At 48.0% G+C, this 144,179-nt stretch overlaps 1 protein-coding gene across 1 annotated transcript; it reads left to right on the plus strand.

Moving 5' to 3' along the window:
* Positions 1 to 2,421: 2,421 nt before the first annotated feature.
* Positions 2,422 to 112,145, plus strand: HCN4 (hyperpolarization activated cyclic nucleotide gated potassium channel 4). The gene is made up of 8 exons (XM_067556136.1): positions 2,422 to 3,517; positions 36,253 to 36,676; positions 78,527 to 78,688; positions 88,174 to 88,392; positions 103,219 to 103,365; positions 105,176 to 105,416; positions 109,515 to 109,679; positions 111,931 to 112,145. Exons 1-8 carry the CDS (start codon positions 2,847 to 2,849, stop codon positions 112,002 to 112,004), a joined length of 2,103 nt encoding a protein of 700 aa, XP_067412237.1. The 5' UTR covers positions 2,422 to 2,846; the 3' UTR covers positions 112,005 to 112,145.
* The last annotated feature ends 32,034 nt before the right edge of the window (positions 112,146 to 144,179 follow it).

Below are 144,179 nucleotides of genomic sequence, written 5' to 3' on the forward strand. Positions count from 1 at the left end.
TTAATGCTCCCTCTGAGCCCGGGACTTAGGACTCATGGAGAAATTTTTTCAAAAGAGCTTAGCACCCTGGTAGGAGACTGAGATACACAAGAGCTCAGCATGCTGTCTGCTGAGCATTTCTGAAAATCTGGTTAATGGTAACAGAGGCCAGATGCAGCGCAGCACTTAAGCACTTGAAATCAATGGGACTTAAGCATGTGCTGAAGAACTGTGTTCAGCAAGGATGGGTGGAAGCATGAGCATAAAGATAAGCGCTGTGCTGAATTCCGGCCTAATGCTTTAGAGGTGCAGGGATTTAAAAAAAAAAAAACTCTCTTAAAATAGTCCTACATATTTTTCTGTAATAAGACTGTCATGTAGAGAATACAAACTGGGGCTGGGGAGCGGGATTAAAGGGGTGGGCATTCAGTGGGGATGACCTGCATACTTCCCCACTGGTGAGTAGTGTGCCCATATCCCAAACACAGTGACTAAAATCTACACCAGCCACCTCGCTCTCTCCTGGCTACAGTGGGAATGTTGTAAAGAAACATTCTTGTGCTTTCAGTCTCTGGTGTGTTATCTCCAGTTTTTTGTGCTTTTAATCTCTGCTGTGTTATCTCGAGTTTCTCTCTGTGGGGCTTTAATGGAATTTCATTTGGTGTCACTGAAAGGAGGCAGAGTTGAGAGAAGAACCCCAGAAAGTCCAGGAAGAAGAATTCATGCAAACATTTTCCAAGGGGAAGCTAGAACAAGGCAGAGACAAGACGAGACAAGCAGTTCTATCCTTGAACGGATGCTAACGGATCTCTCTCTCGGGGAGGTTAGGGACTCTTAGTCTTAAGAAGCTGCATCCGTATCACATATCATGCACCTCATTGATCAAAACTCCGTAACCCCAAGGTCTGTTTCGATTGCACCTGTAACACCCCAGTCCTTCCACTTGACCCCTAGCATCCCTCAGTGGCTGGAGCAGAGGGGGAAACAGGTCTGTAATCCTGCCAGAGGTTCAATGGGAGTTTTCTAATCTACCGGAACATTTCAAAAGGGAACATTTCACTTCCCCCCAAAACCAAAAGCCGGCTCAAGGGACGATCACAACCCTCCCCCCCCCCGTCCCCCAGCTGGATCTTGGAGTATTTCGAGCGAGTCAGTCGGCCTAGGTCGGAGCAGACGCTGGGAGGAGCGGGGGAAGATGCCAGGCGAAAGCTCACCCGAGCGAGGGGCAGGAAGGCGGCCGAGCATGTGCCGGGCGTGTGCACGGGGGAGTCACGCTGCTCCCGCCTGCATTTCCTAGAAGTGAGGCGGCGGGTGAATAACAGCCTGCCCTGCTGCTCTGCAGCGCGAGGGAGCGGAGTGGCCAGCCCGTGCCCCCCCCAGGCTTGTATGCAAACGGAGGGACAGCTATTCTCGGGGGATTTCCTCAGCCGTAGCGCTCGGCGGTGCTCGGACTGCCTGATGCTGCCCAGCTCCCACGGGCGCCCCTTTTCTCCGGTTAAACGCGAAGGGGACTAGGAGGGGAGGTCTCAGCTACCCGCTGTGCAGGTTGCAGGGCGCTCTCGGCCCATTCGCGCCCAGGGCCAAGTTCATCCTTGCTGCAGCTCCACTGGCTCCCAAGCCAGGTGGCCAATCTCTGCGCTGAGCCGAGCTCATGTCCTAGGAGAGCCCCTGCCTCCCGCCCTCGCACCCCTCCCAGGCTCGGCGGGGGAGCTCCTTGGAAAACCGATGTTGGAGTGACCGCCCCGGCCCCGGCCCGGGGGAGAGTAACTTGCACGGGGCTACGGGGCACGCAAGACAATACGGGAAGCCTTCCAACAAGGGATGGTTTGCCAGCGTGCAGAGAAGTCGGGCTTCCCTCCGCCCCCAGCCGCGCGGGGAAAGCCAGGCGTTCCTCCGACCCTCCGCTTTGCATGCAAGGGCGTGCCCGGCCCGCGAGCTTTCCAAGGTGAACCGATCCCGCTTTAGCTTCGTAGGTTCCCCCCTTTCCCCAGAGCCCCGGTGCTCACGGGAGCAAAACTGCAGTGAAGCAGCCCCAGCTCCCGAGCAGAGAAGGACTATTCACCGAGCAGCGGGGAAATGAACCTTGGGGGTCCCGGCACGATGTTTTAAGTCCCTGCCACCCAGCCGCTTCTTCCTAAACCGAACCGTGCCATGAACCTGTTCGATCAGCGGAGGGAGCCCAGGGCATCCCTCCGGCAAGCGGCAGATCTGCAGTGCCAGATGCAGACGGAGAGTGCAGGCTGTAATCAGCAATAGCGCAGTGCCCGGCGAGCCGCACGCCCCCTTCCCCGCCACACGTTGCCCTTTTAAGAAGCCGGGGTGAGGGCTCAGGTAGGCAGAGCCTGTTTGCAGGAGTTGCTTCTATGGCAACCCACCGAATGGGATGGCTCGGTGCATATTGCCAGGACCAGCGGCTGCCTGAGGAAGAAGTGGTCGCCGTGATGTAAGCACGCCGGGGATGCCGCAGGGGGCAGTGAATGGTTCCTGCCTGGCCGGCGGCTCGAGGGATTGAGGCAGCGCTGGCCCGGGGGGCGAGATCAGCCCGGTGCGCCGGGCGGGGGCCGCCGCACGTTTGCATCGCGCAGCCGACATGGCACCGCTCGCGCGCGGCCAGCCTAGCCAGGAGCGCGGCTCGGCTCTGAGCTGAGCCAGACCCCGGGGCCGGGCTGGTGCAGGGACCCTGCCCCACGGGGGGGGACCCGCAGCAAGGAGCCAACCCGGGCCGGGCAGCGCTTTTTGCCTCCCCTTGTCTGGCCGCAGAGCCGCGCCGTGGCGAGCCGATGACAGGCCAGCCGCCGGTCCTCCCTGCCCCGTGAGCCGGCCGGGGCCGGGGGCAGGCCGGGACCCCCCCCGCCAGCCGCACAGCCATGGACAAGCTGCCCCCCGCCATGCGCAAGCGGCTCTACAGCCTGCCCCAGCCCGGCGGCGCCAAGGCGTCGATCATGGACGAGGAGGGAGACGGCGACAAGGACACGCGCAGGAAGAGCATCCGCCTCAAGCCGCTGGGGCCGCCCGCCGCGGGGGGCCCGCGGGCGCTGGGCGGGGAGCCCGGCCCGCTGGAGACGGAGGCGGGGGGCCGGGGCCCCAAGAGCAGCACCAACGGGGACTGCCGGCGCTTCCGGGGCAGCCTGTCCTCGCTGGCCGGCCGGCCCCCGCACGACGCGGCCGAGGGCAGGCGGCTGATCGGGGGCGAAGGGGAGGCGGCCTCCCCCGGCGAGGAGCGGAGCCCCCCCGGCGGCGGGGAGCCCGAGACCCCGGCCTCCCCGGCCCCGGCTCCCCCGCCCGCCTCCTCCCCCTCTTCTTCCTCCTCCAGCTCCATCAAAGTGGAAGGCGGGGCGGGCTGCGAGCCGATCAGCCCGGACGAGGAGCTGCGGCTGGGCCAGGCCGGCTTCATGCAGCGGCAGTTCGGGGGCATGCTCCAGCCGGGGGTCAACAAATTCTCCCTGCGGATGTTCGGCAGCCAGAAGGCCGTGGAGCGGGAGCAGGAGCGGGTCAAGTCCGCCGGCTTCTGGATCATCCACCCCTACAGCGACTTCAGGTACTCAGCCCCCCAGCCAGCCCCTCACCCCACTTCTCAGCCCAGAGCCCCCCAGACAGCCCCTCACCCCACTTCTCAGCCCAGAGCCCCCCAACCAGCCCCACCCCTCAGCCGACACCCCCACCCCATTTCTCAGCCCAGACTCCCTTCCCCCCGTTCCCGCCAGCCCCTCACCTCACCTCACCTCCCAACCCAGAGGTCCCCGCCCGGAGGGAACTTTCCCGCCTAGTTTCCCAGCCTCGGAGCTAGAGGACACAGCTGCTGCTGAGTAGCCTGGATTCAAACCCCCTAATCCGCGGGGTTCGTTTGTCTAAGCGAAACTTTATTGTCCCCCCCCATTTATTTTTAACTGTACTTTCAAATGCATCATCAGTTCCCATCTGCGTTAAGTCCAGCGTAACTGGGGAGCTGCCCCCCCCGCTACCTGCTGCCTCTCCACTTCGACCCCTACGGTCCGCTCTGTTCACGTTCTAGCTGCGCTGTTAATGCCGAGATCATTATTCCCCTACCGCCCAGCAGCTGAGCTAGGATGTTGCTCCATAGGGCTTCTTACTGCAGCACCACTCGTGAGGAATTTGTATGTGCAAGGGATAGCACCGTTCATTAAGCAGGATCTTAGTCCTTCAAAGAATGGTAAAGACTTCTTCTTTGCATAGTTAGATCCTGTTTGTGGAACTCATTTGAATGGGGCTGGTTAGCCGGTTTTTGCTACAGAACTGTCCTGGCTTTCACTTAAGTGGCAACCTTTCATTGTGAGTTGTTGAGTGAATTAACTTGTAAGCTGCAGAGCCGGTTTCTGTAATGTTTTCAGTCACAGTGTTTGGGTATTTCTGAGTGAACTGATGGTTCCTCACAGGTGAGGGTTCCTCTGTGCCATATGTAAAGTACTGCAGTCAGTAAGGGATTACTTAGTGCAAGCAATGTCCAAGGTTTATTGCTTCAACTTTAATTACAGCCGCTTCCATACTACATTAAAAACATAGTGGAAGCTCCCCATACAGATACATATCACAAAATGCACATTGCAAATTGTCCGGTTGCAGGGGAAGGAGAGCGTTCATTTATCAACAATACAGAGCCCCTAAAACTACATTTTAGAGATTTAAAAATCAGTTCATATATTTAAAAAGTCCACAACTGCCAGTGATCAGATTAATTGACATTTGCTTGAATTAACAAACACTAAGAGTGGGCTATGTGATTTGGAAGACTGCTTTATCATTTAAATCCATGCAGTCAAGTGTTCCAAATGCACAGCTGACCCAGCACAGAAGGGTTTCCAATAGTCACATCATCATATTTAGTTCTTGCATGTATAATCTTCCTCCTGCCCGGATTGAAAAGGGTTTAAAATCATCTCCCAGTTGTGATGTCTCACAAACACTGTGGAATGTGAGCGGTTGGCTTGAAAAACAACAATTGTGTGGCCTTGTCTACAGATTTGTCTTATCTGCCACTGTCTGATGTAAAATCAAACTAAACTTCTGTGTCCTCTTAGGTTATTTTAGTGAACTGTTCTCTCGCCTACCACATCTTAAGGGTTTGTTTGGTTCTTAGTGCTTTGGCCATCTGAGTGGACTTCATCCAAAAGCTTGCACATTTCACTTATACTATGGATTCATTCTCCCCTTCTTTCTTTAGGACTAATTTTTCAGCCTAGAACCAGACTGTCAAACTCCAGTACAGAGATGTTTGTAATAGTAGCCAATGTGCCTCTCATCCAAGGTGAGATGTTCTTATTTGGCTAGAATTGCTAAGTTAGCCAACACTTACTGCTTAAAATAGAACAACACATTATGAGGTAAGTTTTTATTTCTGAGGTGCTGCAATATATGGCCATTCACAGCATCACACAAAGGAATAAAATAAACAGGCAAATTAGACATGCACAGACCAAATGATCAGGCTGAGACTAACACCCGGTGGGTCTCCTAGTCAGATGCATGTGTGTGATTTGTTAGTATTAATTATTAAGTCCTTGCCTGATGTCTCCTTGTGATTGTGCAGAGATGTTAGCGCTGATGGGTTTTTGTCCTCAGGTGTAAGGCACTCTTTGCTTGGTGTTAGGTTCCAGTTAAGATGATCCACTGCTTTGTGTTCCCTTTTAATGCTATGCTAGAAGCCTGGCACACAACGGGTGCTTTCTGCCCACAGTCAGTTCTGTGCCCTTTGCAGATAGTTGCAGAATGGACATTACTGAAAGGGATGGAGAAAGCAGAACATACTTTATTTTATGGCTGTTGCCAGTCTCCCTCCCCCTCTCGCCCAATGTTTTCCCCTTGCCCTGCTTCTAGGTCCCTTGAGCATATTTCTGTGAAAGGTGACTGCCACTCAAAAGAAATATGTGGACTTTCCTGAGAATACTGCCTGTGAACAGTGTTTGAACTGAAGGAGACTAATGAAAATTTCCCTGATTTTTGGTGCTGAAGCATCCCTTTTGGGGGCAACTTAGTTCTCCCTCTTATGAATGACACTGTTTTTGGCCTCTGAAATGCAGCAGATTGCACCAAATAGCAGGTATTATCAAAGTACTTCCAAGGGCTGGATATCCTTGAACCAAAGGAGGATAGTTCTTCCCTTGAAAATTACTCAGTTCAACACTGTGGCTGCTCCTAATCAGAGGCAGGTGAAGATTCCATGCTGTTAGGACAATCTAATGGGCCTGATTCGCAGTTTCTCAGTACCTGCATAGTCCCAAAGCAGTATGGGAACATTTTGTACTGACTGTACTGATGTAAATGACTACACAAGCTCCAAGGCAATGGAGAATCGGGCCCCCAGTTGTGTTTCCTGCCTCTGGGGGGTACCCGGTTTCACTACGTGAGGGTGGCTGTTTGACAGAGATCTGGAAACTCATGGCTGGTGCATTAGACTGCTGGGGGTGCAAACTTGTGGGCTGGATGCCTCAGTACGTCGAGTCACTACCCATGGCCATATGGTGGGCTTGATTCTGCCCTGACTTATGTTGGTGTAATTCCACCCGCTTCATTGGAAGTACTCCTGATTTACGCTGGCGTGAGGGCAGTTCCTGTTGCAGCACACGACAGATGCTTTCATCATAGGTTTTCATTAAATAATCTGTTTTACACCTAATGTGGTTAATTCAATGGCAGATCTATGACCCCTCCAACAGCAAGATGAGTTAATATTGATTAATGCTCCATTGATCGCTGCTTCTAGTTCATTGCGTGGGGAAAAGAAACTGAATGACCTTTATAAAAATCAACTCCCATGCCCTAAGTATGGTGACTAATGAATGGACTAATTCTAGAAGCACTTAAAAGGTGACTTAACCAATACACTTTTTATTAGAAATTTTAGTTACACTTAAGAGCATATCTATGTACTAGTTACCAGAGTTTATCTGCATCCATGGTTGATTGCACATCAGAGCCGATTCAATGTACGTTTCCTAAATCAAGATTTATGTCAGACTTTGAAAGCTTTTTCAGTGGCTAGATAAATAGATTAATACTTTCTAACTTGGAGGAAGCATTGATCCAGTGCAATTTGTTTAATATAAAATAATAGACAAACAATGATAGATTTTTATTTGTGGTTGAGTGAAGGATAGTGGGGGTATCTGCTCTCTCTGCAAATTAGAGCTGCTTGCAAAACGGGTGTAGTGTGCTGCTTTTTAGAGTGAACCGGGCTGCAAAAAAAGTCAGGTGAAATATACGAGTACCAGTAACTCTTAAGGAACGCAATTGTTTTCATTCTTGAATGTGGGCCCAATCCCCCAGACACTATCAGGCATGGTTCTTTCTACTGTGGAATCAATGGAACTGCTCCCAATAGTATACACTAACCCTGGTAACGTTTGCAGGCCTGGACCCAGCCAGGGGATGAGAACCACAAGGCCCACGATTGTTTTTGAATAGCCTTATTGATTGAAGGATCCCATGGGGCGCTAGTGGATCTGTGGAGACCATTTCCCCTGATTATCTTTTTACTAATTGTTTTGTTAAGAAGAAAAACCATTTGTGAAATGTACAGCGAAAGCCACTGCCTGTGTCAGCTCATCCCAGTGTTTCTCAATCCCAATTTCCTTGCCCAGCTAGTCCCAAGTCTCCCCCTTTTAACCCAGCTCCTCATCTGATCTCGGTCTCCCCCCTTCATCTGTTGGGTCTCAGTTTCCCCACCTCCCATTTCCCTCTCCTGGTCCCACTCCCTATCTCAAACAGTCACAGTCCCCCTTCTTCTCCCCTCCCTCAGCCTGAAAGTGGAATTCGCTTTATAAAGACCAATTTTTAGACAAACTTTTCTACTTTTTGACTGATGGATCCAAATAATCTCCAGAAATGAACCTTCCAGATCACACGTATCTATAGAAGCAAAACCTCCATATCGCTAGGATGAAGCAGGTTTGTTTTCTGGGTGAGGAGAAGTGTGTTTACTGGTGAGTGCACAGAAAAATATGTGGGTAAATGTTTTCAGTGTTATAAACAGATAGAGACGGGAGCTCTGCTGTGCAGGTGTTTTGCGTTATGCAATAGTATGTGGTGCGGTAAAGGAAGTAATATTCCATCGGAATGCTTTCAGAAGACAGAAAACAGAATGCTTTCTTTCTGGAGATCAGCATCATTTTAGTTTGAAAAAACTGAAATTTGTCTGTGTTTCTCATGAGTAACTCAGTAGGTAAGACGTGGAATTCCTCAGACTGGTCTTGGAACCATCCTATCTGAGCTCCCATCTTTCCCACATCATGCATTTCTTTCACTCGCTCTCTCATAGACATGTTAGTGCCAAGGCAGTTATAGGTCAATTAAATCATTGTTGGTTCTAATTGGCAGTCTAATGAGCTGCTAAGTCGTTTTACTTGCCGACGAATGTCACTCAAAAACAAAGGTGCCAAATCCTTTCCCTCCTTTGAGAACGTCAAAGAACCCATTTCCATGCACATCTCTTCCTGCGGATGAGCATAAATGAAAGATAACTACATGGGAACTGGCTTTTTGGAACCTGAGGTTTGACCCCTGGAGCTAAAAAAAGTGTTGCTGCACAGGGAGCCTGTGCAATGGGGGTCCAGTCTGCTCCCTTGTGTGATTGTACCATAGGAAGGGTGCAGCTTTTATAGAACACGAGACTACAGAGACGTTCAAAGGTGGAGAGGAGAGTCAGATGCCTAACTCACATTGACTTTCAGTGCCCAACTGCCCTTGGTGCCTGTGGAAATCTCTTTCCTGATCTGTGAGGTCGTGCCTTTTTGGTGCCATATATCTCCTCTGCCAAGATCCTCATGAACCTGAGATATAGCAAGGCATAACGTGCGTCTGTTAGAAGAGTCAACTCTGCTTTAAGCCATTCTAAGAGATGTTCTATAAAGCATCTCAGTTCCTCTCTCTAGGCATCCAGATCATGCTCATCACCATAGTGTCTGAGCACTTCTCATTCCCATTTGGTGGTTTCTCTATTAAATGGTTCATCTTGCAAGTCAGAACAAGATTTTCCTATCTAGCAATATTGCAAGCTCATCCTAGTGTCTCGAAATCAAAGCTGTCTTTTCTCTGCCTTGTACATGACAGGCAGGAAGATATATTAGGTGGCCAATTTTGTTGGTGATGCATGAGGCAGAATAGAATGCAGCTTTGTTCTACACAGATATCTGGGCTCTGCAGTGCTGATAGCACTCAAATGTGTTTTTGTCAGCAGACAAAGCAGCTGGGATGCTGGGAACATTGAGGGAAGGAGCAGGTGGGTGCCATTTTAGTGGGTTTTTTGGACCCCGACCCTAGTTTAATGATTCATTTCCTTGGAAGTCCCTTTACAAATGCACTATATTTGCCCTATGCAGTATATTCATGTCAAACGTGGCCATCCTGTGCTTGGTGTTAGCACCAGACTATAGTAAAACCAGACAGTTACTCCTGTTAGGACACTACATCCTTCCATTACTACATGTGCCAATAAGAGAGAGGCAGATGATGATTGAGAGGGGACTTCCAAGGTCAGCTCAGGGAACCATCGATTTGACAACCAAGTCCCCAACAATGCACATGAGGTAATCTCATTTGTGATGACTCTTCCAAACACGCTAATTGTGGATTTAAAACTTTGCCACTTTGGAGGGACAGGTTGCTTGCGTTTATGCATCTATTGTTAAGGAGCTTAGACACAGGAGAGGTTCTGCAGGTTGCCAACTGACTCTGGGCAGTGAGGTGTGTGAGAGCTTTCCCTCTCCTCTTTCACAGCTGCGGGTTGGGTTCCTATGATTGCCAGTAAAGCCAATGCTTGCATGGAGTGGTTCGCGCCTGGCCCCCTTGCTGCCTAGGCCCTTGGCCCCCACAAACCACTTCCAGACAACGGCTTCTTGCTCCACCAGTGCGCTTGGTTTACAACGGGTTGCCCACCACCTTCTATATAGCAATTTCTTACCAGCCGCAGGGGTCTTACAGATTTAGCCTTTAGTCAAGAGGGTATTCAGACTTCCCTTGCTGTAGGTTCTTCCTCTCTGGCTACCTGTCCCTCCCTTCCTTCCAGCATCCTCCTCCTGGGAGCTTTTATAGCCCTCCCAGGTTCTACAGCTATTCCTAATTCCTTCCTTCCAGGCTGGCTTACTCAACTGGCTCTCCTCTACCCTTAATGAGGGCTCAGTAGCAGGGACTAGCCTAGCCTTGCTGGTAAGCACCCTGCTACATTGTGCAATGGGTAAACCCCCTTCCCTGCAGACCGCTTTGACTACCTTAGTGCTATCCTTTCCCTGGCTCTAACATTGCTATAATTTGACAGACATTTATGTCCCTTGCACATTTGGGGGATGGAAAACCTGGCAAAGTATTTATAGATTTATTGGGGGGAGAAAGAAATCTCTTGCAAAGTTATCAGAGCTCCAGAGCTTGTGAAGGAGATAACAGCTGCATTCTGAAGACTTGGGGTCTCCACGTTAATAAGTCTCTTACTTCCACCCATCACATCGCACGTGATTTCAAAGCAAGGCGCTCACTCACCACACTGCCTTGTCTGCAAGGGAGCAGAGTGCGGTGATGGCAGGGGCTGGGTGGGTGGGGTGTCGAAGCCCCTATTTTCCGCTGGCTCATTCTGGGAATTCTATCACCTCTGTTTATGTTAGTGAATAGATTGAAAGGAAGGTGCAGCGCCAGGGGCGTGGGAGAATGCAGGGGCAGATAGTGGAGGTATTAGAGCTCTGCTGAAAAGCAGGTGTTGCATTCGGCACAGTGACGCAGCACAGGGGCACACTTAGCTTGCCAGTGTCAGGGTTTGGAGTACCTCTCCCAACAGTCAGAATGATAACAGACTCGATACTGATAGCTGGCTCCAGGCCCCCGCCCCTACACACACCCCTTCACCAAGCACTGATTCCCAAGGCTTGATTTCTCCCTCCCCCCACCACTTATACCAGTTTGTACAGTGTTGTAACTCCACTGACTTCGGTGATTTACACTGGTGTCACTGGGGAGAGAATCGGATACCCTCCATACCCAGCCTTTAATGAATTGTAGAGAGAAGAAAGGCTCAGTGTAGACTCTGGCCATATTCTGTTCTCACTTATGCTAGTACAAACCCCGAGTAACACCATTAAAGTCGATATGTTTGTTCCAGTGTAACTGAAGGGTCAGTAATCTCTGGAGTAGAAGCATTGTCTAGCTGTTACAGCACAAGGTTGGGAGGCAGGAGATCTGGGTTCTATACTTAACTTTGCACAAATTCATTGTGACCTGTAGTGAGTTGGTCTTTGTGCCTTGACTTCTCCAACTGTATAGCATGGTTAATTATACCCAGTTACCAGGAGGAGCAGTTCTGAGGCTTAACCTTTTGTAAAGCTCTTTACTGCCCTCAGATGGAAGGGCTGTAGAAGTGCAAAATAGTCTTACAGTATGTAACAATAGATCCCAGAGCAGGTATGTGGGATTTACAGGCAGTCCAGCGGTCTACAGGGCAATCTTAGAAGAATTTCTGTTTGCTATCTATGAAGATGTGGAATACACCCCTTAGCCTGGTAATGGCACAGGCCTGAATGGCTCTTCACACTGCTGGCTGATTTCTAGAGAATTGGTTCCTTCGTCCTTACATTAATGAGACAAATTTGACCAGCACCAAATCTGTAAAACAGAATCCTAGAATAACGTCTGTTTCTACATAGCTTGGCATGTTTTTAAAGCTAGATTAGCCAAGTCGTCAGTAAATGAGTCCCAGGGAACAATCCTGCATCGGCAGGGAGAGAGACTAGAGGAATCCTCTCTTTTTTTGTGATTTGATGCAGCACCTTAGGAGGGACTGCTGGGCCTTTCCCTTGTGTGCCATGCATGCCACAACATGGGGCACCCTCTGCTTTTGGAATCGTGGCCTCTTGGTTACAGCAAACATGACCTGATGGAAAGTCCAGCACTGGAGTTATGTGATCTGGCCTTTTTGAGATGTGACAGGCTTGGAAACATCACCTAGTATAATCTGTTGTGGAACAACCTTTTGAATGATCTGTTGTGACCCTGGGCTTTCAGTTCAAAGGTGAATGTGCTTTACATAGTGTCAGTCCTGATTAAGCTCAGGTTAGAGAGCAGATGAGGTGCTTGTTCCATGCTTGGGAGCTAGAATAAGGCAGTCTGAGCCGACAACACACACTTAAAGGAAAATCCAAGTATGGGGGTGGCTGTTGGCTGAACACTGACTGTGTGTTTGAGGTCTGGCCCTTAGGAATCAGATGGCCCTATGTAAATAATGTGTGCAGGATTCCATCCAGTTCTTTCACTATGAATCGCCCTGCCACAGCTCCCTGTACCCATGATACCTCTCCTCTCTGCCTATCTCTAACCCACCATCTGAATGAGCTGCATTCCTCCCTGGTACTGTCCATGAAGTTCTGTGAGCACCCACTCCACTGCAGTGAACCGAGGGGGCAGCCTTTCAGGCAGGGGTGGTGAAGCTGCCTCTGTGGTCCACCGATACCGTGGGCAATGGCCCTGGCAGGTTGGCGTATGGTGTGGGTCACTTCCTATTTGAACAGGGTTCTGGAAAACTCTGCAACAAGCAGAGCCACACACTGAAATTTGCACTGCAGGCAGGGAAGGATTTGCCTTGACATCGTCTGGCCTGCTCTGAGATCTGCAGCCAGGCAGCAGACCTGTGCACACATCCAACATCTTTTGCTCTGTAGAATTAAGGCTTAGCTTCATGATGAGCTAATGCAAGCTGTGCCCACCCCACATAGCTGGCTGCTGTCTGGTTTTGTGTCTGTCTAAGCATTCCTGCATGTGGGCGGATGTGTTGTGTGTGTGAATGAGTCTGCTTTGGAAATTAATACGTAACATCGGGGGTGCAGCTAATAATAATACACTGCCTCGTGAGTGATGTGGATGTGAGAAGCACAAAGCAGAGCTGAGCATGTCAGCCTCCTGTCCTGGGAGCAACACTTCTTCTGATATCCAAGCTTGATGGTTCTCCTCCCCAGCTCCATGTGCTAAGACCTCAGATGTCCAGCCAGTGTCTGTCTCCTCCCACAGCCAGTAGGCGTACTAGAGATCACAATGAAGCTTCTCAAAAACCCAGTCTCTCAACCCTGAGAATATCTCAAGCTGTACTGCAGGATAGAGTGCATGTAAGTGAATGGGAAATGGGCAGTAGTGGTGCAGGTGTCTGGTATAGAGGTTCATCATGAAGGAGGCATATAATCTCTGTCCATGAATACAAAGCTTTTAGAGAGCTTGAGAAAAGTCGTCTGTGCCTCCAGACCTCTGGAAGGTGACCTGCCCAGCATCTGGCCTAGTCAGCCTTAACAGGGTATTGTCTTCACAAGGATGAGCTGTTCTTAAACAATTTCTCCAGTGTAATCGGCATAAATCTGCTTTCCCCAGCAATATCAGGCTAGCAGCTCTTCTGTCTTCATCGCTTGGATGAGACGTACCAAGGCATGCTGGGTAAGAGTGGCATGAAATATTCCCTAATCATTCATTCAAATTCTCCTCAACTGGGCTTATGGGTAGTCCTTCTGCATTCATTCATGAGTGTCCTAGTGAATTAGTTCACTGGGGTAGGTATGCTCACTAAAAGAGTGAGTGTTAAATGAAAATTTGCGGAGATTTGTAATCACCATTGTTCACATCTGAAACTTGATTTGGAGGGTTGTGATCCAATCATGGGCCAGTACCATACCATGTGACTTATATGGCCCATCAAAATGGCTTTAATCTTGAATTTCAGATTTTGAATTCTCACTGCTGAGCTACAGAGAGAGGTGCGTGAGGGCGAATTCTTCACAAACTACTCACAGTAAACTGAGAAAATCATTTGCTCCTGATCGGTTTGTGGAAAAGTGAGAGGAGCCATTAATCAAGTAAACTGTTTTGGTTTGCATTATTCATCCAACTTTAGAACACAGACATACAGGCCACCCCAGTTATTTAATATCCACAGCGGTTTCAAAAGAGTAGAATTGTAAGCCTCGGTGTCCTAGCCAATTTCCAACTTGAGTAATTCCACTACAGCTTCAGATGCGCACAGTATTTCTATTTGCATGCTGCCCTGAAATGTTCTCTGGTGTTGCTGTGCATTGCTTAGCAGCTGTTGCATTTCAGTCCAGAGTCAGCTTCACTCCAGTGCTGGGTGAAATTACTCCGGTATGCATAGTTTGTAACATGCTCTGGGATCCTCGTGGATATACAAAAGGAAGGTGTCATTTATTTCAAACTATTTTTCTTGAATAGTTCTATGGTGACAAATTCCTTTGCTGTAATGCCACTGAAGTCAGGGGCATTACACCAGGAATGAATTTCACCCACTGTGCTTGTCTGGGGCCAGTCTTTCTAGTTTAGATATTGCTTAGGGACCTCTCACTGCTGCGTCTAAAGCAATGCCTGGGTCCTGTGTGTGGTGTACATAGTGATATATACATGAGCTTATTCATATTTGTTACCTGTGGAATGGGGTTTCAAGATTCCAGAGCAATTTCCTAGAGGTTAAGGCCAGAAAGGAACATTAGATCATCCAGCCCGACCTCCTGCATAACACAGGCTATGAACTTTCCCTCGGTTACCCCTATGGTGAGCCCAGTGACTCTAGTTTGATAAAAGTCCTCAGGAGACTAATTTACAGTCACAGGCAGAGAAGAGGAGAGACAGGGTGCCCCAGGCTCCTGCAGTGGCAGGGAATTGATTAGGTGAGACATGCCCAGAGGATCTCAACAAGTGAACCATAACCTCTGCTGTGGAGGGTGGTGGAAAAAACCTCCATGTTCCCTGCCAATCTGACCTGGGGGAAAATTCCTTCCTGACTCCACTGTGATGGAGCCCTTTGGGGACATGGAGTTTTCTCCCCTTCGCCTATGACAAGGCTATAATCTGGATCAGCACTGTCTGTGGTGGATTGGATCTTGAACCCAGGAGTTAATTGTCTAAGCAGGTTGAGAGGGTGCCTGTGAGGAAGGGAGCTAATCCACTCCCTGCTCGTCTAGGTTTCCCAGGAAAGATTGTCCTCTTGTTTCTGAGTAAAGGGTAAAAGGTTCCATCTACTGATGGCTCAGCCACTCAGAGTGGGATTTGGTTTGGATGCTGAGTTATCAGAACCTCTTCATCCTGAGGCTCCTTTAACTGACTTTGTGAGCCACAGTGGAGAGTCCCTTGATTTACACCAACATGAGAGGAGAAGGTTTTCAAAAATGGTCTGTCTTCTCAGCTCGGCCCGAAATACTATCAGAGGATCTGTCTGTGTGTGTTAGATACAGACAGACCTACTTATCGTAGGATCTGAGTGCCTGACCAGCTTTTAACGTATTCATCCCCACAACTCACCTGCAATGCAGGACAATTATCCTTGTTTTGCAGATGGGGAAACTGAGGCACAGAGTGACTTCCCAGGGACATAGCAGAGACTTGAACTGGAGTCTCCCAGGTCCCAGGCTAGTGTCCAAACCAGTGGACCATCCTCCCTCTCATAAGCCTCTCTTAGCACTTCAGCATACCAGTGAGTGCAAGTCATTTGGACTGGCTTGTGCCAAAGTTATCCCAGGGGGATACATTTGGGTAAAAAGGGATCAGATCTTAGATCCTGCTTCCTGCTGGGACTTTCTTAAGAGCAGTGTGTAGAACAATAACAAATTAAAAGCAATATCATGGAAATCACCCTCTCAAGCCAAGGGAATCAGCTCTGTTTTTTAAAATGCGTATGTTCCTAGCTGATTGACAGGGTATTGAGCCTGTTCCTGCTCCTGTTGAAATCAAAGGCAAAACTCCCACTCACTGCAGTGGGAGCAGGACTGGGGGTCCCATGTGTGTAGAATTAAAAACTACAATATGTTTTAGACAGCAAAGCCTGTGAGGATCCGGCTCCTTTGCTTTCCTGAGTTTAGAGATCAGTGGGGTTTTTTCACTGCCATTACAGCTACTGAAAACAGGGCAGGGAGTGGACTTGACCCTAGGCATTGAAATCAAAGGGAGAAACATGTTTTCTGATATTTTCTTTTAAAATATAAATGTGGTTGTAACTTTAAGACTGGGGAAATCTCTTGTGGTTGCAACTTTCAAGACTGCACATAGGGTTTTTGTTACTGATATGGGGCCTTAAACACACTGGATAGATTGTGTTTTACCTTAAGTGAAGTATCTGCGCCCTCCTCTTGCTCCCTTTTGGTTCCCCTGTGCATTGGTCACGTACAATCCTGGTGCTTGCACAAGGACTGGTAACAGAAACCAGCCTCATGCCTGGAGCTAACACATCCAACAGGATGCTGCTGCCTGTTGCAGGGTGAAGTGGGCCTCATAAACAATACCATTAGGAGCAGCTGCCAGCGTACAGCCCCCACCTGTTTGTTTCCCAAGGTGGGCGATGGCTTAGAGTCACAATCTTGCCCTTTCCTTTTGTTTTCAAAATACTTTGCTTGTCACCAAGTACAACTGGCTTGTTCGGGAGGGTGCACAGATCCCAGTGGCAAATTCTGTACAGAAATCCGGTCAATTTAAAATACACCTTTAATTAACATGATTGTGGGATCTGAGTCTTAAGTTGTGAGGGCAAGAAGGACAGTTCAGATACCAGTAACTAGAAATAGACGTCAGTTCTAGTCAATTAATAATCGTAGTTCGGTTCATCAAACGGTGTGTTTGGTTACTCATGACTGTTGGTGGAATAATCATGTTTGATGTCTATCAAAAAAGCTTTAAAGAGTGTTTTTAATAAAATACCAGTTAAAATCAGCTATTTTGGATCCTGTTAGCCTCATGGGTCAGGATTTTGGAAAGTGGCTAGTGATTTGGGGAGTCTCAGTTTTGGGGAGCCTTAAACAGGCCTGAGTCTCAGACAGGATGAGTGTGTGGCACTTTCTGTTGGTCAGGCCACTTTAAAATTTCTCAGGTCACGAACTCAAAGTCACTAGCCACCTTTTCAAATCTTGGCCTTGACAATTAATACGTTGGAGACGGTTAAAAGGAGAAGCAGCTAGATTTGTTTTCAAACAGCTGGTCTATTCTTTCATTCTAACTCTGATGTAACAATTAGTCTGTCTGTGAGTCTAGTCACTTACATAGCCTCCATCCCCATTCTACTTGAGCACTTCCCAAATGTTTATGGGTTTACCTTCATTACACTCATATTAGGTAGAGAAGTAGTATCACTCCCATTTTGCAGATGGAGAATTGATACAAGGGGAGATGATGTGACAGGCACCCACAGAAGCTGTGATAGAATCAGGAACTGAACCCAGGGCCCCTGAGTCACAGACTAATGCCTTGATCACCAGACTGTCCTACCATCCTCCCGAGTTCTCTTTTATGTGTTGGATGGAAAACAGAGAGGCAAAAGCCTGCAACGGAGAAACTGTGATGCCTCAATCTGAATAGGTTCATTTCAGAGCTTGTTTCTGGCAGGTTGATCATTTAAAAAATCTATTTACTTCTAATTGCTGAGTTGAATTCTTAATTAATTCTATGTTTCCCAGAACAATTAATCAAAGGAGTGGTTTTTGGCCCAGCAATGCTCCTGCAGAACCCTCTGGTAATGCTCCCATTGACATAAATAGTGCTGCATCGGGCCCCCCAAGATCAACTCTTATTTAGAAGCAGTACCTATGCACGTTCTTATAATGGTGTCCAGAGGCTACAGTGATGGGCACCTATGCTAAAAGTACTACAGTATTCTACAGTAAGTCTGGGAGGCTGCAGTAGTATTACAGCAAGGTGCAGTGTTTTGCAACATTACTGTAATACTTCTTGAAAACAAGGGGGCCCTGCATCATTCATTGGGTTGTGCAAACTCCCGTTGATCTGAATCGGCAGGATCAAGCTGATTATTCCATCTTGGAGAGGGTGCCCACTCAGATTAGGTGGTTGACACTCTGCGTTGCTGATGTTTGTATTTCAACCCACTCCCCGGCAAAGCCCTTGAGCCGGGCCCCAACCGAAGGGTGAGATCCCAGCACGGCTGAGGTTTGGATTGCAGTTTTGCTGCTTGGCTTCTCTCTAATACATTATGTTAAATAAAACAGGTCCCAGGTTTTACTCTCGGATGTCCCCGGGAACAATGTCTGTGATGTTAATTAAGAGCAGCCCAGCGAGGCAGCAGGAAGCTTGATAGCAGTTCAAAGACTAGACTTCCTGCTGCTGCTTCAGAGCCCTTTTTATGTCCTTACAAGAGGATGTGAATTGCCATGGGGAGGTGCTGGTTTCATAATCCTGCTCCTCCCATCCCAGACTCCTGTTGCCCCTGAGCCTCCCCCTACTTTCTATGTAAGGAAGGAACAATTGCTGCTGAGGACCCTGGGAAATGGAGGGGGCTCGCAGAGACCTGGAGAAAGTTGGGCGGCCCAGAGGCTCCTTTCAGATGGAACTGCCCCATGTGGGGCTTGGTCGTTCCATGAGGGTGGGGAGGGCAGGGAAAGGATGGCGCAGCTTCCTCCCTGCGACAGAACAGTCTGTAAGGGTGACCTCTTGGAGTTTCCAGAATCCTGGGTGGGTGAAGTGCATGTAGGAGACAACACGGCCTAAGCAAAGGAAGCGAGGTGGTTATATGACCATTGTTCTGTCTCCCAGTGAGCGCCGTCAACTGCGGCACAGTCACCAGGACGCTGGGCTAGAAGGCAGGAGATCTTTGTTCTGTTCTCCGTTGTGATGCTGCCTTGCTGGGTGGGACTTTGAGCAAATGATTCAGGGTATGTCTTCACTGACGGCGGCAAATTCGCTGCCATCAGATCGATTTGTCCGGATCGATTGAGCAGAGGTAAAGACTCACTGAATTGATCCGGAAGTCGATTCAATAAAACCACCTCCAAAAAAAAAAAAGCACAGCGCTGTGTCCATGGGTACGCATTTCCTGTCGGCGCAGCGTGGTGGAGACAGCACACAAGAGAATTTAGAAAGTCGACATAAGTTATGCAAGAAACTCTACGTAGCTTGCGTAACTCCTGTCAACTGCTGTCGAATTTCCCGGTAAGTATAGACCAAGCCTTATTCTATGTGCTTCAGTTCCTGCATCTGCAAAATCTGGTAAGCCACCTTTTGCAAAGGGCTTTGAGATCTATGGATGCAAGCTCTCTCTCTCTGAGCTAAGTATGATAATGGAATTAAATGTCTGATGTTAAGAGGGGGTAGAAGATGCATATAAATGACACAGACTGTGCTAGGGCTATACTTATCTTTCTCTGCTGAGACCTAAAACAATCAGGGCTTTTTTCCTAATTGCTGCATTTTAAAAAGTGACTCACTCTCTTGACTCTGTGATCTTGGATACCTGAATAGTCCAGAGATCCCGGCAGCCTTTGTCTCCTCCAGTGTGCATGGAGGTCCAGTCCAGTCTGAGTTACTCAGTGCGAACAAGAGACTGACATAAAGAGCTGGGGAAGAGAGGTGATCTTCTAGCCTGAGAACTGAACCTCACGTAGTCACTGGATCACTTTCCCCTCCACCCACTCACCCAAACAAAGCCAAGGGGGCTGCAGGCCAGAGCTATGTGATGGAACCTGTCAGAAACAGTCATAGACTTTAAGGCCATAAGGGATCATCTAGTCTGACCTCCTGCATGTCACAGGCCACAGAGCCTCACCCACCTACTCCTGTAGTAGGCCCATAACCTCTGGCTGAGTTACTGAAGTCCTCAGATCTTGATTTGAAAGACATCCAGTCACAGATACTCCACCATTTACACTAGTTCAAACCAGCAAGTGACTCTCACAATCTAGACTGAGTTATCATGGAGGGATGGTGGGCCACATCCTCGGCTGGTGTGAATTGGCATTTCTCTATTCATTTCAGGGAACTGTGCTGACTGGTAGGAGCTGAGGATTTGGGAAGTTTTTTCCCTAAAAACCACCAGGCCATTTAGGGTCAAATTATTCCTCTCTATTGGAAAAGAAGGAGGGAAAACAGACTGCTCTTTACTCCTTGAGGTTTCCTTTGACTCTTCCCATCACAGAGCTGGTGATTTGGTCTATGTAGGGAGGAGGGGGAAATGTGGCTTGGAAATCCCCTGGAGTCCTAAGCTCTGTGCATTCAGATCCTGGACCGCTCCACACTGCTGTGCTGGCCTCCCCTTCACCTCTGGCTCTTGGAGCTGTGCTGCTGTTGGCTGCCTGCATTCTATTCCCCAGCTTGCCTGGAGTGGGTAGAAGATGTAGGAGGAGTCGTCAAAACTGCACCAACCTTCACTAAGACATGGGGGAGCACGTTGCAGGAGGTTTCTCTTTTTCCCCACTCCTCTCACTCCCAACCTGCAGAGCCCTGATCCAGTAGAGCTGGGGTCAGGGGTACATGGCAGGCTTGGAAGGTGGTGTGGGGTGGAGAAGAAGCAGCTTATAGCTGAGGCTCTGCTCCCTACTCCTTCCTAGCTGGAGAGGAATTTCAGGCCCTTAGGTCAAAATTGGGCTGAACTCTGAATGTTATGACCCCCAGCAGGCTCCTAAAAAGAATCTGTTCTCCCTGCTTATCCCACGGAGCTCAATGGCTGAGCAGGCACATCCAAGGTCGGAGCCGAGCAGCAGGAGGGCCCATGCATCGGCAGGGCAGTCTATCCGGTGCTCTAATCAACTCACTTGTAAACCGAGGCATTGGAAAAATCAATGTCACTTTATTTTTCCCAGATTTAGCCCAAACAATTTAATTTTGAAAAATAATAGAGCCTGACCCCGCACCTCTTCCTCTTGGGAGCAGAGCCCCGGATATCTGGGGGGTAACTCGCGTGACTGAGGGTGACTTGCATGACTTAGGAGCTGTTGAATCAGCCTCACATTTGACTTTTGGCCCCTTTCCCCACTCTTTTGCTTTATTAATTTGGGCTGTGAAGGGCTAGATCCTTAGCCAGTGCAAATCAGCGTAGTTGTATTGAAGCCAGTTCACACCAGCTGAGGATCTGGTTCAGAGATGTTTGTGTGTGAGTAGATGACGCTCAAAAGTGTTTGATACATGTCCAAAATCCTGAATGCCTTATACAGACTTCTTGAGCAAACTGCACTGGAGCCTCCTGGCAATGGACTTTCTAGACAGATTTCCAGAGCAGACTGCTTTCCTGGGTGGGAGGTTACTGAATTCCTTGCTGAAGCTAAGCTCTTGCATAGCAGCATCTACCACTTGTCACAGCACCATCTATCATTGCCTGTTGGCTAACTCTGTGCTGTCCTGATAGATGATGGCCTGCCCTCAGTTACATGTATCTTCATCACCTCTAGTGTGGAGTACAGCAAGGAGGTATATCTGGGCATGAAATCATACACCCGTAGGAAACTCCAATGAGTACATACTGCAGCATTCTGTATCTCAGCAACAAGGCTACTGCGAGCTCGTCCGATCTGTCCTCCACTCTCTGCAGATCTTTTTGTAGAATACTGAGTCAGACTCAAGGTCTTGATCCCTGTCTTCAAGGTACTCCATAGCTTGGGCCCAGGGTGTCTAAAACATCATCTAAAGCTCCAAGATGAAGATCACAGTCAACATCTCTGCTACACTGGCACAATGGAGCTCTCCCACAATAAAGGTGAAGTTAGTCTGCGCAGGAGACCACATTCTCAGCGGCTGGTCTGAGACTGTGGAATGACCTCTCCCAGGAACTAAGGACTACCACAAATCTTCTCATTTCTGCTCTAAGGACACGGTATGTTTCTTTGACCTGCCTTCTCCCTCCAACATCAACACAGAGCAGCATGGGCGTTCTAAAACAAAAATAACCTCAAACCCAAACACTCCGCTGCGCACACAGTTCTCCCTGTGGGGAGAAAATTGAACCACACAGGGAAGGTGCTCCGATCCTGCAGTGATGAGGGGAGGTGAGAACCTGCATAGGATAGAACAGACAGAAGCGTAGTAAGACCAGCTCTCTTCCATGATATCTCAGCACTTTCACCTCCAGACCCAGCCAGAACCAAGAAGGTGCATGTCAGGCTTCATGTGGTCCCTTCCACTTCACCAATGCTTCCAGGTTTTTCCACCTGTTTCCCAGCTTCTTTCATGCAGCCCCCTTTTCATCTCTATAAGCTCGTCCACTAGGCCCTTCCCCTGTCCACACGTAAGTCCTCCTAGAGGCCTGCTTCTGCTGTGCCGCTTACAGTGAATTGAGTTGGCTTGTATACAAATGGATTGTTGTTATTCCTCTTCCCACAGACTCTATCTACATGTCTGTCCCTCCTTGGACTGCAAGTTCCTTGGGGCAGGGAATATCTGGAAAGCACCTAGCACATTGTGGGTGCTACTGTATATAACAGCAATAATGAAACTGCAAACTTAACTTGATCCAGCTTCCATTAGACTCTTGGAGACAGTTCTAGCCATTTCTTGTTATCTGACACAGTTCATTATCCCTGTAAATGTGGTGGTGGCGGGATTGCCTTATGTGTAGTTGGCTATGTGTAAGTCTCCGTTGGGGTAGGTATGGTAATGCCAGTCGTCTAGCTTTTATTTTTATATTTAATTATAGTCGTTCTTTTCTTCAAGTAATGGGCGACAAAGACCTAGATCCTCAGCGGGTATAAACCAATATTATTTCCATTGAGTGATCATTTTACACCAACTGAGAATTTGGCCTGTGGTCTCTGTAGCTTGTGGAGAGAAATATAGTTGAGAAATATGGTTTGTACAAGTTTAGTTTGCATGTTCTCTTTGTCATACTGAATTGTGGTTGCAGCATTGTTGATTTTAAACTATAGATGTAGTGTCTATGTCTGTAGTGAGCTCGATCCTGTTGCTGTTACTTACAAGTAGCCTAGTTTGAGTCACATAAGGACCATAGGACCAGGCCCATAAGAGCTGCACCTGTGAAACTGCATGTGTGTCTTTCCATGGAATTGGCGTCTGCTAACTGAAACAAGAGACAACCACATTTGAGTTCAGAGATTGGTCCAAACCAAAACTGGGCTTCCAAACATTTTGGGAAAGTTCTGATACAAATCCAAATTTATGGTTCAGGCCCATCTCTATAATGAGCAAAACCAAACCCTGGATCTGAGCAGAGTGGAGGATCTGAATTTTGTAGCTTGGGCCTATCTTTACTCATATTCCTATACCCTCAACAGTAGATGCATTGGGTCTTTGCAAATACTGCTCCTATTGAGCTGTATATTTTCTACTGCAAGTTTCCATGGCAATGGGCACCCTTGAAGGGGCTTCCTTCCCTCCCCCGGCATGTTGGTCCTTTTCATTATTAGCTCATCAGAAATAAATACATGTAGAGAAGAAAGGTCAAAGCCTGGATCAATGGACAGCAAACAAAAAGGGACTTTTCCATATTCATACAAGTGGGAGATTTTGGAAGATCAAACAATGCATGTTGGGTTTATACATAATTTACGTTGGGGCTCTGTTAAATCAATACATATCAAACACACTGAACATCTTAAAGATGAGTCATGAGGGACTGAAGACATGTTTATCCAGCACAGTGAGCTGGACATGAAGAGAAGGTTAGACCCTTTGCACTGTTTTTTCCTCAGTGACTTGCTGGAATTTCAGCAGGCCCAGATGAGGTATGAGTGCAAGAAATTATACATAGCTAGGTAGCTTTGTAGGGCTATGGTCATGCTTCTTAGTCCCTCCTGGTGCAGCTCGGCTAGGATGAGCATGGAGAGAGATTGACAGCCTTTGCAGTGATGTGACTGCCCCTGAAGTGCTCCCACTGGGATTCCATCTCTCTGTCAGTTTGTGGTGAAGGCCCTAATGGATTTTAAAGCGGAATACCAATGGGGTGGTGGTAGTGGTTCCCCCGGCAGCGAATTTCCAGTCATGTGCTTTTGCATATCATCTTCAAATCTAGTCAACTTCGGCTGAGCCTGGGCTCTCCCAAGGACGGTATAAACACGTCTAGCTCCAAGGTATGAACCTTTTTCTCTTTAAAACCCTAAGGAGGGGAGAGGATGAAATTTTTGCACAGGAAGTAAAGGTCCTAAAACCTCTTTGCTCTACCATCCTTATGCAGAGCATGACTTGCACTGAGCTGATAATGGCTGGATCCAGGCAGGGTGGGAATATGACTAATGCTGTCTAGGATCTGAAATGGTAATTCTGCTTTTAACTGTCTCCAAACTTCAGATTTAGGGCAGAGAATTCACTGTATCTGAGCTCTGAATAAATGAGATCTCTTGAGGCTTCTTGTGTGTGTGTGGTGAGGAGGAAAATGAAATCAATTGATTCCTTTCTTTTTTAGGAAAGCCAGATTCTAAATATAGATTTCAGAAACTACTTAATTTGCAGAGCAAGTACATGTAGGAAAAAGAGCAGGTCCAGCTCAGTGGCCAGTAGAGTAGCTAGCAAAGAACCTAGTATGGCTGTTATCATCCTTGTGGCATGTTTGTGTCTCGTCACTTCAGAGAACATCATTCTAACAAAATAAAGGAATATATAGTTTCCTCATGATGCCGTTCAGGCAGGCCAAGGAGGAGAATCAAGTATTCAAATACACTTCAGTATTGGCTTTCCCTTCCTTTTTCTTGACACAGTATTTTTTTTCAGCTGGTGGATGTTGCTTGTTTGCATTGTATTTGAAGTGTGTGAAACAAGCGTGCATGATGCTCTCCCTAGGGTTGCTCCCCAGAATGAGATGTGTGCCTGGGGTTATGGAGGGAGCAGTGGCCAGTGGTTAGAGCACAGGATGGGGAGACAGGACTCAATAGTGACTTTGAGCAAGTCACTCATCGGCTCTGTGCCTGTTTCCCCATCTGTAAAATGGGGGTTACATTTACAGCAGGATTGGAGGGTTATGTAGCTTGACTGATGGCTGTAAAGTGTCATTGTACCCTATTATTACAGGTACTGTGTAAGCGTAAAGCAATATTACTTATCTTAGGGGACATGGACTGACATACAATGACCAGTGGGACAGGAAATCCTGAAGGAATATTTGTAGCTGGAGAAAGGTGTTGGCCTGGCAGATCTGGAGACCATGAGGACATGCAGAGGGCAGGCAATGACAGTGTAGGCTATACACACACACATGTGCACACTTCCTCTCTCCCCTGCGAGCCAGCCTCAACCATGACTGGCGGGACCACTGGTCAGGATGAAAGGAGCATTCAGTCTCCACAGCCCATTCATCACTGAAATTGAGCACAAAGATATGACTTTCCACTGTCCTGATGTGAACTAAAAAAATACCATCCTATGGCACTGGAAGGGTCATAAGAGAAAAGAAGTGTTGTTTAGTGCTTAGTGTGGACGTGGGGTCCGATCCCAGCTCTGTCACTGTCTCATTTCAGTCAAGTTGCCTACACTCTCTGTGATTGGTTTCCCATCTGAATAATTGGACTAATTATGCTCATAGGAGTGTGTTGGGAAAGTTAATTCACAAAGGACTACAAAGCTTTGAGATCCCCATGAAAGTGTGAAAATCAGAATGAAGTGTGTTATCACAAACTAAATACACTTGAAGAGTAGCACAATGATATGGAGGGACCGTAGCCTTTAATTTAAAAGGCAGTGTTAAATCAAATGAAACAGTAGGTTTTAGGTGGAGGTCGTATTTGAGTTCTGTAGACCCAGTCTTCCTGAGGGATAGTCTCTTGTCCTATGGCTCATCCCAGCAGCAGTAATGGGTGAGGCTAGAGTTGCTGGATGTCCTAGTCTCCAGGAATTAGTGCTTCCTCTCTCAAGGGCCCAAGATTATGGAGTGCTCTCCCTTTCTGCAGAAGCTAGAGCACATCCAAGGCTGAGAGTTTTTTAATTTCCCTTAAGTTAATATTTGATGGAAGGGGGGGCTCGTGGTAAAGGATTCATTTTATTGCATCTTGAACACCTTTATTTGAGCCAATGGGAAGTGCAAGGTTAAAGACTTTCTTAATCATAGCAATTAAAAGTCTGTTTGTTTTAATAGGCATGCCATTTGTTAATCTCCAGAGGGCCATTTCAGCAACTACCCAATAGAGCACTGTCAAGAGCTGTCCATGGTGCTGAAATGGATTGTGCACAAGGGAAATAATGCTTTGCTGTGTACATCCCAGAGCATGCAGTTTGGCCAAAAAAGTTTATGCTGAAATCAAAGGTTATACTAAAAAATAACAAAGCCCTGATTTATTTAGCGCATTATGCTATTGCATACCACAGATCAACACATTCTCTGTTCAGAGATTACCTTTGACAGAAGGTCAGTTTTGGTAGTTCTGAATTCTTTTGCATTTCTCTATAAACATTTCCTTGTGAGCTATGCCATGCAAATCCCTTTGTCTCTTTAAACATCCTGATAAGAGAGTGGGTGTACTGTAGACGTCACCAAAACACTGCTAATTTAAACTAATTCTTATTAATTTAATGCATTATCTTGTATAAGTTAAAGGGCGTAAATCATAATGTACTGTGTTATAATAGGGTAAATACATCAATGCACTGAACATATCTGCAAACTATTAAACACTATAACTGGAATAAAAATATCACTGAGTGCATGTTTATATGTGTGATTGTATTTATACTGTGACAATAAAATGCTCCAATTTTAGTGTATAATTGGGAATTAAGCATAGACCTAAGAGTCAAACTATCCTGCGTTCTAATCTCTGGGCTGGCACTGTCTGCTATATGGTTTGCTCAAATCATATAACTTTTCTGTGTTGCCTTATCCATGTGTAAAGAGGGGATTAAAAAGGTCTTATTGCCTAGTACTGCTGGGAATTAACAAATGTTTATAAGTGCTTTGAAAAATGCAAATGTTGATTATTTATTAATTATGTAGAGTTAGATAAAAATATGCTGAAGGAGAAGCAGTAGCAAGCTACTGCACTACCAAAATCTGGGTTACCAATACCAATTCAAACTACTGCACTACCTTTTTCCCCCCTTATATAGCATAATACATCTTACACTTTACATGTCAAATAGTAATATAGGCATATTCAATCTGCTCTGAAAATCATACAGAATCCTGGACTGTTCAGAAGAGTTTAGGTGAGGGATAATTTAATATATAATGAAGATACTCCAACTGAAGGCTAAATACAGCTAAAGTATCCTGCTCACCCCCCACCCCCCCCCCCCCCCCGAAATTGTTGAGTGAATTCCAGGGGAATTTTGTCAAGGCTGGGGCACTAGTTGTAGTGAATCAGATGTGGTGGAGTAGCTCTTAACCACTGAAACATAGCTCAGTACCATTAGTGAATGCTTTATTGTTTGGTTCCCCTCCCCTACCTTAGTGATGGCTCTGACCCTAGCAACACTTAAGCATATATGTAAGTTTCCTACTTGGAATAGTCCTGTTGATGTCAATGGTAGTAAATGTAAAACATGAAGGATCAAGGTGTGTCTTAGTAACTTAAGCCCAGGTCCTCAAAGATATTTAGGCTCCTAACTTCCATTGTTCTATAAAATCATATATGTCTGTGGAGAAAGAGAATAGGGAAGTGTTATTTACCCCTTCACATAACATAAGAGTTAAAGGTCACCCAATTAAATTAATAGGCAGCAGGTTTAAAACAAGCAACAGGAAGTACTCCTTAACACAATGCACAATCAGCCCATGGAATTTGTTGCCAGGAGATGTTGTGAAGGCCAAAAGTATAAATGGGTTAAAAAAGAATTAGATAAGTTCATGCAGGACAGGTCCATCAATAGTTATTAGCCAAGATGGTCAGGGATGGAACCCATGTTCTGGGCATCCCATAACCTCTGATTGCCAGAATCTAGGACTAGATGACAGGGCCTGGTTCACTTGAAATTGCCCTGTTCTGTTCATTCCCTCTGAAGATTCTGGCACTGGCTGCTGTCAGAGACAGGGACCTGAGCTAGAGGGACTGCTATTGGTCTGACCCAGTATGGCCATTCTTATGTTCTTATTGAGTTCAGTGGAAGTTAGGAGCCAGTGGTGTATTGAGGTGGGGGCCAGGCCCCCGGGTGCCAGCCTGTGGCAGGGCACTGGGCCGGCCCTTCACAACGCATAGGAGGCAGGGGACACAGGAGACTCTGAGTGGTGCCCTTCAGCACCTCTCCCCGCTGCATATCATGAAGGGCTGGCCCAGCACCCTGCTCCCAGGCCAGGCGGGGATGAGGACACCCTGTCCAAGCCGGCTGGTGTGGGGGGGTGAGGCCAGGGGGGAGCAAATGTAGGCTTGGCCCCCAGGTGCCGGAGACCCTCGTTACACCTCTGTTAGGAGCCTAAATACCTTTTGGGGATCTGGACCTTAGCCTCTATTGCAGGTCTGGCACAGCACCATTGCTCACATTCCATCCATTCGCATATGCTTTACCTGCAGTGGAGTTGGAGTTTGGTGTAGTCCGAGTTCTAGTGCAAAGCGGAACGTACACAGCTGATGGAGAGCAACCAGTGCTGACTGGTATAGCCAGGGTATTAGTCTGGTAAACTATTATAGGAAACAGACTTTCCAGCATGCTGTCATGTGATGCACAGCTCATTATCAGTACTCTTGGGTGGTTATTTAAGGATGGCAGAGTATACATATTATTTGCATAGATTAGTATGCAGTTAATTAAAGCAATTTATCTCATTCTTTTAGCACATCCCCTAATCATTTTCCATTATGTAGCATTCAGGGTGGTTGTTTTTTTTAAGTCATTTAACACAAGAATTCTTTGTGGGTGTTCATTTCAGAGAGGTTTTTCAAGTGCATAACGCATTTGAATAGATCACTCTGAGTAAATGAATTTGTGTAGCAGGTGAATTCCTACATTGGGTATTTGCCTAAGTGTCCTTTAGTGTATTTAGTAGCAGTGAATCACCACATCCCTTCTATTATCTCTGTGAATAATGCAAAGTTATAACTATCCAGCAGAAATACATGAACTCCTGGCTGGAAAAATAATGCTTCAAAATAGAGAAAGTGTCTGTCTATCCCTCCTTGTTTCTCACTCCTCATTCTTCCTAATGAGTAGCTGTTTTCTCAAATGAACCTTTCCTCCCATCCCAGCTTCCCCAAACCTTACCATCACCACTGCAGCCATGCTGACATCTGCTAATGCACTTTACAAAAGATGATTTCTATTTCTAGCAGTCTGGGGAATTAAACTCTGACTTCTTTCCTGTCAAGAAAGTTGCTAGTGAGTGTAGTGGTATATAATTCAACATTCATCCTCCAGGATAGGGGAGCTGCCCCTTTGTCAAGGGGGAAAAAACTGCTTAAAGGCAGAAATTTAGCAAACATTCCCATGTAAAGAGTGACCATCTAAAGGGGGGAATTCTTCTCTTCCTGTCAGCTTGAACCAATGTCCCAGACTGGTCTTGTTGGAGATGTTGGGTGTGATGGGATGTGGCCATTAAATATACCATATCGCTTTTTGTGAGAGTCGGAAGTAAGGTCAGCCATGGCATCTGAGCTAAATTCCATTCCTGGTGATCTTCAGATATGGTTCTGTTTCCTTTCTGTGCACTGGCAGAAAGCTACATGGTTCAACCCAGAGCCGACTGTGCAGCAATGATGGTTGAAAATGTCTAAAATGCTTTGTTAAATTAGGGTTAACATTAGAATCCTAGAAATGTAGGGCTGGGAGGGTCCTTGAGAGGTCATCCAGTCCAGCCTCCATGATGAAGCAGGACCAAGTAAACCTAGATCATCCCTGACAGGTGTTTGTCTAAAAAGCTCCAATGACTGGGCTTCCACAACCTGCCTTGGAAGCCTGTTCCAGAGCTTTACTATCCTTATAGTAGGAAAGATTTTCCTAATATCTAACCTAAATCTCTCTTGCTGCAGATTAAGCTCATTTATTTTTTTTTGTCCTATCTTCAGTGGACATGGAGAGCAATTGATCCCTGTCGTCTTTAACATGTTTGAAGACTGTTGTCAGGTCCCTACTCAGTCTCCTTTTTCTCAACACTAAACGTGCCCAGTGTTTTTAACCTTTCCTCAAAGGTCAGGTTTTCTAAACCTTTTATCTTTCTGTTGCTCTCTGCTGTACTCTCTCCACATCTTTCTTGAAGTATGGCACCCAGAATTGGACCCAGTACTCCAGCTGTGGTCTCACCAGCGCTGAGTAGAGCAGGACAATTACCTCCCCTGTCTTGCATACGACAGTCCTGGTAATACATCCCAGAATGATATTTGCCTTGTTTGCAACAGCATCACATGGGCTCATCTTCTATTTGTGATCCACTAAAAGCCCAAGATCTTGTTCAGCAGCACTACTACCTAGCTGGTGATTCCCCATTTTGCAGTTGCATTTGATTTTTCATTTCTAAGTGCAGTACTTTGCATTTGTCTGTGTGAATTTCATCTTGTTGATTTAAGGCCAATTCTCCAATTTGTCATGGTTATTTTGAATTCTAATCCTGTCCTCCAAAGTGCTTGCAACCACACCCATCTTGGTGCCACTGCATATTGTATAAGCATTCTCTCTGTCATTATCTAAGGGGAGGGCCCACAAAGGGACTTTGGCATCACAACACTGAGCCTTGTGGTGTCTAACTTTTAGATGCCTAGAAAATCCCAGGACCAACACTGAGATCTGCAAAGCTGAGTTAAGTGCCTAGGTGCCCTATCCATTGAATAAGGGAGTGATCAGTGCCTTGGAATGTGATCCACAAAAACCAGCCAGCTAGCCAACGGGAGATGCTGACAAGAGCTGTGTGTGCTAAGCCCCACCCCTCTCTTGGAGATAGGCACCTAAGTCCAGGCTGTGGGGAGGTACTTCCCCCCCACCCCTGCTAGGCAGAGGGCAACTGTACCTGAGTCTCCCACACCCCAGGTAAGTGCTCTAACCACTGAGCTAAAAGATGTAAGTTGGGCATCCCCTTCTCCTCCTCGGGCCAGACTTTGCTAGGCAGCCTCTGAGCACACCTACTGCCGGATTGGTCCCCACACACAATTTAGGTGGCTGAATGGCTGTCTTCCCCAGGCTTGTGAATCGCTCTGGGGTTCAGGAGGAAGAGAGGCATCCGGACACCTGGAGGGAGGCAGCCATGCGCATGCCCGGAGGCAGGAACAGGGGCACATAGGGAGCTTTTACTCTGAAAAGCTCAGGTGCCGAGTGAGCGTAGGCACCTACAGAGTTTGCAGGAGCTTTGTGGATCGCAATGGAGCCAAAACTGGGACTAGACCCAGGACAGACCCCCAAGGGTGTGTCTACACTGTAACTAGACCCCTGTGGCTGGCCTGTGCCAGCTGATTTGGGCTCGGGATAAAGGGATGTTTAGCTGCAGTGAAGACTTTTGGGCTTGGGATGCAGCCCAAGCTCTGGGACCCTCCCACCTCCCAGGGTCCTAGAGCCCAGACTCCAGCCTGAGCCCAAAGGTCTACACCAAGTTAAATAGCCCCTTAGCTGGAGCCCTGCGAGTCTGAGTCAGCCGGGACAGGCCAGCTGCAGGTTTTCATTTGCAGTGTAGATGTACCCTGAGGGACACTGCTCCCCAGATACATCCTCCCAGTCTGACAGTGAACCACTGATGACTACTCTGTGAGCATGGTTTTTCCGCCAGTTGTGCATCCACCTTTATAGTAATTTCATCTAGACTGCGTGTCCCTAGTTTGCTTATGAGACTGTTATGTGGGACTGTGTCAAAAGCCTCACTTATAATCAAGATATGTCATGTCTACTGCTCCCCCCATCCACTAGCACAGTGAACCTGTCAAAGTAGGAAATTAGGTTGGTTTAGCTTGATTTGTTCTCTGCAAAACCATGTTGGCTATTACTTATCACCCTGTTATCCTCGAGGTGATTACAAATTGATTGTCTGATCATTTGTTCCAGTACCTTTCCAGGAACTGAAGTTAGACTGACTGATCTATAATTCCCTGAATCCTCCTTCCTCCTCCTCCTCCTCCCCTCCCCCCTGGTTAAAAACAAGCACTGTGTTTGCCCTTCTGCAATCCTGCTGGATCTCAGCTGTCCTCTGAGTTCTCGAAGATAATGTGAGATTGCTTCAGCTAGTTCCTTATGTACCTCTAGGGTGAATTTCATCAAGCCTTGCCACTTTGAATACATCTAATTTATCGAAATATTCTTTAATTTGTTCTTTCCCTGTTCTGGCTTGCATTCTTTCCCCTTGTTGTTGCTTATGTATATTATTTTTATGAAACTGCAAACACTTAAAAATCCAGGAGAATGTATGTTTATGCCACATTCATGCCCAGTACAATACCAATCTCCAAACATTAGACTGATACCATCCATGATATTGACCCAGACCAACCCACTAATACTCCCTCTGACACACTCCTTTTCAGTTCCATAATACTACCTTTCTCTCTGCTCACATCTAAAAACTGAATATCCCACTGCAGCACGCACCCTAAACTTTGACCTTCCAACACTACAATATTTAATTTAAGGACCGTTATTGTAAAATTACATTCTTAGCACGTCCAGATACCATGCACTAGAAATTGAACAGAAAGCTGATTTGAATCCCTGGTCAAAAATCACAAGCCAACATTTACCAAGTATTTACCCTGCGACTTTCAAAAAATCAGGTCAGCAGTACCCACCACTGTTCAAAAATGCACATAGATGGGTGGGTATGTGCATTTCAATCCTCTTTTCATAGGCATATTCATAGCATGTTGTTACTAAATTACAGTGTAGCAGATCAGAGTTAAGGGTGTGTGCTACAATGTGATTTTTCAGTTCTAAGGTGTGTGCAAGTATTGTATTAAAATCAAATATGTTAGAGAGAACTGAATAGTCAGATAGTGCTGGTTTTTCTTGTTTTGAGCTGTTCAGTCACACTAAGTCAGCTAAATTAAATCACAGAACGGGAAACATTCATGAGTCAATCTCTCTCTAAGTTGTAGTGCACACTATGGAAAAAGTTTGAGATCTGGTGGTCTGCGTTTCATTTCTGAGTTCTGTTCTCTGCAGTGCCACAAACTTGCTGTGTGACCATGGGACTGTCCCTTAACTTCACCATGTCTCTGGTTCCTCATTTGTAAAATGGAGATGATAATCCTTACCTACCTTTCCGGAATGTTGTGAGGCTAAATTCATTACTGTTTGGGAAGTGCTTTGGGATTCTTGGAAGCTGTTAGAGAAATGCAGCGCATAATTATTAATGATTGATACTTGCCCTTCCATGCATCACATGCATTTTTATTCATCTCTGTCAATAACTTAGAAAGGGCACAAGGAGGCTTCTTACTGTAAGTCTAAAATACCCTGATGATGACATTTGACCCGAGATGTTGTGGGCACTGAGCCGCCATTGGTACTAAATTAATGACCCTTCACTAAGTGTGTTGCATTTGACCTAGATATAAAATGTAAGTGGGCTGTGGCTTCCTTATTGTTGCATTTATGACTTCTAGGAATTCCGGCTGGCAAAGTCTACCAGGCACCTCTTTTTGCAATGTGGGAATAGTGTCTAGGCCAAAATCCTGGTGCTTTTCAACCTCAGTTATCTTCCTCATAGAGGATATTTGCCCTGCCGTTTTGGACAGCCTTTAGTTAGTAGTCAGTGCATTGGATATAGATGTTCATCATCTGTATTCCACAAGTAAGGCCTTCTAAATGCCATGAACAAGAGGAATCGATGGCAATAGTTTTGACTCACTATTCCAAGCCTGGGCTGAAACTCCACTTTAAGAAACACGTGGAAATGAACTTTATAACCTAATCTCTTGCTTGTCCGCATTGCAAAATGACTGTGTGCGCACATAACAAAAAGCCCAGCATTCTAATATCAACGGCACTGGACTGATGTGTGTTGGAAGAGCCAGGTGGGGGTTCCAGGACTGGAGCAGCTGGGAGTGCAGTAATCAGGACTAAGGGGAGCTGGCAGAGCTGTGTGTATGTGGATTGATTTATGGTGGACTGGACTATCAGGGAGTTCTGCAAATCAGGATTGAAGTATATTGCTAGATCCGTGTGTGGGATGTATCCTACTACCTACACTCTGACTAGTTAGCCATCAGTTCTCACTCTCTGCTGAACCCTAAAATCACCTGCTGATCTAGAGGAAGGGAGGCAGAGAATTCAAAAGATCTTTGCAGAAAGCGACTGTCACCTTTATATATACAGGGCTGGCTACTGCTTCAGCTTTCATCCGTTTCCTTTGAAACTTGGGGAGGAATAATCGTGTGTGTGTGTGTGTGTGTGTGTGTGTGTGTGTGTGTGTGTGTGTGTGTGTGTGGGTGTGTTGGTGTGTGTGTTTGTGTGTGTGTGTGTGTGTGTGTGTGTGTGTGTGTGTGTGTGTGTGTGTGTGTGTGTGTGTGTGTGTGTGTGTGTGTGTGTGTATTCCAACAGTGTGATTAAAGATGGCGGAAAGGTTATTTCTCTTGGGTACACATACACCAATTTCTTCCAGACTTGCATGCTGTTGTGTGATTATCTAAATTACTTCAATAGGGAAGCTGCATCATCTTTTCAGGCCCTTAATAAACAAGTCCGCAGCTTGGATTTGTACAGTACTAGCACGTATCTCTATGTGGCATGGTGGTGCTCTTAGACACACAGACTCCTCTCATTGCTTAGCTTCTGACATCAGCTACTGTGCTTGTGTGCTAGGTAGGCAGTTGCGCTGGCAATGTGAGAGGGCAATGCCCATGTATCAAAGAGCAAGATAAAACTAGCTGATGGGATTTTCAGAGGCCCTCACTATTGGTCTAACTTTGCTCTCACTGAAGTCCATTACCATAGGCTTCAATAGGAGCAGATTTAGGCCAGTGCTGAGTACTTCTGAAAATCCCCATGCTGTGTGTGTGTGTGTGTGTGTGTGTGTGTGTGTGTTACAGTTATACAATATACCCATGTTTGGGGAGTGCAATGTTCATTGATTTATTAAGAGAAGCCTTCTGTTGTTGTTTGTTGAGAATTGAACAAACTAAAGATGAGGGGTCAGCTGGCACCAGTTGTGGTAGCTCCGTTGAGCTTGCTAGAGCTACACTGTTCTATACCAGCTGAGAATCTAGCCCAGAATACAGGCTCAAGGTGTAAAGTTCTTACCTCGATCTCCATTCTCAGCATCCGAAAGTTTGGGTGTGTTTGATGAAAACCCATCTGGGCTAAGCAGCCAATTTGCCAAGAAGCATGTGCTATGTCTGTTTCACAGACCAAAGTCTGTGCTTGATTACACCAATGCAAATCCAGAGCAATTCCACTGAAAGTGTCCTTGTTGTAAATGGAAGTGGAATTTCTCTCTTGGACTGTAAGCCTTTTGGGACAGCGACCTTGTCTTTCTTTTTGTACTCTACATGGCAGAGAACATATTGGGTGCTTAGGAAATGAAGAAGAATAAATACAATACCTTGTGACTGTGTGAGTAAGCAAACAAAGCCGATCGTCAGTTTACCCTGTGCACTTTGTTCATTGACTTTGACAAGTGCATCTTAATTTTAATTATTTATGATACTTCTTAATATAGTAGTAAATGCCCTGTAGTGTATTGTGTAGAAGTAATGTAATCTTGATGATATGAGACCACATTACACTGATGACTCCACTAGTTAAGTCTCTCTGTTGAGGACTGGAGTGAGGCCACTAGGTTATTTGTGAGACTCCTCAGCGAAGTGTGAGAACTAGTGAGGTTTTCTGTCTGTCTTGCTCTGGATTAGCTGCAGCAGCAGCATCATGTGATCATTTATCCTTTATACTAATACCTGGTAAAAGCCAGTCAGTGGTTTATAACATCGGGGATTATGCTCAGACACACAGCGCTTTCCAAAAATAAAATGAAGGCTGTTCTGGGAGCCCTTCAGATAATATTGATCGACCAATAAAGAAAAGACTACAGTATCCGAGACTGGTTTGAGGGCACAGCAGTGAAATGTTTCCCTTGATTACTTTGACAATGAAAGACGTATCTTCAGGCACACAACTATGAGCTTTATGGATCATTTCTGGACTACATGGGCATCCGGGGAGCACTGACTAAACTCCCAGAGTCCAGTCTCGGTGGACAGTAGGCACAGTGTGAAATCCAAGCTGCATTCTCAGGAGTGCCGCACTGGATTAGATAGAGCAGGCTCCATCTGGTGATCAGTACCAACAGCTTCAGAGGCAGGTGCAAGAAATCCTGCAGTGAGCAATTCTGAGCGAGCCTGTCTCCAAACATGGCTTTCCTCCTGACTCCCAAAGGTTGGCTTGTGCCTGAAGTAGGAGGGGTTGTATCCTTTCCGCTTGCTGCTTTAGTATGTATTTATTGGCATAAGGGTGGTGGTTCTGGTCAGCCATGTAAATGTCTTGGTCTCCTGGGTTATTCCAAAGTCCTGATCAGGATTTGGGAGTGGACACCCCTATTGCACCCACCACCCCCATCAACATCCACCATCCCAGCAAACCAATACCCCTCTTCACAGAAAGTGACTGAATACTGGAGTCACTGGTGCGCTCTCGATGTATCTCTGACAGGTAGGCAGGACGTGGGGAAGCGAATAATAGTGAAGTTGTATAAAGGAGGTGATCTGGTCTCTCTTGCCCCGGGCTGATCTCCTGTCTCTCTGTCTCGCTGTCTAGGTTCTATTGGGATCTGACTATGCTGCTCCTGATGGTGGGAAACCTGATCATTATCCCTGTGGGCATCACGTTCTTCAAGGATGAGAACACCACCCCCTGGATCGTTTTCAATGTGGTCTCAGACACCTTCTTCCTCATTGACCTGGTCCTCAACTTCAGGACGGGCATCGTGGTAGAGGACAACACCGAGATCATTCTTGACCCCCAGCGAATTAAAATGAAGTACCTGAAGAGCTGGTTTGTGGTGGATTTTATCTCCTCCATCCCAGTGGACTACATCTTCTTGATCGTGGAGACCCGCATCGACTCGGAGGTTTACAAGACTGCCCGGGCTCTGCGCATTGTGCGCTTCACCAAAATCCTCAGCCTCCTGCGCCTGCTGCGGCTTTCCAGACTCATCCGCTACATCCACCAATGGGAGGAGGTGAGCAGAGGCTGTGTTTCACAGGCACTTGGGCCCTGAGCCCCCTTTCCCCCTACACCAGGGAGTGCCGTTCCTCCCACTTCACATCACTGTAAGTTGGAGAAGGATCATAGAAATGTAGGGCTGGAAGGGACCTCAAGAGATCATCAAGTCCAGTCTTTGTGCTGAGGCAGGGCCAAGTAAACCTAGACCATCCCTGAGAGGTGTTTGTCCAACGTGTCTTAAAAACCTCGGGTGATGGGGATTCCACAACCTCTCTTGGAAGCCTATTCCAGACCTATTTAGTTTTTCCTAATATCTAATCTAATTCTCCCTTGCTGTAGATTGTCCATTACTTCTCGTCCTATCTTTTCTGGACATGGAGAACAGTTGATCACCCTGCTTTTTTTTTAACAGTCCTCAGCATAATTGAGGATTGTTACGAGGGCCTGTCCCCCTCTCTCCCCCAGTCATCTGGGCTCCATATATGGTTCTTGGGCTCTTGGAAGGCTGTTAGGAGGGCCCTCCACTGGGCAAAATTTAGGTCCAGTTGCTTTAGACTGTATTGTCTCCTTAAGGGTCGTCATCATAATGTTGGATGATAATGCAGTGTCTAAAACGAGCGTAAATTCAGATCATCCCCTGGACATCACCTGAGGTTGTAGAGTAACCACCAGGAGAAATGTTAGCCAGACTGTCTACCATTATTCTTCCAGAGCCAGAAAGCGCTAAGAGATAAATAACCGAGGGTATCCACCTTTCTGCCTGGTGTCTGCATAGGCGCTGACCTGGCATCAGATACATATTTACATGAACCTGCAACACTTGTTTATCCAAGTGACTTCATTCATTACATGCTTATCCCTTGAGTAAACAGCTTGGTGGTGTATTTATAACTTGCCTGCTTTTCTAAATTCTCAAATGCCATGTTCAAGGGAAAAAGAAAACCAGACAATCTGCAGTCAAACAGGCACCGCTTGGTGATGGGAAGAAACCTAACAGTCCAGCACTGCCTGGTAGCCCCCCTCACCTCCCTGGGCTTGCAAGACATTCCAACACATGGGTGCTGATGCTCTGGTTCCCAGATTGTTTTGGTTGAACCCTCTCTCTCCCCCCCCCCCCCCCCCCCCCCGATATGCCTTGACAGTGGCCTGCAGATTTACCTATGGCTCAAGAGCACATCTGCAATGGAGGAAAGGCTGGTCAAGAGTCATGCATTTTTCTCTTCTCTGCACCCCAGCTAGTGTGGGCTCCCCAGGTTTGGGAGCACTGATTTATACAGTTGTTCTGTTTCCTGTCCCGCTACCCACAATGGCACGGGCGAAGGAGGGAGTGTCACAGTCACTGTGAAATCCGTGGGGTTCATCTGTGTGTCCTTACTGGTAATAATTTGTATTAGAGTAGTGCCAACAGATTCCAGTCAAGATTAGCGCCCCATTGGGCTAGGCACTGTGGGGACAGAGTAGAGGTGGTTGTCCCGAATAGCTTGTCAATAGATGAAAGTGGGGAAGAGAAGCAGAGGCACAGAGGGGGCAGCTTTCCTCAAGTCACATAGCAGGTCAGAAGCAGAGCTGGGAACAGAATCCAGGCCTCTGGGGTCCCTGTCCAGTGCCTCGTTCACTTGACCCTGTGTCCTCTCCGTTACCTCAGTCTGGCTTGCTGAATATAAAGGAGCAGGTGCTGTGGAAAGTGGAGTTGATCACTCAGCAGGAAATAGCCCTCCCTGAATGCTTTCTTCGTGGGGCTAGAATCATAGAAGATGAGAGTTGGATGGGACCTCCGGAGGTCATCTAGTCCAACCCCCTGCTCGAAGCAGGACTAACCTCAGCTAAATCATCCCAGCCAGGGCTTTGTCAACCCGCAGTTTAAAAACCTCTAAGATGGAGATTCCACCACCTCCCTAGGTAACCCATTCCAGTGCTTCACCACCCTCCTAGGGAAAAAGTTTTTCCTAATATCCCACCTAGATCTCCCCCACTGCAACTTGAGACCATTGCTCCTTGTTCTGCCACCCGCCACCATTGAGAACAGCCTAGCTCCATCCTCCCTGAAACCCCCTTTCAGGTAGTTAGACTCGGTGCAAAGTGCCATCTTGGCAATGAAGCTTTAATTAAACCCAAGTCCTGGCCACTCATTGGTATTATAAAGGGTGGTTAGTTAGTCGTGGTGGCCAGGCCAAATTGCAGTCTGGGAAATTGCAGTCTGCCTTCTTGTAACCCACCCCACCTCCCTGCAGTTTCAGTTGGGTATAGTTCTCTGCCTTTCATAAACTATTGTGCAGTGTTGCTGTTCACTGCTAAGCCACAGCCATTTCTGGGATGGCGTGTGGCAGCGTTTCAAGGGCAGGAGACCTGATTCTTGTATATTATAATACACTGTAAAACAGTCTGTTATTCTGAGAGCTAGTAACTGGGCTCATGCTCCAGACACTCGTGACAGCAGTGAAACACAACTCACATGCCTCTGGAGCAGAGGAGAATCACTCTCCTTCCTGGGTGGCAAAATTAAAAACAAAAAACATGAATGCTGCGTATTACATTAAATCAGAATATAACTGCAAAGGGTCTTAGATGGATCACTGAGCCCCACAGACTGAAATATAGCCCAGAGGGTTCAAAGGGACACTTGGCAATTAGGGACTGGACTGAGACTGCCCCCTACACACACCCTCTCCCTTGTTTTAAATGGGGTCACTGAGCAGCCATCCGATTGGCTACAACTTTTGATAATGACAGACGAGGGCTGGATTTAAAATGATGTGCCAGATCAGATAAGGAACATGAGCGAAGCAAACAGCAAAAATGAAGATGTTTGTATACCAATGCGAGGAGCCTGGGTAACAAAATGGAGGAACCAGAGCTACTGGTAGAGGAAGTGAAACTAGGTATCATAGGGATAACAAAAACATGGTGGAATAGTAGTCACGACTGGTGTACAAGTATTGAAGGGTATGTGCTGTTTAGGAAAGAGATATAAAGGCAATGGTGGTGGAGTAGCATTGTATATCAATGATGAGGTAGACTATAAAGAAGTTAGAAGTGATGGAATTGATAAGACAGTTTGTCTGGGTAAAAATCACATTGGGGAAGAAAACTACTAGAGTTTCCCCTGGGATAGTGCTTGGGGTGTGCTACAGACCACCAGGATCTGATTTGGACATGGATAGAGACCTCTTTAAGGCTTTTTAATGAAGTAAATACTACTGGGAGCTGTGTGATTATAGGAGACTTTAACCTCCCAGATACAGAGTGGAGGACAAGTGCTAGTAGTTATTATAGGGCTCAGATTTTCCTGAATGTGATAGCCGACAGATTCCTTCACCAAATAGTTATTGAACCAACTAGAGGGGATGCCATTTTAGATTTGGTATTGGTGAGTAGAGAGGACCTCATAGAAGAACTGGTTGTAGGGGACAACCTTGGTTCGAGCGACAATGAGCTAATTCAGTTCAAACTAAATGGAAGGATAAACAAAAATAGATCTGTGACTAGGGTCTTTGACTTCAAAAGGGTTAACTTTAAAAAATTAAGGGAATTACTTGAGTTAGTGGACTGGACTGAAGAACTCTTGGATCTAAAAGTGGAGGAGGCTTGGAATTACTTCAAGTCAAAGTTGCAGGAACTATCTCTGAAGCCTGCATCCTAAGGAAAGGGAGAAAATACATAGGCAAGAGTTGTAGACCAAGCTGGATGAGTAAGCATCTCAGACAGGTGATTAAGAGAAAGCAGAAAGCCTACAAGGAGTGGAAGATGGGAGGGATTAGCAAGGAAAGCTACCTCTTGGAGGTCAGAACATATATCGATAAAGTGAGACAGGCCAAAAGCTAAGTAGAGTTGGACCTTGCAAAGGGAATTAAAACCTATAGTAAAAAGGTTCTATAGGAAGAAAACCAAGAAAGAAGAAGTGGGACCGCCAAGCACTGAGGATGGGGTGGAGGTTAAGGATAATCTAAGCAGGGCCGAATATCTAAACAAATACTTTGCCTCCATTTTTAATGAGGCTAATGATGAGCTTGGGGATAGTGGTAGGATGGCTAATGGGAGTGAGGATATGGAGGTAGAAATTACCAAATCCGAGGTAGAAGCCAAACTCGAACAGCTTAATGTGACTAAATCGGGGGGGCCGGATAATCTCCGTCCAAGAATATTAAAGGAACTAGCACATGAAATTGCAAGCCCATTAGCAAACATTTTTAATGAATCTGTAAACTCAGGGGCTATACCGTATGATTGGAGAATTGCTAACGTAGTTCCTATTTTTAAGAAAGGGAAAAAACGTGATCTGGATAACTACAGGCCTGTTAGTTTGACCTCAGTAGAATGCAAGGTCTTGGAAAATGTTTTGAAAGATTAAAGGACTTAAGGACATTGAGATTAACGGTAATTGGGATAAAATACAACATGACTTTAATAAAGGTAGATTGTGACAGACCAACCTGATCTCCTTTTTTGAGAAGATAACAGATTTTTTAGACAAAGGGAATGCAGTGGATCTAATTTACCTAGATTTCAGTAAGGCATTTGATATGGTTCTGCATGGGAAATTATTAGTTAAATTGGAAAAGATGGGGATTAATATGAAAATTGAAAGGTGGATAAAGAACTGGTTAAAGGGTCATACTGAAAGGTGAACTGTCAGACTGGAGGGAGGTTACTAGTGGAGTTCCTCAGGGATCAGTCTTGGGACCAATCTTATTTAATCTTTTTATTACTGACCTTGGTACAAAAAGTGGGAATGTGCTAATAACGTTTGCGGATGACACAAAGTTGGGAGTTATTGCCAGTACAGAGAAGGATCAGGATATCATACAGATCTGGATGACCTTGTAAACTGGAGTAATAGAAATAGGATAAAATGTGATAGTGGAAAGTGCAAGGTCATGAATTTAGGGACTAATAAGAAGATTTTCTGCTATAAGATGGGGATGCATCAGTTGGAAGTGATGAAGGAGAAGGATCTGTGTGTATTGGTTGATCACAGGATGACTATGAGGTGCCAATGTGATGTGGCTGTGAAAAAAGCTAATGCGGTCCTTGGATGCATCAGATGAGGTATTTCCAGTGGCGATAGGGAGGTGTTAGTACCAATATACAAGGCGCTGGTGAGCTTCATCTGGAATACTGTGTGCAGTTTTGGTCCCCCCTGTTTAAGAAAGATGAATTCAAACTGGAAAAGGTGCAGAGAAGAGGTACTAGGATGATCCACGGAATGGAAAAACCTGCCTTATGAGAGGAGACTCAAAGAGCTTGGCTTGTTTAGCCTAATCAAAAGAAGGTTGAGGGGAGATATGATTGCTCTCTATAAATACATCAGAGGGATAAATACCAAGGAGGGAGAGGAATTATTTAAGTTCAGCGCCAATGTGGACACAAGAACTAATGGATATAAACCAGCCATCAGGAAGTTTAGACTTGAAATTAGATGCAGGTTTCTAACCATCAGAGGAGTGAAGTTCTGGAACAGTCTTCCAAGGGAAGCAATGGGGGCAAAAAACCAAGCTAGCTTCAAAACTGAGCTTGATAAATGTATGGAGGGGATGGTATAATGGGACAGCCTAGTTTGGCAATTGACTGATCTTTGACTACTGGTGGTAGATATGCCAATGGCCTGCGAAGGGATGTTGGATGGACTGGGTTCTGAGCTATTACAGAGAATTCTTTCTTGTAACCCACATGCTCAGGGTTTAGCTGATTGCCATATTTGGCGTTGGGAAGGAATTTTCCCCCAGGGCAGATTGGCAAAGGCTCTGGGGCAGTGTTTCTTAACCTGGGGTTTTAGAGGGGTCGCAAGTGCAGAGCTGGTATTGGGGGTGGCAAGAAAGGCAATTGCCTGGAGCCACAGGGGCGCCATGAAACTAAGTTACATGCCTCAGCCCTGTGGGGGTGGGACTCAGGCTTCAGGGGTACAGTAGTTTGGAAAGGTTAAGAACCACTGCTCTGGGGGGTTTTCACCTGAGGCATGGCTCACTTGCTGGTGGATTCTCTGTACCTTAACATCTTTAAACCATGATTTGAGGACTTTAATAACTCATTCTTAAGTTAGAGGTTTATTACAGGAGTGGGTGGGTGAGGTTGTGTTGCCTGCATTGTGCAGGAGTTCAGACTAGATGATCATATTGGTCCCTTCTGACCTTAGAGTCTATGAGATGACCAGTTCTATAGTCCATTACTAATGCCCTGGCCCACCCAGCTCATTGTACAGATTAATTCATACCCTGATGAAGTCAAAGACTGGCAAATGTTTGCCATTTGATAATTCCATCAGGAGATTGAAAATATATAAATTAGGCTCTGGAAAAACAGTGCAGCGCCAGTGGACACAGCTTTCGTCTTCCTTCCTTTCTGCTTAGAATCCACTCTCTCTCCAGCAACTACCATGTGCCAGGACTCTGTTATGAGGTGGCCCACCAGTTAAGACTCTGATCTGATCCATCCAATGCAGGAGTTCTCAAGTGTTTCCATAGTGTGAGTCAGATTTTAAGCAGACAGAACGTCCCCCCTTCCCAGTCTTAATGATACAGACCATCTCTCCTCCTGTGGGCAGTCAGTAACATCCCTATGGCAATTACGGCAATGCCATGCATGGAAAAGTAACATTTAATGTGCTTTAAGCTGGTGGGAAGAGGAAGGAGGAGTCATGTGATGTACTAGCTATCCACAGACTACCAGCAAGCAGCGCTCAGTGGACCACCAGTTTGGGAATCAGTAGTTTAACCTATTTCTAATGTGTCCATCACCATGATATCTGAACACTAGAATTGCCAAGTGAATAAGACTGAATTGTCTTTTAACTGTATTACGGGCTAGGACTTTACAAAGCTGTAGCACAATTTGAGAACACGGCTCAGTCCCATTTCTACTGGCATGTTTCAACAATGCTGGGAAACTGTTGAGCCCACGAGAGAGCTAGCTGAATAGGAAATTTGTGTCAGGTTCAATTTCATTATAACTCGTGGGATGATGTTATGAGAATTCAGACATGAGGCATCCTTTGAGGTTCAGAGATTATTGCATGAACTATTTCTTGTCTGGAAATTCATTACCAGAAAATGTGTAATTTGCTATTTTCCTGTTTTAAAATGTTTAGCATCCAATCAGAGAGGAAAAATAATACCATGTGAATTAGGTGACCAAACACACATGAATAATGAATTGTGGGTCGTCGAAGTGAATGAATCCATAGCCTGAAAATTGGCCAGCCAAAACAGTCTGTTAATATTGATGAATAAAAAAATGTATCTGAAGGGATCAGGATCTGTTCACAAATGACTCAGGATGGGATTAATTCAGGCACAAATATTATTTGCAATGAGTAGTTTGACTATCTCTAGTCGAGGAGTCTGTGTAGTGTTGGAGGAGTAAGAATGTGTTCCTTTCTGTGATATGGTTCTGCTGGTCCAAGAGGAGTTAAATCATTTGGCTGCTTCTTGTTCTGAGGTCGTTTAAAGCATCCGCAATTAAGAGCTAGACCGGCACTCTCTTCCCCGGCTACCCTCCCCTTCCACAGTGGGCAACTGCCCCTAATTTCAGTCTGGTATTGCTGCCTAACATGTATGGCTAATTACACCTTTGCTGCCAAGTGGTGACACTAAGACCAGCTGTGGCATGACCTCACCAGGTCGGGCTCTCCAGTGTGGTGTTATGCTGCAAGTAGAAGACACAGATGGTGTTGTGTTGCCGCTTGGAACTACAATGCAGAGCCCAGCAGTGCAAACCCAGCCTTCTCTTTAGCACAGGATTGAGCCCAAACAGCTGGTTCGAGGATGACCCGATGGTAGGAAGGTGTCGTGGTTTTGGGTGGGGCAGGGAGAGATCTTTGTTGATGTGTGTCACGCCACAAAGCAATGAGGTGTCTGGGAGGGGAGAAGGGGAGTCCTTCTCTTTGTGCAGGGTTAGTCTGTTGTGCTCGCTGGAATCACACAGATTGTTCTCGCTGCCTCTTACCCTGATGTGCCTACAGATGATCTGTCTCAGATGGCAAGTTCATTTCCGCTCTCCTCACTGCACAGACTCACTGCCATGGACCAGAAGCATAGTAGCTGCAGAAGGGAGAACGTTAGACTGGACTGACTCTGGGGGCAGGCGTGAGGTGGAGGGGTAGCCGACCAGAGAGACAGAATGATGAGGGTGGGGGAGGAGAGTGAGGGTCTGTGTGGGTTGGGGGCTAGCTGATGAGGGGAAATGGCTGCGTGTGCATGAGCTGGCTGAGGAGAGGCTCGCGTGCAGTCACTCTCCCTTGTTAATTAGCCACCACGTTGTATTCATTCTGGCTTCATAGCCAGCAAAGCCCCTACCCACCCACAGCAAGTCTGTGCAGACTAAAGGGATGTGGAAGGTAGTTAGGGGGAGAGGGTGGGGGACAGTAGCTAGAAAGAACGTGCAGGGGTCAGTTGGAGGAAGGATTAGTTCATGTGCATGGGCTAGTTAGGGGGACAACTTGAGTGTGATAGAGTGAGGGGTGTGTGTGTGTGGGGCGAGGGGGTGTGCACTGCTCTGTGGGTGGAAAACCTAATGTTGTGATAGAGCAGTTTGACTCACTGGCACTGAGCTTGTGCCTTGCCTTCTGATAGAGAAATTGCTGCTGCTGCTGCAGGGAACCATTAGTCACCTAATATTTAGACTAAGATTCCTCCTGAGGGGCAGGAGGTTCAGACATCCATCCACAGCTCCCTTTGTCACTGACTAAATGCAAATGGACTCTGAAACACACACATCTTCCTGCCTGTGCTTTCTATCCCTGCTGGTAGTCTGAGTAAGAACTTGTAAGATGTTCACCCTGGGCCCCCCTCCCACATGTTGGAGTTGTAGAAGTTCTGCATGAATCCAGCTCCGCAGTGAGTGTGGGAGAGAACCTTCTCTAAGGCTGCAATGCTGCCACACAACCAGCCACTTGGCAGTTCCCGTCGGTGCCAGACGGGTACCTGTGGGCTCAGAGACCAGGTGATTTGTGTACATGCTCCTTCCCTTTCTGTGAAGAGACAGCCCTGACTTCCTCCATTGGCTTGCGAGGTTAGAGCTGGGCAAATGCTTCAGAAAGATTGTGCCAATGTTCACTTGAACAAAAATTTAAATTCACTCAATTCATCATCTTCATTTGTATTTGCTTTCTAAGAGTATTCCTGCAAACAAGAGTCCTGGCAGGCATGATTGTGGAAAGAGAGTTTTAAATAATTAGGAGAGAATATTCATGGAAAGCTGATTCTGGCCATGTAAACTCAACCCACTCACCTTAAATTCCTCTGGTCAGGTTACAGAAACAAGACAATGTGCCTCCTAGTTTCACAGAGCCCACTAGAAGGGACCATTTTGTTCAACCACTGATCTGTGCATCCAATCAAAACAAGCCTGTGCGGTTCAGTTTTGAATATTAAATACAATATTCTCTGCTCATACAAAGTTCAAAACCAGAAAGAGGCAAAACTGACTGAATAATAAATCATCTGCAATGAACAATTTGCTGAACTTTACCAATTGCCCCATCCTAACACTCAGTACTAATACACAGTACCATGTATAGACTTGTTGTCCATTTGAGGTCAAAGTCATTGTTTCCTTGGTGTAATTAAGCATCTGTCTAGAGAACAGTGGAATCTCCTTCCTGAAAAATCTGTTTTTAAACAACAAAACAGCAGTACTGGTTACAAAATTTTTTTTTTAAAAAGACAAAAAATGGTGTTTTCATTACAATGGACTTTTCTGCAGGAATTTATTTTTCTTTTGGTCTAAAAACAAAAAGGATTTTTGCTTTTGGAAACCAAAAACTGGAAAAATTCAGGTTTTAGATTTCTGAAAACTGAAAAAAAATGTTGATGAAAATAAAAAAAAAAAGTTTCTCTAGGAACTAAAAACTTTTCCCATCCAGCTCTACAAAACAGGCTGCTGATCTAGTCCTCTGCCACTACTGCATACTTGTAGGTGATGTGGGTTTAGCCTGGGGGATACACATTTCTTCAGGGTCTGTAATTTAACTTTATGCGTGTCTCAGTTCCAGAAAGAAGTCAGTGCATTTGAGAGACTTCAGAGAAGCCCAAAAAATCATGATTAAAAGGCTGGAGGGATCAGATTGTGAGGAAAGAAGAAGGTGGGGTTTTCAAAGTAATCTAAGGGAATTAGACTCTTCCACCCAGTCCTCACTGAATTTCATTTGCATTTGGGCACCTAATTTTCTGATCGAATCCCATTTTTAGTCATTTCAAATTAGACAGGGCAATGCTCTGGAGAACATAGTGCAGGGCCCAGTCCTGCACTGAGGAGAGGGGTAGATGGGTCAAATTATAGTACTACAGTAGATCCTCAAGATAGTGGGCCTTCCCGACTATACAGCCCCATATTTCTTTAAGCAGCATGATCAAGCTTTTGTTTTCAATGCCACTGAAGTAGCCTCTAGCACTCCTGCTGAAGCCTTAGTAACTTTCACTCCCACTGCCCAGAGTGACCAAGAGCCGGGCATCTGTTGCCTCCAGATAAAATCCAGGCCCCACTGATTTCAGTGGGGCAGGATTTCACCCCTAAATGTGCTGTTTGACTTGTGAACATGACCTCTTTTGCAGCAAGCCGTCATTTGGGAGGGGGATGTGCGCCCCTCTGCTCCTACATCACAACCTCCCTTATTGGGTTGTGGCCACTAGCGATTGTACCTTAGCAGAGTCATTTTGAGAGGCATAAAGCTAACGAGATCTGGTCTTGGATTTTGCCCTTTGCAGGAAGTTATGTTGCTGGAGTGCAAATTAAGCTTTCCACTTGGGCAATGAAAATACACAATTTCAAAGTGAATATCATAAAAAAATAGGTTATACTGAATTATAAAGAGCAAGGCAAATATTTGAATAGCTGCACGGCTGCAAACGATGTGAATGTTGGGATAGAGAGGAAAACAATTTTTACAGTTGCCTTCTGGCAACGTTTACTGTTTCTATTGTCAATGAGGTGGGATGATAAAGAGAATGGATGGCCATTTGTCTCTAGGTCACTAGCTCAGATCCAACTTGGTAGCAAGTGAAAGTCGTTTGTGATCTTATGGTTGTTCTGCTATGTATCTCTGATCAGTTCTCAGCAGACACATCTGTTACAAAACCATCACCACAGCCATCCCTGTTGGTCCCCAGGTCCCTTGCAGAGGCAGGTGTTGAGTCAGAACACCCTCTCAGTCCTGGAGGGTGGGCTCTCTGGAGCAGGGTGAAGGCATGTTGGTAAGAGGGTGCAGGGAAGTTTGTCTTGCTTCGGGAGCCAAGGGTTGTGGCCGGGAGCTGGGGTTGTGGCTGGGAGCAGAGCTGCAGCTAGGGCCGGAGCTGCAGCCACAGGGCCAGGGCAGTGATGGGGGCAGAGTGGGGCTGGGTGGTGCTTCCTCCCTGCCCCTGTGGGTGCTGGCCCAAGCCCTGACACAGCCCCCCAAACGTTCCTCCGTGCCCCCCAGTGGGGCATGCCCCACAGCTTGGGGATCTTTGATCTAGAGTCTAATCAGTGTGCTGTCTAGATGTTGCAGACATCTTTCACTTTGCCCATCCCTAGGACTCTTCTAGACTACTCCTTATGATGTTTATTTCTCTGTGTGTCCTGGATACTGTGGTAAGGCTGCTCTCCTCGTGGAGGGCTCAGAACTGTCTATTTTCCAGCCAGCAGTCCAACTCTGTGTCTTCTGTTCTGTGCTCCAGATTAAGGCAATGTGGAGCAAGAAGTTTGGCTGAGGAGCCGCTGGTAGCCTTGTAACTAATATAGAGAGAGTCCAATGAGTGCAGGAACTGAAAGGGGCAAGGGCTGGTGATGCCTGCTGAGATACATGGAAGCAGCTGAGATTCAGACCTGTACAAGACATGCGAGGCCAGTGCTAGCAGACCTGTTAGGCCGGTTTAAAACGTCTCCGTTCTCAGTGGCGTTGGGAAGCGGTAGTAAGGTCCAAAACAGCTGGAGCAGGCCATGTGCCACAGCAAACCTGCCAAAGAAGATCAGACCTATGCTTAGCCAGTGCTGTGTCTTCTGTTGCCACGCTGCCTAAAATAATGTGTCTGCACAGATGTTAGCAGTTGTCTCTGGGGGCCCTTTGAGCCCCTCTGTAATTGAGGGTTTCATTACAAACGGGGATGTTGATCCCACCGTGCTGGTCTTTCTGCTTGAAATCCATGCTGTCGTGCTTGGGCAGCACGAGAGACACGTGCAGCCAAAGGGGCCGGATGCTTGTGCCAGATGTGCCTGGCACTGCATAGCAGATGAATCCGTTTTGCTTTAGCTGTAGCTAAGGGTATAAAATGACAGTGAGCCCACTTTCCAAAAGACTGTCTGGATGCTGCCGGATTGACTCCATATGAATCCACAGGGATGCACATGGGCCTGGCCCCTTCGTGTGTTCCAGTACAGAGGATGGGTTGGGCAATGGAGAGACAGGTCAATGAACAAACACATAGGTCTCCCCATTTGAAGGAGTCTAATGCAGCCCGTGGAATGCGCTGATTGCTACAGGACCCTAGACCTACAAAGCAGCGGCATGCCTCTTGCAGCCCATGCTCACTGTAGTGAAGAAGGCTGAGTACACCCAGGCCTTGCTGATGCTATTGGCTTGTCCCCAGAACTGAGACACCAGCATCGCCATGGAGTATCTGTGATCTGGAAGGGGACTGTAGGTACTGACAGGCAAGGGAGCTCTCTTAAGGGCAAGATCTATCTTTCCAAGTATGAGATGCATGGAAGGGGTGGGGAAGGCAGAGGGGTCAGAGTGGTATCAGCTGAGCAGAGGGACCAGGAATCTTCCTACCTGAAGGGAGGGCCGGGGTGCAGTTGGTTGGGCAGCATGCCCAACAGCATTGCTAACCACTGCTCTTCATGCATGAGACTGAGGCCTGGTCAATCCCCCATGGGGCTGTGGAGCACTGCTGGGTGTGTTAGTTGGATTTCCTACTCAGGAAAGCACCAGCTGCCCATCCTCTGCTGACCTGGTGCAGATGGCTTAGAGGAGGAAGCAGCTTCATGCATGCTTTTCCTCCATACGGCACCAAACCATCTTTTGCCCTAAGACATTCCCACTTCACTTCTGGAAGTTCTGAACAGCCATGATAGGGGCTTTCTTCCCAGCATACCGTGGGTGGGGTGTGTGGGTGGGTGGAGGGGTTGGAAAACTCCAGTCCTGAGCACATTTGCTTTTTAATTCTTGTGATGGTACCAAGGGTACAATCTGGACTGATGAACAGACGTGTCCTCTCAGTTCTCCACCCTGGGGTGCCCTTTAGACTGCTTAGCTATGAGAGCTACCACTTCTGATCTGCTCTCACACAGCCTTCTGCATGTAAATTACTTCCAGTTATACTGTCTGAGTGCTATGGCCAGCCACTCATGAGTTACACTACAGAGCAACACCAGCAAATTCCCACTCCCAGCCTTTCTCCCAGAAATGTATGTCTTGTACTGCCCAAAATAAGCTCATACAGTATAAAGTCCGTCATTTATTAATGCAAAATGACACGCACCCATCTTATCTCAAATGGAGTTTTCCAAACACTTCAGTCCAAACACGGGTTTAGATTAAACAGCAAAACAAGTTTATTAACTACAGAAAGATAGATTTTAAGTGATGACAAGTAATACAACTAATACCTAACTTAACAAAACCTAAGTGAATTCAAAGCAAAGGTCTCTCTCACCACATCTGCTCAGTCTTACTGGCTGAACTCTTTTCAGTCACGATCTCACTCAGTTCAATGCTCCTTCCTTTGTTCTTCAGGTGTTGTTGATACCGTGGGTAGACAGAGAATTTGGGATGCATCCTCTCTCCTTTTATAGTTCTTTCTCTTCTTTGAGAACCATCTCCAGCTGAAGTTGAGGATACAGAAAGTGTGGGTGGATGGGAATCTTTGGCTGTTTCTTTTTCAAGGTGTAGATTTTCACCCACACCTTCTTTCCTGCCAAAGAATGGCCACTTAACCAGGTGATGGTCCATTTGATTTTGCTAACAACTGGCTGAAGCTAGCCTTTTGTATCTGGGGAACAGGTTTGTGGCTGCTTCTCCCAGACTTGGAACATGTCTAGTAATACCATATGGAGAAAGCCTATAACTTTACATTAAACGTTGCCACTCATATTTTCCAGGACAATAAAGATCAATACATTATGAGTTTTCAGATGGTACCTCACAAGGCATATCTTGAACAACATTTATCATAATTTTGTGAAAGGGGTAAACATAGGGGTACAGACTGTCACAGAGCTAGACTGCTCATTTCCTTTAATTAAAAGGAGGAAAAACTCCCCAGGAGGGATAGGCTTTGCTTCTGACCTGGACGCGGAGCAGTGCGAAGGTTTGATGGGTGACAGCCTTACTGATGAAGTTATTTTCTAAGTGCAGCTGTGGAAAGAGCTGTTTTGAAGACAGTTTCAGGACAGCCAATTATCCAGTTTGCCAGCTTAATACATTCAACTTAACCTCATTTTTATGAAGTAGAAATCAATGTGGCAACTCTTTCAGGGCTGAAAGAGGATATTTTACTCCTGCGTGTCTCATAAAGAGAAATTTTCTAAGCTCCTTCTTCCATGTTAACCCCCCACTCGCCTGGCTCTGAGCAGACAGGAATATCCTGAGGGCTCAAGGAAAGGTTGAGGCAGTTCTCCACGTTCCTTTGGACAACCTGGGCTTTGAATGTCCATCCTGGGAGGGGGAGGGGGGCCTTACAGTGCATTTATGACATAAATCCAAGAGCCTTTCCAGTCATTTCAATCCACCACTACTTAACCAAGAGAGAGACCCATTGCATTGTTTAATGGAGTTAATCTTCAGCCTGCTAAGGATTCTGAGTTCGTTTTCTGGGGCCTTGAGGTCTCCGTTCCCTCTAGCAGCAGAGCTTCGAAACAGAAGCTTGGCCCTTCTCTACTCCTACATCAGCATCGGGCATTGGTATCCTAGCGGCAATCCTTATCTTTCCCCCAGTAAGAAACACAACCACCTCTAAACCCATCTGCATGAAGCTGCTGGAGGAGGCTCTCTGGGATCCCTAGGCTAAAATTCTGCCACCAAACTGGAGAGAGGTTTGGGGGAATTTCTCTGCCTCTGGAAGAGTCCCGCCCTCCCTGAATATTGCTAAGCCCTCCCTCCCATGGACAGCTTCTCCCTGGGGATTGTTGCAATCCCTGTGAAGTGCATTGGAAGGGATCAGGTTGCACTAAGTGTTTGGGGTTTTCAGAATGACAAAGTTCCCCCCTCATCCACTCATTTATCTGATGACGCATGCCAAATACTCTCCCTACACTCTGCACTGCACTGGGAACAAAGGATAAGCCTTCCTTTGATTAAACCCTGTGGGGGCTTATCACATGCTCCCGGCGACGTTTTGTGGGAGCCCCATGTTTCAAGCATTAGCAGCACATGGCTGGCCAGTACACAAAAATCCCAGACAGCCTGGCAACCCAAGGGCCTCTTGAGGCGATGAATCACAATACCTGACTCAGCATTTCTGCTGACACATCCTCCTGATGGACAGTGGCAGCAGGTTGTCTGCTTAATGCAGATCCCAGGCTGGGTCGCTCTTCAAAGCTCAGTTCTCACCTTGCTGATCTCTACCGCTGACACAACTTGCAGATTTCCATGAAATTGTCAGGCTGGTCAAGGGCAAAACGTTACTTTTTCCTAAAGGAAAAAACTAAGGTTTTCTTCTTGTTTGTTTGGACAGTGGAAAATGGCAAAGATCTACCCTGGCAGAGCCCAAATGGCCACCTGCTGAACTGTAGGTAACTGGAGCGTCGCTGTTTTCTCCAGGAAGGTCTCCTCCCATATTTATGGGAAAAACCAGAAATCAGAGCTGACAAGAGGAAATAGGAATGAAAACAGAGGGAAGTGTGGTCTGAACACAGAAACTTGAGTTCTTACACTGGCTCCATCTTGGAATTTGGATGTGAGTGCTTCCGTTTCCCTATCTGTAAAACAGGGATAAACAACAACTGAACTTCTTCCCATGGGGCTTAAGATAACTGATGTTTGTAAAGCCCTGTGGAATGAGAGGGCCAGGATCTGTCCTCACTTGCATCCTGAGCAGTCAACTGAGATACAATTTAAAAAAATACAATGATCCCCTTGCCGCTCTTTGGTCAGCCATGCACCCTCTTCTCACACTGCTTTAGAAAGAGAGTCCTAGGCTAACCTAAAGCCTATTGATCCACATGTTCTGCATTTATGGTCTTCTGTGGCCCCACATTGTATTGCAAACCTGCAGAAGCCCCATCCAGTGGGGTCTTTTACCTCCTCTTCCTTGACTTATTTACTTTGCTGATCTTGGAGAGACTCATTAGCACAAGATCCTAGAACAGGTAGTGTCACAGATCCTCATGGCCACTGTCTCCTAAGGGGCAGCAGTTACAACAGTGAAAATGAGACAGCAAGGAGATAGGCACAGTGGCTTTGGAAAAGGGTGATGGGCTGGTAACAATGAAGAGTCGTTAATTCTGAGGCCAGAAGTGTCTGATCATCTCGTCTGACTTTCTGAACAACTTCCCCAAAGCAAATCTCTCTTTGAACCAGAGCAGACCTTTTAGAAAGATATCCCAGCGTGATTTAAAAAGTGCCAGTGATGGAGAATCCACCATGATCCCTGAGCAGTTGTTCCAACGGTTAAGACCAACCTCTTGCTGGAGGTGTGCTGTGTGATGAGTTGCCCGTATCATTCCCCTACCCACGGCGTCTACAGCTTACAGATAGACATAGCCGGGGCAGCCATGTTGCAAATGCAGAGGGAGTGGTGTGAGAGAGGAGTGAGAGGTTGTTCTGAGCAGTGGGGACATCAGGAGAGAAGGGGTGAAGTCAGCAATGGAGGCAGGCAATAGAGGGATTGGTTGGGCTGTGGAGGTGCATAGGGAGTGAAGGATGGAACCAGGGCAGAAAGGGGGAGTAGGTAACGGGGGTTTGTACAGAGTTTGTACAGAGAAGGGAGGATCAGAAGTCAGATTCACTCCTGGGTGGCTTTGCTGAAATCTCTGGTTTTGCACCAGTGATGAGCTGAGTCCCAGGAGATCATAGAAGGTTACTGCATGGGCCAGCAGCCACTCCAGCTGTGAGGCCAGCCGGCCAGGCCAGCACTGTAGCGCAGTAAGGGCCTGTGGCAGGCCGGGGGTGGTCGGGCCAGCGGTGCTCTGGGGGATGGGGTGGATCGGCCAGCCCGGGGCCAGCGTGGGTTGGTGGGCCGACTGGCCACAGGTCAGCTTGGGGGTGGGAGGGTGGCTGGCACTGGGGCGCAGCGCAGGCCGGTGGCGCTCTGCGGGAGGGGGCCAGTGCTGTCGCTGTGGCGCAGTGCGGGCCAACAGCGCTCTTGGGGCTGCGGATATTCAGGCCAACGGGCCCACTCTGGGGGCTAGGGAGGACCGGCCAGCCTGGAGCCGGGTTGGGTTGGAGCAGGGCAGCACTGGGGTGTGGGCTCTGGGTGGTGCTTGGCCTTCCTGCCACTGGTGCTGGGGTACTGCAGCACTGGGACCAGCCAGCCGGTCTGGCATGTTCTCTGGCCACCTGGGTAGGGCAGTGATGGGAGAGGGGGGGGGGACGGGGCGGGTCCAGGAGCTAGCCTCCCTGAACTGGTGGTTCGCAAGCAGCCCAGGGATCTCAGGAGGTATCTAGTCCAACCCCCTGCTCAAAGCAGGCCCAACCCCAACTAAACCATCCCAGCCAGGGCTTTGTCAAGCCGGGCCTTAAAAATCTCTAAGGATGGAGTTTCCACCATCTCCCTAGTAACCCATTCCAGTGCTTCACCACCCTCCTAGGAAAAAACTTTTTCCTAATGTCCAACCTAGACCTCCCCCACTGCAACTTGAGACCGTTGTTCCTAGTTCTGTCATTTGCCATCATTGAGAACAGCCTAGTTCAGAGATGGAGAAGCCAGCAGAAGATTCCTTGTGTAGGGAGCAGGCCCAGCTGAAGTGGCAGGAGTGGAAGGCATCCCAGTGGTTGGTGCGAGCAGGGCTGGGAGGAAGAGGTGGCAGCTGTCAAGGCTAGTGATGGGCAGGGGACAGAGAGGGAGGGGCAGCTTTTAGAGCCCTTGGAGAAGAGCTGATGTGGCAAGTGCCTGGAGGTGAGGGAGAGGAGCCAGTGCTGACACTGAGCTTGGGGGAGAAACCCACCCTCTTCTGAGCTCTGCCCCACACTGAGGTGGTGAACCAGAGTCTTGCTCCATCCCCAGCAGGGAGAGGCCAGGAGACTCTTCTCCACGAGCTTGGGTTACAATCCTGCTCAGCGTCCGTCCGGGAGAGGTTGGGGCCCAGGGTCTGGTAGGGGGATCTCCGTCCCATGGTGGAGAGGCAGTGACGAGCTGTCAGACAAGCAGCAATGGTGCTGCCTTCTAAACATTGTGAGGAAACTGGAAGGATAATGTCTCTTAAAGCGGCTGGCAGGCCTGTCCCTCCCAGACTCCCTAGAGGAGTGGAGAGCATTTAAGACGCAGCAGCTGTGTTTGTTTTTTGGGCTTTTTTTTTTTTTTTGCACAGCAAACTGCCGGGTATTAATTCTCCTTGATTTGCTGCATCTCAGCACAGCCCCGTCTGGAGTTGCTGTCCCCTGAATAGGGTTCATTAGATGCCTCTCCTGTCTGTTTTACCCAAACATCAGCTAATTCCATTTTACACTAACAATGTGCCGGGTGTTTATGGTGCTGTAAAAAATAAAGCTGCGACTGTCAACAGTTAATTAGATAAACTTAGCACAAGAGAGGTCCGTAGGGCTTCAGCAGGGCCTGCCAGAGTTCCCCAGAGCTGAGCCAAAAGCGGAGTCCTAGATCCCTAGGCTCCCCTAACCCAAACTGCCCCAGGGTTGGATTTGCCCAAGAAGACACTGTCTCCTGGATCCATCTCTCGTTATTTATGGCAGGGCCTGTTCATCCTTGCGGCTGAGTTTGGCACAGGGATTGAAGTACAGATGGGTAGTTTTGTGCCTCTCTCATGCTGGGGCTCATTTGTCCCATGATGGAGATTAGAGCAGCCCAAGGGCTCCCCTGACTTGCCAGCCATGCTCCCTGCCCACCCTGAGGTACCAAGGGGACTCTAGCAGAGGATGACACAGTGGTAGTTAGGCTGACTGTACACTGCAATGGGAATGTGAGGGATGTATTGGTCCTGCTGGAAAAAGGGGGTCAGGAGATGCTCTAGGGGGAATAAGCCCATTTTGCCACCAAGGAAAAATCATTCCTAAACCAAAGGAAGACGCATCCTTCTGACCCAGAGAACCTGGTACCAGTGGGCATGTGCAGGCCCCAGGGCGGGTCGCAGCACAGCTGCCTGGCATAGCCTGCTTTGCCAGCCTTGCGTGTAATGGTCCTTGCGAACAGAGCTGGGGAAGGGAAAGCACAGCTGTGTGCCTCAGGGGACCTGGAGTCCCTTGCTACGCTCCATAGGATGTCACTTCACGGCTGCTCCATTGTTACTCTCATCTGTGTCATCCCCCTCTCCTGGCCCCCTCCAACGTCATTCCCACAGCTGTTCAGGAAGTAGGAACACCATCCATGTTAGGAAGAGGCCAGCAGCATCCCTCCTTTGCTCCCTGGAAGTGCTAGGGATGTGGAGATTAGAGGCTGGACCCTGGTTGGGCCTTTCTCCTTTCCCCCCGCCTGGCGGCAGAGCATGCTGCAGAGTCCCACAGGAGATGGTGCCTCTAAAAGGAACCTTATCACAAAGTGCTCTGCTCTGCAATCTCCAGATGCCTACGTGCTGCACACAGCACTGATTAGGGAGCCGTAGGCAGCTTGACTTACTCGAGGGAGGAGAGAGAGCTCTCTCTACCCCCTGCCGAGCCCGTCTGCAGCTCCCAGACTGGCCACGAAGGGGAGCACAGACGAGGCTCTCCACCTCCTTGCCGCGGCTGAGTGCGCTGCCCAGTCGGAAGCATCTCTCCCTCCCTGTGAAAGCGGAGCAGGAGATGTAGGCCTGACGTGCCGCGGTCAGGGCTGGGAGATGGTGCCCGCTATGCGCAGGCTGCTTGCTGGCAGACTGGGCTCTTTATTACAGACTCATGCTCCTGCCCCTCGTTGCTTGGAGTCTCTGGTGCTACGCACAGCTGCAGAGCAGCCACGTGGCCTGGCATGTCATGGCCTTTGGGACTGGCTGACTGATGAGCAGGGTGAGGGGAGGCTGGGAAGAGCTAGTGCTCCAGTTGGTTACTGGTGTGAGGCCTCACTTATGCTTATGAGCTAGTGGTTCTGCCAGCCATAGTCAGGAAAAGTTGCTCAGTGTGTTTTCCCCTTCCCAACAGCAAGCCATAGCAGTGGCATGGCATGACTGCACATGGCACCACAGGGGACACCTGGTCTTCAGGATGCTCCCCAGGCCTGAATGGTTGGGTGGAGAGGGCCCAGGAAGCTACTGTATGTAGGAATCTCTTCCCTTTCCTCAGTCCCAAATTAGTGAGCTCAGCAGATGCAGAGGGCCCTTCACCTCGGATTGAGGGAACGTGGGCGAGGCAGCTCCTGAGGATGGGGATCTCATACAGTGGCTTCTGGTTCCTGTCATGTGTTTGCTGGCTTTCCAGCACAGCTACTAACCAGTCCTATACATCCCGGCTGACAGGTTCAGTGTGCCGCGGGTTCTTTCTTGGCTGGGGAAGGTAAGAAGGTTGTACCAATGAACCGGCATAATTGACAGCTGGCAATGAGAAGAGGATCCGCTGCTGGAAGGTGGGTGGCTGCCAATTCTGACTGTCAGCACTGGTGCCAAGAAAGCCACAGCAGAAAGGAGACGGGAGTGAGAAAGGGGAAAAAATCTGGGACACAGGGGTTTGTTGCATAACTCTGTGCTAAAATTCTGGACATGGGCAGGCTAGGTGGCCTGGTTGGAAGGACAGTGAAGTGCTCTGACTTTTTGGTTCTGAGACTCCTGGGAGAGGGACTGTGGTCTGAGAGAGCTCTAGCCAGGTGTAATAAGCCATTTCCCTGCAGTCAGTGATTAAAGAGAGCCGATTTCCTCCACCTTGTGGGTCTGCTGGTGAGAGAGCCTGTTGATTCCTGGAGAGTTGGCAGCCGGAGGTCGTCCGGGGCCAGCTATGTTGGCGAAGACATCCCTTCTCTTGTGTGTGTGTAGGCGTGGCTGGTGGTTTTCAAATCTGGCTGGCTCGCCAGAGGGTGGTAGGACATATTGGCCAGACGCTTGTGCCTGTGTGTCTGACTGTGCCAGTCCGAGGCTATCGCAGCGTGTCTTCTCTATCTGTCCCTTGCAATTATCAGGATTTGTGAAGTCACCTTAAATTTACTGAATCATTGAAGTTTGAGTTGGAAAAATCTTGTTGAGCCATCTAGCTACGGCACATGCCCTCCTTCTCCCTCCTGCACCCCAGAGTCCACTCTGGTGCTGAGTGTTTGTACATGTCCCTTGAGAGACTGGCACAACTTAAACCTCCCAAGCAGGAGTTTCCCCCTGATATTCAGTTTAAATGCTCCCTTTCCTAACTTCTTCCATCACTTCTGGTTAACATGCCTTGTACCAGTCTTCAGATTTAGAGATGGGGTCCCAACCAAATCTCAGAGCCAGATAATTTCATTTCTCTTCTAGAACCTAAATCCGCATGTATATCTGTGTGTTCTAAATCTTGATCTGAATTCAGACTTTGCTGGAGTTGGGATGCTTGGATTACACGAGCTGCAAACTCCCATCTGAGGTTTCAGACCTTTACAGCTGGTAATTGTATTCTCCACTTCATCCTCCATCATATTTGGTGATCCTTGAGCCAAGTGAAATGTTTGTGATCCGGCCCTTTCATTGTTTTTGCTTGCTGTTCTCTGAATTCTTTCCAGGATGTCAGTGTTTTTTTAAATATTTCCCCCCGTAAACGTCTACAGGCTTATAGGTGGTGGTGGTGGTGGAGGGGAGAATGATGTGTCCCTGTCCCTATGGAGTTCCACATGTCCCTATGGAGTTCCACATGGTGCAGTAGTAGTTGGTTGTGGCTTTGTAACTTGTGATGTTGTGAATACAGGAGGCAGGCTGTGTTGCAAGGTTAATGGAAGAAGGCAAAACCCTGCGTTCTTGTAACATTTCAACTGTATCTGAAAAGGAACTGGAAAATTGTGGCCCTTCTGCTTGGATTCAACCTAGAACCAAACCCAGAGGGGTGGATTGAGATCTGGATCTTCCCACCCACCCTTGAAATCCAGAGAGATTCAAGACTGGTGCTGCTGTTGGCTGATCTCAGTGTGTTTAAATACTGTTGCAAGATTACTCCACTGGCCATAAAGTGATGCATTTAGAAGTTTAACTTTCCTACATAAGAATGGCCACACTGGATCAGACCGATGGTCCATCTAGCCTAATATCCTGACTTCTGACAGTGGCCAATGCCAGCTGCTTCAGAGAGAATGAACAGAACAGGGAAATTTCAAGTGATCCATTCCCTGTCATCCAGTTCCAGCTTCTGGCACCTGGAGGCTTAGGGACATCCAGAGCTTGGGGTTGCATCCCTGACTATCTTGGCTAATAGCCCTTGATAGACCTATGCTCCATGAATTTATCTCATTCTTTCTTGAATCCACTTATACCTTTGCGCTTCACAACATTCTCTGACGACAAGTTCCAGAGGTTGACTGTGTGTTATGTGAAGAAGTCTTTCCTTTTGTTTGTTTTAAACCTGATGCCTAGTAATTTCATTGGGTGACGCCTAGTTCTTGTTTTGTGAAGGGGTAAATGACACTTCCTTATTCACTTTTTGTACACCATTCATGATTTTATAGACCCCTAACATCTACCCCCTTAGTTGCCTCTTTTCCAAGCTGAATAGTCACAATCTTTTTAATCTCCCCTCATATGGAAACAGTTCCATATGCTTAATCACTTTTGTTATCCTTATCTGTACCTTTTCCATTTCTAATATATCTTTTTGGATATGGGGTGACCAGAACTGCATACAATATTCAATGTGTGGGCGTACCATATTTATATAGTGGCATTATGATATATTTTGTTTTATCATCTATCCCATTCCTAATGACTCATAATATTTTGTTAGCTTTTTTGACTGTCACTGCACATTGAGTGGCTGTTTTCAGAGAACTATCCATAATGACTCCAAGATCTTTTTCTTGAGTGGTAAACAGCTAATTTTGTATGTATGGTTGGGATCATATTTTCCAATGTGCATTACTTTGCAATTATGAACATTGAATTTCATCTGCCATTTTGTTGCCCAGTAACCTAATTTTGTGAGATCCATTTGTAACTCTTCGCAGTCTGCTTTGGATTTAGCTATCTTTAGTAATTTTGTATTATCTGCAAACTTTGCCACCTCACTCTTGAACCGTTTTCCCAGATCATTTATGAATATGTTGAACAGCACTGTTCCCGGTACAGATCTCTGGAGGACACCACTATTTACCTCTCCGCTACCTCATTCTCCATTTATTCCTACCCTTTCTTTCCTGTCTTTTAACCAGTTACTGATCCAGGAGAGGACTTTCCCTCTTATCCCATGACAGCTTACTTTGCTTAAGAGTCTTTGATGAGGGACCCCGTCAAAGGCTTTCTGAAAGGGCAAGTACACTATTTCCACTGGATCACCCTTGTCCACATGCTTGATGACCTCCTCAAAGTATTCTAATAAACTGGTCAGGCATGATTTCCCTTTACAAAAGCCACGTTGACTCTTCCCCAAAAATTTTTGTTCATCTATGTGTCTGATAATTCTTTTATTTACTATAGTTTCAAACAATGTGTCTGGTGCTGAAGTTAGCCTTATCTGCCTGTACATTGCCAAGATTGCCTCTGAATCTTTTTTTTTTTTTTTTTTTTTAATTGGCACCACATTAGCTATCCTTCAGTCATCTGTATGCTCAGTAGTTCTGCAGTTTCATATTCGAGGTTCTTCAGAACTCTTGGATGAATGTCATCTGGTCCTGGTGACTTATTCCTGTTCAATTTATTAATTTGTTCCAAACCTTCCCTCCCTTGACACCTCAGTTTGGGGCAGTTCCTCAGATTTGTCACCTAAAAATAATGGCTCAGGTGTGGAAATCTCCCTCACTTTCTCTTCAGTGAAGACCAACGGAAAAAATTCATTTAGTTTCTCCGCAATGGCCTTGTCTTCCCTGAGTGCTCATTTAGCACCTCGATTTTCAGTGGCCCCACTGATGGTTTGGCAGGCTTCCTGCTTCTGATGTACTGAACATTTTTTGTTGCTGTTTGTTTTTGAGTCTTTTGCTAGTTCTTCAAAGTACTTTTTAGCCAGCCTAATTATACTAAATACACTCTTACTGTTGAACTTCAGAGACTGTTTTGTCCAGTAACCATTAGGAAGAGCCTTTAGTAGAAGGGAGTGTCACCTAGTGGCTAAATTAATGGACTTGTGGGTAAGGTGGCCCTGGCATCCCCAGAATACAGGATATCCCTACCCCTGCCTGTGAGCCTGCCGCCACCTACATCACTTTGCACAGAGGCACCACCCCTGCCCCCGCTGGCATTGTCCTGCTTCTACGCTCTCCTCCCCTTGTGTTTACTGGACAAACCCATGTCCGGTGCTAAGTTCCTACTAGAGAGGGACAGTGTGCCACAAAACTAGGACTGGCCGTCTTTAAACCGAACAAAAGGTCTCCCTACATTCAGGGGGAGGGGAGAAGGAGAGATCAGTATCATCTTAGGCTGGTCACTTAGCTTCTCTGTGCTGCAGTTTACCCGCCTGTCAGATGGGGAGAAAAATAACATCCCCATAGCGTCCTAGGGGGGCTGTGAAGCTTAGTTCACTTACCATCTTGTAAAGCACTTTGAGATCATTAGACAGCAGGGGCCAGAGGGGGGAAAGAATTATTCTTGTTATTCAAAAGGTAGAATTATTTAATCCTAGTGCTAAATCTTCCAAAAGTGGCAGCTTGGCGCTGGCATGGGGATACTTTGCATACCTCCCTGCTGCTGAGCATCTGCACTTCACTCGCGCATGTCCCTGCTGTCAGAGTATGGCTTCTGGTATCTGTGTCCTCTGCCTGATAACGTGCTTCTGTCCTGAGTCACATCTCAGTTCTGCCGAAGCTACCGGGTCACGCAACTGCTCTGTTCGCCACCCACACTGTCGACTCATCCTTCTGCATGTGGTCGGTATTGCTTGTGGGGCAGCCACTGACTAAAGCAAAAGAAACCAACTCACTAAAACCCTGCACTGCTTATTCCACCCCACACACCAGCCCTCCACCCTATGTGATCTGAATAGCGTGGTGCAGCCTGCCAGCTCTATTTGTACTTTGTCCTCTGGGACAAAATGTAAAGTTGCCTTTTGTGTTTGCTCTGGAAGACTTTTGCTGCGTGAGGGGCTGTATAATTAAGTAGGGCCCCCACATGGGGGGGGGAAGGGTACACTTTACCAGGGCCCAGAGGCCCTGGGGGGGCCTGACCCAGGCTGCAACCCCCATTTCCATGAGGAAAAAATTGAGGCTAAATTGTAGATCATGCCTGAAGATATTTATAGAAACAAAAATAGCAAAGGGGAGGGGTGGCATTTTTCAGAAATGTAAAATATGTAACAGTAATTTCAGAATTCAAACTTTTTTCATGGCTCATGAGATTGTACGTATGGGATGAGGGAATGTGGTATGTGTGGGGGAGGGGGACCCATGTTACAGGTTTGTACTGGGCCCGAAAAAATTATGCGTGGGCCCTGTAATTAAGTCTCACCAACAACAGTGGTTTGTGCCACTCACGTGGATTTCTCTAATAAACCATTGGAGGGCCTGGGGGGAGGGGTCCACGTTGAGCTGCAGCAGGTAGAAGGGATTGCTGCAGGATCATAAAGAATGATCAGCGCTGTCGTTTTTATGCAGTTCGTTTTCCCTGGTAACTTTTTAGCTCTGCGCTGCTTCACCCTATAGGCCAATTTTCAAAGCGCCGCATTGTGGGGTTTTAGCAATGGTGACAGTTATTAAATCAGATCGGGCAGCAGAAGTTTGGAAAATGGCCTCAACTGTGGAGGCCAAGATGCAGGGGAGGGGAATGAGCAGGACCTCATGGGACTCCCTAAAAGAGTCAGTTTGGCTAAAACTGACCAAGGAACTTTATCCAGATAAGGAAAACAGTGTCATTCCTACCTCTGCATCACAGTAGAACCTCTGCACAGAATTTCCCCATATTTCTCACCCCCCACATCCCGGCCTGGCCTGGCTCTCTACTAGAAATTTAAAAAAACAATAGGATGGAAACTGGAGGAAAGGAACCTGGTTCTGATTTCACTTGTGGTGGTTAAAGTGCACAAGGAACAGGCTGGAAAATACCGTAATGCCATTGTATAAACCAATGCTGTGGCCTTATTTGGACCACTGCAGGCAGGGCTTGTCACCCCATCCCAAGGAGAATATTGCAGAGTTAGAGGAGGATCAGGGAAAGGCAGTGAGGATGGTCAAAGGCCTGGAAAAACTCCTCCTATGAGGAGGAATTGGGAAGATTGGGCTTCTTTCCCTTAGAGAGGAGACAGATAAGGGAGGACATGATAAAAGTGTATAAAACGATGAATGATATAGAGCAGCTAGATCAGGAGCTTCTGTTCTTCCCGGCTCAAGAACACGGGGATGTTCAATTAACTTCAAAAGGTAGCAAATTCAAAACTGGTAAAAGGAAATATTTTTTTCACTGAATGCTTAGTTAATCTGAGGAACTCACTGCCACAGGATGTTGTTGATGCCAAGAACTTAATAAAATTCAGGGTTTGGATGTTTACGTGGATAACTAGAATATCTGGAGTTATAACAATGCAAAAAAGTGTTTGGGAAGGCTAAAAAATATCTCATGCTTCAGAATTTAAATCAGTCTTTAACTATTAGGGATGAGACCTTCAAAGGGGGGCAGATTATCCCATTTCTGCCTAATGTGGGGTTTATTACCCATTCCTTTGAAGCAGCTGGTGTTGGCTATTGTCAGAGACAGGCTAATGGAGTAGGTGGACCACAGGTCCGATCCAATTGTTACGTTCCTGTGGTTTTACTCCTGAAGAGTCCTGATGTACGCTGGTATAACTGAGATCAAAATCAGGCCCTAGGGAAAGAGCACGATGTCAATCCCGTCAGGACTAGGATGGCAATTTTCAGTTGCAGTCAGAACTGGCTAGGAAGTTATTTAAAAAGGGAAACAGGAGGGTCCCTCTTTTTAAGGCAAGAGAAAAAAACTGGTCACAGCAAGTGATGTCAATTTCAACCAGTCTACTAAGTAACAAACCTTTTAGTGGGGTCCAGAATAGCTTCCAGCTAAATGATCCACTGATTAAATCCTTAACAATGACATCATTAGCATCTATGTATCTATTTCAGGTTTCTGTATTGCCACCCATCACCGTAGCGTCTGGGTGATTTCCGCTTAAAATAAATAGCCATAGCAAAGACCCTAGTGGACTCCATGGAGTTTCTGGCATTGCTTTCAAGGGTAAGAACTGCTTGGTCGGTGGATTGGTAGGCAATGGTTTACTGTGTAGAAAGGGTGTCAGTGCTGCAAGTGTCATTCTTAAAGTGGAAAGCCTCACAGTGTGCAGCGTGACTATGCAGTAACAAAGAAGGACATTGCCATGTTACCAGCTTGATGACATGCATCAGATCAGGAAGATGCGGTGCAGCTGGAGACACAGGGAACTGGAGGAGTTTTCCACAACACTCTTGTATATTTTTTCTTTCTAATTTAATGTTCTACATCCATGTCATTCTTTTTGCTGCTTTCCCAAAAGAACTGTGCAGATCTCCTGCTGTGCCCTGTCTGTCTGGTTGCAGCTCTAGTTATTTCAGTCTTGATATCTGTCAACAGGCAGCATTTCCTATTGAAATTATAACTAAAAGAGCAGCCTCTAAGGACTACACTACTGCCCAGTCATATTAATGGAGATTTAGGAACATTTTCAGGTATCTTTAAATACTGCTTTTTTAAATTTCTTTGTTCAATCTACAGATTCTGATTGGGTGAATTTTTCTGTGAATGTCTAAGGCAGCTGTAAAAATCACTGCACGTTTCCTTCAGAGGCCCCCAGGAATTAAAACGATATTATTACTTTAGATAGGCAGGCATTTGGCTCATTTTATCGAGCAGCACTTTGTCTTGGTTAAGATTTAGTCTTTGTAACAAAGTGTGTGCAGATAAGCTTTCCAACAGCCACTGCAATGAAATCCTTGGATACTTTAGTCACAAACTCTCAAGGTCTCCCAAAATATGTGTGTGATTGATGGGAAATTGTGGGGCAGTTTGTTAAAATACCCTGGGTTTTTTTGTTTTTGTTTTGTTTTTTTAAAAAGAGCTCTCTCAAAGTAATTTCACCCTGTGATATTACGGCAACCTCCCTCCTCCAATAATCAAACAGCTTAACTTTGTATTTTAATTTATATCGTGCCACACAATTCGAGGGAGATCAGAGAGGTTTTCCTTGTGGTTTCAAATCAAACTTCATTCTTACCTGGCATTCCTGAAATTCTATTGGCAAAAGAGTAGGGAAACATGATCCAAAATGTTTCGACGAAGGTGTGTGAAGTGTTGGTGCTCTCAGCATTTCTGGGAACCTAGACAGACAGAGCAGGCTAGAGTTTGGTCTGAGTGATGCTCTTTTGAATCCAGAACTGAATCCCTGAATATGCCCAAGGATCAGGATATTAAAGATGAGCAAGGCATGGAGCAAAGGGGAACCAGGTCTGACATTGCTGGGTGGCCACCAAATTAGTGCTGTCTAGTAGCAGAAGTAAAGCCTAAGAGGGAATCATGTAATTCACATCTCATTTGCCTTCAAGGATCTTTATTTAAGTGTGGTTATATTCTGGCTCTGTGAAAATGGCATGGTAGTGCTGACAGTTATATAAAGTATCAGCCTTGCAGGCAGCAGGGGATCTGAGAGTCAAGCTGGGTTCTTTCCTCCTTGCATGTTGTCAGCTGTTGTTAAAGGTTCTTTGGGGCAAATCAAACCTTCAGCAACACCCCATTATCTTTAGTGGATTTGCTTGCTCAGCAGTGACTGACTGGCCCTGAAACTGGAATTCAGTAACCTTCCTGTTGATGATGCAGAAGAAGGAAGAGAATCCAGTTCACTTAACCCTGCAGAGCCAGCACTCCTAGGAGAAACTGGAATAAACTGCAATAACGTTTAGTTAATGGGCTGAGTTTGAGAGGTGCTGAGCTCTCGAATGTGCTGGCGGCTGTAATAAGAGTCGCAACTGCTGAACTTGCTGCAGGTGAAGTCATTAGTCACTAGACAGAGCAGCTCTGAACATGCAGAGAGGAAGGACGGTCCAGTGGTTAGAGCATTAGTTTGGGATTTGGCAGACATGGGAAGACACTATCTTCCTGTGTGTGTGATTATGCACCATCTGTACGATGGAGTGAAGAGCCTTGGCCTACCTCCGAAGAACGTTGTGAAGGTAACTATGTTAAAGATGCAGGGTGCGCCAATGCTACACTGATGATGGTTTGGTTAGACAGACAGCAGCTCTGCTAAGAAAGGGCTGGTTTTACGACGTCACTTTTCAGGCTAGGATGACACTTCGAGTCATGTCTCCTCGCTTTTTGCTTGTCCCGAATTTCATCCTGCATTGTTGGGAATAGAGGAGCAGGGGGCCGGAGTGCTCCCAATCAGTGCTGACAACTGCTCTGAGACCTCAGCATAACGTGTCCGTATGGACCCTCCATACACCCTTGTGCCCCAAGCTGCACACTGGAGGGGCAGGGAGGTTTCATGGATCTGGTCAGGCCCCATTACAGAGCAAGGCCCAAGTCCCAGAGTTTGGATCCAGAGGAGCTTCCGTTACCCCTGCCCACTCTGTACCGGTTTCATGATTAACCAGAGGACTTAAGTCTCCAGGGCTGTCAGTTCAATACCTTTTGCGGGCACTACAGTCACTAATGGCATAAAAAATGGAGGGTGGAAGTTGCATTTGGTTCCTGAGGTTTTAATCTAATTAACTGGAGGGTTGCGTTAAGGGAAAGTGCTCCATCTCCCTTTTAACGTGGCTTGTCAAGTCAGGCTGATTTTGTGCTATAAGCCACGATATATTAAACTTATACATAATGTAATTGACTGTAACACAATAAGAGCATCTGCGGACAGATGTTACAAGTTGGAATTTATGGTGTCTCTGGTGTTTAAAAAAATAAACTAAGTGCAGGCATTTCCATTGATAGAAAATCTGACAGCTTTTAAAAATTAATAGCTGAGATTGACAAAGGATCAGTGTGAAAATAAATTTAATTAAAACAAAAAAATAAAGCCAGCGGGGCTGATTCTGACTCTGGGTCCCTGTGCATTGCTTTAGGGCAGTGTTTCTCAATTAAATTTGGCCGCGGACCCTTTTTAACTTCTGCGGGGCCATGCGATACCCTCCGCTGAAAAATCCGGGACATCTTCCCCTTTTCGGCGGCGCGCACTGTCGGCTGTTTTCGGCGGCGCGGTTTCAATTTTTCGCGGAACCCTGAAATTCATCTCGCGGAACCCCAGGGTTCCACGGAACACCAACTGAGAAACATTGCTCTAGGGGCATGCCAGTTGCGCAATGTGAAGGTTCTGGGTTGTCCTGCCATCTATAGGCAGCCATGAGGAGGCTGTCATATGTTAGAGCAGCCCCTGGACTACTCTAACTTACGCCAGTATGACCCCTGCAGCAGCCTAGAATCCAGGCTGCGCAAAGGTGACTTAGGGTGACCTATACCATTTTTGTTGTGCCTCCAGGAAGTACAGTACAAAATCTGTCCCTTGAGGCACAGGGTAAATGTCCGCTTCAGGGGAACATCATTTGTTAAGGAATTTCCTAAAAAGTGCTCTAATAATGAAGACATTGGAGAAAATTCTAATGGGGGAGAAGTACCAGCAAAGAAAGCACTTAAACCGTCCTGAGCCTGCTTAAATCCGTGCAGGGAGGAGTGCAGTGCTCTGATCTCTGGGGAAATGCAGATTTGCAAATGCAAATATGGGTGCTTGTGGTTGAACAGGTGCATGGGCACTTCGCTGTCTGGAATGTGTTATGTTAGTTCGCATCCCTTCCATAAGCTCTCTCTAGACATTTGCATAGTGCTTAATGTACGTTAATGTGCGTATTCTTCGCTTGCTTATTTAAATAGAAGATTGTTAAATCAACACTCATTGATCAAAAAAATACTGCATGAGTTATTCCGTTCTCTGATAAATTCACAGCTCTGGCACAGGATTCGGAGTTTAGCACTAAGTTATATTGCACCCGAATAGCTGTATTAATCCCCTGTATGTGACATTCACAAATTGTCGTAAGTCTATACTGAATTCTTCTCTGAGGCTCGCAAATTAAAGTGTGACTGAAAGAAATAGAAAGACAAAGGTCACTGCTAATTTGGTTTTTGTCAGTCTTCTCCAGAATATGAGTTGTGGCTGTTTGGAGCCTGATCTGGACTTTGAGATAATGGTTTTATTTGAAGTGTGTCTTCTATGGATCTGGTTTTGTTGCTTTGATGATCCAGTTTTGGGTTTCTGTTTAGATACTGAGCTGGCAGCAATTAGATGTCGGGATCAGGCTCATTCCCGGGCATAATTAGGAGCATAGGAATGGCCAGTACTGATTAGGTCACTGGTTTGTCTTGTCCAGACCAGTATCCAGTTTCCAACCAAGGTCAGTAGCAAATGCTTCAGAAGGGAAGTGTAACAAACCCCAAAGTGCCTGCAGGGGAAGTTTCTTCCTAAATCCCATCATTAGAGGTTGACTTACCCTGAAAAAAGAAAGGCATTAAAAAAACCATTTTCTAATATAATTGTGGATGTCGTCATTATGCAGCATTTTTTGGAGTCTTGCCATGCTCTTAACATCAGTGATACTTTGTGGCAATGAGTGGCACAGGCTAAATGTGCATTACCTGGAAAAATAGTATCCCTCTGATCAGTTTTTAAATTTGGTGTCCTTCAATGTCATTCAGTGTCCCTTTGTTCTTGTATTATGAGATAGGGTGAATGAGAGTGCCTCACCTATCTTCTCTATACCAATTGTTATTTTGTATGCCTCGGTCATGTTCCCTCAGTCATTTCTTCTATGAACAAAACATTCCCATACTTTTCACACACCCCCATGAAAGTCTTTCCATAGCTAATCATTTTCATCTCCTACCTCTAAACCACCCCACATCTATTCTGTTCATTTTGAAACAGGGTGGCTAGGAATGAATGTGGTGTTCCAGGTGAGGGAATTGATCACTGATTTGTCATGCTATAACATTTCCAGTATTATTTTTCTGTTCTGTTCCTTACCCATTCTAACATTTTGTTTGCTTTTCTTACCATAATGAGCAGAGGTTTTCAATGATGCTCTCCGCGGCAATGCCCAGTTCCCTTTACCTGAGTTGTTAGCTTAGAAGTCAGTAGCGTGTTTCAATAGCTTAAATGATTCCTTCTTATGTGCATTACTTTGCATTTACCAACCTTGAATTTTATCTGCCATTGTGCTACCAATTTAACTGGCTTGTGCCTGATGAAAAAACCATTGATTTCAATGCTCATCTTTCCATTTATTTCAATAGGCTTTGTTCAGATCCCTTGTGAAGTCCCTCTGAAGTTTCTGCACACTCTTCTCTGGTCTTGATTAATCTAAATAATTTTATGTCATCTACAAGCTTTCTCCTCTTGTTGCTTAACCCCTTTTCCGTTTCAGAGATAACTATATTAGACACCAGTCTAGTACAGATAATCTTCGCACTTGGTGAAAACTGACCACTTATTTCTCCTCTTTGCTGTCTGTTAGCCACTTTCTGATCTATAACAGAATTTTATACCTCACCCCATGGTGATCAAGCTTCTCAAGCCTTGAGATAGACTTTGTCAAAGGCTTTTTGAAAGTCCAAGTAAACGATCTCAGCTGGGTCTCCTGTGTCCATGACCTGCTCAAAAAATTCTAGTAGGATAGAAAGGCATATTGTTTTTTTTTCGCAGAAGTGATGCTGGTTAGTCCTTTTCAGACCAGGTTCAGTCAGTCACCTATTGAAAGTGTCCTATAATTCTGTTTTTAATCATCATTTCAATCAATTCATCTTATGCTGAAGTAAGAGGAATGATCTGGAATAACGGAATTTGGAACTTTTATATAACACTTTGCATAGTCCACACACAGTATAAATATTCATTAACCCATGCAACACTGCCGAGAGGAAAGCGTTCTTACTCCCATTTTACAGATGCAGTGAATGAGGTGCAGAGACATGGTGACTTACCTGAGCCCCATATAGGGTCATAGACTATAAGGTCAGAAGTGACCATTATGATAATGTAGTCTGACCTCCTGCACAATGCAGGCCACAGAACTTCGCCCACCCATTCCTGTAACAGACCCCTAAGCAAAGATTGAGTTATTGAAGTCCTCAAATAACGATTTAAAGACATCCAGGTACAGAGATGAGATGCATGCATCATTCAGTATCTATTCCCATATATTCCTTGCTAGGCTTTGAGCTGTTGTAACAGAAGGACAGTGATGAGATGAAAATCACATTTTAAAATTTTAGTCAAAATATCCTTCTGTCCTAATTATTCTCCTCGTAGAGTATTAAAACTGAAATAATTTTTAAATCCATTTTCCTTAGTTTTCACCTTTCATGCCGTTTGTTTAATTCTTGTACTTCATCTGGCCACAAAAAGCTAAATTGGTCGGTTTCACTTCCTGATTCTCCTGCACCAGCAGCAGCTGTTGTGTTTGGGTTTCCAGCTCTGCAGGGAATGGTTTAAGTGAAAGACAGAGCCGTGCTGCAAAATTCAGGTTGAGATCTGAAGTGCAAACACCCCAGAATTTTCAGAATTATTAAGACTTGGGCCCATCTCCAGTTTAAACAAAAAAAACCCAGCCTTTTGGAATTTAATGTGCCACCAAAACATTCCAATTTATATACTGAGTTTTGTAACTAGTTTTTTAAAGCAAAACCTAAGGCTGGATTTTCAGAGGAGCTGATGGGGGGCGGGTAGGGGCCAATCTCCACTTCAGTGGAAGCTGGGTGCCCAAAATTTGTCAATCACAAATCATGCCAAACCAGTCTAATTTCCTTCTTTGGCAGATTTACTGGTATAGTGGATTGAAGGAAGCAGTAGATGTGATATATCTAGACCTTAGTAAGGCTTTTGACACAGTTCCACATGACATCCTCATAAGCAAACTCAGGAAATATGATCTAGATAAAATGACAATAAGGTAGATGTATAACTGGTTGAAAGACCGTACTGAAAGAGTCATTATCAATGGCTCACTGTCAAACTGGGAGGAGTTTCAAGTGGGGTCCTGCAGGGGTCTGGCATAGGTCCAATACTACTCAATATTTTCATTAACCACTTGGATAATGAAGTGGAGAGTATGCTTATAAAGTTTGCAGATGACAGCAAGCTGGGAGGGTTGCAAGCACTTTGGGCGACAGGATTAGAATTCAAAATTATCTTGATAAATTGGAGAATTGGTCTTAAATCAATAAGAGGAAATTCAATAAAAGACAAGTGCGAAGTGCTGCTTAGGAACGAAAAATCAAATGTGCCAATACAAAACAGAAAATAACTGGCTAGAGAGTAGTACTGCTGAAAAGGATCTGGGGGGTTATTGTGGAGCACAAATTGAACATCAGCCAACAGCATGATGCTGTTGTAAAAAAGGCAAATATCATTCTGGGATGTATTGACAGGAGTGTTGTATGGAAGACATGGGAGTTAATTGTTCAGCTTTATTCCACGCTGGTGAGGCATCAGCTAGAGTACTATATCCAGTTTTGCCCACCACACTTTAAGAAAGATGTGAGCAAAATGGAGAGAGTCCAGAGAAGAGCAACAAAAATGTTAAGAGGCTTAGTAAACCTGACCTGTGAGGAAGGGTTCAAAGAACTGGGCGTGTTTAGTCTGGAGAAGAGAAGGCTGAGTGGGGACCCTGGTCAACAATCTTCAAATACGTTAAATGTTGTGATGAACAGGATGGGGATCGATTGTTCTCCATGTCCACTGAAGGTAGGACAAGAAGTAATTGGCCTAATTTGCAGCAAGGGAGATTTAGGCTGGATATTAGGAAAAACTTTCTTACTACATAATGATAGTTAAACACTGGAATCGGTTACCTGGGGAGGTTGTGGAGTCCCCGTCATTGGGGGTTTTTAAGAACAGGTTGGACAAACATCTGTCAGGGATGGTCTAGGTTTACCTGCTCCTGCCTCCATGAAGGGGCTGGCCTTGATGACCTCTTGAGGTCCCTGCCAGCCCTACACTTCTCTGATTCTGTGAAATACCTTAGACATCTTTGGAAATCTCAGCTTAAGTGCTGAGCTGATGTGCTCATTTTTAACTGCAAGTGATTATGGTTCCTCACTTGGGATTCTTTTTGTGTTAGTTAAAATTTCCAAAAGTGCCTATTTCCCATTTTCAAAAGTGTCTTAGGGCCAGATTTTCAAAGGTATTTAGGCACCTACAGATGCAGATAATGGGAGAAAATCTGCTTAGACACTTTTGAGAACCCCACTTAGGTGCCCATCTGCATCTTTAGGCACCAAATCCCTTTGAAAGTCTGGCCCCTAGGCACTTGAGCCGAATCCTCATTGAAAGCCAACAAGACTTATGCTTCTAGGTGCCTAAATTACATTTGGAAATGGCACATAGGCTCCTAAGTCACTTAGGCACAGCTAAAACTTTTAGTATCAGCCTTTCTGTTGTTTTGATTAGACACTTTCTGTGAGATTTCAACCATCGCCTCTTCCCCTCCATCAGCAGGAACCTAGAACCTGCTCCTAACTCCTGTTAATGGTCCCAGAAGTCTCCTGTCTCAGGTCAGTGGGAGCACGATCCACCTCAGAATCTTTTTCCTAGGAGTATTTAAAGAAGCCCACTCAAGGGGAAGCTGGTCAGTGAAGTTGTTCCAGAAAATATTTGTAAAAGTCTGTGTTGTGTTTGTCGTGGTAAGAAAAGTTTGTAAAATGATGAAGATTAAAGTCTAGTCTGTGAATGGTTTCATGGAAAGGGAGGCAGTTGCCATGCAACCTGAACTCTAAGAGGCGCAAACACATGGCAGTAGCAGGATCATTGGGGTTTTATATATATCTATAAACATCTGCCGTTTGCACTAGCTCTTTTGGTGCTAATTAGTCCTGCTATTTCACCTTTCCCTGCTGTACACTTTTTCCAGCAGACACGAGTCTCTGTGTGAGAAGGGAAGAAAATGCTTTTTATTTTTAGTTGGGTTTTCTGGTGGCTTTTGTCCTGTCTCCTGCCCACCCACTCCCACTTCACAACTGGAGAAGAAGCTCCATTAGCATGATCGGTCCTTCTGGAAGCCAGCTGTCTATGAAGAAATAAACTTCCTCCGGAGGTTGGTGTAAATCTCTCTTGCTTCCATGCAGTTAAATTATGCTGTCAGACTCGGTGTTACAGAACATTCACCGTACAAAACAAAACCCCTCCACGTGCAACTTAATTCTTCCCACTGTTAACCTTCAATAAGCCCACTGACCCCTGCTTGCACAATTTTTCCTCTTCAAATTAGCCCCTTCTCCAGTGAAAACAGGTCCGTTCTGAGCAACTGGTGCGTTCGAAATTCAGAACTTGTGTGTTTTATTGGCAAAAGTGGCCATTTTGTGCAATCTTGAGGGATGGCAAATTGGCAAAAATGACAAAGGTTTGGGGGTAAAATTTGTCTGGTTTTGCACAGCTTGAATTGTGACCTTGCTGGGGGGGAATGCGCAGTTTTAGAGGGATGTAAATGAGAGGGGTTGATAGACATTTGGTGGTCAGCAGCGTTGGGAGAAGAAATGCAGAAAAAGCAATTGAGAGCTTTTGTACGGTTTGGCTAAAATAAAATGTGTTTGAGTTTCTGAGTGTGGGCGCTCTGGCTCTTCAGTGCACCGAGGGGTGAATTAGTTTGCAATCTATCTTCTCCACCCTGGTTCTTATGCCTTGTCCATCATCATAATATCTGAGTTACCTGGCCAAGGGTGGCTTAGGTGTACTTGTTTCTGGCCGGCATCGGTGCTTTGATGTCCACCGAGTACTGTCTATGCCTAGAATATTTACCTTCCTGTGGGAAAGCCCTCTCATAAAATCTCCGAGCCTGGGAAGGTGCTTGTTTGATCTTCCCCCTCTTACAATGGCACATCCTGTTGTCAGCTAGCAGCCCGGGCATTTCAGTGTTAGGTTGTTAGTGTTGTGTGGGATTTTTGTTAGGTGTGGAGAAGAGGAAGGAAGGTGTTTTCTTTGCAGGAAACAGCAGGCTCTGTCTTCTCACAACAGCAATTCCTAAGTGACAAAAATAATGTTCCCTGAGCAGTTTGAGTTACCTGGAACGTTGGTCTGGGACAATACCAGCTTAGACATGTATGTCTACATTGTACTCCGAGGTCTGATTGCAGCATGTATAGACGCACCTGACCCAAACTAGCGTTAACCTAGCTAGTGCAAATACCAGCAGCAGCAGCGAAGCCGTGGTAGCATGGGCTGTAGAAGCCTGTCTGGGACCTTGGCTACTTGGGTGGGTAGTCTATGCTGCAGTCTGTGCTGCCGTGGCTTCACTGACAGTCATGTGAGCTAGATTAAAGCTAGCTCAGATATGTCTACACTTGGTGCAACCACACTTCCCATTGCAGTGTAGACAGATGCTGTGATCTAGGCAGATCTTGCAAGCTAAGCGGAGTCAGGCTAAGTCAGTGTTTGGATGGAACAGCTCTCGGGAATCAAGGCTGCTGTAGTGACCCAGGATATTCTGCTGTTCTTCCATCAGTACGGAGCCTGTGCGAAGGCTGTGCAGTGGTTACTCTTGCATTCCACCCCAGAAGTGAGGGAGTGATCCAAGTGTATACATTAGAGCTGAGCAAATATTTCCCGGTGAATGGTTCACTTGGTTACTTTAGCCTCTTTCCCTGCTTCTGGACTGTTCTTGGGCAGATTAATTTACTTGATTAACCTTTTCCTCTAGTTTTATTTCTATCTATGGTTTGAGCACAACCAATTTACTGCCAGTATTTGATACTTAATATAGAAGGAAAAAAAATTAAATGTTAGGTAGCTGTGATTGGCCAGATGGTTTCATTATTGTTTCTTGATTGGATGATCATTATTTTTGTAAACAGGCAGAAGGCTTGACAAAAGCTACTGATGCCTTGAATCTCTTGGAGAGAAGAAGCAGTTCATGGCGAGGGGGAGCATTTTTCATCAGCTTCTTAAAATGTAAAACTTTTTTCCTTTCTGAGTCATATAGGGCTTGCCTTTGGCACCATTCCTAAAAGAATTGGGCTACGGGGGGAGGGATAGGGAGGGGAGTTTCCAGGTAAATTTCTCTTGTACCAGTTGTACAAAATAAGTGCTTGGACATTTGTGGCCTATTTATTTGTTTCAGTACCAGAAATCTGGTGAGGGGTTTAGGGAACCTTGTCCTCCTGCTATGTCTGATACCATGTAAAATACACCAATTGTGGTGCAAATTCTTGCACACGGGAGTTTAAAATACACTATGAATGAAGTGGTGAGTGTGAATGTGAGAGTAAAACTCTATCGCTCCAGAAGTGGACGGAGCATGAACAAAGCATATTGGGTCTGATTCTTTTTTTACCTAAATCTTACTTTGCACTGGTGTAAATGACAATGCAAGAGTGAAATGCTATTGAATCAAAGTGGTAGCATTTTACATTAACTCTGCATTAGTCTAAATGACTGTGCAAGGTGCAGGACAACAGAGAGGTGATCTCAGCGATTTTTAAATTCAAGCAAATAGTCTATGGAAAACTTCTTGCAGCATTCACTCAGCTCTCATAGATTCAGAAACAAAAAGCTTCGTTTAGAAAACCAGCTCAGTTTGTGAAGTGAAAAAAAATCACAAAGTCTTCCTAACGCTTCGTTTGCAAAACCTAAATAAAGGAATGAATAGTTAAGATTGTCCTAAATCTCACATTCTCTACGTTATCAACAAACGTGCTATTTTCAGAAATAATCAAATGCACGTTTCTTCACAGCACAACCTTAACTCTGTCCCATGAGGGTTTTTTGTTTTTTTTTAATTTATTTTTATTATTTTCATTGTCTTGATTTCTGTACCTCTGTTTTCTTCTAAAGGGATATTTTTGGATTTGTACCATAGATTAATGTTGGACACTTAAACTACTTGAACGCTATTCTCAAGATACTGAAATTATAGGCACTTTACCAAAAATTCTACTGACAAGTGATAAATCAGTTTGAATATCCACACTCGGCTACGCATCGACGTACAAAATACACCTTCAGTTAAACCAGTGTGATAGAACTAAGGCCTAGGTTCCACAGCTGGGGCTTGGTCCCTTGCCCTATTAAGTCTCTTTCAAGTCTACTTTGCCCTCTTACTTTAGTGGCCATCTAGGATTCTTCCAGCCCAGCGGAGTCCTGCAGGGTGCAGAGCGGGTGGAGATGTATTCTATAGAGTTGGTCAGTGTTGACAAGATTTTAAACTTGCATCCTAGGAGCCTTATGGATGATCTCATTCCAAGGCACTTCCACAACTAGAGACTGCTTTACTGGGGAAGGGTTCAGTCCTGCTGTGGTGTTCTTCAGTCCCACCTTGTGTTGTCCTCTCAGGAAGCTTCCCCAAGTGCCCTTTGGCTGGTGGCGTAGAGCAGATGTCATAACAGGGATTCACAAGTCACAAGCCTTTTGTGGACAATTGACCTGGTTTCTGAGCTGAAGCCCTTAGTGCTGTCAGCCAGTGCCCACCACCTCCTGCTTGCCTCTCTCCTGAAACAGGTTCAGAGGTTGAGTATGGGCCGCCACCACCTCTGCCAAAGCCCAGTTGCTTAAGTGACAAGCAGCTGAAAGACTGAGTGTGTGACCAATTCCAGAGGAGCCATGATGATGCTCTGGGACCCAGCACAGGATTGGTCATTAGCACTGCAGGCTTTCCTGCCTTGCTGACAAAAGCCAGGGAAGTACCAATTACAGCCCTTGTCCCAGAGCAATGGACTTTAGGACGCTCTTTCCCCATCTCGTCTGGGCAAGTGGGCGAATGTGATAGGGCAGCAAGGCAGAGCACTCGGTGAGAGGCCAGATTAGTGTTTAGAACCCACATTCCCCACGACAAAGGGCAACGTTGCAACAGGGATATCTGCTCAAACCAAGGGCACAGAGTGTGTTTCTCGTTTTTTCTTAATGTTTGAAAGTGAATTTATTTCAAGGGGTGAAAGGTATTGAGCTGACCGTCCTGGAGACTGGTGCTGTCTGCCCATATGGCCTCCTCTGGAAGGAATCAGCCCTGGGGATGGCAATTCATTCTGTACAGCCCATTCAACTCTTGCCCCCTTTTCCTGGGACTGCCAGCCCAGGGGGGTCAGTTAGTGCCAAGAGCAAAGGCAGATGCTTGTGATGGGGGGGAGGGGCACCTGTCCACTGAGAAGTAGGCTGAAACTCCCAACTAGCTGGAATAGGGCCAAATCCACAGCGAAGGGGTGAAAAGCTCCATATCCCTTTATCTTCTGAGCCATCCATTTCCACAGGACTGTGATTTTCTATCTTTCTATAGTAAAGAAAAAAAATCACTTCTGGATACTCTCCCCACAGACAAGGCTCCTAGGACTGGAATGATTGCTAGAACTCTTTGATGGAACGTGAGAATGCAGATACATAGGAGAGGAAATGTCATTAGCTCAATAACACCCTGCCATTGACAAATATCTGCTCACTGCCCCTTTCACAGATCATCGCCTCAAGCACCATTGAAAGCGTAGCCCTCGGTTGTCATTTGAATACTTGGACTCAGCTTGGGTTATTTAAATTACAGTGATCGTTTCTCCAACAGAAAAAGAGATGAGACCAGTCAAATGACTCTCTGAATTATTTGCTCAGCTGTAATACTAACCCGCTGAGCCAGCCGAACAGAGCTGGATTTCCTACAACCGCCTTTCGCTCAGCATTTCTGGGTATGTCCTGCTTTGAAATGTTCTTGGAGGGCCTCTCACACTACTTTGACACTGTTGTTTCCTGCCGCACCCCGGAAGCACACAGGAAAATATGGGGTTTAGAAACCGCGAACCAAGCTGTCTGCCTATCTATCTCCCTACCTACTTACTTATCTGACCCCCATCGCCGTATTATCTGAGAGCCTCACATTCTTCAATATATTTATCCTCACAACATTCCTGAGAGGTAGGGTGGGGCTATTATCCCCATTGTACAGATGGGGAACCGAGGCACAGAGACTAAGGCCCCGATCCTCAAAGCATTGAAGTCAATGGGAGCTGAGTGCCTGAATACCTCTGAGGCCTAAGGGACTTTCCCAAGGAAATCTGTCCTGGGGCAGGGTTGAGTATATTGAGTATATTGTGCTTATGATTAATATTAGGGGAAAAATACGTTGCTGCTGCTTGTAATGGAGAGTCATGACTGCAGAGAACCAGTTGCAACTCCCTGATTCAGGGCTGCAGTGCCCGCGGGTTCTAGATGGCACTGCAAAGCCTGAGACGCTGCATGCCAGCAGAAGACTAGGCACACTGCAGCTCAATGCTGCTATGTCCCTCCTCCCCACCAGCCTGCCCTCCTCCGTTTAATGCCAAGGGTGGAGGGGACAGCTGGGGTAGGCTGAATTCTTCACTGGAGAGCTCTGGCTGGTTAAGGCTGCTTTGCGCCATGTGAGTGAATGCTGGCACCTGCATCCAATGTACACACACACACACACACACACACACACACAGAGTCCCTGCCCTGGAGGGCTTACAATCCATTTTTTAAAAATGGGGAGGAAATCCGAGGAGGATCGCTCCCCGGAGAGAAATAAGCAGTGAGTGAGCTGCAGAAGAGCAGCTGTCACTCCAAAGCTGCTCTCGCATCCGATTTATTTTGTAAAGCAGACTGAGAATTTTCAATCAAAGTGCAATTTTGATGCAAAATGGGAGGCGGAGGGTATATTTGGTTATTTTAACCCCTGATCTGCCCGTGGAGAATTGCCCCAGCCTTGTCTTGGGCTGCCTTGGTTTTCTGGTTGCATGGGAGGGCTGAGGCGCTGTCTGTGACTCGTCTCCCTCCTGGCCCCTGCAGATATTCCACATGACCTACGACCTGGCGAGTGCGGTGGTGCGGATCGTGAACCTGATTGGAATGATGCTGCTGCTGTGTCACTGGGATGGCTGCCTTCAGTTCCTGGTGCCCATGCTGCAGGACTTCCCGGAGGACTGCTGGGTATCCCTCAACCGCATGGTGGTAAGTGCCTGCTCCTTCTGACACCCCAGAGCCCTCCAGCCCCCCAACCCACGAGCATCCCTCAAGCATCTCCTCAACACACAGCAGCCTCCTCCACAACCCCTCCCGCTTAGAAACACAGCATCCCCCAGCTGTCAGCAGCCCTTCTCTTTCTGCTCCTTCCCCCCCAGGCCATCCCCTCCCCCCATCCTCCTCCTCTCTCCTGCAATCACCTGGAAGGGGAGGAGCTGGAGGGAGGTGGGACGCCCTTTGCAGAGCCCTCTGCAGTAAGACAGGCTGGGCTGGGGAGCCTGGGGAAGCAGCAGCTGGCTGCACACAGGAGAAGGCAGGAGCCTACCCCCCCCTGCTGGTAGCAGACAGCAAGGAGGGGGGTTTTAAAAAAATACACAGATTAGGCTGGGAGCAGACCCTGGTGCATCTGTGGGGCAGCAGCACACCCAGTGCCTCCCCATAAGGACAGGCCTGGGTCTGAGCCACAGACTCCTAGTTCCTGACACCGATCCCTGCAGTGGCCTTGAGCAAGTCACTCAACTTCCCGTGCCCTCAGTCTTCCTGGGTATAAGAGGGGCGCGATCGCACTGCTCTCCTCCTGGCCTTGCAGGGGTGCTGTACAGATTAATCCATGCGTCTAAAGCATCCTGCCAATAAACCGTGCCAGGCAGTATTGCAACTCCCATAGCAAGCGCAACGTACGGGGCTCTTGCAGCATTTACGGGTGCGACGTGGAACATATGGTAAGTGCCTGGGAGCTTGTGGCGCCTTTCAACATTTCCCCAAGAATTCAGGATCCTTTATTCAAAGGGACAACGTCTAGTTGATTCAGCAGCAAAACTGACGAACCTTAAAAAACTGCCTCTCATTGCAGCTTTTAACCCCCAGATTCGCCCAGCCAATTTCTTCTTAAAAATCAGGCACTGGAGCAGAAAGAAACTTGAAATTAGAAATGCCCAGCCAGCTTCTCATGCCTCCCCAATGCAGCTGTGAAAGGCCAGCATGGGGGGGCCCAGCTCAGGCAGAACTAGATGCCATAGAGTGCCACTTGTGGGGGGGGGAGGAGGGGCTTGTTTGTCTTTCTCCCCACTGGTGAAAGGTGCCAGACCAACTGCTCTATTGATCTGCAGGACAGGTACAGCATGATCTTCCCTCACGCTGCCCCATCCCTAGTTCTGTTATGGTGGTGATCAGAGATCAGGGCCCGGTTGTGCTGGCTGTTGGACAGATACAAAGACCGTATGATCTAGACAGATGAGGGCACAGCGAGGGGAAGTGACGTCCTAAGATCACCCAGCAGGACAGTGGTAAAGCCAGGAATAGAACCCAGGCGTCCTGGCTCTCAGTCCAGTGCCCTAGCCACTAGATCATGCTGCCTCTGTTTTTCTGCTGATGTGCCTCAGCCCTGCCTTGGAGGTACTAGCCCAAGCAGCAGCTGAAGGGGTCACGGAGTCTCTCTGCTTAGTCAATGCTGACCCCAGTTCTGGGGTGGGGTTTATGACATGGCGGCCGCAAACATGCTGAGCAGCCTGGAACCACTTTGCTTCAGTTCTCCCCTGGGCTTTGCATCCCGTCACTGTGCTCTTGGGCTCCCACGCACAGCCTGGCGTGTCAGTGGTATGGCCAAAGTCCAATGTCATCTGAAGGGGTTAAAGCAAGGGCAACGCAGGCCAGGAGGGGAGAGTCCAAGCTGCCAGATGCAAAGTCCTGCTCCTAGGAAAAGGCAATAAACAGCCCAGATAGGGAAGGATTGCGAGGATGGGTTAGGGCTCTAGCCTGGCATTTGGGAGACGGGGATCAAGTCCCTGCTCTGCCACGGACGCTGTAGGACATTGGGCAAGTCACTCAGTTTCTCTGGGCCTCAGTTCACCCCCCCGTGCAATGACGACGATGATGCACTGCACTGCCGGCTCGGCATCGTGAGAGCAGAAAGCCATGAAATAGGAGGTGCCCAGACGCTATGGCAATGGGGACCAGATAAGTACCTTAGCTAGATAGACTTGGGCGTAACCAATGAGTCTGAGAGACCCCCGGGGGAATAATCTGGGTTTGCAGTGTTCTGTTCCCAGGAGCAGCTAACAAGGCCAGTCTGTAGCCCTGGGGCAATCACTCCTGGGCATGTGGCATATAGTTTGGTCACCACAGTCTCTCTCCAAGCACTCTACAAAGGACGTCAGTATCCTTATCCTCCCCACCCCACTTTTTTTTACAAATGGTAAAACTGAGCCCCAGGGAGGTAACGTGACTTGCCTAGGGTCACCCAGTAGGCCAGAGGCAGAGCCAGGAAAGGAAGCCTGGTCTCCCAAGCCCCATGTTCAGTGCTCTGTGCACTAGGATACACCGCCTCCCGCTTGTCTCAGCCAGTACAAAGATGAGCAACAAATATACCAGGATTGGAGCACGAGACCTGTGAGGAGGGAGGAAAGGAGCTAAAATTGTATCAGAAGAAAAGATTAGGCTAGGGCAGGGCATAATCACAGCCTATAAATACTGTCAAGATATCAGTGGCATGGAAGGAAAGGATTATTTGCAGTCCCAGAAGATGGCAGGAACTGTGGAGGGAGAAAGAGAGAGAGAGCAGGAAACCTTCTGAAGCAGTAAGAGCAGCTGAGCAGGGGACTGGAGGCTGCAGGGAGGAGATTACTGTACAGATTCCAGGACGGATGGCAAAGGTGCAATACATGGCGCAGACCTACAGGTACTCAGCAGCTGGGGTGAGGCCTTTCCTGGCTCTACAGTCTCTGCACTTGTACATTATTCCTCCAGGAGAGTTGAAGGGTTTTTGCAGCTCAATTAACTTGACTCTTTCCCAGTAACAAAAAGCAGGAGGGGAACTATCCCAGCTGGATGAAGAGTTGGGCGTGTGCAGAAGCCTGATGCTTCTCCAGGTGGAGTCAATGAGACTCAAGCTGCTGACTCCGGTAGGAGGAGGGGTGGGTCTCTGAAATGTGTGGTGCTGGCCATTGCTGAAAACGGGATTCTGGACCAACTGGATTGTGGGTCTGGATTGTGTTCCCAGGTGTGAGGGCAGGGATTTAGCCACCTCATGGCCATTAACGCTGTCTCTGAAATATCAGGGAAGGGTGTTTCCAGGATTAATGGCTCAGCCTCAGCCCCAGGCTCTGGGGGCCGCATGTTCGATTCCCAAGAGGGCACTTTATTAAAAAGGAAACTGCCAAAATGAGCACTGCAGAGCGGCCCGTGTGTGGCAGCATCTCACGGAGCCCCTCGCTGGCAACTCCTAATTGCAGAAGGCTGAGTTCTGCAGTGCCCTGAACACTCAGGGAAGAATGGGGCCCGGTTCCTTGGGTATCGCACTGAACAGATAAACCCTGTGGGGAAAGCAGATATTCCCTGGGGCAGATACAGGGAACGTGCATTTGAAATATTCACTGCTCCTCCCCCCCTTCCCCCCAAGCCTGACTGAGTGAAGATATCAGCTCCGTCCCCTTGAAGCACAAGGCTGGGATGGGGCTGAGCATTGTGTGGACAATGGACTGTCCTCATCTGCATTCTGAAGGCAGAGTGCTCCTGTATGAACCTCTCTTGGGATCCTCAACTCTCCAGATGCATCCAGGTCAGGCGGCCACCTCACCAGCTGGCGCACTCCCCGCCCACTCCCCGCCTTGGTCTAATGCACTCAGGCAGCTGGTATCCTCGTTTTCGGAGGGCGTCTTTGGTTATCAAATCTTTTATCAAATTTTTGGTGAGTGCTGGCCCCCGGTTGCTGTGATTGGAGATAAGCATAAAACAGGTGCGTGCTGTGTAAACTGGCCTACCCAACTCTCAGGGCACCTCATTGCCCACCTGCTGTACCTCAAGCTGTTCCAGTCCAACCCCCGCCGCCCCCCACTGTGCTGATGCACTCCCATCCTGACCTGCTGCACCCCTCCCAACCCCCGCTATTCCACAGACACTCAGGTCAAGGATTGCTATTATTTCCAGCAAGGGGCCTGTGACACACAGTTGAGCAGTTCTGGATCCATCCAGGAGAGGGCAGTAGTGCACAGCTGCACTCTAGTCATTAGGAGTCACAAATCCAGCACTGTGTAAACTGAACTCTAATGAACTCCAGATAATGACACCAGCGCCAGATCATACCCCTGCCAGCATGGTGCTGGAAGTTCCACAGTGTGGCCCAAGTAAAAAAGTTGGTTTGGTGGGTTTTTTTGTTTGGGTTTTTGTGTGTGTGGATACTGTGAGCCCCCAAGCCCAGGAAACTCAGTCTGTAGCTCAGTGCGAGGGCTAGATGAAGAGTGGGACGCACGTCACCTTTGGTACAAACAGCCTTGTGAAATCACCTACACTTTGGAAGCAATTGCTGATGCTCCTGTGGCGTTGTCTTTCCTCAGCTCTCGGCACCCAGCCCAATCTTGGGAGAGATGCCCTGAGCCGGGAGATCAGCCCCCTAGAGTGCTATGAAGTTGAAGTGGGACAAGTTTGGGATGACCACATGACTCTGCTCTAGCCCTAGGCACTGTGACCCCGAGGGTCTTGCTAGCTGTGGGCTGGCTGTCCAGGGGTCCCACTCCTAACTTCTGATGTGCTAGATTTGCTCAATCGTGTACAAGTGGCTGTCCCTCCAGGAATGTCGCATAAGCCACTGCACCGGTTCCCACAGTGTCTTCTCCACAGTGCTCTGGGACCCAGGGCCTTAGGAGAGTTGCAGGAATTGCCACCAAACATTGTGGCATACATCTGAGCGGGAGCGGCTGCGCATGGGACATTACAGGTACCCAGACCTGTGCAGCCCTGTCTACATTAGTGCCAAAGCCAAATCGGTTTGGTAAATCATTTAAAAAACCTTCGAGCTCATCCATGCAGATGCTCCCTGAATCAGGGAATGCACTAAACCAGGCTAGTGTCAAATATACCTCCACTCAGCTGCGTTCACACACCATTCGGTAACTTGTTTCTATTTGGTTAAAAATTTGCTTAAGAAGGCCAGGGCTATTTCCTTGATGCAGTTTTAGAGCTTGTCTACACACACAAGTTCTACCACTTTAGCTACCCCAGTACAGCCCCTCTCGTGTGGATGCAGTTATACCAGTGTAAAGGTGATTATTCTGGTGTAGCTGTTACACTGCCGGAAGGAGAATAAGCTATACCACTCTAAGGCACTTTTACACCCGTATAGCTGTGTCCACACTAGGTTTTGCACCAGCATAACTAGTTCAGTTAAAAAAATAAACCAGGTGTTGAACAGACTCATAGATGTTAAGGTCACTGTGATCATGTAGTCTGGCCCCCCTAAGGCCCATAGATATATTTATAGAGGTAAAATAAAACCCCGGTGCATAGACCAGGCCTAAATTAACTCTGTGGAGAGGTCTAATAACAAATGGGCATCACCGAGATGGCAGCCACAAGTGTCAGCAAAGGCGTCCCAGCGCTCAACGAGTAGATTGATGCCCTGAGGCTCTGAGCTGATGCTCCCGTTTCTCCTGCTCTCATTGGCTGTCACTGGCTACAGCCCTGCCCAGGGCTGGCTGCTCCTTGCTCGCCTGCAGCCGCAGCCCTGGGAGCTGTAATCACCATGTGATCTGAAAAGTGACTCGGGGTCTGGTGTGGATTACGCTGCCTCCACACGGGGAACCGGGTGCTGGGGGGAGGGGGGTTGGTGGTGCAGTAAGTAGCTCTCTTCCCTCTGAGCCGGTTCTGACCCAGTGCATGAGCAGGGTGCTCGGGGGTGGGGTGCACATAGGGTAACTGCTACTAATGCCGAACAAAGTGCCAACTGGCCCTCTAGAGCCCCCGGGGCAGGTGGAGGAGTATCAGCCTCACTTCCTGAGCAGCTGACAAAAGGGTGAAGTTGTGTGTCCAAGGCCAAAGAGCTGCTGTTAGAACCTGGAACGTACCGGCTCCTACTGCTGCTTCTCATTCCTCTAGCTCTCAGGCCCTGACCACTTGTGACTATTAAAGGCCCAGCTTTTGTGCGGCGTTGAGTTCTTCCTATACTGTGAGCTGCTGCTGAGCTGAATGAGAGCTGAGGTTGCTCAGCACCTCACAGGAAGAGCCCAGCACCATCCACAGATCTTAGGGTAAGATAGGGTGTTAGCCTTGGTAGTTTAGCCAAATTCCAAGAGGGCTGCTAGAATTCTGTCCCGCAAAATTCATTTCCTGTCTTAAACTGTAACATGGAGTTGCACTGCAGTGTTAAACAGCTGCTGTGTTCCACCCCAGAAGTAGCTGCATTTCCATGAAGGAAATAACTGATTCTCTTATATCTACAGCCTATAGAGCGCTGTAGGATCCTTCAGGCTGAGAGATGTTGTAGAGAAACACAGCAGGCTGTTGGCAAGACAGCCAGAAAGAGAAGGCCGGCAGAAACATTTCTCGAGTGCTGCCCAGTTGGTGTGAAGTATGACATTGTCTCCCCTCTGTGCATGCCTGGCTCTTGCCTCTGTCATTGCAGTGACAGCCACAGATGGGTGTGAAGGCAGGTGGGGTTCAGTGCAGCTACTGCATGGTGGGGTGGCCGGGTTCCCAGCGTGGCACCTCACCAGTCTAAATGAGGAGCAACGAAGGGTCATGTGCAGCTTGTTGCTCAATTGCCCTTTTCGCTTCTCCTGATGTGCACTGAGCTCTGAGGCTGGCGCTTTATGCTCGCCTTATGCTTCTGTTCTCCAGTGATGTGTCCCAGCTTGGGGCCCAAATCTTCTTTATTGGGCCACTCTGTACTGGACCTATGTCTCTTCAGCTGGTCACAGTAACACACAAGTGAACGTACCTGGCCTCTGCCACTTCTCCACGGGCCTTCTCTGCCTTCCCAAGATATGATCCTGCAAGCCGCTGCCAGGGATTCAAATTCTCCCACAAGCTGCCATGCTGCAGCTTCTGGCTTAGGACCTCTGGTGCAGCTCTCCTGCCTGGAATTAGCCTTCGACTCGCTCCCACCGACAAGAGACCCACGAGCTGTAATGCAATCTGATTAACACAAACCACATCCATTTGACGGGGAAGGTTCATTACACAGAGAGGGAGACAGGTGGCAGCTGGCGTTACTGGGGCTATCTATCCACCTCGCATGTGACGCATCATCAGGGGCAGCGTCTGGCCAAGGCATCTGCTCCAGTCCACAATTTCAGAATCCCCATCAGCCCTCCTGTATATAGACAACAGGCCGACTGGGGGGAGAGGGCTCGTGACTGGGACGTATGTGTGTAAGTTCTGGAGCTTCTTACAGAGATGGCTCTGTGATTGCTAGGCTGAAGGAGGCCCAGTGAAAGGGACAGTGGGTAAAACACTGTGACCACAATGATAGCGGTAAGTGAACAATACGTCCATTAAAACAAGACCCAGTTTGAGGCGCCCCACAGCTCAGGGCAGGTTCAGCTCATGGCACAGGACCTCAGGTAGTGAAAATGCCCCCAGGAGAACCTCCAGCCTTGCTTGGCCAGGAGCTCCACAGCCTCACAAGAGGGCGGGGATGGCTGGGGGAGGGCAGAGCCTGGGTATGCAGAGGATGCCCCAATTCAGGTCATGCTCCTAACAGCTTCCATCGACTGAGACTCCTTGTGGAGCCCTGTCCGCAAGTTAAATCTGTGCTCCCATTCTGTGGTGCAAACACTGTCCCCTGGGGCAGCGTCACCCCGAGGATGCAGGGGGGCCTGTTGCCAGAGTAGGAATGTGAACTGCAATTGCCATGTCGTCTCCTGCACCGTGTCAATGGCAGGAGACGTTTTCCAGTTCAGTGGGTTCAACTGGCTTCTTATTTGTTAGCAAGACCCGCCCAGAGAGTTGGGTGCCGGTGAGGAGCTGTATCTTTATGGAGCTCTGAATGGGCTGCTTCTGTGTACGTTTTGTCTCTGTTCTTGTTGTGCTGTCCCATTTCGTCCAGGATATCATGCATATCGTAACTGAACACGGCCTGGGGGAGCTCTCCTGAGTCTTCGTCCGCTGGCTTAGCACCAGCAGGACATTAACACTCTCCAGAGGCGCCCGCTTTTCTTGACTGCTGGAAGCAGCAATAATATGCTCTGTCTCCGTCTGTGCTCATGGAGCTTCTGCCAACTTTCCCCCTGATGTTAGTAAGGTTGGGACTTTTGCAGACAGGTCACCAGCCTCTCCCCAGCCACTGCAGCGAGATCTCTCACTGAGGTTACGGGACAGGTGTCTAAAAACATTGGTGGCCCATCAGCCTGGGACTCCCAACGTTGCTACATGGTGGAGCTGAAGCAATAGTGGGAAACTCCTGGGAAATGTCCCTAGTGTAGACGGCCTCTCTGGGTGGTTAGTAGAACTATTCCTTGTTTACACTACATCCCCACCAACCAACCCCTCCCCGCAGAGAGCTACCAAGCTGCTGTGGCCCGTATTATTGGCATGGTAATGGTCGCATCGTCCTAGGAATAGAAGAGCAGGAAGCCCGGGGCTTTTCCCTGTCACTTACGGAGCCACAGTGACAGTGTTTTTCTTATATGTTGCAGCAGCAGCAGCAGCGTGGGATGAATGTCACGACGGGATAGGATTCTGTGGCAAGGAGCTGTTGCTGCACCACCAGTGTTTGTGTTGGGTTTGTGGACTCAGACTAGTCCAAGGAGCTCACAAACCTTCAAGCTCGCCTGCATTCACCATGTCGAGTTATGGAGCAGTTGGCTGCTACTGCTGTTCATTTCAGTGCAGAGCCGGGACAGCCCCGACTGTCCCAAAGAAGGCAACAAATCGCTTGACCTTTCACTGTGACAACTTATTGCAGCCCCGCAATAGGGTCACCAGTGGCTTGTGCTGCTCCTTGGGAGAAGTACCATTTTATACTGCAAACGAGCCCTGCGCTCCCCTTGGGGAAAGGGTGGCCTGAACATTATAAACACTAACTTGCCTTCACCCCTTCCTGTCCTCTCAGTGAGGGTCCAGCACGCCTGTAGAGTAGGTCAGAGCTGAACAAGTCATGCTGGAACACGACACATCAACGGGCTCCAATAGCAGCTTGGAGCAGGCTCTCTTGTGGTACTCCCAACTGGTTCCCAGCTTAACTCAATTTTCAGGTTGTAGAGCGGTTATTTGCTGCAGTTCCTCCTCCAGCACATGAATCACCATGGGAATAGCCCTGCAGCCTTCATGTGCTGTGATTGATGGCTCTGTCTGAGCTCATCCTGGGTTACCAGCGTGTGTTAATCTCTCAGGGTTCCCTTTGCAGAAAGCTTGGCTGGGGTGAGTATATGCAATTTCTGTAAATCCTAGCCAGGATTTTCAAATGTTGGTGCCTAAATGTAGGTTTCTGTGCCCAGAGTCGGGCACCTCAGTAAGAGATCGGATTTCTGCAAATATACCGAGTACCAGCTGTTCCCAGGGGGGTCAATGGGGCTGTTTGGTACAGAGCTTTTGGGGAATTAAGTCACTTATTTAAGTATCTTAAATATGGATTTAGGAGCCTAACCGTAGGCATGTATGTTGAAAAGTGTCTGTCCCAGGGAATGTCTTACTGGCTTCCTCCTTGTGTCCTGTAACACTGCTAAAGCCTTGTCTGTCTGTCTGTGTGTCTGTCTCTTTAGAATGACTCCTGGGGGAAGCAGTATTCCTACGCACTGTTCAAGGCGATGAGCCACATGCTGTGCATTGGCTATGGGCAGCAGGCTCCCGTTGGCATGTCAGACGTGTGGCTCACCATGCTGAGCATGATCGTGGGTGCCACCTGCTATGCCATGTTCATCGGCCACGCCACAGCTCTCATCCAGTCCCTGGACTCCTCGCGTCGGCAGTACCAGGAGAAGGTAAGGACCCGGCTTTGCCACTCCTTAGTGATCCAGGGGGTTTGTGCTTTGTCTCCAGGCATTCAGGCTCATAAGGAACCTGGGTCAGTGAGTGATGAAAGCCAAGGTGCCACCAAACAGTTTAGGGATGATCTGTGTCTGTTCATTCACTTCATGAAAACCCCACTGACGCCTGGGAGGAAATCAACACAGCAGCACGCGGGAGGCTAGCTGTCCAGGGCTCGGCACCCTGCCACTCGACTCTCTTTTTAAAGGGGCACCATCAGCCTCGGTGGCATCTACAACTTTGACCCACTTTTTCCTCTCTCAGGTCTGGTTTCAAAGCCCAGGTCAATCTTCTAGTGAGCACAGCTGTTTTTTTAGCAAGTCCTTTCTTTAAAAGACTTGAGGCCGTGCGCTCCAGCTCTTGTGAGCAGCCCTATGCTACCGAATTGCTGCGCGCAGCCCGAAGTGCAGGAGAGCCGAGCAGGCAATGAGTACACTGTGCAGCTGCCAGAGAAACTGCAGGGCGATGCGGTGGCCCAATGTGGTGATGATGCAGTGTCGTGCTATTAGTACATTGCACCCTCGTATGTTAGCTGATGCAGTGTCAAGACAATAAGTCTCGTGGCATAGTTCTGGGATGGATTTATTCTGTCCCACCAGATACAAATAGGGCAGGACCTCTAACTTAATTTGAAGCAGGTAGGCCTGGCATGGTCATGAAGAAGAAAAAGTGATTGTAGGATTGTGTGCAGCTGCGTGCTTAGAGTCTCGATGCACCTGAGGTGAGGAGTCTACTTAACAACCAGGGAGTTTGGTTACCCCCAGACATGGACACAGGCACCAATCAATGGCCAATAGAGTTCAAGCACCTCTGCACAAGGAGATATGTGGTCAAGGAGCACAGGTACCTCCAAAGTGGGAGACAGGTGTGCTAGGAGACCCGAGTTCTAATCCTGACTCTGGTCCTGATTTGCAGGGTGACATTAGGCAAGTGATTTTCTATCTCCATGCCTCAGTTTCCCCATCTACAAATTGGGGGGTGATTATTATTTAAATTGGTAAATCAACATACCTGTTTTTCGGCTTCATGGAAGTGAGTTTTAATGAGACATTTGAAGGAGATTGAGGGGTAAAATTGTGGATCTGATCCAGAAGAAGGTTCCAGCCATAGGAGACCAAAAATGGACGTGTGAAGAGGGAGAAGCAGGAGTGGCTGGTTGTATAGCTTGCACAGAGGCAGAGCAAAGCAGGGAGCAAAAGATACATTTGCCACTATATTTTGGATAGTTTGGAAGGGAGAAATGTGAGAGTGAGGGATGCAAAAGAGAAGGACCCTGCAGCAGTCACGGTGCAAATTGATCAAGTGTGTGCAGTGTTTATACAAATGTGTTTGAAATAGCATGTAAGTCAAGGACTGATTTGCAAATTCAACTGTCTGGACGTGGTAGCAACAGCTCAGTTTGCATCTGCAGATTTGGGCAATAGGATTTTGTCCCGCCGAATTCAAAGTCCAGGGCAGAATGTGGCCTCATGTGTTTGATTCCGATCAGTGCACACAGTCCAGAGCTCTCAAGCACCCAACAGGAAATAAGGACACAGTTTGGCCCACAGGGATTGGAGTGGGGCGTAGTTGGAGGGGTGTGACATTTAAAGCAGAGCTAGAGTTTCAGGATGTTGTGAACGAGGGACTAATCCTGAACAGATCTGAACATCTCCAGGGAAATCTTTATGGCACAGCCACTGAGTAATGAGGATAGAACAAAAAATATATTTTATGTGCACTGGTTATAGCAGATTCATTTCCCCTGGGGTTCTCCCAGGAGCACAGCCCAGGGATTGGAGTGCATTCAATTTCCTGTTGCAAATGGGGCAAAAGATGGCCTAAAAACAAATATATATTTACTTTCCGCCTTCCTGGAACTTGACTAGCCATGATTAAAAACGAGGCCACTGCATGATTTTCAGCTCCCCAACTCAATTTAGCTCAGTCCCCCTGGGAATGCGTTTCTGCAAGCATATTCAAATCAGAGGGATTCACAGGGTTGATTTGGAGAAGCAGCCATCAGGCTGGGGACTTATCCTGAGTTGTTGTTTGTACTCCCGTAGCACCTAGCAGCCCAAGTTGTGGACTCAGGCCCCCATGGTTTTCCTGGCTGCACCTCTCATCGGAATGGGTGTTCTTGTACAGTTTTCCATCCTGCTTGGCCAGATGGACTGTGTCATGGTTACCGTGGTGGTGGCCATGCTGGGATGCGCCAAGGAGCAGACAGGGAGTGTTGGTTTGGGGAATCTTTTAATGTAGCCTCTGCTTTTAATGAAACTTTCCTGCAGGAAAAGGTTCAGGTTCAAGTTTGTAGCAAAGTTTTAGGCTGGCTTATATTTTAGCCAAGCCAACGTGCTCTTGCATTAGAAAGGCCCGTTGCACAAACAGGGCTTCAAAGGTCCCCGAAGACAGAACTCCGGGCCGGGCTCGGCAGTCTTCAATGGGAGATGTGTGTGAGGAAGGAGTGCAGGATGTGGCCCTAAAGTCTTCAGTTTGTGATCCAAGGCGTTGAATGTTCGGATGGTCTGCTGCACTTCTAGCTATAGATTGTCCCTTGTGTCCCCATCCCTCGCTGCAGTCTCTCCCTGCCGCACGGACAAGAACAAACAGACCCTCGCACCACTCTGTGGGGTGGTGGAGCTGAGACACGGTGGGATTGTTGGGTAAGTGTGCAGGTGCTGGGTGGTGCTGGTGGCCTGGGGTCTCATAGACTTTAAGGTCAGAAGGGACCATCGTCATCATCTAGTCTGACCTCTTGCACATCGCAGGCCACAGAACCTTACCCACCCACTCCTAACCTCGGGCTGAGTTACTGAAGTCCTCAGATCATGGTTTAAAGACTTCAGGTTATAAAGAATCCACCACTTACACAAGTATAAACCTGCAAGTGACCCGTGGTGCAGAGGAAGGCGAAAACCTCCCAGGCTCTCTGCCAATCTGACCTAGGGGAAAAGTCCTTCCTGACCCCATTTCTTGATCTACAGGAGGTCCAACTAGATGGTCCGGTCCCTTCTGGCCTTGAACTCTGTGGTTCTGTGATTGGCCCTGATCGAGCATTACACATTGTTTCCTACCCTGCCTGGGAGTATCACCCCTTGAAAGGGGTGATTACCCAGTGACATCCCAGGGAAGGTAGAAAATGGCTGCTCTTGTTGCTGTGAACTTTACACCCAAAGATGCTTTGCCGGGTAAACGGTGTGATTCCACCAGCAATCCTCCTGGCAGCTGGCTGTGCTAGAGCAGACTTTGGGAGGCTTTTCCCCCTTGCCGAATCAGACCTTGTAAATTCTTTATTCCCCCTTCGCCATGCTGCAGACCCATGGACCCCCATCCCTGCCTATCTGCAGGCCCGTCCTCTTCTCCAGGCCCCCTCCAGCTCCGCTTCTCCTTTCTGTACTTGTGAGTAAAGGTGTTGTGTAAGAGTAGCCCAGGTGATGGGCTCCCAGCAGGGCCATGTGCACAGGTGGGGGTAGGGTGACATGGGGGCTGTCGGAAGAGAGCGGGCTCAATGACAAATCTGCCACTGTTCATCTCCAGCTGCTCCTGTTCTCCTGCTCGCTGTGCTGAGATGCCCTATTGATTTTTCATTGTCCTAGAGCTCAGCAGGATTAATATTAATGGGCAGTCATTATTCATCCCCCTCGATAGACTCGGTAACCTTGAACCAGCTGGGAGAGCTGAACACGCTGCCTCCGTGCTTCTTGGAACAGGACAGAGAAGGCTGGGCTCCCTGGACCCACACTTCTCCCTCTCTCCCCCCATCAGCAATGGGAGCTAGGTGTATCCTGCAGAGAGGTTTGATTCTCCCAGGGTGACTCCTGAGATGCAGCCACTGCCAAGAACTAGGCCTTGCTGCTGTCAGCTGTGTAGAGTCCACCCTCGCTCTTCCCAGAGCCCCCTCTCCCTTTCCAGATCTCACATACTCTCTCTAGCCCTCTTCTCCCCACCTTTCCTGCTCTCCAAGCCACCCATTTGGAAGTGGCTGTAAATATAGTTACACGTTGTACCGTTAGGTAAATATTTGCGTGTATTCCCAGACTGGCTTGTCACTGCGCCAGAAGGGCAGTGTCAATTCTCGGGCACGGCCATGGGAGATTGTCTGTCTGTTGTTTTTTCTGAACGAGTCATTAAAAAGAGACACACACTGACACTGCACTTTGGCAGCAGCATTCAGGGTCTGCGTTCATCTCTCAAACCCCACAAGAGCTGAAGCAGAGAGTCCCCGCTTAACCTGCCCTGTTGTGTCTGGGTGCTGGATCTCATGGGGTCTTTTTCCAGGGGTTACCAGCCGCTTGGAAATGAGTGGGACCATCCTGATTTGCACAAATCGGTCCTGCAGTCTGTGAATCTAGCCTGGACTTTTCCAAGCTGAATGGGACTTGACTGCCCAGTTCCCTTGATCTCAAGCCCGCTGTTTAGGAAATAGACTGGAACTTGTTCCGTGCTTCTCAACAGCATCACGGTGGGTCACTGTGAGAAAATGCAAACCCCAACTGCATGATTTAGTCCCACCAGACAAAGGTGCCCTCAGTCAAATTAACATGACTGCAGCCCTCCTAAAAGCTCCAGACCAAACAAGCTTGAGAAGAGAGAAGGTGTCTCTAAAACCTGTAAGTGGGTTTGGGGCTGATTGATGGCCCTGGAGTCTGAGGTTCTGCACCCAGAAAACTAGCAGAGTAGAAGCAGCACAAGCAGAAACGTTCCAGCACCATCACTGCACCAGAGGAAGTACTTCTAGGGCAGAAGGGAAATCCAGCCTTCAGGGCTCATTCTGGCCTTGGCCTCTCGTCTGAGACTGCCAGCAGCTGAGTAAATTAGTGTCACTGGCTATTTGTCCCAGTGGAAACTGAAATGAGATTCCACTAACTGCACTTAAGCTTCCAAGCAGCCCTCAGATGGGAACAGCATCCCAGGCATTCACTGCCAGCCTTGAGATGACATCTTTTCTCCGCCATCAGCCATCCCCGCAGCAATTTCGCTACTAAGTATGCACTGTGCTGATGGACCTCTCTTTGCTAAGAACTGGCCTGAGGACGGTTACGTCTCTGTAAGTGTCTGTATGTCTCTTTACGGTGGGGTGAGTGAAAGAACCCAAAGTTGAGAGTGAGGTACGTAAACTGAGCCTTGCTGATCACGTCTGCACGGGCTGGGCAGTCCATCACGTGCTGGGCGCAGACTCTACAGAGACTGGCTTCTGGGTAGATTCTCTGAGAGCTGGGCTGGGTTCTTCGGTTGTTTTGAAGTCCTCACTCAGAATGTGGAGGATGAGTCGCCAAGATGTTGCAAAGTCCCTAACCAGTTTCATAGGGACCACTGAACAGCTGACAGTTGTCAGTGACGGTTGGCTTTGTGTCACATACCCCGTGCTCTGAACCCCCGTCACCCCACCTCCACCAGCATCTGGCTTTAAATAGTCTGTAAGAAACAGACAAGTCTTCCGCCATGGTGCTTTAGAAAGGGGCTCCCGGATGCCCAGCATGGGGCAATAACCCCTTATAAGCCAGCTCAAGGAGCTCCCCAGCATGCAACAGGTGCTGAGGTCTGGGTGTGTCAGTTTTATTGACTTCAGTGTGTATGTGGGCGCACCTAAGCGTGCGGGAGGTAGAGTGTCCATGTGAAACACTGTACGCGCGTGTGCGCAGGGCTGGGAAGATGGGAGTTAATTGCATGTTCAACACATACCCACGTCAAAAGCACTGGGGGGGTGGGGCATACTAGTCAATGGAGTTACAACAGGGATGGATTTGGCCCATTATGTCTGACTCACTGTGGCGAAGGCAAAGATTTTGACATCTGTTGTTCCCACGAGTGGCTCTCCGCCGAGGGTACATGTTTGGTCCTGTAGCCCATGTGCAGGACCAATCTGGCCTGGGCAGAGTGTGTGGGTCTGTGTCTCTGCACGTTCACACTCAGGAGGATGCTCTTGTCATTAGCAGTTTGTTACCTCCTGGGTGCAGTGCGGGAGGGAAGGTTCAAACTTCATTATCAGTTTTCAAATTCATTTCTGCACTTGCGTGGTGAAATAAATGAATAATGCTAAGAACTGAGCCTCCCTGCTGAGCAGTGACCCCTGCAAGAACCAGCCGTGTCTGCTTCATGTGCGCTGATTGGAATTGCACAGCCTCTTGGTTCCCCGCCCCCACACTTCTTCCTGCAGCCAGGTTTCTGCCGCGTCGCTTCCCTTCTGCTCACACCCGGAAAAGGAGCATTGTTTTCTTCACTGCCTCTCTGGACCGGCAGGCAATGAATTTCCAGACCAGGTTAACAGAGTACACAGGCTGCGATCTTCAAAGGAGCCACAGAGTTGGGTCCCTTGGAAATCCCAGCCCCAGGATGTAGGGACGTGGCAGGCAGCCAGTGGCTAAAAGGATACATGCAGCTGCCTATCTGCTCTTGGCAGGGGCAGGCCTGGCAGTGCTGGAACGTGACATGCTCTGGTGATCTTGTTCTGCATGAGCATTGGCCTTTTCTGCTGCCTGACTGTAACCCGCTCTTGCCCCACCGGCCTGCTTGAATGTGCTGTTCTGATCACACAGGGCCGTGCATGGCAGGTGTCGGCCCGTAGATCTCAGTGGATGCCGCGATCCAGCAGCTCCAGAACTTCCTTTCCGTGCTGTGGAACATTTGTTCAAATCCAGCTCCTCTTGTAGATGCCTCCCCCCTCAGATCTGATCTGGCATCCATCCTGTGGCAGCAAACACACCACACACACCCCCATCAGTGCAGGGGGCCTCAGGGTCTGCCACCTCTCTCTTTCCAGCTGCACTCACCCTCACTCTCACCATCCTGCAGTGGGAGACGTTAGCGCAATAAGGGCTCAATCGTATTTGACTCTCTGTGTCCCCTCCGTCCCAGCGGTTAGGGCAGCTCCCTGATCACTTTGTGTTCAAAGGGGCCATAATGCCTGCCAGGACTGGGCCCTAGGTTTAAACCAAACCCTTGCGGACCCTGCTCTGGGAAGATTTACTGACCGAGCCCAGAGTTCCCCTGTGCTACGCTCCGGGTTCAGGCCTATCGGACCAATCTATCACGGTGCTTGGATCAGGTGCATCTCCCTGCCTGGAGATAAAACTGTGCAAATGAGCTCTTTGAATAGCTTTCCCTGCCCTGGGGATGTTTTGTCAGGTGCCCCAGTGCACCTTCCTGGTGTGAGTCCCCCTTGCTGGGGCATGCCTCCAGGGGAAGCACCTGTCAGAGCAGGCGAGCCCTGCATTGCACCTCTTCTGAGTTAGGCAACCTACACCTGCCCTGCATGGGGAAGGGAGTCTCCCAGCCTGGGCTGACACCTCTCTAGAAACAGCTGTGCAGACGTTCTGGCTGCTGCTTGGACTTGCAAGCCAAGGGATGGGGTGGGCGTGAGAGCCCCAGCTCCAGTCCAAGCTGCAATGTCAGAGCAACGCCTACGTGGCTATTTTTAGTGCACTAGCATCAGCCCCGCCAGCACTAGTTTGTGGGCCGGGGCTGGGAGGCTTGCTCTCCGGTGCAATGTGGACAGACCCTTAGTGTACAGCTATATAGCAAAAGCCCCCCTTCCCCACCGCAGTGAGTCTCAGAGCCTGGCCTACAGTGTAGGGCTCATGCAGTTCATGCTATGGCACTAAAAACACCCATGTAGACGTCTTTGGCTCAGGCTGGAGCTTGGCACTGAAGCCCGGGGAGACGGGTGGCTTTCAGAGTCCAAACTGGGATGTCTGCAGGACTATTGCTAGCGCCATAGTGCAAGCCCAAATCAGTAGGGCTGGGCTCTGAGACTCAGTGCTGCGGGGTTTGTTTGCTGTGTCGATGTGCCCGTAGTGACAGTGGGTGAAACCCGGCACAACGCCCATTGGCTTCAGTGGGACCAGAATTTCACACTAAACATACGATTCCAGGCTTCCTTGTGTGCGTTAAACGTAACCATCCCCCCACCACAGTGGGTGGCCCTCTGGTTTGCAGGCTGGTGACAGTGGTAAGCTGGCTGCCGCAACCATTTCCATTTAATCACTCTGCTAATTGACCCCCGTCAGCCTGTTAACCCCGCCCCATCATACTCCAGCAGTGGGATTGTCGGAAAGAGAACCCTTGCCTGAATAGGGACTGATTAACAGCTTGGAGAGGCAACAGGGGTGGCTGATGGTTACTGCTGGATGGTGCCTGGACTTTGTGTCGTGACTGCTGCATGGAGAGTGAAAAAACACACCGTGATCAGCCCATATCTGGGGAGCTCATAATAGCACAGGAGACAAGGATCCTAATTCTGCTTATACCAGGGTTAATCAGGAGTAACTCCACCAGAGCCACTGGTGTTAAGAGCAGGAGCAGGCCCAGATCGTTGTACATATTTCTGTGTGGTACATGGCTCCTGAAACTGTCTGCTGCAGTATAAAACTAAAGACAGGGCTGAGCTGTCAAAATCTGATCCTGATCTAAACCCTAGTGTTTAAAGGAGCTGACAACCAATATATTAAGTAAAGAGTATTTGCAAAAATACGGCTCTGGAGCCAGATGCAGCTATCAAATGCTCCTAAAGTTGAGGGGTGGCTAGATCTGGGATTAGGTCCAATCCTATCCTTAATAAGAAATCAAAGTAGCATCGATACAGTAACCCAGAATCACCTGGGCATTGCTATGGAAAGGACATGCAGTGAAGACAAGGGCCCTGACTCTGCAAATGCTCACATGTGTGCTTCGCTTTACGCACCCGAATTGTCCTGCCGAAGTCAATGGGAGTCCTTGTCTGTGTGTGAAGTTGTCATAGTCAATGGGGCAGATTGCACTGGTCTCAGCTGGGGAAAGGCAGGAGAGAGGAGGAGTGCAAACCCTGACACTGCCCCCACAGACACTTTTGGCATGGGCCCCTGCAAAGTGAAACAGCCAGGTCACACAACCACCATGGTGCCATCTCCCATGATTTTATCGCAAGTATTCCAAGGGTGGCTTGTTTTCTTAAAGCCCCAGCTCCTGGAGTTGTGTGATTATGTGAGACTCTTGTTTTTCCCAGGGGCTTTAAAGTAAGATCTAGCCCTCATGGTTGCAGAGAAATGTTAAAGATGTGAACTCTAAAGGCTCAAAACCCAGAAATCAAATAAAAAGAACACAAACATTATACTTTTTTTTTTTTTTTTTTTTTTTTTTTAATGCTGTGATTTTTTTTTTTAAGCTTTCCTTGGGATTATTTGGAGCCCATCCCTGGGCTGCCTGGGGGTTGGCAATACAACACCAGCTCTAATTCTAATCTTGGATCATAGAAAATACAACAAAGATGCAGTTGTATTCAATCAAGATGTTCCATTTGGTGGATTGAGTGACCTGAGCTCTGCCCTTGTAGAATGTAAATTCACCAGAGCCCCTTGTCAGGGCCATGGCTTTGTAAGTCATGGCCACTGAAGTTTGCTTGTAATCCATGCTCATAGAGTATATAGTGCCCTCAAAGCACTGCAATATTTCACTCAGTAAATGTACTGAGCCTGACTCTCCTCGCTCCTACACCAGGGCAGCTCCGGGGAGTTAGTCCTGGGTTTACATGGGTGTGACTGACAGCAGAATCAGGTTGACAGTCACTGGAAGCACATAAGCAATCAAAATGCTCTGTGTAGGAAATAAATATTTATCTTTGGCTGAGAGTTTGCGGGAAAGCATTTTGACTTATTCTAAGTGACCTTCATTACAGCGTGCGTGTGTGTGTGTGTGTGTGTGCATTGAGTTAATGGAACTGAGAAAATGGAAATCAGAGTTTCTTTGAAGATCTGAGGAATGATCTCTGTGGGTCAAGTGAGAGTCTGGTGGAGAGTGGTGAAGGCCAGCAGTGGAAGGAGAGCAGTTCTTTCTCCGTGCTGATTCCCTGAGAAATGTGTCCAGGACCGATGATTTTCTAGCTGTCACGTGGAGCTGTAGTGAGGCGTGTTGGAGTAAAATGGGTTAAAAAGGGTTCGGCGCCCAAGGGCTTTGAGTGAGCTGTGCAGGGAAAGGGGAACAGTAAGGAAACTAGTGAGTGACCCTGGGAGAAAAAGATTCTCAATTAGATTCTTCCCTTCTAATACATTAATGTTGCCTTCAAGGGCTTACTGGGAAAAACAGACTTGAAGAAGATGAATTAAGACTTAAATGCACCCAATTGTCTTCAGAGTGATTCAGATAATCCTTAAATGAGTCTTTTTGGGTGGCATTTGGGGATGTCACCAATCTCCACACGTCACTGAGCTCCAGGCAAATTCAAAACAAGAGCACAAGTGAGGGAACTGAGCAGACGACTGCAGGAGAGAGGCTGGGCAAAAAAATGGGTCTGCTGAAATCAGGCCTGGACCCAGCTTTCACCCACAACTCACGATGCAACCAAAAGAAACAGTTCTTTGTGTCTCTTTAATTAATCCCTTCTGATGAGTTCTCCACCCACTCTTTCTGCAGTGCATTGTCATTTCTGCAGCAGCCTCTGCCTTTGTGGGTTCTATCTTGGACCAGAAACGATGGTGTTTAAATGCTACATGAAATGCTGGGCATGTGATAGTCTCAGCCCTGCTGATGGCAAGAAATACCAGGAATCTTGAGATCTCGAGTGCAGTTTTGCAGGTCAAAGCTTCGATACGGATATACTTTTTGGGGTGCATCATGGACCCTCTGAACCTTTTGGTTCCCCCATCGCTAGTAAAACTGGAGGCAAGAAGGGGCAGTGAGATTTTAATGCTCTGTTGGATCTGTGGAGAGATGCTGGTTGAGCAAGCTCTGGTGGCAGGAGCAGGGATGGGAGAGCTGTGGTTTGAGTTATACAGGGAGCTAGCTGGTGCCATGGCCCTGGAGACACAGGCCCGGGAGTCTCTGGTCAGAAAGAAAGGAACTTGACCCCTATGAATGCATTTTAGTTCCACTAGTCTTCAGTCCTGGCTGAAGCGGACTAGCAGGACATGACAGATATGCAGCGCGCCCTCTGTACTGCACTCTCATTACCGGGAGCCAACAATCTGTCACTCTTCTCCCAGCAGCTCCTCACATTGGTAGGGTCCAGCCTGGTTTTCTGTGAATGTTAGTGGATAACTCTCAGCTCCCTGATTTGTGTTCTCTTTAGTTCCTATTTTCTTCAGCCAGTTGCACCGTAAGTAACTGGGTAGATGGTAATTCCTGGGGTGCAGCACATGGGCTCCCCCAAACATTTGCTTTGTTTCCCTGGGGCTGAGCAACTATTGTAAACGTTGTGGTTCTGGTACCTTCATCCAGCACTTGGCTGGCCATTACTGCTCAGTGAGGGAAGTTCTCCAACCAGATGAGGGCTTGGTCTGAACTGGTCTGGTGGGCCAGCTCTGGAATGGCCCTTCTCCGCAACTAGGATCAGCAGCCAGCATGGCAGAGGGTCATGGGGACTTCCCCATGTATTTGCTCCTGATTTATTCCCACCAGAGATTCACAGAGATGCTTCCCCACAGCCAGCTGGGGATAGGTAGCCAGCAGAGAGGCCACAAGCCTGCTCCTGTAGTTAGCTAAGAGAAGGTGCTGTAGAGCAGTGCTGACGACACATTCTCCCATCTCCCTGCCTCTGTCCTTCCCCACCGCTCCCCATCAGATGTGCCATGGAAATGACTGCATAGCTACTCGTAACCCTGCAGTGGTGTTTGTCCATGTTAAACTGTCCAAGGTCCTATCTTATCCCCTGGAGACAACTGAAGTATGCAGGAGCCCAGCATGACACTGTGCACCTCAGAGCTTTCCTGATTTAGGATGGGGTCCAGGTTTTGCCAGAGCTGGTGGGTTTCATCAAAGACGATGCTATGAATATTGGGATTTTTTGATGCAGCAGTATTCATGGCACCTGTGATGTGTGAGAGAGAATGGTCTTGTTTAAGGTACTGGGGTAGGACAGAGGCAAACTGAATTCAGTCCTGATTTCCTTTGTGATCTTGGGTGTGTCACTTAATTTCTCTGCAGCTGGGTTCCCCATCTGTGAAATGGGGATAATAATATTGTTCCTTTCTCCCACTCCTTGTGTTATCTATTTAGATTGTAAACTCCTCAGGTTGAGACCTGTCTCTCACTGCGTGTTTGTACGCCCTCTTGCACAATTCCCCACCCCCACCCCTGATCTTGGCTCCACTCCTGCATACTTGAGGAAGTATTGTTTATTCCTGGTTCCTATTCCACTGAAGGCCTGTTTCTCCCCCAGCGCTGCCCATGTCCCATCAAATGAGCCCTTGTGTCCCTGTTAGATGCCATGGAAATGCAAATCCACAGACAAAACTATAGCCAAATTAGATAGGCGGGTGTCTGCGATGCAATAGCGCCGTGAAAAAGGCCAGCACAAATTTGATCTCTGGTGGCCGCATGTTACAAAGTAGGGAAACTGAGGGGTGAATGCTTAACTGCTGAATAGAAGAGGGTGGAGGGAGGGGGTTATTATGAGACTGGAAAGTGGGGACAAATTATATACAGCTTTTGCTAAATTGATTAGCTAATATCTGGCTGTATCAGTCTGTCTTGTGCAGTTAGACTGTGCACTCTTCAGGGCAGGGCCTGTATTCTATTCTGTTTGTACAGGAGGCCTCTAATCCTGGTTGGGGCTGTTAGAAGCCACGGGAATGCAAATAAATAATAATGCGGGGTAATGGACTCTCCTGGGCCATTTGCCTTCAATGGAGCTATGCTGATTGACACCAGCAAAGGATCTGGAATATTGCATGTATGCCTGGGGACCTCAAACTAGAAGGACTTTGCAAACTAGAGGGAGTTCAGCAAACACAGAACTGATCAGGGGGTTGGAGGAATTGATTTATATGGAAAGATTTCAACCTTTAACTATGCCTAGCTTGGCGAAGAGATGACTAGGAAATGGAATGGAATCACTCAGAGTGGTGCAAGGTGATGGAAGTAGGAGGAATGGAAAGAAAGAAAAAAACCATACTGAATATCAGGATCAATATTTTGGCTGTGAGCTTGGTTCAGTTGTGAGCTAATGGATCTAACACTGGACGAGGTCTCACAAGATCTGGCTTCTATTCCTGGCTCTGCCACTGACCTGCTGGAGACCTGGAGCATGTCACTTTACCTCTCTGTGACTCGTTTCCCTTCCAAGCCTTTATCTGTCTTGTCTGTTTAGATTGTGCATTTTCTGGGGCCGGGACTGTATCTTACTGAGTTTTGTACAGTGCCTAGCACAATGGGGCCCTGATCTTGGTTGGAGTCTGTAGATGCTACTGTAATACATGTTGTTGTTTATTATTTATTTACCATAGCACCTAGCAGCCCCAGTCATGGTCTGGATCCCATTACCAGGTGCTGTACAAATGCAGAACAAAGAGTCTCTGCTCGGAAGAGCTGATAATCCAAGTATAAGATGAAGGAACAGACATGGAGTACAAGGAAACAGTGAGACAATACTGGTCAGCATAACTGTGGAATAATCTCCCAAGCCTGCAGTGTTTAAACCCTGCAAAACTCTGTTAAATGTGTAATAGGCAACGATCCTGCCCTGGGGGAGAGAAGGACTCACTAGCCTGGAGAAACGTAGTGATTCTGTGATATCGAATCCCAGGTAGATTGAGAGTGAGCCTGGTGCAGATATAAACGTCTATGGAGGTGTGAAGAGGAGCAAGTTAATGCACTAGCCTTCTGCCTCTGAAGATCTGGGTTCTTGTTCTGTATTGGTCATTCAGAAGTGAAACCAGGTTTGTTCTCGTTCCAGTTCAAAAGCCAGCACTCAATTCACAGCAGTTGGCAACCTAACCTCGTAGAGATGTGTGAAGGGCTCAGGACTGGAAACGCAGGGGCTGTTGCCAAGGGAGGACTTAGGGGCATTGAGTTTTCTGCAGGAAGCTTGCATGTGCCTCCTGGTAGTTGTGCTTTGCCCACAGCTAGACAAAACTGCGAGTGTCTTCTCAGGATGGGACTAGGACTGAGATAGCAGGAGTGCTGCAGGTCAGAACTGAGCTGTATTGACAGGCACAGGCGTGGCTGCAGGCAGGACTGTGATGTAGGGGGAGAGATGGGATGGGGCTGCCCATTAGCACTGAAGAATGTTGGCCTAGCTGTGTGATTTCCCAGGACTGGAACCGTTGGGGAATGGTCAAGATCAAGAGGGATATGGCTTGGCTTAGCTGTGTGGGAAGCTTGCATAGTCTCTAAGCAGTGCAGTGAGTCCTTGGCTTCCTGGAGCACTGGTGGCCGCCAGAACTCAACATCATTATTTCAAAGCCCAGAAGAGCCAACCAATGAGGAGCTGAAAGTCTCAGGTCAAGGCTGACCTCTTTCGGCATTAGTAGACAATGTAGCGGGCTGCCCTGAGATATGATGCGCACGGCAGCCTCACAGCACTCTAAGGAAATGTCCCACTAACTCCTCCCAGCCCATTATTTTCATCAGTGGCTCAGTCTGAGGTCACTGCTCATCTAACCACATTGGGCAAAAAATCATTCCCTCATGACCAGCGCGAGCCTTCCATGTTTGTTACCAGTGGGGGCCCATCCGGGTGAAGGTAATGGCAGACCGGCAGGAGGTGGGGGTGTGAGGGCAGGGGAGACACAATGGATCGGGGCACATGTCTGCTGGGAAGTCAGGATGGGTGGCCACGCAGAGAGCACATGGAGGAGGAGAGGTGGAAACCAGCCGAAGGGAGGTGTGGTTGGCTGGGGAATATCAGGCAGCTGGGAGAGGGCTGGGTGGGTGAGATTGAGGGGAGAGGACCATGAGTCAAGGAGAAGATGCATCTCAGGCTCCTTCATGCAACTGACTGAAGATAAGTCGCCCTTACTCTGCCAAGGGTTAAAACATGTGGTAGCCATTTCTGGGGAGTGCCTTCAGCATCACGGTAACGTCTTGCCTTTGCTTGTCTCCCTGCACAGTACAAACAAGTGGAGCAGTACATGTCCTTCCACAAGCTCCCTGCAGAGATGCGCCAGCGGATCCACGACTACTACGAGCACCGCTACCAGGGCAAGATGTTCGATGAGGAAAGCATCCTGGGCGAGCTGAGCGAGCCCCTCCGGGAGGTAACACGGGGAGCTGGGGACTGACGGGGGGCCGAGGCTACTCTCAACTCCAGCAGTACTGGAGCTCGTGGCGTGCAACGGCGGAGGATGATACCACACCAGCTGCACAGGGGCGTCACTGGAATAGGGGGGCGGGGAGAGAAGGAGCCAAGTGATAGGGCCTGACTGTAGCAGCAGATAACATGGAGGGATGCCCGTCATTCCCTGGCCTCTGTCAGCCCAGAATCCATTACCATTGAGCAGAAAAATGCAGTCCTGGACGCCCAGTGACGGAGGCACTTGGAGGTGGAGGGGTCAGCCCGGGAGTCTATTAACCATTTCAGTGCTGGGTGGGGTGCAGGGGATTAGAGCTGCAGGTCTAATTAGGTGAGAACCTTTTTGACTAAATGAAATTGTCCAAGTACGCTGTTTTGTGGAAGCTGAAACATTTGGTGGAGACATGCTGGCTTCTGAGAAATTGGCATTGGGAAGGTTTTTCCATTTGCAGGCGATTCTCATGTTCATGGGTCAGTGGTTAGAGCACCAGCCTGGGATGTGGGAGACTGAGCTGCTAGTCCCTGCTTTGCCTGTTTCAGAGTGATCTAGGGTGAAATAATCTGTTCTGAATCAGTTAGAGCAGGGACCCGGGTCTGACGCTCATTTCCCCCATCCCCACTTCATTGCCTGATCCAGGTTACAGAACTGGCAGTGACTAGGGGTTGCCGCTTTTCCCAGTCCCATCTTCCTCCTGCGCTAGGCATCATGAAAAGGGGAGGAAACAAGTCACAAGGGGAAAAGAACCTGTGTGATGGAATACCTCTGCGACTTTGAGGGGTTCTGCTGCTGGAGAGACACCTCCCCCCCAAATGTACCCACATTACCCAATTAGCTCTTTGCAGATGCAGGAGCCAATGATCTAGTGCCCCAGACAGTCATTCGCAAGTTCATGTGCCACTGGGGCGCTCCAAAGCAACGGCATTTCCCCGAATAGCCAGTCAGCCGTCCAGAGCACCGGTTTATTGGCCAGCAGCCCCGTCGACATTCAACCTCATTCTGCCAATGCCCAGGTGGGAATGGGCTGGAGGGGAGAAGAGCCTTTCTCATGAGTCTGAATCAATGTGAACCTGAGCAGCACAGGGCAGTACCTGAGTGGGTGCCATGCCCTGGGAATCTATACAGGGCATGTCTGCTTTATAACAACGGTAAAATTAAGTTGGATTTTCTTCATCTGAGGTGCTCAAACCAAAATAGTCGCAGCCAACCTGTGCCACAGTAACTGGTGGGCACCTTGCCCTGCCATCCTTTCCCCCACAAAGTCCCCAGTTGCCCACAATAATTTTTTTTCCAAGTGGCTGGGCACATCGCTACAGTTTAGCATCTCGGAGACAGGCAAAGACGATGCAGGACGTAGGGCTGCCGAGGTGAGTTACAGCATTTTCCCAGGAACGAGCCCGCTAGCTGCTTCATGTGGCATTTCACCCTCAACATCGCCTGGCTGCCAAATAGAGGCTTGAGGGGAAGGTATCTGTCGGGTCCCAAGTTAGAGAGATCCCGGGTCTTGAATTCAAGCAAAAAGGCGCAGTTTTGAACTACAGCTTGAGTAAATATGGCTGTACTGCATGGCCATCCAGGCGCACCCAGAGCACTATCCCAGCAGGCACTGGGCTTTGTGTCCCTCCTCAGATGGATCTTTTGGGAGAATAGTATCATTGGTTTTTCCAAAGTCCTGGTCAGGGCTTTGGAGGGGATCTTTGCAGGTCATTGAATCCTGACTGAAGTGTTTTTCTCTGTGTGTGTCTCTGTCTCCTCCCCCAATCTCCCCTGTGGCCAGGAAATCATAAACTTCAACTGCCGGAAGCTGGTGGCCTCCATGCCACTGTTTGCCAATGCGGATCCTAACTTTGTGACATCCATGCTGACCAAACTGCGGTTCGAGGTGTTCCAGCCGGGGGATTACATCATCCGGGAGGGCACCATCGGCAAGAAGATGTACTTCATCCAGCATGGGGTGGTGAGCGTGCTCACCAAAGGCAACAAGGAGACCAAACTGGCAGATGGCTCCTACTTTGGAGGTGAGAGCCAATGAGCCACCCAACTGCTGCTTGGGCAACAAGACCCCTGGCTACTCCCCAGGCAGTCCTCATCTCGTTCATATTAGTGCTTGTGATAGACAGGGCCAGCCACAGACAGAACTGGAACTTCAGTCGCTGTGTCTGTCTGTCTGTCTCCACCTGCTGACTCTTGTCTTACACTTACATTGTGAGCTCTGTGGGTCAGGGGCCATCTTTTTGTTCGGTGTTAGTAGAGCGCCTGGCACAATGGGGTCCTACTCCAGGACTAGGGCGCTGAGGCATACGATACCCAGAATCAAGGAGGAGGAAGGAGGAAGGTTTTGTTCGTGTTATCTTCATTTCCTCTTTGCTCCAAGTGCATTAACAGATCTGCCAAACAGAGGCCCTTACTTCTAGAAGAGATACAATAGTGTAATAAGGATGTGCCTGGAGAACTGGAGGGCATGTCCTTATTACCCTATTGTAGAGATGGATATGGGTCAGACTGCGTGGGGCTAGGTGCTGTGAGAAAAATGACAGTCCCTCCTCCAAAGAACTCACTGTTTAAATCTGAGGCAGCTCACCGGCGATACAGCAGCCAGGCAGCGGAGCATGAGGCCAGTAGTGGGCTGGGATTTCATTGCTTGTCTGCATTCTGCGGGATGGTGACAGTAAAATGCTCACTCCTAGGGCTCCACAAACCTTTCACATGGAAACCCCAAACCAGGGAAAATTCACATGGGTGCAGCTTCCAATGCAAACATTAAACCTGCTGAGGCTGAGCAGACCCTGAGAGGGTGGGCGGGGTGGGCCTCTGCTTCCTCACCTCCTAAGTTCCGTGGCCTGCTCTCCACACCCAAACGATCCCCTCCATCTATAATAGACCTTGGGACCCTTCCATCCCCCAGGAACTCCCACCTACTCCCTCAGCAGCCCCCAAATCCACTAAAGAAACCCTTTTGTCCTAGCAGACTCCAGGATACTACCACAAGAGTCCTGTAGCACCTTAAAGACTAACACATTTCTGCAGGCATAAGCTTTCCTGGACTTTGAAGTGCATCTGACGAAGTGGGTTGCAGCCCACGAAAGCTTATGCCTGCAGAAATTTGTTAGTCTTTAAGGTGCTACAGGACTCTCGTTGTTTTTGCTGTATACAGACTAACACGGCTACCCCCTGGAACTTTTCTCCAGGATCATAGAATCATAGAAGATGAGGGTTGGAAGGGACCTCAGGAGGTCATTTAGTCCAACCTTCTGCTCAAATCATCCCTGCCAGGGCTTTATCAAGCCGGGCCTTAAAGAGCTCTAAGGATGGAGATTCCACCACCACCCTAGGTAACCCATTCCAGTGCTTCACCACCCTCCTAGTGAAAACGCTTTCTCTAATATCCAACCTAGACCTCCCCTACTGCAACTTGAGACCATTACTCCTTGTTCTGTCACCTGCCACCAGTGAGAACAGCCTAGCTCCATCCTCCCTGGAACTCCCTTTCAGGTAGTTAAAGGCAGCTATCAAATCCCCCCTCATTCTTCTCTTTGCAGATTAAATAAGCCTAATTCCCTCGGCCTCTCCTTATAACTCATGTGCCTCAGCCCCCTAATCATTTTTGTTGCCCTCCTCTGGACTCTCCAATTTGTCCACATCCTTGTTGTAGTGGGGGGCCCCAAACTGGACACAGTACTCTAGATGTGGCCTCACCAATGCAGAATTGAGGGGAATAATCACTTCCCTCGATCTGCTGGCAATACTCCTGCTAATGCAGCCCAATACGCTGTTAGCCTTCTTGGCAACCAGGGCACCCTGTTGACTCATATCCAGCTTCTTGTCCACTGTAACCCCCAGGTCCTTTCCTGCAGAACTGCTGCCTAGCCAGTTGGTCCTGAGTCTGTAGCAGTGCATGGGATCCTTCCGTCCTAAGTGCAGGACTTTGCATTTGTCCTTGTGTCCATCATATTTCTTTTGGCCCAATCCTCCAATTTGTCTAGGTCATTCTGTATCCTATACCTACCCTCCAGCATATCTACCATTTCCCCATCTTAGTGTCATCTGCAGACATACTGAGGGTGCAATCTACCCCATCCTCCAGATCATTAATGAAGATGTTGAACAAAACTGGCCCTAGGACTAACCCCTGGGGCACTCCGCTTGTGACCGGCTGCCAGCTAGACATGGAGCCGTTGATCACTACCCGTTGAGCCCGATGATCTAGCCAGCTCTCTATCCACCTTATAGTCCATTCATTCAACCCATACTTTTGTAACTTGCTGATAAGAATATTGTGGGAGACCGAACCAAAAGCTTTGCTAAAGTCAAGGTATATCACATCTACCACTTTCCCCACATCCACAGAGCCAGTCACCTCATCATCAAAGGCAATCAGATTGGTCAGGCATGACTTGCCCTTGGTGAATCCATGCTGACTATTTCTGATCACCTTCCTCTCTTCCAAGTGCTTCGAAATGGATTCCTTGAGGACCTGCCCCATGATTTTTCCAGGGCCTGAGGTGAGGCTGACCGGTCTGTAGTTCCCCAGTTCCTCCTTCTTCCCTTTTTTGAAGATAGGGACTATATTTGCCTTTTTCCAGTCATTCGGGACCTCCCCAAATTGCCACGAGTTTTCAAAGATAATGGCCAATGGCTCTGCAATCACATCAGCCAACTCCCTGTTTGCATAACTCTGCAAATCCAGGTCAGTGGGACCCATTAGCTGGGCTGCAGTCCCATGTGGAGTTTCTGGGTTACATGGATATGAAATACTAAAGTGAAACTTGTTGATTTCATCATGAAACTGCTGAGTTCTTGTAGCTCCTTCCTTTCCATCCAGGAGACCCCCCTTCCTTCCCCAAGCAAGCCAGGGGACCCCTCACTCTTCTCACATTAGCTCCCTGCACAATTACCAGGACCCCACATGCAGCGCTTGGGGGAAGCTGGCTGCAGCCCTGCCATCTCTCCAAACATCTTGCCTTGGGTAGTTAGCTCTCTCCACACGTTCCAGATCTTCAAAGGGTGGCTGGCTGACTTGTGAAGGTCTAAAATGGAGGAGAGGACCTGCTGACCTTGGTTCCTGTTTGGAATGGAAGATGTAATCTCCCTTCCCCCCCTGAAATGTCTTTGGCTGGATTCCTCTGGGAGTTAGTTCCCTGGTAGCTGGGACAAGGAAGGGTACCAGCCTCAGCATCAACAAAGCCTGGTGATCTTTCTGCATCCACTATGCCTAGCTGCTGGTGGAAGCAGGAGAGCGCTGCATTGTACCTGGTGGTGCCCTTGTTCTCAGAGGTGCAAGCCCACATTGTCTGGATGCATCTACTTTGCTGGAGGAGAATGACTTTCCTCCTGATTGCAGGATCCATTCGAAAAGTTCTCCCAGAGGTGCCATCTCTTTTTTAAAAAGGACTTTTAAAAATATAGCGTCCATCAGAGTTATTCCAGTACTACCTCCTACCTTGGGGCAAATCCAGACGGGACGCAGGGGAAAGGCATTGGTTGAATTACTCACGCATGCACAATGGGTGGTGCAGTCACAAAGTTAAAACCAGTGAAGAGCTTTGTGTGTTCTCCACTGTCCTAAGAATGGCCACGTGAAGTGTAATTACATTAATGCTGGTAATAAAGGAGTTCTGCTAAGTGAGTTTATCCTGCCAGTTAATAAGATCATAGCAGATCCACAAATAACTCGTATGTTTCTTTAACTGCTTGTCTCAGCATGGGGGATCACTGAGACCTCCTGATGCTGAGGTCACAGGGCAAATCAGAGAGCTGACCACAAATCTCCGGAGAGCTAGCTTCAGTGAGACATAGCATGACCTTCCACGCCCAGTGGTCCAGGAAAAGTTTCAGAGAGACAGCTACTCTATTCTGAATGCACAAATGATATCTATAATAATCCATGATTACAGAACATGCTGGCTAATTAGAACAACAGAATCCCCATGGTGCTATTTTATACAGCGGTTCCTGCAGTTGAGCCCTCTGGTATTTCGTTTGTTAAATGTTATTGCATATTGAGAACATTTACACTGTTAATGTGGAAGCTGGGATGTTGCTTTTGTTTGGAGGCGGCAACGTTCCCTTTCTCGATTTCCCAGTCCCATGGTTCTCAGGCTGTGTCTTCATTCCAGAAATCTGCCTGCTAACCCGTGGTCGGCGCACGGCAAGTGTGCGAGCTGACACCTACTGCCGCCTCTACTCCCTCTCGGTGGACAACTTCAACGAGGTGTTGGAAGAGTATCCCATGATGAGAAGGGCTTTTGAAACAGTGGCACTGGACAGGCTGGATAGAATTGGTGAGTAGAGAGTATGAGGCAACACTTCATCGTCCGCTTCCATGGGCTCCCTTTCCTAGCAGGTGACATCTCTCCATTCTCCTTTCAATGGCTGTTTCCAAGTGGGGAAACCTCACCTCACCTTACCCTACCTTCTTCCAGCATCCCTGTTTGCAAATGGTAAATCCTTCCCCACCCCATTGCTTTCAGGAGCTCCATTTCGAAGCAGAAAACTACACCCCGGACAAACCTCTGCTCCCATTGACTCTGTTTCCACTGTCTCAATTTCCAGCTGGTCTCTGTGGGGCACATCCTGCCGATTGTGCAAGATTTTGCTGCAACTCTAGATGATGTAGTGTAATATCCACCAGCAACTGGGAGGCAGAGCCCGAGAAACGTGTGACTTAAGCCAGATTTTGGTTGTTAGCTGGCAATGTGCAAACGCCAGTGGCTCCCCACTACTAAGAGAACTGGGCTAGATTCTGACATCCTTACTCGGCTTGCAATCCCATGGATTTCAGTGAGACTTTGTGTGAAATAAGATAGTACTCAGCATAAATCTAGCCAGTGTTTACAGGGCCACCAGCGAGGGTATAATTCCATGGACTAACATTATTCATTTTTAAAGCAAAAACTGATTACCAGCTAGGGTGAGAAAGAGTCCAACCCCCATGGCAGACTGTGGCACAGTGGGGTGCAGACAGGCTGGCGCTATGCCTTGGACCAGTGGTTCTCAGACCGTAGTCACAGACCACCAGAGCAGGCAGAAGATGTTATGAGGGCGGGGGATCAGGATGCTTGCTTGTCCAAAGGAGGATCTTGCTATTGCAAAGTGATCCACAGAATATAAAAGCTAAAACTTGTATGCTAATTAGCCCACTTATGAATATATTTGTTATGATTAGATGCCTGATTAAGCAAAGATATGGAAATGTTTACAGAGCGGAGCCAAGGTCCAGCGTATGCTTATTAAGCAGTTGGTTTCTGTAGGTTCCCTAAACTGGGAGCATGGCAAAATACTGAACCTCCAACAGGGTAACAGAGCTGCAGCTAAGACACATACACCCCAAATTACAGCATAGATTCCCCCAACAGAGATCATGACTCCATTGTGCTGGGGCTGGACAGACACATAATATGAGCCAGGCGCTGCCCTGAAAAGCTCCCCGTCTAAAAGACGACAAAGGGTAGGAGAAAGGAAGGATTTATCCCCCTTTTATAAATGGGGAGCTGGGGCACAAGGAGATTGAGTTCCCCAAGGTCACATAAGCAGTCTGGCAAAGCTGGGAACTGAATTTTCTGGAGTCCCAGTCCCGGGCTGTAATCCCAAGATTGCCCTTCTTTAATTGTACCTCTCTTTAAAAATGCATCCTCGTTTTCACCGATTCCAAGAATCAGAAAGGCCAGTGTAGTTCTGGGCAACACATGGGGCGGGAGGTTGGGGGGTAGAGGAGCTGGCTTCGTGGCAGGGGGCTCTAGGGTTGGCCACCCCAGGAATATTTCATTCCGTTGTGGGCATCTTGGTCCCAGAAAAATACTACGAGTTGCAGGGGCTGACTCTGGAGGTTAGGTGATGGGGTAGCTCGGCTGAGCCGGGGCTGATTAGGCCCCATTGTAAGTGGTGGCAGTCCTGTCACTTGGGATGCTTTAATCTAGACTGAACAAAGCCCAAGAAAATGTGCTGTAAGGAGCAAGCCTGTCTTGGCCCTCGGGGATGGACTAAAGGGGGGCTAGCAGGGCTTTTCCCATCTCTAATTCTGCTGAGTCTCTGCAGAGAATTTCCCTGTGACAGGCTCTTACCCTGCTGCTCCGCCCTGCACACCCAAAGCCCCCATGTGCTTGCATGCATGTGCGAGCAGGCTGTGCTGTGGTGCTCTGTGCCACACCCATCTGCTGCGTCTCTCTGAGTAGGCAACACAACTGCTGAAATCTCTCTTAGCGGAGGGGGGAGGTGAGGAGAGCACATGCGCGCCCAGAGCACGTGGGGTTCCTAGCAGTGCGGACAGTGCCTACTGAGGATCTGTGACCTATTAACTGGGTTGTCCCCTTCCAGTGGCAAATCCACACGGAGAATAAGAACCCACTACTGCTGCTAGCTAACAGAGCTGCTCCATTAGCTGATGTGGGAGAGGCCTGTGCTTTGGGGTTGAAGATCCCAGGTTCCATCCCTCCTGAGGTGGAGGAGGTTGGTACATGAGGAACATACATAATGAGGGAGAAACATAGCAGCAGGAGGAAATTGGTGTGACCCTGACGTGATGCTCTGTTCCAGGTTCCAGCCGACCTCATGGAGCCCCCCACGGTTCTGTTGTAGGCCTCGCCACTGACAGCCTGTGTGGAGTGTGAAGCACGGCAGGCAGCACAGGACTCTTGGTGGAACCACCGAGTTGGGTGCAGACCCAATGAGACCAGAGGCAGGGGCAGCGCTGATGGCCCTGCTCAGATCAATTTCCAATAACAGTGCTTCAATAAAACACTGCACAGAGCCATCTGGGGCCTTTTCCTTAGCCTGCAGGCATCACCAAATTGGAAATTGCTGAATAGAGGAAACAGCAACTGTGTTTGTGAGCATCAGTCAGGCCGGATGCTTGGGGTGAATCCCAGTATAGGAGGACGGGGGGTTCCCAAGTCACATGGGCACATCCTGCCCAAGCAGTGGTGAGATTTAGGGACTCAGGCATGTGATCTACACGTCAGCCAGGTCCGGCCATCATTCAGGCATTTGGACGTTGGCTTGGAGAAGTGTCCTGCTCAGCTCCCACTGCTCCCCAGGAGAGAAATCTGAATGAAAGGCCCTTTTTAAATAATATCCTGGCCCTGATTCTACTTTGCTCTGTTCCTGCTGTCACTGCACGAATGGCAGGGGGAACGGGGAGTGTGCAAAGGTGGCTCTACGCTATCCTCTCGAATTCTGTGTCATGCCAGGGACCTACCTCACCCCCAGAACAACTGTGAGCAGCAGCCCCCAGGCTGCTCTAAATTGTGCCAGGTGTAAGAGCCTCTATGGGCTATTTCAGCAGCACAGAATAGCTGGAGTGCAGTGCACTCTGGACAGGTACCTCTTCTCGCTTCCTCCCTCCCTTAATGCACTTCATACTTTGGAGGCTGGGCAGGGAGCCAGCACAGACCTAAGGAGAAGTAGAGCTAGACACAGGCAAACTTCGTGTCCCAATGCTACCAACTCTCACAATTTTAGTGCGACTCTGTGGGGGTTTTTTAAGCCCCAGCCCCTGGAGTCATGTGATTCTAGTCCTCATCATTGCAGAGAAAAGCTGGAAAATGTGATCCCTAATGGCACAAACAGCAAAAGCCAAATAAGAATAACCCCCAAAATAACTTTAAAATCTCATTATTTGGGGACCTGGACTTGTGATTTTTAATCATTATTTGGGGGGCTGGCAAAGCAGTAGCAGTCACATGCACACTGCAGTTCATAGAAGATGAGGGTTGGAACGGACCTCAGGAGGTCATCGAGTCCAACCCTCTGCTCAAATCATCCCAGCCAAGGCTTTATCAAGTTGGGCCTTAAAGACCTCTAAGGATGGAGATTCCACCACCTCCCTAGGTAACCCATTCCAGTGCTTCACCACCCTCCTAGGGAAAAAGCTTTTCCTAATATCCAACCTAGACCTTCCCCACTGCAGCTTGAGACCATTGTTCCCAGTTCTGTCACCTGCCACCCTGGAATCCCCCTTCAGGTAGTTAAAGGCTGCTATCAAATCCCCTCCCATTCTTCTCTTTGCAGACTAAACAAGCCTAGTTCCCTCAGCTTCTCCTCATAACTCATGTGCTCCAGCCCCCTAGTTATTTTCATTGTCCTCTGCTTGACTCTCCAATTTGTCCACATCCTTCCTGTAATGGGGGCCCAAAACTGGACACAATATTCCAAATGCTCTGCTTCTCCCCAGATCTCTCCATCTGTTCATTCATTAATGATCTGGAGGATGGGGATGGATTTGCACCCTCAGCAAGTTTGCAGATGACACTAAGCTGGGGGGGAGTGGTAGGTACGCTGGATAGCAGGGATAGGATGTAGAGAGACCTAGACAAATTGAAGGATTGGGCCAAAAGAAATCTGAAGAGGTTCAACAGGGACAAATGCAGAGTCCTGCACTTAGGATGGAAGAATCCCATGCACTGCTACAGACTGGGGACCGACTGGCTAGGCAGCAGTTCTGCAGAAAAGGAGCTGGCGGTTACAGTGGACAAGAAGCTGGATATGAGTCAAGCGTGTGCTCTTATTGCCAAGAAGGCTAATGGCATATTGGGCTGCATTAGTAGGAGCATTTCCAGCAGATCGAGGGAAGTGATTATTCCCCTCTATTCGGCACCAGTGATGCCACATTTTACAGGTGGGGAAACTGAGGTGGGGGTAGGTGAATTGACTTGCTCAAGAATGTTCAGTGAGTTAGTGACAATGCAGGACATAGAACTCAGGTGATCAGACTCCTAATCCTCTGCTCTAAGCACGAGACAGTGCTGCCTCTCGTTAGCATCTTAGTACTGCAGGCTAGTGGATGTCTGGTCCTTGGATGTCTTTGTGCTATTCTCTGAGTCTTCAAGAGGAGATCCTTAGATCCTGTGTCAGACTGGCTCTACAGGAATTAGAGGAGCAATCATTCAAATATCCCCTTTGTGTGCCTGGCCTTTCCTGCCTTCAGCTAGGAAATGAGCATGGACGCTCTTAGTTTTAAGTACCACAGAAACTCACATATACAGTGCATCGTGTTAAGACCTTCCTTTAGTGATGGCCGAGGGGGGAGAGGGGTCACTTCCCCCAGCACTGCTCTCTGACCGAGCCAGATTCTATGCATGCCTCTTTCCCTTGGCATAAGCTCCCACCACGTGCTACTGGAGAAGTCCCGGCCAGGTCAGCAGGTGACTTGGAGGAGTAGGGTAACAGGCCCACCAGCACACTTCTCCCCCTCTTCATGTTGCTCTTGACCCAGGCTGGCCTGGGTGCCTCTGCCACTTTTATGTCATAAAAGCTACAGCCACCCACAGTAACCAAGTGAAAAATCACGGCGCTGCCTCTCCTATCACTCTGTGGAGTGCTGCTGCTCCTGCCCTCCTTTCCCTGCCCAGCAGAACTGGTGTTTAAATATTCTCCTATGCTTCCCTAATACCATGACCTGCGTGCTCGAAGAATAGTATCTTATATAGTCTGGCCGTAGTGCCTTTCTGCTTGGCGGCTCACAAAGCGTTCTGGCTGAGATTTCCAAAGGAGCCCCTGGGAATTAAAATCTCACCATCTTTGCCCATCAATGCTCACCACCATTACCCACGATGTAGGTGCCTAACTTCTGTAGGATCCCTTGAAAATCCCAGCCTTTATAAACAGGGATCACGTTGCCAACCGCTGAACTGCAGCTGCCGCGGGGGAGCGACATGGCAGTTGTGTAAAAGCACACTACAGTTTTGGAGAGAATACAGCCTCAGCTGAACCTGCTGTGGAAATGAGGGAGGCAGAAGGTCACTGCCCAAGCTGTAATTGGACTGGAACAGCGGGGGTGCCACCCCCACTCCTGTGGAATGCGTGGTGGGACTTGCAGGGCCTGTGGACCTATTTCTGCTCTCACGTGTGTGCAATTAACGCCAGTGACGTTAGTGGCACTCCTGCTGCTTTACGCCCTCAGTCGGAGGAGGCACAGCCCTTCCCCAGCTGTAGGCAGGACCAGTTTTTTGTCTCAGCTGGAAGACAGAGCTAAGAGGCCCTGCCCAGCCTGCTGTCCATGATTATACAATTAGCCGGGAGACGTGGGCGTTCAGGTTAGTCTGAATGGGGTGCTTACCCCAGGGCTGCTGTCCATCCTCCCCTCCCAGCCACCCACCTCTCCCTCCATCAGATGCAATGAGCAAGAGGTACAAAATGGTGGCATGGTGCACCCTGCCCCCATACTCGCCTGCAAGTACAGTGAACAGAACAGCAAGCAAAAGGAGCAGGAAGCCCTGAAAAGGGGATACAAACCGGCTGAGCCCTCTGTCCAGTAGCAGGGATGAGCAAGAGGCAGTGGGGGCAGGATGCCCCACCCTGCTTCATAGCCGCAGAGGCAAGGAGAGGTGCCCCTGCATTGCTGGACCCGCCTACCCGTTCCTGGCTCCCAGCGGTAGAGGGAATGGGCAGGGAGCCAGGTTTGCTCTGGTTTCTGGTTCAGTGAAGATCCCAAGAACTCCAGGTTGTTTTATAGTTTCATTCAAAAAATAAATTCAAATAATAGTAATAATGAATAGGCCTTCTCAGAGTGCACAGCTGGGAACCACTGGGGCAGCTGGGTGGCTGCCAGGGTGGCAGGGATCCAGGCTGCGGGTGTGTTGGGATCCTAAATCACTGCACCACTCAGGCCTGCCTCGTGTCATGTCCCCCCGCCACAGAACACATGCTGGAGAAAGCAGGCAGGCCAGGGGGCAGGCCTGAAGCAAGGCACAAGCCTCTGCCCCAGGCTACTCCTGTGGGGTGGCCCAGCCTGTAAACCAGGGCAGGATCTGGTGCAGAGGAAGCAGTGGGGGGTGTTGGGGGTGGGGAAGAGGCTCTATAGCAAAGGTGGAATGTTTCCAAGGAGTGACTGTCAAACAGCCTCCTCCAGGGCAAGTATGGCCGGAGCCGGGCAGGCTTCCCGCCCCGCTGCTCCACTGCTGTCTTGACTCCCAGCTGCCCCTGCTGTTCCAGCCCTGGGTCTCCCACGCACAGCGCAGCCAAAGTCCTTAGGCCTGACCTGCACCCCCACCCCCCCCCCTGCCATGCCAGTCCTGGGCCTCCCACGCACAGCGCTGCCAACATCCCTCGGCCTCGGCCTGCCCTGCACCCGCACCTCCACCCCCACCCTGGCCTCTGCCATGCCAGCCATGGGCCTCCCACGCACAGCGCTGCCAACATCCCTCGATCAGCCCTGCAGCCCCACCCGGCCCCTGCTATGCCGGGCCTCCCATACACTGCACTGCCAATGTCCCTTGTGCCTGCAGCCCGCCCCGCCCTCTGTCACGCAGCCCTGGGCCTCCCATGCACAATGCTGCCGACTTCCTCGGCTCTGCAGCCCCACCCAGCCCTGCTGCGCCAGCCCTGGTCTTTTCCCAAGGAGAGGTCAACCAACTGGTATTTCTGTGATGTTAATAGACCAGCTAGGATGCAGATGGGACCAGACTCATGTTCCTGAGTGATCTCAACTAGATTTGGGCTTCAGACTGCAGCACTGAGAGCAGTGCACTGAGTCCTGGGGCTACGAAGCTCCCCATTGAATCACACACCACTGAGACAGGCCGGTGCCAGCTCGCATGTGTGAGCAGCAAGGGGTTAAGATAAACAGGGAAGGGGTCAGGTGTAAAAGGAAAAGGTGACTAGAAGCAGCCATATATGCACAGAAGTGCCGAGGTGAAGGGCCCAGGTGTGAATAGAAGGGATGCTGTCGTTTTGGGGCTAAGTTCTGCTCAGCTTTGTTATACAAGATGGAATCAAAAGGGTGCCTCTTCTCAAGTCAGTGGTGCTTTCAGTGTCCCTGGCAGCCGTCCGCCCAGACGACACCATATCCTTGAGAGGCCCGTGCATCACTTGAGCACAGCAGGAGAGCTGGGGGAATCTATCACCACCTCCCATATCATGATGAGAACTACCTTGCGCTCACTGCTGCCTTAGAAATCTAATCAGGCCCTTCCCTGTGCTGGGAAGGGCTAATAAGGAATGGGCAAAGCATGCTGTGCCTGCCTGCCTGCCTGCCTGATCACACTGACTGCAGGGATATTTACAGTAGCAGGCCTTAAGCAAAGTACATATAAGAATGTAGCCACTGATCTCTCAAGGCAGCAGAGGGACAGAATGCAAATATAATGGGGACCCCTGAGGTCCTTTCCCTAGGGGCGTTACAAGCTGGGCTGGCTGTGTGAAAGTGCTGTGAAGCATTCACCTGTGCAGGGCAGAAACAGGTGGTGTGCTTAGGGGATATGGAGTGAGGGGGAACACACTGGTCCTGCTCTACCCAGCACCTCCCGCTAGCAGATGTGCTGTGAGGGGTGTGGGTGGGGGAAGCAGGATTCACAAGGCACAGCCCTTTGGAGCACTGCCAGGTGCACCGATTGTCTGTTAAAGTGTGCATTGACATGTCCTGTGACCCTTGTGTTTAAAGGAAGTGATGCTGGCATTCTGCCTAGGTCATGCACAGGTGTAGGCATGGGGAAGAGGTTCCCTGAGCCCTCTTTGTTCCTCTCATGAGGGCATCCACACAGGGCTAGCCATAATTTAGCCTTACCTTTATCTTCTCAGACGAACAGCATCTGAGCAAATGAAAGCACCTGATTTAAAGCCCTTTGACGTCAATGGAATGACATCCATTGACTTCAGTTACCTGTGGTGCAGCCCCCTGAAAGGTATACCCTTAGAACTGTGTTATGTATAAATAGCAGATAATCAGTCTGCTAGAGGCTTTGCAGACAAGTGAGAAGGCAAGGTGTCGCTCTCAAAGAATTTACTGAGGCCCCGCTCCTGCAAAGACTCTACACATACTGAATAGCCTCACTAAAGTCAAAGGGACACCTCACAGTGCACAATTAAGCCTGTGCATGTCTTTGCAGAATCGGGGCCTACATAAATACTAGGGTTGAGTAAATCACGTGCAATGAAATACGTAACTGATGAAATTTGCTTCTTTTCTTTGTGAACATACCTGCAAAATTGTTCTACTTAGTTGTGCTTCAAAAGGATTTCTTCCTTTCTTCAGTGTGTAGTTCTTGGTCTGCAGCCTGTTTGCGAATGGTCACAGTTTGTGGTGTGTCAGTTACATAAATTGCACATTTCTGTTCTTTGACTGAATTTGAAACTGGCTTAAAATTAGATTGTCACAAGTGTTTGCTCTTGTAAAACACAACCCTTAAATGTTCATGGAAAGCGAACACAATCTTCTTTTTTGCCTTCTTCTTTGGCATCTTCCAGTCTCGAGAGACCATGGGTGTGCGCCCCTGAGAGGTAGAAAATTTACTCAGTTGGTTTTATGACAGCCAAATCCTTTGGGATGCGTCCATCATTCATTTGGCACACATGCCCAAGCCAGTGGAGGCATCTCTGTTTAAGGAGTGTTTGCATGCTGGGTATGCAGGCCCACTTGAGCATCTCAGTGTTGGTGACTCTGTTGAATATTTGGAATCTCCTCGAGGGACAAGGACAGCACACGAAAGTTGTTGAGCCCTTTTTCCTGATGAGAGTATAAGGTCCATGTCTCGCTCCCGTACAAAAGAATACTGATAACAATGCATGATACACACAGATCTTTGTATGTTCTGTCAGTTTGTTTCGCCATACTCTCTTGCTCAGCCTAGATATTGTTGTGGCAGCTTTTCCAGTGCGGATATTGAGTTCCTTTTCAAGTGAAAGGTTGACTGCGATAGTGGACCTCAAGTATGTGAACTCGTTCACATAGGGGTATGAATATGAATAGGTTTACGAATATGGTTGAATCAGAATTCACTTATGAATTCAAAAAATATTTGGGTATAATTTTTTCTTCTGTTCATTCTGTTCTAATAAATACTATAAATGTCTTTTATAGAGGTCATTTATTGTTCATATGAAGATCACCGGCAGTAACAGCTAAAGACAATTATCTTTCCAATATCATGTGATATGAGCCCTGACTCCCAATAGTTTAAACTTTAATGTACTTTGAATGCCCCTAATATATTCAAATTCAAAAATCTTAGTCAAATTTAAGTTAAGGTTGCTATGGATTTCCTCATGACAATGCAAATACTAAAAGCCAAGGAAAAGATACAATAAGGCAATATTCACTCCGAATGCAATATCAGTTCCACACATAAGTTCAATAACGTTACTGTATTAAGCAACACCGATACACCAGCACCCGTCTCACTTTCAATTCTAGGATATCACCACCTTCCATGAACAATCAAATAAATGATCCTTACCAAAATGCCATCCTTGTCATTCTATTTGAGCTCTAGATAGCTAGATCTACAAAATGTAAGGGCTTGTCTACATGGGAAAGTTATATTGGTATAAGCAAAGGCATGAATTTAAACCAATATACTTATATCAGTTTAACTTTCCATGTGAACACTCTTGTTCTGGTATCAGAAGGTCTTGTTGCAGTTTAGTTAATGTCGCTTACTCTGAAATAGGAGTGTCCACACAGAGCATTTATTAGTATAGCTATCATGGTTTAACTATACCGGTATAAATATACCAGCATAACTGGAAAAACTTTCCCATGTAGACAGGCCCTAAAAGGAAGGATTGTCATGTGATCAGGTCAACTCAGTTGTGTCTCAGAAGACCTGGAGTCTACTCCTAGCTCTGCCACAGACTCCCTCTGTGTGATCTTGGGTCAGTCACTTCATCTCTCCGTGCCTCAGTGACCCATCTGTAAAGTGGGAATAATAGCCCTGTGCTACCTCCCAGGGGTGTTGGGAAGAGTGAAGAGCAGCATATTAATGTTTATGAGGTGCCTATATACTAGTGATAGGTGCCATAAAGAAGCACATATATCAAAAGAATTACATTGCCAGATGGTACAACAACAAGTGGGCAGTATATAGTATAAACTACACCCAGATGTGGAATTGCAGCACCAGATCCTGCTTACCTTACTCACATGAGTAACCCCCAGTGAATTACTTCCATGAGCAAGGCAGCCAGTTTGGCCTAGGAGGCTATAATTTTAGGTGAGGTTTCAGGTACAGGTATACGTCACTAGGGCACAGATGTTACCAGGGTCCTGGCATTAGAATACAACCTTAGAATAGATGCAGTTTGGGGGGGGTTGTTTTGTATTTTAAAACTTAGTTGGAGTCTGCCAAACCTCTGGGACACCCCTGTTACCAGTCGTATTCTGTGATCGACGTCACTAACTGACTATCATAATAGGTATGATTTTACCTTCTCTCTGGCTGCTCTTCTGAGCAACCAGTAAGCAGCAAGAACTTATCATGAGGTTTCAATGAGGAATAGGAACTGAACTTCTTACTAGATGGTAACAGTCCCTGTTAACGCCAATGGGCCAGATTCTAACACTCGTAGATACGGAGAGTAGATCCTGACTCCACTCAGAGTCCCACTGAACTCAATAGACCCACTCGTGGAGGAAGGTGCCACCCAGAATGGGCAAAGCTGTCAGAATCTTCCCTCCTGTGCCTGAAGGCCTCTGTTTGCTTTAACTGAGAAAAACTAGAGTAAGCAGGGGACATACCTATAAAACCCCAGCACCAAAACAGACTAGGAAGCCTCCGTAGATGGCACAAAAGTGTGGCAATGCGGTCTACTGGCTACTTAGATTGTGAGCTGTGTGAGGTAGAAACTGTCATTTTGTTCAGTGTTTGTACAGCGCCTAGCGCAGTGGGGTCCTGGTCCAGGACGGGTGTTATGAGAATACCGAATTAATAACAGGACACTGGATTGGAAGTCAGGAGACCTGGGATCTATCCTTGTCTCTGTCACTGGCATTCAGTGTGACCTTGGGTGAGTCACATCACCTCTTTGTGACTCCTTTCCCCCTCCCACCTTTTCCTTCTCTTGTCTCTGTAGGCTGTAAGCTCGCGGGGACAGGCTTTGTCTCACAATGCTTGTACAGGGCCTTGTGCAATGGCATTCCAGTCTTTCTTGAGGCCTGTAGGCGCCACCATAATAAACACAAAACTACTCAATGCTCTGCTGCAGCTAAAATGCAAATAAGCCTCTCTGCAAAGGAGTCAGCCCATGTATGGGGAAGGAAACCAGTCTGTAATCAAGCCAGAATCTGCATATGGCTAGACAGCACGTCTGCACAGGAATGCAGCTGTCAGCTACTGTGTGGGGTATAGAGGATGGAATACAGGACCCTTGGCTTCAAATCGAAAAGCCGCTGCCCCCTGAGCTGAGGAGGATTCTTTACCCCAATCCTGCAAGTGACAGCTTGCAGCCGGGCAGCTGTGCTCCAGCTCCTAGAGGTTCTAGCACATGCTAGAAAAAAGTTTCACAAAGTTTGAGTGTATTCATAGATATTTGCAAATCATTTTTCCAGCTCAGTATAATGCAGGACTAATGGGGAAGGACGGGAGTGGGAAGAAATGTTCATCATGTGATTTATTTAAATATTATGAATGAAGTTCCTCAAATAAATTATTCAACAAGTATGATTGGATCAATTCTGATTTTAGCTAAAGTGTTAAAAACCTTGTTTTCCTAGTCAATGGAAATGACAGACTCACATCAAGGGACAGCTGATAAGATTTTGGAAAGGAAAAGAGATTCATGTGGGGGGCTGCTGTACACGTAGGTTTTGTCCTGATGTAACTATGGGTATGTCTACACCAGAGCTGAAGGTGTGATTTCCAGCTTGATCAGACACAGCCACATGGCCCTGTTCAATCTAGGATGCTAGCAGTGATATGATGATATGATGATCAAGCTAGGATGATAGCAATGGAGCCATGGCAGCATGAGCCGCAGGATAAGCTAGTGCAGGTGACATGCTGACAGTGTAGGGGTCGGATCCAGGGTCTCTTTGTTTCTCTAGCAATCACCAGCTGCAGTATTGTCCCCTTAGGGTCGTTGGCAGCCAGATAAGTTAGAACGGGACGGCATGTCAGTACACAATAGCCCAGGATCAGAGGGGTTGCAAAGGCCACTTTCACACCTGCCCCATCCTGACCTGTGCTCTGAGTGCCTTCCTCTAGCCAAAGATCTGACCTGGTGTGTTTAGTATTCAGGCTGAAAAATAGACACAGACTGTACCTGAGCTTCCCAGGAGCTAAGTAGCTGTGCAGCCTTTCTAACAGCAAACCAGGGCAGAAGCCACCAGAATAAAGTGAGAATGTTGAAAACGCATGCAGATTCAGAAAGTAATGCAGTGACCTGAATTCTTAAACAACAGCCATTGGCCTCAGACTGAACTGGAGGGAGAGAACCAGAACCAACATAAAGTTGCAGTTAATCTACCAGCCTCTGTGCAGAATTTTAACAACAGAAAGCTAATTTTGATAATTTGATAAAAGAACTATTGTTGAGCACTGATTCTTTTCATTAAACCACTTGGCCCTTTTCCCTGGGATCCTTTGTGTGTTATCTACAGTTGGGTGAAGTCTGACTTTACAATTCTTTATTAAGGGAGAAACGTCTATTAGTTTAGGCTCCAAAATTTCACAGGCATTACTGTACTTCAGAGCTCTTATGACTGCGTTGGGCATGTCCTCCAGGTTCTAAATACCGTTTTTGTTTTCAGTCCATCACTGTGTTGATGAAAAATTGTTTTTTATAGGACCCACAGTATTTATTAATATTATTTATTATTTGTATTGCCATAGTGCCTTAGGAGCTCCAGTCATGAAGCAGGACCCCGCTGTGCAAGGTGCTGTACAAACAAAATACCAACACAGTGCATGCTCCAAAGAGCAGTGCAAGCTAATTATGATACACCACCAGTGTTTCCAGATCTTTGCTTATGCTACTTTAATAAACTAGCTCATGTGTCTCTGTGCACCACTGTCCTCTACTGGATGGTGTCAGACTGCTCAACTATGTGTCAGAGACCCTGTACTCCTCACACCTAATGAAGAATCTCCTTTAATGAAGTGGCTGGGGACTACGCTTTTTGGAGAAGGAGGATCTGAGTTTGATTACTGCTGCTGCCAGAAAGTGCTGCATATTTGGGTTTAGGAATCAAACTGGAACAAATCAGTGTGTATTCTATATATTTTATTAGTTCTTATACCATGCTCATCACCATAGTATCTCAAGGATAGAAGGGGTAGAAAGATAAAGCCCTGACATCACATAGTCTTTGTGCTTCCAGTGTTGCAATGAGAGGAAAATAGATGATCCCGTCCAAGCATCCAACTGTCCTAGTAAGGACACAGGTCTTTGTTCTGGTTCACTGAACAAAACTGTGTTACAGAATATCATTACTGTTAGGATTACACAGAGCTGTCTAGAGAAGCCAAGCTAATCAGCCTTTGATTGCTGTGTTTGCAGATCTCATTTCAAGGCAGGTAAAATGGCAATAAATCCAGAGCAAAGAAAGTGAATCTGTATCCAGAACAGTTTAATAAACAAAGAAGGAAGAAAAGAGACATTGCAGAACCACTCTCCCTGGGAAACTCTTCTCTCCTGCCTTGCTCCAGCTTTTGGCTTGTGTTTCATTCAAGGCTTTAGTTAAACTATCAGGAAACCATCTTTCTTCAACTGGTGCATCACTGTCTGCCTATTGTGGTCTGACATTGCATCGGGCTGCCTGACTGGCAACAGCCAATGAGCTGCACGCAGGGCCAGAGAAGAGATAGATCAGTGGAAGGGGGTGTGAGGGTATAACACGTTGCTGGGGATACCCAGAGCTGTGAGCCAACGTGTTACCTCTCTGCCTCAACAGGAGTGAGTTTTGCTGGTGACTAGATTGTGTGTCAGCTCTCTGCCACACCAGTCTGTCTGCCTCCCCAGCCAACTCCTCAAGGTTTTTCTGACCCCAGACCTCACCTAGCAGGTAACAACCAGGGAGCTTCAACCCCCAAGCACCCGAGAGATGTTTCTCTGCCCTGCACAACTCATGTCATGGTGCATTCACAGAAGATATTCAGTTCACTCCTCTGTTAAAGAATCAGTACATCACAGCTTATTAATTTAACTGGGGTAAATACTCCCACCCCTTCAAACACAGCCCTGAGATGGCGTATGGTAAAAGTAAAACAAGTTTATTAACAAAAGAGCATGGATTAAGTGACACCAAGTAAAAGATAAAGGTAGAGATGGTTACAAGCAAATAAAAGTGAAAATACGCATCTAAAAATCTAACACCTAATCTAGCAAGATCCAGTCTTTGTTCAAGCGGGTTTTCCTCACCCCCAGACTCCTTTCCAGCTTTTTATTGGCCGGCCTGGCCAGGACCCATCACGGAGATCAAATCACTGGGTTTCTTTGTCTCTTTAAGGTGAAGGATCAAGACGGAGTCTCTCTCTCTTCCTTATATTCCCAAGGGCATTTCTTTGTTTGACAAGGCAGGAAGGTCTCCTGGGGATTCAGTCTCCAATGTGTCTCTGGGGTGCAGGAGCCATATTAATTCTCCGTCTCTTCTGTTCCACCTCAGGATAACCCCCACTGGTTTAGCTTGATAGCAGCTTTGTTTATGACTAATATGTAAATTCCTTTTTCTGGGGCAGACCTGTTTATCACCTTTACCTAAGTTAGGCTGTTTTTGTCTTCAACAATGGTCTAGAAACATTATACGGAGGGAATTAGCAAGTTCACATATAAGGTTAACATTGCATTTTACAATGATATCAATAACCAGCATGTTATTAGCACTCATGTGACACCTGCCAAGGCATACTTTGCACCTGTATTATTGCAGTAGTGTGTCGGGTGTGAATATAGGGATGCCGAGGATCACAGAGGATAAGGCTGTATTGAGTGCACTGCAAAGGAGAAGGGAGCTCGCTCTATACTGTTGTCACAGACTGCAGCATTGAACAGTTAGAGCCTTCTCCTGCCTCTTGATCTACCTCTGCAACAGTCATTAACAGCCCAGCAGTTCTGCTTGGAGGGAGGGCAGTGGCTACTTAAGCACAGAAAAGCAAATTGGAAGCCAAGTGCAGATGAGACAGGATGAAGAATTGAGGTGAGATGTTTGCTGTGATGATGGAAGAAGAAAGCACATGCTAGCGACAGGCATAGCATTCTTAGGGAGGCTGCAGTAGCCACACCTGCTGTTGCTTCTTCTCCTTTCTCTCTTCTCACTTCCAGTCTTCCTCAGCCCAATTTCTTGCTAAAGAAACCCACTATACAATATCCACAGAGCTGCTAAATTTCAGCCACAGGGTTGGATTATGACTATCCCCTCAAAGGCCTCCCATTTCTCCCTCTCCACACGCTGGCCTTGCAGTTGTGTGGCAGAGTTACTTATACCCCTTGCTGGAATTTGCACTTGTGACTCCAGAAAACTCATTATCGCAAACCTGAGGTGTTGCCCTCTCAGACATAGCCTTTTTGATTCTCGGTGTGTTAGTCAAATGGTGGCGTGGGTGATTCCATTTTGTTTCCTATCCTGCAATTTCAGTTGCCTAGGTTCTTCTTTACTTCCTCACTGGAACTGTTGTGTAGTGTTGCTGTGCCCTGTTGAAGAGCTGTCGCATTCCACCCCAGAAGTGGCCACATGCCAGTGCTGCATAAAACAATCCTCAAATACATTCTTTGAATGATGCTGCAAACATGCAGGGTCTGATTCTTCATTGCCTGCACTCTGGATAGTCATTTACCCCAGTGTAAAATGCTACCAAATCCAAATGCTAGCTTTTCACGCCTACTTTGCACTGGTATAAATGGCTACATATGCTGCAGGGAGAATCAGGGCTTGTCTGTCCTGGCGATATGTGTATCAGTGTAGCTACACTGGTACAGACCTGCAGCTTAGATGCGCCGCACTGGTGTACCAAGGGGTTTGCACCAGTGCTGCCTACCCATCAATACAAATATTTCCAGTATAGATAGGCCCTTTAGGCCACAAGATATCATTACCAGTATTTAATGCAGTAACTTTGCAACTGTTGGTACTTTATTATCACTGTCTTAGGACTTTATCCTTTCTGGCACTAGCTGCTGCTATTTTCCCCGTTCATAACTCCAGGTTTGTAAGCTGTTACATGCTCCTTGAGGGGGTGACTAGAGATTGGTGAAGCTCAAACTCTTCAGGCCAGATAAGCACCCCAAAGCCTTGTCCAAGCTAGAGATGGCCCAAGTCACCAAATTCAGATCTGGAGTCAGATCCAAACCTGAACCTCCCTGAGGTCTGGCTGGTTTAAATTCACTGTGCCCATTTGGCCCGTTATAAAGCCAGGCTGGGAAATCATAGATTTCAAGGCCAGAAGGGATCATTGAGCTCATCTAGTCTGACCTCCTGCATAACCCAGGCCAGAGCATTTCACTCAGTGATTCCTGCAGCAAGCCCAACACTTCTGCTTGAACTACAGGATAGAAGAAAGCTTGATTTAAAGACTTCCAGTAATGGAGAATCCACCATAGCCCTGGGTAACTTGTTCCAGCAGTAATTGCCCTATTAAAATGTGCTTTAACTGTAGTCTGAATTCATCTAGCTTAAACTATCAACCACTGGGCCTCGTTATGTCTTTTTTTGCTAGATTAAAAAGCCATATGTTGTCAGAAATCGCTTCCGGTGTAAGTACTTGCAGATCATCATCGAGTCACCTGTTAACCTCTTGGATAAACTAAGTAGACAGAGCTTCTTGAGGCACTCATTCTTCACCTTGAATGGTCCCTTAGAACATGTGCTGACTACTTATGCTAAACGATCTGTTCGATCTTGTATGTAGCCACGACACTCTGAATGCCTTTCCCAGGCCTGAGGAAGAGTTCTGTGTAACTTGAAAGCTTCTCTCTCTCACCAAAAGAAGTTGGTCCAATAAAAGATATTACCTCACCCCCCTTGTCACTCTCATTCTGGCTTTTCCAGATCTTGGATCATTCCTGTAGCTCTTTTCTGAACCCTTTCCAGCTTTTTTGACGTGTGGACACCAAAACGGGGCACAGTATCTAGCAATGGTCTCACCAGTGCCAAGTTCAGAGATAATACCAGCTCCCTGTTTCTGGTTGATATTCCTCTGCTTATGCATCCAAGGATCCCATTCTTCCTCTTAGCTACAGCATTGCACTGAGGATTCATGTTTAGATCGTTACCTACCAGGATCCCTGACTCTTTTTCAGAGTCACTGCTTTCCAATGTACAGTCCCCCAACTTATAAGGGTGATCTATATTCCTTGTTCCTCAATGTATGACCTTGCATTTGGCTGTGTTAAACTGCATGTTGGCTCACCTTCCCAAGCAATCCAGGTGGGCCTGTATTACTGATGTGTCCCCATCAATATTTACCACTCCACCAATTTTTGTGTCCTCTGCAAATTTTACCTGCAGTGATTTGATATTTTCTGCTAGATCATTGATAAAGATATTGAATAGCATAGGGCTGAGAAGAGATTTCCTACAGGATCCCACTAGAAACACCCACACTGGGTGAAGATTCCCCACTTATAATTACTTTTTGCAATCCATTGGTTAACCAGTTGCATTGATTTTGTATTTGCTAAATATTTGTCTCAGAATGTCATGTGGGGCTAAGTGAAATCCTTAGAACTCGTCTACATGGAATAATGATCTCAACAAAGAATGATAGCAATTTTATTTGACAAGCCCTATTTTCCATAAAACCTTGGCATTAATTATACCGACAATCTTTAAAATTCTTTAAATGCAAGGTGGCTGTGGAGCCAGAGTTCAGGATGGAAGGCGTTTACAGATCCAGTCTTCCGTGCTGTGCCTGTGTCAAATTAAAACTCTGCAAATCCTGAAGCTCTCACTGGGAGGAAGGGTTTTAGTCAGTCCTGGTTTTGGCTGGGAGCTGAAAGTGCAGGCAGGAGCTTGCAGAACTGAAACAGAATCAGAAAGAAAGTTAACTAACTGGTGTGGAGCTTGAGGAAGGTTTTATTTGGGAGGAAGGTTAATATCACTTTTGATTTAATCCAAACTGGCTGGCGCCTTGGAACCTCACCGTGTGCTCACCTTGAGCCCCAGCCTCAAGACAAGCTGCCACGTACACTTGCAATCCCGAGTGCTATATACCCAACGTGTACACAAGTCACCACTGACTAACCTGAGCCCACCAATCCAAGAAACAAAAGCTAAAGGGAAATCCAAAGCCAGCTGCTTTAATATCTTCAGGATTGGATCACCTTAGATCGTGGAGTGCCCTTGAAAAGTCAAGTGGTGGATTTAATAGAAGCCAGTTTTTTAAGGGCATGATACAAACCAGCTTATGAGCAGCAATTCATCATGAAGCAATGCTGTAACTCAGTAGTTCATTTTCATTAGGCTTTGAGGATACAACTGAAAGCTGATAAACAGAGAGCCTGGGTGCATCAGACATTCTCTCTCACATCAGACATGCTCCACACAGCACCCTCACTCCGGGATCAGATCTGTTCTTTAATCACATAAAGTTTCCGCCCAGCGCCAGGCCAGGCACATTCCAGAGCCAGGCAAACTCATTTCACTGAATTTTGCAACACCTGGAAACGACAAAGCGCTAAGTAATATTACATTGCGAGGTTGGAAGTTGAGCTGGAACTGGAATTTGATTGGCTTGCAATTCCACTTACAAGGCACTAATGGAACAATAACAGCAGCCTATCAGCTGCACAGAGGGCTCTCACCTGGGCCAGCAGACCCCTTGGGGTGGGGGGTGTTCTTCTGTCCCTCCTGCACAGAGACTTCCTTTCAGCTGGAAACTCTTGCTTTACTTACCTCCCTGCTAGGGAAGCTGCAAGGCTTAGGATGAAGTCCTGGACAGAGTTCACATTGACTTCAGTGGCGCCAGGATTTCATCCTTATTTCCTTAACGTTTGTAAAATGCTTTGAGAGTCTCGGATGAAAGGGTCTAGAGATGACCGAAATGTCACTATCACCCTTAAAGGGGAAATGAACATGGGCTTAAAGGATGGAGAACACGCAGGAAGGATGTCCTTGTGAACCCCAAAAATGGCTGGAGATCTTTGCAAAACCTCCAAGTCCTGCCGGTTCCTCTGTCTCTCCTCAGCCCTGCAGGGTAGTGCACAGTGACTAATGATTAGACGTTTTTTGCATCCAGCACCGTTTGCTGTGCAGTGTATCTATTCATACTATTCAGATCATCCAATAAGCTTGAGCTGGGGTGGAGATAACTTTTGGTCACCTTATGCACTCCACCAATATTTGGGCTGGCTGGGGGCTGGTCCAGTTCCTAGCACAGAATATAGCAGCCTCTGAGATGTTCCAGCTTATGCCTGGCCACTCACCGCCCCTTTCTGGAAGCCAAGGATTGCTGGGGGTGTAGGAATGCTCAGCCATGCCCCCTTTTGGTTCGGAATGCCCCCTGCACCAAGATACAAGAGATGGGGATGATGTGGAGTATTCTCCGACAGTTCTGCTCCATTGTAGAGTTCCCCGATGCCTCGGGGGACAGGTCATCTGGCTTTATGGCTGCTTTGCACTGAAGGAGGGCTGAGGATCTGACTCACCGTGACTCACTAGCCCAATAGGTGCAATGAGACGTAGGCTGGCTATGAAGGAGGGATGTCCAGCGATTAGTGCAGGAGACTGGGATTCAAGACTGTGGGGTGCTGTCACTGGCTTGCTGTGTGATCTAGGGCAAACCACTTCACCTCTCTGTGCCTCAGTTTACCCATCTGTAAAAAAGAAATGAGACAATACTAATGACCTTACTGGGTTGTTGAGAGGCTAAATCAATTGAAATTAGTCAAGCACCATCAGATCCTAGGTTAAAAGGTGCTAAAAAAGTGCTGAGCATTAGCTAGCAAAGTGTTAAAAAAAGACCTGCTGCAGAAAATAACATCATTCCCCAAAGGAAATTTGCCCTAGGAAATTGAAATTGTATGTGTGGCATACATGGCTTTTGCTTGTCTGTGGCTGGGTTTTATGAGGTACAGGTCCATCAGTGAGAATATGTTGAGCTTCTCCAGAAAATTGCAGGAATGTGCAGTGCCCAGGAAACCCCACTAGACTTTGGCCTCTGGTTTGGATTCTCTCCATGTGAGAAGGAAGTCCCAGCTGGCAGCTTGCACTTCAGGAGCTGTTTGCTGAAAGCCTGTTTGAGTCCAAGGTATCCAGGGCAGTGGCAGTATGAGGCACACACGGCAGGAATAGAATTTTGGGGAAAGTCGGAATACTCACCCAAGCTCCACCCACAAGCCAAGCCCCGCCCACTTGAGATACCAAAATGAAATGTCGCATAAAGCGAATCTTTACAAAATCATCCTGCAGTACCGGCTCAGGGTGAAATAGTTAATAATGTTCATATTTAAAGTTTTGCCATTCAACTTCAGAGTGGACTGGTCCATTGAGGTGAATGAGGCAGAGCTGTTGTTTCAGGCTCTTTACAGACTTGGGCAGACATCACTGCAGTAGTTACACTGGGCTCATACGTTTGGGGTTTCCTTTGCAACCCCCAACACGACAGAGTCATTTTTTTAAATGGAAGTTGAGATTCTGGAGCACAGGATGATAGCCGCCCGACAGAAAAAAAAGCAGTTTCCCAAACTGCCCTGACCTGCCCCCTTACAGCCCCAGGTAAGCAAGACTCCTCATGTCCTACAAGGCAAGATCTTATGGGAGCTGTGAGTCCATCACACTACCCAGCTAGAGGATGAAATGTATGGTAGCTTACTGGCTGGCGCAAAGGTGCCGTGGCACCTCTATGTAAGGGAACAAATGAGAATGGGGCAATGTGGCTCTAAAATAAACTGGGAGTGGCAGGCAGTGGCCTTCAATTGCAGAGAGAGGTGGAGATACCTGCTAAGAGGTTCCCCCCCTGGCTTTTATCTATCAGGCTGATTTTTCCTCTCTCCTCATTCCCTACAGGTAAGAAAAATTCCATCTTGCTGCATAAAGTCCAGCACGACCTCAACTCTGGTGTCTTCAACTACCAGGAGAATGAGATCATCCAGCAGATCGTGCAGCACGACAGAGAGATGGCACACTGTGCTCACAATGTGCAGGCTGCGGCCGCCGCAGCCGCAGCTGCGGCTTCCACGCCCACCCCAGTCATCTGGACTCCGCTGATCCAGGCGCCCTTGCAAGCTGCAGCAGCCACCACTTCGGTAGCAATAGCTCTTACCCACCACCCGCGCCTCCCGACGGCTATTTTCCGTCCTCCAGTGTCTGTCCTGGGCTCCTTGGGGCAGCCATCCAGCCAGACACCAAGACAACTGAAAAGGCTTCAGTCTTTCATACCATCAGCTGGACCTTCTGCAGTAGGTTCTCCATCCAGCACGCCATCCCAGCTGCACACTCCAGGAGCTGAAACCCCTTCATCATCTTCCTTCCAAATCCAGCAGCTGGCAGGATTCACGGCCTCTGCTGGTTTAGGCCAATTCCATCAGGCCTCGGTTGGTTCTCCTTCTGCTGGCTCAAGTCAACAGGGTTTCAGTGGCACATCATTAGCTGGATTGAACCAATTTCAACAGGCGCCTTCAGGGTCTCCTTTAGGGACAGCTCAGCAACAGCCGCTTCCCAGCAGCACTCTATCTAGTGGATTTGGCCACTTCCAGCAGGCCACCACTAGCTCTCCATCTACTTCATTCACTCAGCTCTCTTCAAACTCACCTAGTAATCTTCTCAACCAATTCCAGCCTACCACCCCCAGGCCAGCCCCGGGGGGACAGTTACAGCCACTCACGGGAAGTGGAACTTTAGGAGGAATGAACCACTTTCAGCCCCCTCTTTCTTCCACTTCTCCATCCTCTAGCTTAAGCCAGCTGGCACAAGCCTCTGGAGGCTCCCTTTCAGCGCTGTGCCAAATACAACCAAGTGCATTAGGCTCTGCAACTGGGACGATAGCCCAGCTGCACCAGGAAAGGTCACCTTTTGCCTCCATGTCTCCACTGCAGCAGCCTGGTGCAGCCTCCCCTTGTTACACCCCTTCTGGCCTTAGTCCTCCTAGTCAGAGCCCAGTGGCAGCAAGAACTTTTCAGTGTGGCCCTGCTGGGGCCTCAGGCTCTCATGGATCTCTACTCATGCCTCAGACCTCCAGCCCGCCTCCACAGGTCCTTCAACTCAAGAGCACTCCACATTTGCCACCAGGACGCCTGAGCCAGGACATCAAGTTGATTTCTGCTTCTCAGCCATCTTTGCCCCGAGAATTGGCTCAGACTCTGAGCCAAAGCTCTCCTCTTTCCTCTAAAGAGTCTGCTCTGAGCTTCTCTCCTTTCTCCGGAGGAGGGTCTGGACTTCCTGGGAAGCCATGTAGCTCTATTCCTGGACGCATGACTTTACCACGTCAGATGTCCTCAGGTTCTCTGCCACACCCTCTCGTGTTTGGGGCCAGTGCCGCTGTTACTCCCTCCCTGACTGCAGGTGGGAGGAAAGAATCTATTGTGCTCCCAGGGGAGCTAGAACCTGTCAGATCCAAACTGCCCTCCAATTTGTGAGGATCTCTGCTCAAAGACGTTTCTGTCATTCATGCAATTCAGTTCCTGATTAGACGTTCACAAGTCATTTCTTTCCTTTTTCTTTTTTTATTTACCTTTCTTTCTTTAGGTTTAACTGTGATTAGAGATAAAACAAACAAAAAAAGAAGATAACCAGGTATTCTTAGAGCTATAGATTTTTGGTCACTTGATTTTATAGAATATTTTAATATGTGGAGCAAAAGAAAATGAGGAAATTTAATCCGCTGAGGTAACACACAGATACAGTGTGTGCCTAAGTTGGAACTTGTGAATGATCAGCCATAGAGCCATCAAAAGTCACAGATCCCAGGTTGACATGGGCAGGAGAAGGAGCATTGGGCCAGGTCCGTAGCTGGAGTATTTTGGAACAGCTCTGTATTGATTTGCACCAGCTAGGATTTGGCCTGTAGTGTCTAGATTTGGCGGTCCTGAGCAGTTTGCTGTGCACATTGGAAGGTTCTGATTCCCCCATGGTTTTCTCCTGTCCTGAGTGGGTAGCAGAAGAAGTGGCAGAGGGTCAGTATTACTAGTACAGACACCTGTAGGGGTTCAGATCACAAGGGCAGAGGTTTTGCTTTTCTCTTTCATGGACTTCTACTGAACAAGGTGAAGCATCTGGTGACCTGGCTCTGGAAGAACCCTCACTTCCCACAGCATTGCGGGCCCCAGCTTCTGACTCCTCCCTAGCCCACTGATGTTTTAGTGGGAGCAGAAGCCAATCAGAGGTATTTCTTGGTAGGGTGGGGCTATGTCCCCTCTGTATGTCTAAAGGGATCAGCGGCAGGGGAGGTGTGATTCTCATGTCCCTGGTTGTTGTTGAGAAGGTGCAATGCCATGCATTGCCAGCAGACCAGGAGCGTAGCTGGTGCCCTGCAGCCAACACAAGGCAGGGAAGATCAGCACTTGCTGCCATGCTCAGTGGCCTGTCACTGATTTTCCATTCCATCTGAAGGAAGTCAAAGCAAGGGGTGGGAAGAGGAAAAAGACGGGTCATTCACCTCACCTCCCGCAGCATTCATATCTCAACTTCGGGGGGGCATCTGCTTTGAAGCACAAGAGAACGGGGTAGGATGATGTTGAAAGATGGAGTCCAGCTAATTCCCACCCTGCTACTCCTGAGTTCGGGGAGCCTGTGTGTTGTGTCACAGAGTGTCACCCTGGTGCTCTGCCAGGAGTCTGAGGGAGCCACCTGATTTGCATCTAAATTGATATAATTTAAAATATACGCATTAAATGCTGCCAGCCGTGGCCTGTGCGTCTCCTCTGCCAGAGGAACAGAAATCATTTGCTTGACTTCACCAGCAATAATAACCTGCAGCCAGTTGGCTTTGGCTCCACCCTGCAGTGACAGCACCATCAGACGATTTTTGGATCCTGCAGGCTCCTTGTGCAACATTTTGGGCTCCCCAAAGTAAGGCAGTACAAGTGGGGAATGGTCAATAATGAGAATCCTGGAGCAGTTTCAGCCATTGGATATGCACAGTGCTGAGAAGCTGCAGCCTTTACCTGTAGAGCAAATATTTCCTTTTGCTTTGCTTGTCTTTCCTTTTCTTAGACCAATAGGTGTCTCTGATCACCTCACTGTAAAGAGCCTAGCGCTCACCTCTTTTCTATCACAGGTTCCCATGTGTGCCCCATCTTCCTCTGCCCCGGATATCACAGATTCTTTCCACTGCTCCCAGGAAAAGGAAGGGACAGCAGGACCTCCTGTGGCAGTGCCAGAACAACAGTAATAATCAGAGTAATAACAATCCTCCTGTCTTTCCACAGCCCCCCTAAAAATCTGGCTGGCTATTGATTTTATACTGAATCGTTTGCAAAACTCTGACACGTTCCTGTATCTCAGAAAGTTGCTGCACGTGTAACTGGGCACTCTTGGTTCAAGGTGCTTTGGTGGCTCACACTTAAGATGTAATCAGCTTTGGTCTTCCTTAAAGGGTCAAGGGTACTCTAGAAATGTTTTCTATTAACTAAATACAGCTATATATATGTGTGTGTATATAGGTGTATATGTGTGTATACATATATACACACACAATATACACAGCTATACACATATAATACACACATACATACACGTATATATATATATACAACATATTAGTTTTAAAACACATGTCAATTTTTACCCTTCTGTATGGGCAATTGGCAGGTGACACCTATAATGTATATACCCTGCTTTCCAAAACATGCACAGAATCATCCTCTCAGCTTCAGATATAGGCCCATTTGAAAACAGAAACCAACCGACAGAGGGGGACACTGACCAACAAACCCCCCCTTTCTCCCCAAATGCTCAAGGACATAAGAAGATTCCTAGAAGGAAGTTTTGGAAAATCTTTTTTAAATTTTTCTCCCCTGTTGCCACATGCTGGACAGACACAGTGAGGTAGGGTTCTTGTGCCAGGAGTCTTGGGGGATCCGAGAAGATGGCTGGGGTCGGGAGAGGTCAGGAGCGGGTGGGAAAGATCTCCTGAAGACCAGCAACACCAAGCCTTTGTGGATGAATGCACTGCGCCTGCTGTGTGGGTACTTGAATTTCTAATGAAGCCCATGGACGCTCAGACACACAGAGCTGCACAGAACACCCACAGGGCTGTTACTGGTGGACTTGTTTTCCTCCACCAGTTTGGTGGATGTCCTTCATTTGGTTGGGTTCTTTTGTTTTGATTTTCTAGGGGATGTTCTTTGATTTCCGATTCTTAGCGGTGCAGTAGCTAATACTGAGCTACTCCCACTGGACCTCACTCAACACTAGGCTTGTCACAGTAGTTGGAAGTTTTTTGGGGTTTTTTTGTGGGGGAGGGAAGGGTTGTAGGAGTGGGGTTTGGAATATAAAACAGACACAATAAAAAAAACCCTTAGTAAATAAAAAAGACACTCTGGCTTGGTATCTGTTTACTTTAACCCACAGGAGAAGGTAAAGAAAAGATTGTATGGTCTCTCATTTTATTCATCTATTTCCTACTAGTCCGGCTTGGGGAGCTTTGCATTGCCCTTCTGTCTGTATCCGTCTGTCTGTCTGTGTTTTCCTAACAGCCCCTGTGATTTTGAAGGGACTTCCTTTTTTCTAGGAAAATAAAAATAAATTGCCAACAACTGGAGGGGGGGGGGAAGGAGGGACTCTGCACTTTTAGATCTACAAGAGGAAACAGGATAACTGCTTCTAGGGATTCATATTTGTGTTACACTAGCGCTGAAACACCTTAGTTGAGTTTGCGGCCCACGGGGCTAGGTGCTGTACAAACACGGAGTGAGAGGCAGTCCCTGCTGCCAGGAATTTATGCTCTGCAAAGAAGACAGACAAAAACTGGGAGAAAGGAAATTAAATTCCCATTTTCAGGGCTCAAATTGGGCTGGGCAATGCTGAGACAGAGAGCAGGCACATGTTTGGAGAATGTCCTCCACAGTCTAAGCTTTCATTATTTTTAAAAAAGAGGAAGTTCTCTCTTGAGTCTTTGTCCATGCGGATCCCTCTAGGTGCTCATGTATCTTATGCAGGTGAGACTGGGTTCTTGAGCCAGCAGTGTCTGTTGGGTCCATGCCTGAACGTCCTCATGCCCCCAACCAATGGCATGTAGGACACAGCAGCCCCATCCACCTCTTAATTCTCCCTGACTGTCTGTGGCAGCGAGGTGGAACTCAGCTGAGTCCGCCCACTACCTCGCAGCATCATTTCGCCCAGTCAGTTTGTAACTGTGCGATTAGTTTAGTTCGGTGAGATATTTCTGCCATATGAGCAGCCCCTTCTTTGTTTTCCTTCTTTAAAATCTTTCACCACTTCTGGCTATTAGTCAATGCCTTCCTGCCCAATGGCTGAGCCTCAATCCTCATGCTTTAAGCCACGCTCATTGCGCAAAAGACTTATGGGCACAGTCAGTGTCTTTTCTGTTTGGGCAAGTGCCATGTCTGTGAGCATTGCTCTTCGTTCTGGTCCTTCTTCACTCCACTTGCTACTCCAGAGATACTTGGTTAAAGCTCCATTTACTTGAGCAGACAGTGCGGGCATCATCTGGTGTGGAAAGGCATTCCTCTGGCTCCAAAAAGGGACTTCCCAGTGACCGCTATCCTTTAGTGCCCCTATAAGCAGGAACTCTGCCCTGCAGGCTTCTGGTTTCAGTATCAAGAAAGAATCTGAAATCCCATCAGTCAGCTGTCTTTGGGCCTCCAAACTGGCTAAAAGTAGAGCTGGTCAGAAAAACTTGCACGGCGTTCCATCGGAACACGCAGCTCCGTCAAAATTGGAACGATTCTTGAAATTATGTCAGTTTTGCCAAAATTCTCTTTGGGGGGAAAAAGAGGGAAAAGTTCCAGCAAAGGAGAACATCCCTTTTTGACATTTTTGGGACAAAAAGTTTCCGTTTTCAGAATGACTTTTCATTTCAAATTGTTAATAACATCTTGTATTATAGTCTTAGTTATAATATACAATTTAAAAAAGTCAGAATTGAAGCAAACCATTTTGAACAATCCAAAGTGAAAGGGAAGGGTTTTTATTCTCGCTACTTCTTTATCCCCAAAAGAAAAGGGTGAATACATCTTAAACTGGATCTGAGGCAACTGAACAATTGATATACTGACTCCAGTTTGGAATGGTGCCTCTCACCTCCATCATCCCTTCTGTAGACTCGTAGGATTGGTTTGCACCGCTTAGCCTCCAAGATGCTTATTTTCACGTAGCAATTCTTATGACCTGAGAAAATATCTCCAGTTTGCCTTGGGACATGACCACTCCCAGTACAGGGTGCTATCCTTCAGCCACTCTACAGCCCCAAGGCAGCAGTAAGGGCCCACCTAAGAGAAGGAAGAGAGCTCCACCTGCACTTGGACAGATGTCTTCTTAAGAGGGAATTCCCCATCAGGAAGCTTCCAGGGCCCTGTCCACAGTCCTCAATCTGCTCCACTCTTTAGGACTGAGAATGAATTACAAGTTGTCCCCCGTTCCAGTCCAGTCCACAGAATGTATGGAGGATCTTCTAGATTCCAAACTGGCAAAGGCATCCCTCTCTATGGACAGATTTCAAACCATCACATCCCTGGTCTCCACCTTCAGAGAAACCCTGCAACAAGAGCAAAACCCTGCCTCATACCATTAGGCCACATGGTGATGGGCACTTATGTGACTTCAGCTTTTTCCTCTCCAAAGCTGGCTGAGGTCTGCTCACTAACCAACCAAATGCCATATGGGCACTTACCTCATGGGTCCGACTCCTGTATTAGTTTCCCTGTACTGGTGGGAAACCCCAGCCTGTAAAAGGGGGTACCTTTCTGCACCTCTGCTCCCACACCGATAACAGATGTTTCCATCTGGACAGGTGTGAGAGCTCACCTAAACCACTAACACATTCAAGATATTTAGTCCGGGGAAGCATTCTCACCCCACATCTATGGGCTATGGGGTGATTCAGCTAGCCTCTAGAGCCAGTTGACTTATCCTGTAGGGGCCACTGTACAGATCCTGATGGACAACACTCAGCAATATATTGTATCAATGGGCTGGCAGTGCCCACTCATCCTCTCTCTGTCAGGAAGTGATCCAGCTGTGGAAATGGTGCTATCTTCACAGAATAACTCCCATGGCCCTTCACCTATCCGGAACAAACAATGATCTAGTCTAGTAGGTTACCTCATAAGACTGTACTCAGCCAACCAGGAGTGGTCACTGAAGCACTCCATTCTTGAACCTATATTCTACAGCTGGGCCTCCCCCATCATAGGCCTGTTTTCCACCAACAAGAACAATTAATGCCCTCGCTTCTGCTCCAGAGCAGGTACTGGTCCAGGCTCTCTCCAGGATGCTTTCCTCATCCCTGGGTCTCAAAGTCATCCCTGTGCATTTCATACCATGCCCCTCATACTCAAGGTCATAAGGAAGGTCAGGATGCAGTCACAGGGGGGCCCTTATTGAAGCAGAAGGCATTGGCTCACAGACCTGCTGCATCTCTCTACGCAGCCACCATCCACTCTGCCAGACTTGCTGTCCCAAAATCAAGGGCAAATTCTCCAAATAGTTCTGCCCTTGGTGGTCTGGAAGTTGGCTGGCTGAGCACAACAGCAGGGGTTGTTCCACAGACATCTGAGAGCTCCTGATACAGAGCAGGAAGCCCTCTGCGTGATCAGACTGCAGAGTGAAGTGGAAGAGATTTTCCATCTGGGCTCCACAACAAGATCTTGACCCATTGTGAGCTTCTACCTCCAAGATTCTGGATTGTGTCCTTAAACAAGCTATCAGGCCTTGCCATCAGCTCTGTCAGGGTGCATCTAGCTGCCATTTCAGCTTGCCACCCTCCCATCAAACTCATTCAGTGTTCTCTAATGCCACTGTTTCAAAATCTCTAAAAAAAACTGGTTCATGCCCATTCCAGAACCCCGTTACCATGGGACGTTAATGTAGTTCTGTTGGGTGTTTTGGAATCCACCTTTGAACATTGATGGAAGTTCTCTCTTCACATTCAAAAAACTACCTTCTAGTGATTGTCTCCTCAGTCAGAAGTGTTAATGCGATTGAGATACTAATGGCAGACCCCTCCCTTACTGTCTTCTATAGGGATATGGTGTTGCTGACACCCCTACCCTAGGTTCCTTGCCAAGTAGTGTTTGATTTTGACTTAAACCAAACCATCAACCATCAACCAAACTGTTGTCTTCCCCAAACTGTGCCCAGACCCAAGAGAAAACAACTCAGACGTCAGATGTCTCCAGAGCTGCCCCACATTACTTAAACAGGAAAAGCCATTCAGGAAATCACCCCATTTATTTGTGCCATTAGGAACAGCCGTGGAGGGACAGACCATCTTTTCCCAAAGATTATCCAAGTGGATCACTCAGTGCATTACAATCTATTACAAACTAGGGCCATGTACGACCTAGGAGCCCTTTGCTGGTATAGCTATATTGGTCTATTGTACCAGTTCCTAGTGTGGATGTACCTTACACCAGCAAAACTGCCCTTTGGCCGGATAGCTTTTTCTAGCCACCCCAAGTAAAACAAGCTATAAAAATGCCAATGTAACTCATCTAAATTAGGGACTTTGGCTAGCACAGCTCTGTTGGTCAGGGATTACACCTTCTCACACTCATGACCGACATCGCTGTGCCTGCAGAAATTTGTTGTGTAGACGTCCTGCACATACTCCCTTTTTCTCAAGAATCAAGGACCACTCAATGAGGCACTGGGGTAGATTTATACTCCAGCTCATCGTGAACTGAGTGTTCATATAGACAAGCTCTGTTTTGTCCATGCAGATCCTACTACCTGCCCTCCATTCCCACCCCTTCAGAGTCCCTCTTTACTGGGATTCTGAATTAGCAAGGGAACTGGAGCTACTATGCCTGTGTTAGGTGCGGGTGGGGGAAAGACATGCAGGGCCCAGGTAATGCCCCAACACACACTGCAAGTCAACATGCACACCACAACTGGGATCCTCATTGCCAGGACACTTAGAAGAACCACAGTTACCATAAGGTGAGTAAGCAAGCGGCCTTGGTGGCTGCAGAGAATACTCTGAAAACAGAAAATGACTGTAAACGGAAGTGGTGACCTTTGTTTGCAGCTGCAGAGAGCTTGGAGCAATAGCGTTGTGAGGGGTGAGCTGCCCCATTCATCTCAATGGAGGGTGAACTTTACATGACAGTATTGTTAACTATTTTGCTGCTGATCCAAACAAATACGTAAAGGGGGGAGGATTGCACACTTGCAGAACCTGCTGGGTGAGCCATCTCATTTTGGCGCTACAAGCGGATGGCATGTGCAGGAGGACCTTCACACTGGCCTCCATAGACTGCATGGAGCCAAGAGGTCGGGAGGGAGGGGGGGAAGTCAAGCTCTAGGGTGTAGCTGACCCTCACCAAAGGGGGTACAGTCCCACTCTAACTATATGGGGCAACCAAGGCTCCAACTAGGAAGCAACCTGCTCCCCTGAGTGGCAGGGGTCAGGTAGTGGGTGTGGGGCCAGCCAGCTTCCTCTCCAGCCTCTAGCTGTTGCTCTCTGCCAGATGCTGTCTGCAGACTCAGGCAGACAGCATGGCGTTGATTACACTTGGCTCATGTTTGCAGTGGTTTTTTTTGCAACCATGAGGGGTAGAAAAATAATTACTTTTAAATGAAAGCTTAGACTCTCTATTACCGGACACTGGAAGCCAGCGCCCTGGCGTGAGTTTATTGCACTTTCATCTTGATCTGACCTTGCCAAGGGTGTATCCGAGCTCCAATGAGGGGCAGCCAAGTTTGCAGAGGACAGGGAGCCTGCATGGTCGTATTTTGAACATTTGCCCAATCTGCTGAGGGGCATCTTGATCTTATTTTAGAAATTAGGCGTCCAAGTGGAGTTTGGCTTGTGGGCGGAGCTTGGGAGAGCGCCACCACACTTTTTTCCAGTTCAAGCCTTGCCCGTTTTACAGTTAAGGAACTGATGCACACATAGGTGCAGAGACTTCCCCCTGGTGCACAGCAGTTCAGGGTAGACCTGGGAATTCACTCCCAGCTCAGTAAGGATCCTGGCTCCGCAGATTACCTTTCAGAAGGCCCAGCGCATGGGTCAGGGACAGTGCCACGAGGGCAGCATTGCCAACTTTCACAATTTTATCATGCGTCTCATGGTATTTGACCTTTTTTGTAAAGCCCCAGATCCTGGATTCATGAGAATCTCTGCTGTTTGGATCCGGGTGTTTGGATCAGATGTGTCTCCAAGCCTCAATTCTGAAGTTGCTTTTCCCTGGGAGGGCTAGGATGATCAGGCCCATATGATTTTATTGCTGTTCCTCCTGACCTGACTCATGTCTTTGGGGAGGGACATTATAAGATGTTGGCAGATTCAGAGCCAGGGCGAGTGAATAACTCATAGCAAACCATTTATGTCGTGATCGTCCGCTCCTTTTCATGCATTAGCTGTGATCAGGTGGCCAGTTTTTCAGGAGTATTTGTCCATAGGGGCACCTGGCCGGATTGCCCCAGAGAATGATTCCTGAGGAGGGAGCAGGTCACAATGAGACTTTCAGACCTGAACAATTGGACTGGGCGCACGGAGCCCATGACACGTTCCTATTCCCTGGCTGGCTGGACGTAACCCTGGCTGCCACATCTAGGGGTGCTCTTGATGGCAGGTGTTCAGCCCCTCCTATGGAGTTTACAGGAAACACCTCTGGCTGTCCGTCCCATTGCCCCACCTCCTGGGACAAGGCGGCAGGTCAGAGCTGCTCCATGTGCTATAAGGCATCATCCCCCTTCCCCCCCAGCACATGGAGCTCTCACAGCTGCCTCCCAAGCCTGCCATCTCTGAAAGGGCCAGGCGCACCCCTGGCACTCAGCTCTCCAGCTCAGGAGCTGGCGGTGCAGCTTTCTCTCTCCCATGCCTGCTGGCACTGCTCCCCCCGCAGAGCTGGGCTGAGGATAGGGGAGGCACAAGAAACTCCCAGCCAGGGAGGAGAAGAATGAGTGACACCTCGCTGCCCAATTCCTTCCGGGGTGCACCCTGCACCTGGAGGGGTGGGGGAGCAAAGTGGCTAGGAAGGGCAGAGACCCGTGCCAAGGACACCCTGCACCCTCCCAAGAGCTGTGTCCGGAAGGGGGGAGGGGACAGTAGTGGCACTGACAACGCTTGTGATTTTCTCACTAACCCATGTGGCATGGGCTGGGGCCCGTCTGGCCAGGACCCCGCATGCTCCAGGCACCTGGGAAGTGCAGCCCGGCCTGGGAGAAAACCTGGGATGAGCTGTGTCACTGGCAGCTGCTCTGTGGGGGGAGGTGGGCTCTGCCGGGCCTGGGACCCAGGGCCATCCCCCGGCTGAGCCTGGTCTGGACTCAGTTGCCATTAGTGACCACAGCTGCGGCAGCGAGGACTCCAGGGCACAGAGCTCAGAGGGGAGGAGACCCGGGAGAGAGGCAGTGGGCCCGTCCCCAGAGCAGAGGGTGGGTCTGGGTTCTCTGGGGCAGGGGGTGTAAAAGCCCACCACAAGGCCTCTGAGCCCAGGGGGCAGGTTGAGGCGCAGCCCCAGGGGGCGGAAGGATCCCTTCGTTACCGCGGCAGGGGTCTGGACTAGCGGCGGCTGAGGCAGAGGTGACCGGCAGAGGGGGCTGCAGGTGAAGATCCTACAAGGCCGTGCCCTGACACCGGGGGGCGCTACAGAGGTGAGTGGAATGACTTGTACCCAGTCAGTCAGAGCCCAGCCTCTCCCTTCTCCCCCCCCCCCCCCAGGAGCCCTGAGGAGGTTTTGGGTAGGGGAGAAGGGATTAAAAATGGCCCCCCTCCTGTGAGCAGTGGGTCAGCCTGCTCCTCCCCTTTGCACCCCTGCAGCCCCAGCCTGGGGAAGGGAGAGGCTATGGGGGACAGACAGATGGAGGGATCTGAGGTGGGGCTGTGTAATGAATTGCAAGGCTGGGGGAGGGGCAGGATTACTGGTGCACTGGGATTTGGGGAGAAGCTGGGGGGGAGGGCCGTCAAGAGCTCCTGCTGTGGGGCCTGAATCCCTGGCCCCTGTATGTGTGGGGGAGGGGCGAGGGGGAGCAGGGGTGTTTAAACCCCAAACACAGCCCCAAATCACCACATTCTAACCAGTCTCGTAAGTTTTGAAGCTGTGGGGTTTGCAATATGGCAGCAGATGGAATAATTGGGGGTGGAGTCTGTGCTGGGATCAGATTAATTAATTGGGGGAGTCTCGGAGTGGGGGGGGGGGAAGAATAGATTAATTATTTCAAGGAGTAGTTGGCGGGGGAGGGCAGAGCAATGAAGAGGGGTTGGGAATTGGAGTCTATGTGATGAGGTGATGGCTGCCAGGGGATGTGTGTATCCCTTGATGCTGGTGGGAGCTCATGGCAGTTCCTCTCCCTTTGGAATAGAGTCCCTGCACCACCTTCTGGCCATGTCTACCCTGGGGCTTTCCCTCATTGCAGTGATCATTGCAGCCCTTCATACAGACAGGTCAAGCCACTATCTCCACCAGTGGGGCTGCCTCAAGAGAGAGCTCCGTGCTGGGGGCTACACTGGCTCGCCTGTACTCGTGGCTGTAATCAGAACAAATCCCCAGTCTAGACTGCACGATTCAAATGTGTGCAGATTAGAAATCTGCAGGGCGTTTTGGCTGAAGCACTTGGCAGGTATGGCACTGCTCCTAGAATGAGATTTCTGCTGCAAATACAATTATTTAATTCAAACATTGGCCGGCCAGGGAGATTTGCCAAGACTCGTTCAAAATTCCCTGACCATTTCTGTTAGTAAACTCACAAGAATATTCACACCAGCTGAATACCGTTCACATCCCGTGTGAAGAACCAACATAAGGCTGAGACGCCACTCACTAGCCATGTATTTATCTGGCCTCCATCAGTGTAGTATCTAAGCACCTTTATGTAGTTCTCCTCACAACCCCCCTGTGAGGTAGGGCCATGCTATTATCCCCCTGGGAACTGAGGCATTGCCCTGGCTTTTACAGAAAGTTTCTTGCAGAGCAGGGATTCGAGCCTGGCTCTAACATGCCTTAGATTAGTGCCCTAACTACCAGACCTCTTGGCATTATGCTGGGCCTATGCACAGGAGAGAATTTCATCACTC

This window comes from Emydura macquarii, unplaced genomic scaffold, assembly GCF_026122565.2.
Source record: "Emydura macquarii macquarii isolate MOO-44397 ecotype Brisbane River unplaced genomic scaffold, CSIRO-AGI_Emac_v2 contig_1644, whole genome shotgun sequence".
NCBI lineage: Eukaryota > Metazoa > Chordata > Testudines > Chelidae > Emydura > Emydura macquarii.

Bases quoted from the DNA above. Each gene is read 5' to 3' on its own strand.
- HCN4 (XM_067556136.1), top strand. From the start codon at position 2,847: ATGGACAAGCTGCCCCCCGCCATGCGCAAGCGGCTCTACAGCCTGCCC. The intron at 103,366-105,175 runs GTAACACGGGGA...CCCTGTGGCCAG, and splicing joins TGAGCGAGCCCCTCCGGGAG to GAAATCATAAACTTCAACTG. The intron at 109,680-111,930 runs GTGAGTAGAGAG...GCTCTGTTCCAG, and splicing joins GGACAGGCTGGATAGAATTG to GTTCCAGCCGACCTCATGGA.